The 135,891-nt window shown below is 40.6% G+C and overlaps 1 protein-coding gene across 1 annotated transcript; it reads right to left on the minus strand.

Annotated features, from left to right (window-relative positions):
• Positions 1-57,247: 57,247 nt before the first annotated feature.
• On the minus strand, positions 57,248-121,489 carry MRPS9 (mitochondrial ribosomal protein S9). The gene is made up of 11 exons (XM_049856733.1): positions 121,310-121,489; positions 113,374-113,553; positions 90,453-90,515; positions 90,337-90,367; positions 79,191-79,270; positions 69,811-69,896; positions 68,904-68,979; positions 65,750-65,918; positions 64,788-64,896; positions 60,525-60,694; positions 57,248-57,554 (listed from the first exon to the last, which is right to left on the minus strand). The coding sequence occupies exons 1-11, from the start codon at positions 121,442-121,444 to the stop codon at positions 57,463-57,465; spliced, it is 1,191 nt and encodes a 396-aa protein (XP_049712690.1). The 5' UTR covers positions 121,445-121,489; the 3' UTR covers positions 57,248-57,462.
• Between the last annotated feature and the right edge of the window lie 14,402 nt (positions 121,490-135,891).

Below are 135,891 nucleotides of genomic sequence, written 5' to 3' on the forward strand. Positions count from 1 at the left end.
TTATTCTTGGCGGACAATCTGACACTCTGTGCCAACTCTGAGAAAGAACTCTATGAACTATTAAAATGACAAAGAACTTTAGTCACGATCAAGAAATAGAGTTTGGTTTAGCTAAATGGAAGACCATACAAATGTGAAAGGACAGCTCGCAGTGATGAATGGATTCAACGGCTATAAAGATCAACTTACACAAGATTAATAGAAGGAGAAATGTATAATATCTGGGCTTCCAGCTGTTGAGGAATACTAAACTTATTGCCATTAAAGATAAGCTTAGATAAAAGACATTCAGTTCAAATGGAGAGAAAATACTTTAAAATAAGCCTAACGCTAGCAGCTAAATGAAGGCAGTAAATAGATCTGTGGTTCCAGCCCATTTACGATTATGGAGACCACAGATCATTGTAATGAACAGCAGATTATTAACCGCAAAGTGCCCCATGCATCACAAGGAATTTGAACGACTCACTCCCTCACATCAAAGGAAATCCGGTTATCCTGGCAACAAGGAAGCTTTTATAGATAAGCTGAAAACCTAAAAAATTGAGAATGTCATTTGGGGTGGTTTTAAAACATCAAGAAGTGGATCTATATCCCCCCCCCCCTTGAATCTGGATAGCTTGTGACTTGCTTGGACCAAGAGATAATGGCGGAAGAATTGCTATATGATCTCCATGGCTGGATCATCAAAGATCATAAAAACCATCTATATGAGATGAAATTGGCAACAGCAACTTGAAAAGTTAGAAAGGGAGCTTAGGGGGCAGTGAGTTTATGTTAAGGGGGAGGGGCAACTTGGAAAAGGAGGGTGAATATGCTTGTGCAACTTGAAGAATGTAATCCATGTCACCAATTGTACATGGAGAAACGGTTGATTTGTTGAAATGTTTTGCTGTATGTATTTTCAGTAAAAACAGCAAGAAAATAATTTTTTTTATTAAAGGCCGTGTAGCTTTTTCTGGCTTCCTGGGAGCACTCACTCTCCCATGCTTCCTGCTGGGACACTCCCACCCAGAACTCAGCAAACCACCATACTGGGAGATACCCAAGCCACATGGAGAGGTTCCTGGTAGGTGCTCAGGTCCACAGTCTTATCCTTCAAGGTATCCCAGCCCAGGTGCTGCATGGTTGAATAATGAAACCTCTGGATGGTTCCAGCATCTAGCCTTAGAGGTACCTACCTCCAGCTATCTGAGACTTTTCAGCTGAGACCCCAGACAGTGTGGAGAAGAGAGAGATTCTCCTCTCTGTGTCCTGTCCAAATTCCTGACCAAAGAATCCGTGAGCGTCGTACAATGGTTGTTTTATGCCACCAAGTTTGGGTAGCTGCTGTGTAGGCACAGATCATGGGAATCCCATACAGTAAGTAAAAATGTGCCAGATGCAACGAGACAGATTTTGCCTTCAAAAAGCTTAGTCTTAGGAGAGCTCAGTAGGATATGAGAATTTTAACTCTCCTGGAATCCAGATTTCTGGAGTTCATGGAGCTAAGGTGACCCACCCAGGTCATTGCCCTGAGATTTGAACCTCAAGCCTTGGGAAAACTGGTTTCTTAACGTCACCTTTAAGCCAAACAATAGCTTAGTGAGTAGCTTAGTGAGGACTGTTTTGCATTAGGCATCCAGCCCTTTTGAAGAAGAATTATCTATGTGCAATCAGTTTTAAGGAACAAAAGCTCCAAGGTCAGACTAGAAGCTGGGTTTTAGGGTAAATTGTTATTATAAAAACACTGCCTTTTCCCATGACAATGTCAATAAAATGGGGTATAAGAATCTTTGGAAGTTCTTTCATTTTTGGAACGTTTTTGACTCCCAAGCTGAAATGTTACCCTGATTTGCAAATCGTGTATTAAATAAACATCAATCAATTTCTATTGCCGGCTTGATATGATTTTTGTTTTAACAGACGTAAGCTGAACGAGAAGGCTGGGGTCACCCTAAATTCCAAGCTGTACTCTGCCCTTCCTGGCTGCATGGCCAAGGGACAGTGAATGCCCCTGTGTCCCAGAGTCTCCATCTATAAAATAAAGAAAACAATAGGACCTGCTTCACAGGAGAGTTGTGTACAGGACAGTGAATACAAGTGAAGCACTTAGAACAGTCTGAGCACTCAATAAATGCCAGCCATTGTGAATATGATCATCCCCTGGGGAGACATTTATTCTACAGTACAATGCAGGGAAAAGGACTCCAGAATCACCAGAACCCATATCACCAAGTGATTTCTGTTTCAAGAAAGGTAAATTCATGTAATGAATTTGATTTGCAGGCCCCATCGTTTTATAATGAGTTTACAATAACTTCCTCTGAATCAGAGTTTTACAAGCTTTTTTGGACAGTGACCCACAGAGAGAAATATATTTCACATTGTGACTCTGTGAGGTATACAATTAACTTTATCTGAAGAACTTGGTCTTTGTCCCTGGTTCCTGGGAAAACAAAAACAAAAACCCACTGCCATCGAGTCAATTTTAACTCACAGTAATCCTATACGACAGAGTAGAACTGACTGCCCCATAGAGTTTCTAAGCAGCAACTGGTGGATTTGAACTGCCAACCTTTTGGTTAGCAGCTGAACCCTTGGAATCTCTCCAATGACTGGAGTCTTTGTTATTCATGAAGGGGCTCCAGATAATACCTACCTCACAGGTTATGCTAATGAGGTGACTCTTGGGTGGGAGCTGGCCAAGCCAGAAAGATCCCACACAGGGTATCAGCCCAACCTCAGGGGAGGAGGCCTGGAAGTTGAGGTCAACCCTGCGGGCAATAATATTATCAATCATGGCAAAACTCTGGACACTGAAGCTTGGTGAGCTTCCTGGTTGGTAAATGACATCGGTGTTTGGGAAGGTGACGTATCCCTTTCGGGGACATAAAAGCTCTGTGTTGGGGATTCTCCCAGGTCTCGCCCTCTATGTCCCTTCATATATATCCTTTTTGCTATGTAACACTGTAATTGTAAGTATAGTGTTTTCTGTGAGCTATTCTAGCAAATTATGGAGCCCAGTGGGGTAATAGGGATCTCTGAATTTGCAGCCAGCAAGTCAGAAGTGAGAGAGACCTAGGGGCTGCTGAGCTTATGACTGGCATCCTGACGGGGTAGAGGGAACCCCTGAATTTGTAGCCAATAGGTCAGAAGTGTGAGTGTCATGGGGATTCCCAAACCTGTGGTTGGTATTTGAGGTCTTGGGCAGACTCGGCAGCCTGGAGGACTGTGCCCTTCCGTTGGTGAGATCTGCCCTGGCTCAGGCGGTTAGAGTCAGAGGAAGAAATATTGCATACGTTGCTGGTTTCAGAGAGGTTATTTAGAGTGAGATTGGCCTCAGAGAAGGCAGATAGAGAGAGACACCCTATACAGACCCATATACATACACACCTGTGTATATGAAACCATATTAAAGTTTTCATGAAATCATACTTGTCCTTACTATGTACAAACTACTCTGATCTTTTCTATTTTATTCCACATAATTTTTAAAAATCTACTAAATTATTTCATAATCCACTAAATAGCAAATTGCCGTCAAAAACAGAAATTTGAAAAGTGTACCTTAAGTAATCATTTTTATATGGCTTCCTTGATCTGAAGTTTTCACAGCTTTTTCTTTTGCTTGTTTAACTCCCCTCTATTTTCTAGGCTCAGCTGAAGTACCCCCTCCGCCCAGGACGCCTGGTCCACTACATCATCATCCTGGTCGCCTCTCCTGAGTTCGGGGGAAATCCTAGGTCTATATAGGGTGCTGATGCCGGATTTCAGGCTGTTTGATGTCACGGTCTGCTGTTTCAGTTGCACAGGCCCTACCACTGGGTCCAGGGACATAGCAGGTGTTCAGACAAGGTTTTTTTGACTTGACCTTGTGACGGGGATAATATCCTATATTTTTATGCTGTGTTATATGCGCTGAACCACTCACTAGATTCTCAGATAGGCTGTAATTTGATGTTATTACCGATGCTGACCCACGGTAAGTGTCAAGGGGAAGAGATTTGGCTAGCATCCCTTTCTCAGGTCTCTTAAGCAAATGTGCACAAAATTCTAACTACTCACCTCTGTCCTAACGCCTATCGCTCTAGAAATCTGTTCTCACTTTATAACAACAGGACATTCAAAATCAAATTCCAGAAAATGTCTCCCAATTAAAACTTTACACCTGCCTGTTGCTGCGTGCCAGCTTTGTTAGTGCTGTTTGTTGCTGCCCACCATCAGCAACGACCCTGGGATGCAGGTTAGGTCTACAGCCCATGACAGACACCCTGCTCCATTCACGTGAAACAAGCCAAGCATCCACTAAGGTGACTCAGTCGACTATTTCTCCCCTTCCTGGATTTCTGCTACAAAGCCTGATGATAGGCAATAAAACACACAAATGGAAATTTCAGGGAAATTCAAGTTAGACCTGCTGTCATTCAGGGACAACTACATTTGGCTCAGAGTTCAAAACTTCCCCCCCACCCCCACTCTCAGGGTTGGCTGTACCAACAAAAAGAGATTGTAATCGAATAGGAGTATCCTATTTTTATTGGAACCCTGGTGGCGTAGTGGTTAAGTGCTGTAGCTGCTAACCAAAAGGTCGGCAGTTCAAATCCATCAGGCGCTTCTTGGAAATTCTATGTGGCAGTTCTACTCTGTCTTATGGGGTCACTATGAGTCAGAATGGACTCAACGACACAGGTTTGGTTTATCCTATTTTTTAATTCTATGACTTTAAACAAAGAGGACTATGTCTCTCTTTAAGGGTGGCAGTGTGATGAAGTAGAAGAAGGGTGGGCTTCACAATCACGCAGTCTAGGGTGTTGAATCACAGCTCAGCTATTTATTACCTGAGCAACCTGAAGCAAGTTGCTTTGGCTCTTTGAGACTCAGTTCTGTCATCTTTAAAATGGGATAATAATATACAACTTGGAGTCCCTGGGTGGTGCAAATGGTTGACACCGCTCGACTGCTATTGGAAAGCCTGGAGGTTCGAATCCACCCAGAGGCACCTCAGAAGAAAGACCTGGTGATCTCCTGAAAAATCAGCCATTGAAAACCCTATGGAGCACAGTTCTACACGTATGGGGTCGCCATGAGTTGGAATCAAGTTGACATCAACTAGAGGTCACTGGTAATGTACCTCTCAGGATGATGGTACTAGAGAAAAGTCTATGAAACACAAAGTGGTCAGAAGAGATTCCTTATTCGTGCCAACAAGGCATACCTGGTACCACGGCATTCTGTCTTCTTGACCAAAATTGCCAAGGCCTGGGACTGATTGCTGAGCAAAAGGCAGCCACTCTGAGCTGGCCAGTGACCACGTCATGGCCTAGCTAGAAAGTGACGATGTAGTGACCAACGGGCCCAATCAATTCATGTTTTAAAGGAGTTTTTTTCAAATAAATGATTACCATAAAAGTCCGTATTGTAGGTACAGCAGACAGAAATGTCCAACTCCTAATCTCTAGAACTTGTGGATATGTTATCTTATAAGGCAAAAGGGACTTGTAGATGTAATTAAGTTAAGGATCTTGAGATGAAGAGACTGTGTAATCACAAGATCCTATAAGGGAAACAGGGAGGCTGGAGACTCAGGGAAGGAGAAGTGCTAAAGGAAGCTGAGGTCAGAATGATGTCATTGGTAGAAGGGGCCACAAGCTAAGGAATAAATGCAGGTAGCTTTTAGAAACTGCAAAAGGCAAGGAGCAGATTCTCCCCTACAGCATCCCTGCCCACACCTTCATTTTAGCCCATAAAACCCATTTTCAACTTCTGATCACCAGGACTGTAAGTCAGTAAATCTGTGTTGTTTGAAGCCACTAAATTCGTGGTTAATTTGTTACAGCAGGAATAGGAAACTGGTACAGTGGGTTATCTCTGAAGGGAGGAAGGGTGTAGTGAAGGGCAAGAAATACACAAGGTCTGCTGCTTCTTTGCAGGTACTGACTCCTGATAAACTTGCGTACCAAGCTCTATGTCAGCATCTACTTCCAGAGAACCCAACCTGTCCAGAAAAAGCCTGCAGTGAGGACCCCATCACTGATGGTAGGTGGAGTACAGACAGCCCCTGGCACAAAGTACTGATCCCATGTTTAAAGCTTCCACCACTGGTGAATAGGGAAGGTGTGCTGGTGGTAGGGAAGCCACTAGCAGGTTCAGCTGTTTGAGAGACATTACGAAAATAGAAGCTATAAGAATAGGATATTGGATCATTATTGCCAAAACCCAATGATGCTCTCTGAAAAGACAAGCAACAAATGAGGTTGAATAACAGAAAATTGAAAGCCACATGGAAAAGCCAGAGAGCCTCTGTGTTTGCATACAAAGGAACTCTCAGATATAGCAGAGGGAAATCCAAAAGCTGAGGAACCAAGCCCAGGACTTAATAGCAAGACAGGCTGAACTTCAAATGTGCCTAAATAATCAACCAAGGTAGGTCTGTTATGCTAAGGTCAAGGCCATGGTTAAGACCCAGACTTATGTCACAAGGTCATCTAGGTGGATGCCTGCAGGTGACTCAACAGATCTCTTGAACCTTCTGAGCCTGCAGACTTGGCCCAACTCTCCACATTAAGTATTAGCACTCCCCTCCCGTCACCCACCATGAGCTGGAAGACAATGCAGAGGAGTTTCCCCAACAGATGCCCCAACATATGGCCCCTTTAGGGCCAACCCCTACATCCCCCCTGGCTACATGGACTATAATCAGAATTAAGTAACAGCATAACTCAGCTGGGTGTGTGTTGGGCCTGATAAAGGATGAGAAGGTCTATATCCTAAAGTGGCTTTAAGACCTGGCTAACATACACCAGCAAAAGCTGGGAAAGTATATATGAGACTGGATTCTGGAGACGAGAAAATGAAATTGGATAGGGAATAATTTACTGACTTGAGAATGCTCCTGCAAAAGTACAGGATTTAACACCCTGGCAAGGACCCCAGAAAATGGTGTGAGATACTTGGATAATCCTAAAAAAAAAAAAAAAAAAAAAATTTTTTTTTTTTTAGCTCCTAGAAGTGTGGAAAAAGTAATGTCTCACACTAAGTGAACTTGAAATGCCATAATTTTGCTCTGGAATACAGTGGGATTAAGGAATTAAAAGGTTAAGGGAAATGGGCATGCTGAATGGATGTATTATGTATGGTTGGAAGACCCAGCAGATGGCCATGCTCCATAGGGATGCCCAGAGAATACCGTACTTACCAATGCCACAAACAATGCACTGGTGAGTGTGTACTAGTCTCACTAAGAGCTGAGTGATGGGTCTCCTCTGTAGGTAAGCTTTTTCCATAGGAAAAGCTGTTATAGAACTTGACTCAGTAAGAGCCCCAAAACACTAAAGGCTAGGTGGTGAGTTAACTGCAAGAAGCCAGATGGTATCAACAACCATAATGTTTGGCAAGGTTGGAATGACACCCAAGGGGGCCTGGCCGACAGAGAGTTCATGAAGATAGTTAATATGATATAGTGTTCTTAGAGGCAAAATGGATGGATTCAGCTTGTATCAGCAACAGAAATCAAGGATGGATGAGTGGGAGGCTGAAGGCAGTAACCCCAATAAAATGTCAGGCTCTTACCTAGTTTCTGGACCTGAACCAGTTTTCATACCTGAAACTCATGGGCTGAGAGATGGCCAGGTCCCTAAGAGGAAGGACACTACATTACCATAGCAAGTAAACACAGTAATGTCCTTCCTCAAAAGGATGTATGGCCACTGACTCAAGTAACTACACTGAGGGAGAAGAAATACCCAACATTTCAAGGACTTTTGGAGATAGTGTCTGAATTGATACCGATGCCTAGAGACCCAGAGTGTTACCATGGACCCCCTGTTTGAATAGGGCCATATGGAAGCCAGATAACAAATAAAGTCTGGCCAAAGTCTGGATTAAAGTGGATCCACTGGGTCTACAGACCCACCCCGTAGTCCCCAAATGTATAATTGAAATAGACGTGTTTGGCGGCTGATACAACCCTCACATTGGGTCTTTGGCCTGTGGAATAAGAAGTCTCAAAGTGAGGAAGGTCAAGTGGAAGGCTGTGAAATTGCCCACCTCTCCCTCTAGCCAAGATGGTAAATCAGTATTACACTGGGGCAGGGTTGATGCTACTTTTAACGATATAAAGGATGCAGGAATGGTAATCTCTATCATATCCTTTTTTTTTTTTTATTACCTTTTATTGAGCTTCAAGTGAACGTTTACAAATCAAGTCAGACTGTCACATATAAGTTTATATACACCTTTTTTTTTTTTTACTCCGTAATCCCACTTGCTCTCCCCCTAATGAGTCAGCCCTTCCAGTCTCTCCTTTCGTGACAATTTTGCCAGCTTCCAACTCCCTCTATCCTCCCATCCCCCCTCCAGACAGGAGATGCCAACACAGTCTCAAGTGTCCACCTGATATAATTAGCTCACTCTTCATCAGCATCTCTCTCCTACCCACTGTCCAGTCCCTTTCACGTCTAATGAGTTGTCTTCGGGAATGGTTCCTGTCCTGGGCCAACAGAAGATTTGGGGACCGTGACCACCGGGATTCCTCTAGTCTCAGTCAGACCATTAAGTCTGGTCTTTTTATGAGAATTTGGGGTCTGCATCCCACTGATCTCCTGCTCCCTCAGGGATTCTCTGTTGTGCTCCCTGTCAGGGCAGTCATAGATTGTGGCCGGGCACCAACTAGTTCTTCTGGTCTCAGGATGATGTAGGTGTCTGGTTCATGTGGCTCTTTCTGTCTCTTGGGCTCTTAGTTATCGTGTGACCTTGGTGTTCTTCATTCTCCTTTGATCCAGGTGGGTTGAGACCAATTGATGCATCTTAGATGGCCGCTTGTTAGCATTTAAGACCCCAGACGCCACATTTCAAAGTGGGATGCAGAATGTTTTCATAATAGAATTATTTTGCCAATTGACTTAGAAGTCCCCTTAAACCATGGTCCCCAAACCCCTGCCCTTGCTCCGCTGACCTTTGAAGCATTCAGTTTATCCCCGAAACTTCTTTGCTTTTGGTCCAGTCCAGTTGAGCTGACCTCCCATGTATTGAGTACTGTCCTTCCCTTCACCTAAAGTAGTTCTTATCTACTCATTAATCAGTGAAAAACCCTCTCCCATCCTCCCTCCATCTCCGCCTTGTAACCGCAAAAGTTTGTGTTCTTCTCAATTTATACTATTTCTCAAGATCTTATAATAGTGGTCTTACACAATATTTGTCCTTTTGCCTCTGACTAATTTCGCTCAGCATAATGCCTTCCAGGTTCCTCCATGTTATGAAATGTTTCAGAGATTCGTCACTGTTCTTTATCGATGCGTAGTATTCCATTGTGTGAATATACCACAATTTATTTAACGATTCATCCGTTGATGGACACCTTGGTTGCTTCCAGCTTTTTGCTATTGTAAACAGAGCTGCAACAAACATGGGTGTGCATATATCTGTTTGTGTGAAGGCTCTTATTTCTCTAGGGTATATTCCGAGGAGTGGAATTTCTGTGTTGTATGGTAGTTCTATTTCTAACTGTTTAAGATAATGCCAGATAGATTTCCAAAGTGGTTGTACCATTTTACATTTCCACCAGCAGTGTATAAGAGTTCCAATCTCTCCGCAGCCTCTCCAACATTGATTATTTTGTGTTTTTTGGATTAATGCCAGCCTTGTTGGAGTGAGATGGAATCTCATTGTAGTTTTAATTTGCATTTCTCTAATGGCTAATGATCGAGAGCATTTTCTCATGTATCTGTTAGCTGCCTGAATATCTTCTTTAGTGAAGTGTGTGTTCATATCCTTTGCCCACTTCTTGATTGGGTTGTTTGTCTTTTTGTGGTTGAGTTTTAACAGAATCATATAGATTTTAGAGATCAGGCGCTGGTCAGAGATGTCATAGCTGAAAATTCTTTCCCAATCTGTAGGTGGTCTTTTTACTCTTTTGGTGAAGTCTTTAGATGAGCATAGGTGTTTGATTTTTAGGAGCTCCCAGTTATCTGGTTTCTCTTCGTCATTTTTGGTAATGTTTTGTATTCTGTTTATGCCTTGTATTAGGGCTCCTAACGTTGTCCCTATTTTTTCTTCCATGATCTTTATCGTTTTAGTCTTTGATCCACTTGGAGTTAGTTTTTGTGCATGGTGTGAGGTATGGGTCCTGTTTCATTTTTTTGCCAATGGATATCCAGTTATGCCAGCACCATTTGTTAAAAAGGCTATCTTTTCCCCAATTAACTGACACTGGGCCTTTGTCAAATATCAGCTGCTCATATGTGGATGGATTTATATCTGGGTTCTCAATTCTGTTCCATTGGTCTATGTGCCTGTTGTTGTAGCAGTACCAGGCTGTTTTGACTACTGTGGCTGTATAATAGCTTCTGAAATCAGGTAGAGTGAGGCCTCCCACTTTCTTCTTCTTTTTCAGTAATGCTTTGCTTATCCGAGGCTTCTTTCCCTTCCCTATGAAATTGGTGATTTGTTTCTCTATCACCTTAAAAAATGACATTGGAATTTGGATCGGAAGTGCGTTAAATGTATAGATGGCTTTTGGTAGAATAGACATTTTTACTATGTTAAGTCTTCCTATCCATGAGCAAGGTATGTTTTTCCACTTAAGTATGTCCTTTTTAATTTCTTGTAGTAGAGCTTTGTAGTTTTCTTTGTATAGATCTTTTACATCCGTGGTAAGATTTATTCCTAAGTATTTTATCTTCTTGGGGGCTACTGTGAATGGTATTGATTTGGTTATTTCCTCTTCGATGTTCTTTTTGTTGATGTAGAGGAATTCAGGTGATTTTTGTATGTTTATCTTATAACCTGAGACTCTGCCAAACTCTTCTCTTAGTTTCAGTAGTTTTCTGGAGGATTCCTTAGGGTTTTCTGTGTATAAGATCATGTCATCTGCAAATAGAGATAATTTTACTTCCTCTTTGCCAATCCGGATGCCCTTTATTTCTTTGTCTAGCCTAATTGCTCTGGCTAGGACTTCTAGCACAATGTTGAATAAGAGCGGTGATAAAGGGCATCCTTGTCTGGTTCCCGTTCTCAAGGGAAATGCCTTCAGGCTCTGTCCATTTAGAGTGATGTTGGCTGTTGGCTTTACATAGATGCCCTTTATTATGTTGAGGAATTTTCCTTCAATTCCTATTTCGGTGAGAGTTTTTATCATAAATGGGTGTTGGACTTTGTCAAATGCCTTTTCTGCATCAATTGATAAGATCATGTGGTTTTTGTCTTTTGTTTTATTTATATGGTGGATTACATTCATGGTTTTTCTAATATTAAACCAGCCTTGCATACCTGGTATAAATCCCACTTGGTCGTGGTGAATTATTTTTTTGATATGTTGTTGAATTCTATTGGCTAGAATTTTGTTGAGGATTTTTGCATCTATGTTCATGAGGGATAAAAAGAAGTCTGTAATTTTCTTTTTTTGTGATGTCTTTACCTGGTTTTGGTATCAGGGAGATGGTGGCTTCATAGAATGAGTTAGGTAGTATTCCGTCATTTTCTATGCTTTGAAATACCTCTAGTAGTAGTGGTGCTGTCTCTTCTCTGAAAGTTTGGTAGAACTCTGCAGTATAGCCATCTGGGCCAGGGCTTTTTTTTGTTGGGAGTTTTTTGATTATCGTTTCAATCTCTTTTTTTGTTATGGGTCTATTTAGTTGTTCTACTTCTGATTGTGTTAGTTTAGGTAGGTAGTGTTTTTCCAGGAATTCATCCATTTCTTCTAGGTTTGCAAATTTGTTGAGTACAATTTTTCATAATAATCTGATATGATTCTTTTAATTTCAGTTGGGTCTGTTGTGATGTGGCCCTTCTCGTTTCTTATTCGGGTTATTGGTTTCCTTTCCTGCATTTCTTTAGTCAGTCTAGCCAATGGTTTATCAATTTTGTTACTTTTTTCAAAGAACCAGCTTTTGGCTTTGTTAATTCTTTCAATTGTTTTTCTGTTCTCTAATTCATTTAGTTCAGCTCTAATTTTTATTATTTGTTTTCTTCTGGTGCTTGATGGATTCTTTTGTTGCTCACTTTCTATTTGTTCAAGTTGTAGGGACAGTTCTCTGATTTTGGCTCTTTCTTCTTTTTGTATGCGTGCATTTATCAATATAAATCGGCCTCTGAGCACTGCTTTTGCTCTGTCCCAGAGGTTTTGATAGGAAGTATTTTCATTCTCGTTGCATTCTATGAATTTCCTTATTCCCTCCTTAATGTCTTCTATAACCCAGTCTTTTTTCAGGAGGGTATTGTTCAGTTTCCAAGTATTTGATTTCTTTTCCCTAGTTTTTCTGTTATTGATTTCTACTTTTATGGCCTTGTGGTCTGAGAAGATGCTTTGTAATATTTCGATGTTTTGGATTCTGCAAAGGTTTATTTTATGACCTAATATGTGGTCTATTCTAGAGAATGTTCCATGTGCGCTAGAAAAAAAAGTAGACTTTGTAGCAGTTGGGTGGAGAGTTCTGTATAAGTCAATGAGGTCAAGTTGGTTGATTGTTGTAATTAGGTCTTCCGTGTCTCTATTGAGCTTCTTACTGGATGTCCTGTCCTTCTCCGAAAGTGGTGTGTTGAAGTCTCCTACTATAATTGTGGAGGTGTCTATCTCACTTTTGAGTTCTGTTAAAATTTGATTTATGTATCTTGCAGCCCTGTCATTGGGTGCATAAATATTTAATATGGTTATATCTTCCTGATCAATTGTCCCTTTAATCATTATGTAGTGTCCTTCTTTATCCTTTGTGGTGGATTTAAGTTTAAAGTCTATTTTGTCAGAAATTAATATTGCTACTCCTCTTCTTTTTTGCTTATTGTTTGCTTGATATATTTTTTTCCATCCTTTGAGTTTTAGTTTGTGTCTCTAAGTCTAAGGTGTGTCTCTTGTAGGCAGCATATAGATGGATCTTGTTTCTTTATCCAGTCCGAGACTCTCTGTCTCTTTATTGGTGCATTTAGTCCATTTACATTTAGTGTAATTATACATTAATGTTTAGTGTTGTCATTTTGATGCCTTTTTATGTGTGTTGCTGACAATTTCATTTTCCACTTACTTTTTTGTGCTGAGACGTTTTTCTTTGTAAAATGTGAGATCCTCATTTTCATAGTATTTGACTTTATGTTTGTTGAGTTGTTACGTTTTTCTTGGCTTTTATTTTGAGTTATGGGGTTGTTATACCTCTTTGTGGTTACCTTAATATTTACCCCTATTTTTCTAAGTAAAAACCTAACTTGTATTGTCCTGTATTGCCTCGTATCCCTCTCCATATGGCAGTTCTATGCCACCTGTATTTAGTCCCGCTTTTTGATTATTGTGATCTTTTACGTATTGACTTCAATGATTCCCTGTTTTGAGCATTTTTTTTTTAATTAATCTTAATTTGTTTTTGTGATTTCCCTATTTGAGTTGATATCAGGATGTTCTGTTCTGTGCCCTTGTGTTGTGCTGGTATCTGATATTATTGGTTTTCTGACCAAACAATTTCCTTTAGTATTTCTTGTAGCTTTGGTTTGGTTTTTGCAAATTCTCTAAGCGTGTGTTTATCTGTAAATATCTTAATTTCACCTTCATATTTCAGAGAGAGTTTTGCTGGATATATGATCCTTGGCAGTTTTTCTCCTTCAGTGCTCTGTATACGTCATCCCATTGCCTTCTTGCCTACATGGTTTCTGCTGAGTAGTCTGAACTTATTGATTCTCCCTTGAAGGAGACCTTTCTTTTATCCCTGGCTGCTTTTAAAATTTTCTCTTTATCTTTGGTTTTGGCAAGTTTGATGGTAATATGTCTTGGTGTTTTTCTTTTTAGATCAATCTTAAATGGGGTTTGATGAGCATCTTGGATAGATATTCTTTCATCTTTCATGATGTCAGGGAAGTTTTCTGTCAGCAGATCTTCAACTATTTTCTCTGTGTTTTCTGTCCTCCCTCCCTGTTCTGGGACTCCAATCACACGCAAGTTATCCTTCTTGATAGAGTCCCACATGGTTCTTTGGGTTTCTTCATTTTTTTTTAATTCTTTTATCTGATTTTTTTTTCAGCTATGTTGGTGTTAATTCCCTGGTCCTCCAGATTTCCCACTCTGCATTCTAATTGCTCGAGTCTGCTCCTCTGACTTCCTATTGTGTTGTCTAATTCTGTAATTTTATTGTTAATCTTTTGGATTTCTGCATGCTGTCTCTCTATGGATTCTTGCAACTTATTAATTTTTCCACTATGTTCTTGAATAATCTTTTTGAGTTCTCCAACTGTTTCATCAGTGTGTTCCTTGGCTTTTTCTGCAGTTTGCCTTATTTCATTTCTGAGGTCATCCCTGATGTCTTGAAGCATTCTGTAAATTAGTTTTTAATATTCTGTATCTGATAATTCCAGGATTGTATCTTCATTTGGGAAAGATTTTGATTCTTTTGTTTGGGGGGTTGTAGAAGCTATCATGGTCTGCTTCTTTATGTGGTTTGATATCGACTGCTGTCTCCGAGCCATCACTAAGATATAGTAGTGATTTATTCTATATTTGCTCACTGAGTCTTATCTTGTTTTGTTTTCTTTCAATATACGTGGATGGGCTACTAGATTGTGCTGTCTTGTTTGTTGTAGCCCTTGACTTACTTATGACCTATTACCAGCTGGTTTGGGCTGTTGCCAGATATATATGCCTGAGTCTATTCACTATTCTTGAGTAGAATCTGATTTTGGGTCATTAAGTGTGTGCTGCACCCTAACACCTATCTACCTCGAGAAGTAGTGGTGATAGTTGTATGCACCAGATTCTATTAGCACTCCAGGGGTTCACACTCCAGGGGGGGCAGGATGCTGACAGGTTTCCCCCAAGTGTCAGTGAGGTAGGTGTGTCTCTATTCCTAAAACACCTTGGTGGGAGGGCTCTGCAGCTGTACCTTAGGCCCCCAATGCAAGTACCTCTACTGATTGGTAGGTATCACCCTCCTTAGACCCCTAAGGCAAGAGGCTAGGTGGTCTGGGGGGAGCTTCAGCCCTCAGTTCCCTGTTGTGGGTCAGTTAGGGCTCTGTTGAATAAGCAGAGATATCAGACCTGGGAAACTTGTTTTTCCAGTAAATCCACTAAAAAAAAATGCAGTCAGATCCCTATCAGAACTGCTTTTGCATTATAACAGCCACCTTGTTACCTGTAAGGATGAAAACCTGAGATTTGGATCATATATGCTTGGCTGGAGCTGGTTCTCTGTTTTTAGTCCAATTAGGGAAGGATTTTTGGTCCCTGGCTTTTTTGTGGTTGCTTCTCTCAGGCCGGAAGAATGGGTTAGGAAAAGACCAAAAAAAAAAAAAAAAAAAGGGAAAAGCAAAGCCACAGAGCCAGAGCCATTCTCCCTCTGGCTCAGGAAATTCCAATGTTAATGAAGCCACCTGGGAGGGGGAGGGGAGGGTTCAGAAAAACAGGAGAGAGTAGCACCCTGGAATATAGCCAAAGTTGCTTATCTTGCTTGGGATGACTATTTTATCTGAGATTCCTGAGAGGCGTGTCACCTATGTGTGCGGCTGTGTGGAGATTGCCCCCAAGGGTCTGGCCCACTGAAGCCGCAGTCAGATCCTCCGCTGTCAGTCCAAAGCCCAGCGTCAAGGTTCCCCTGCTGGGACGCTGCACTCCCGGCTCCAAAATCAGTTGCTGCCTCCGGGGACTTCTCGTCCTGCCAGCCGCGAAGCCACACCGCCTCCGCGGACCGGCTGGTTCCCCTCCTGGGGTTAGTTCAGGGGAGTAGGGCTGCACCCCGTGTTTGCGCCGTGACCGGATACCGTGCTCAGCTTCCCTGTGCCCAGTCCAAAGCCCGGAGCCAAGGTTCCCCGGCTGGGATGCTGCATTCCCGCTTCAAAACCAGTCACTGCCTCCCGGGACTTCTCCTCCCACCAGCCGCGTCGCCACGCTGCCCGTACGGACCGGCTGGGCCCCCTCCCGGGGTCAGTTCAGGGGGGTAGGGCTGTGCCCCATGTTTGCGCCATCACAAGATGTTGTGTTCAGCTCCCCTGCGCCCAGTCCTAAGCCCAGCGCCAAGGTTACCTGACTGGGACACTGGCTCCAGGCTCCGAAAACAGTCGCTGCTTCCCCGTAGTTGTTCGTTCTCCGTCTCTGTCACTCAGGTCAACTCTTTAAATCTGTGTTTGTTGTTCAGGGTCTGTAGATTGTCATGTATGTGATTGATTCACTTGTTTTTCCGAGTCTTTGTTGCAAGAGGGATCTGAGGTATCGTCTACCTAGTCAGCCATCTTGGCCCCCAGGTCTATCATATCCTTTTTTAATCACCAATCAAACTGGGTGGATCCTGGAGGAGGACTAGAGACTACCACAAGTTCAACCAAGTAGTCATCCTGATTGTAGCTGCTGTGCCAGTTGTGGTAACTTTGCTAGAGTAGAGTAAATACAGTCTTAGGTACACGGTATGAGGCTATTAATTTGGCTAACGGATTCTTTTCTAAAAAATTTTAAAAAGAGGATCAGAAATACTTTGCTTTCACATGGAACAGACAACAATATACGTTAACGGTTTTTCCTGAGTTATGTTAACTCACCAACACTATGTCATAATATTATCTGAACATACCTGGACCCTAAAGGAGCCCTGATGACTCAGTGGTCAGTAGTTCAAACCCAGCAGCAGTTCTGCAGGAGAAATGTTCTGCTCCTGTAAAGACTACAACCTAGGAAACCCTATGGGGCGGTTCTACCATGATCTGTAGGGTCTGTATGGTTCAGAATCGACTTAGTGGCACACAGCAACAACAACCTAGACTATATGCACATCCTATATTGATCCATTAAATAGATGACATTCTGCCAGTTGGGCTTGATAAGCAAAAGGTGGCTAGCATGCTGGAGGCCTTAGTAGCCGCATGTGCTCCAGAAAGTGGGAGATAAGCCCTATAAAGATCCAAAGACTGGCTACATCAGTGAAGTTTGTAGGAGCACTGTGGTTTAGAGTGTGCTTGGATATCCCCTCAAAAATGCAAGTCAAATTATTCCATCTTGCATGTCTTACCATGAAGAAGAAAGCACAATATGTAATGGGATTTTTCAGGTTTTGGAGGCAGCATATTTCAACAGCATATTTCATACTACTTCTGCCCATATAATGAGTGACATAGATGTCTCCCAGTTTTGATTGGGGCCCAGAACAACCCAAAAAAGGGCTCTGCAGCAAGTCTAGGCTTCAGTTCAGTAATGCCAGTTGGACCCTATGGAAACATGGATGGTAGGAAAGTATGATGTGTGGAGTTTGTGACAAGTTTCATTAGAGGAATCACATCTCAGGCCCCTGCGGCTTTGGAGCAAGGCCACACCATCTTCAGTGAAGGATTATACAGTTCTTGAAAACAACTTCTAGCGTATTACTAGGCGCTGGGAGAGTCATGTCTCCTGCTCATAGATAGCAAGTGACCATTCAGCTGGGTTGCCCATCATTAGCTGGGTCTTATGACCAAGTCATATGATTGGGCTGGCTCAGAACAATTTTTAGTAAGATGTTAGATGGAAATGATGCATCCAGGATGGAGCTCAACCAGGACCAGAGGGCCAAGGAAGCTGCATGAGCAGGTAGTTGAGACTTCAATGGCATCCATCTCTGTTGTACCACCACCTTAACCTCAACTCACACCTGTGGCCATGTGGAGGGTCCCTTACAGCCAGCAAAAGGATGGAAAAAAAAAAGGCTGAGCTGGGTTTGTGGATGCCAGCTGAAATGGATAGCAACTACAGTACAACTTGTACTAAAGCCTTGCAAGAATGACCTTGAAAGACAGTGGCAAGGGGAAATCCTCCTAAAGGTCAGAGCTTTCAGCAGTACACCTGTTCACTGATTTTGTGTGGAAAGAGACATAGCATACAAAGTTAGAACATGCATGGATTTCTGGGAAGTGGTGAATAGCCTGCCTGCTTGACTGGTCAGGAACCTAGAAGGAATAAGATTGCAAGATCAGGGACAAAGAGGTCTGAGGTGAAGTTACATGGATTGACATATGGGAGTATTCATGAATTGTGAAAGTATTTATAAAACATATACACAAGAGTGCATCTACTATGGAAGATGCATTAAACTGGGTTTTCTTAATCATAGATGGATGGGTGGGTGGGTGGGTGGATGGATGGATGGATGGATGGTGGTATGGATTAAATTGTGTTCCTCCAAAATATGTGTTATAAATCCTAACCCCCATACCTGTGTGTCTTAGTTATCCAGTGCTGCTATAACAGAAATACCACAACTGGATGGCTTTAACAAAGAGAAATTTATTCTCTCACAGTCTAGTGGGCTAGAAGTTCAAATTCAGGGCACCAGCTCCAGGGGAAGCCTTTCTCTCTCTGTCAGCTCTGTGGGAAGGTTCCTTGTTATCAATGTTCCTTTGGTCCAGAAGCTTCTCCTCACAAGATCTCCAGGTCCAAAGAACGTGCCGTACATACAGTGGTATGAGGTGCCCTACCTCTCTGCTTGCTTCTCTCTTTTATGTATCAAAAGAGATTGGCGTAAGACACAACCTAATCTTGTAGATTGAGTCCTGCCTCATCAACATAACAGCCACTAATCCCATCTGATTAACATCATAGAGATAGGATTTACAACACATAGGAAAATCACATCAGATGACAAAATGGTGGGTGTGCAATGACACAATATTAGGAATCAAGGCCTAGCTAAATTGACAGATATTTTTGGGGAAACAATTTAATCCATGACACTGTGGATGTAATCCCACTTGGGAATAGAATTTTCTTGGGTTGTGTTAATAAGGCCATATCAGTGTAGGGTCTGTCTTAAGCCAATCACTTTTGAGATATAAAAAGAGCAGATTAGGCACAGAAGCAAGCAAGCAAGTACAGATTGGGGAAGACAGACGCCACACCACATGAAGATCACCAAGGAACCAAGGGACAGGAGCTGAAAAGAGACAAGGATCTTCCCCTAGAGCTGACAAAGAGAGAAATCCTTCCCCTAGAGCCAGTGCCCTGAATTCGAACTTCTAGCCTCCTAAACTGTGAGAAAATAAATTTCTGTTTGTTAAAGTCACCCACTTGTGATATGACTGGTGAACCATTCTCACTTCAGAGGTCCCTGTGAAGTGGGCCAAGACTGTGGGACCGGTACTGCAGTTCAGCTTCTTTCTCTGCCCAATCCTTCTTTCTCCCCTTTCCCTTCACAGGTGATGATCTCTAATAAGCATCTTGAACCCAAAGTTCCGTTTCAGCATTTGCTTCTGGAGAACCCAGCCTGTAACAATGAGCCAACCCATTAAATCCTGATTCCCAATGTCAACGCGTTTAGCCTGATCTAGTCTTAATTTTGGAAACCATGGTGGTGTAGTGATTAAGAACTACACTTGCTAACCGAAAGGTCAGCAGTTCGAATCTACCAGGCGCTCCTTGGAAACCCTATGGGGAAGTTCTACTCTGTCAGTATAGGGTTGCCATGAGTTGGAATTGACTCGACTGCAATGAGTTTGGTTTGGTTTTTTTTGAGTCTTAATTTCTTCTCTTTTGGTCAAGGACCTTGGAACGCGCTGCTACCCACGCTGCTACCCTTGCTCATTCCACTTTTTTTTTTGGTGGCCAAATTTATATAACCAAGCATTTGCCATTTCAATCATATTTAGGTGTACAATTTAGTGACATTAATTACATTCATCATGTTGTGCAACCATTGCCACTATCCCTTTTCAAATGATTTTCATCTCTCTGAATAGAAACTCAGTATCCCTTAAGTCATAACTTTCCATTTGCCTCTCCTTCCCGCCAGCCCCTGGGAACCACTAAGAAGCTTTTGTCTCTATGCATTTGTTGGTTCTAAGTATTTCATATAATCCTTCTACTCTTTTAATATGAAAGGTATCTTGTCCTTGATCAAGCAACTGAAGATGAAGTTTCGACGATGATTTCATCTTAATATTTCTTTAATTCATCTTTTTCCACTCCAACTTAGTTAAATCAACTGCCATCCTTTGCCTGGATTTTTGCAACAGCATTCTAAATAGCTTCACTCTCCCCTGTCTTGACCATGTTTAATTCATTTTCTGCACTGCAGCCTGAGTGATCTTTCTGAAGGACTCTGCAGGTATCATGTCTTTGTGATATTACACTGAGGTATTTTTCCTTTCTTGCAGATGACATAGGCCCATGGCTTCCCTTCCATTGCATCAGTGGCACTCAGCTTCAGAGGGAGGGGGCAAACTGCCTAAATAAGAAATATCTGCTAAAGTTTGTGTGACAAATGAAATATATTAAGTCCACGGCAAGAATGCATTCTTTTAAACACCTTGCTGGAGCACGAAAGAAAAGGTTTGCTTGTTTTATATTTCCTTCTGTATTTCAAAAGCATCTCTTTACATATCAAGAGGTAAGTCCTGAGTAGAGTTTTGTTGGTTGTCCACCATTTTGTCATCTGACGTGATTATCCTATGTGTTGTAAATCCTAAACTCTATGATCTTAATGAGGCAGGATTAGAGGCAGTTCTGTTAATGCGGCAGGACTCAATCTACAGGATTAGGTTGTATCTGGAGTCAATCTCTTTTGAGATATAAAAAGAGAGAAGCAAGCAGAGGGAGAAGAACCTCTATCACCAAGAAAGAAGTGCCAGAAACAGAGTGTGTCCTTTGGATACTGAGTCCCTGCACTGAGAAGTTCCTAGACCAGGGGAAGCTTGATGACAAGGACCTTCCCCTACAATCAACAGAGAGAGAAAAACTTCTCCTGGAGCTGGCACCCAGAATTCGGACTTCTAGCCTCTTAGACTGTGAGAGAATAAATTTCTGTTTGTTAAAGTCATCCACTTATGGTATTTCTGTTATAGCAGCATTAGATAGCTAAGACACATGGGGTCCCCATGAGTCCCCGTTTCATTTGGTGACGTCCCTTGAGCTGACATTTTCTGGATGGGGTGGAGGGTGTAATGAGGATTGATTTCAGAAAATGATTTCCAAGGGCTGGGGTGGGGATGGTGGGGATGGTGGGGATGGAGGACTGAGGAATGAAAGAAAATAAGTTAGGTGTAGACATTTGGGAGGCCAGGTATTTTAAAAGAATATACTCAACTCAAAAAATAAGAGAACAGGAAAGGAGAAGGGAGAGAGAACAAGAAAAAGAGAGAGGAGAGGAGGCCAGCAAAGAACAGAGAAGCAGGGTGGAGGGTTGGAGAGCATGGCATGGGGATGAGGGAGGAAGTACATCCCAGAAAAGTGGCTCCCTGGACACTTGAGGCTTTTACTACACTGTCTGCAGCCTGGATGCATTCGGACGGTCTCAAGAGAAGCAGCAAATTAAGATGCCTGGTGCAGGTGAGTCTTGCTGACTTCATGGGTGTACAGAGGAAAGTTGGTGGTGTCAGTCGCTGTCAAGGTGACTCTACCTCATAGAGACCCCGTGTGTGCAGAGTAGAACTGTGCTCCGTAGGGTTTTCAGTGGCTGATTTTCCTGAAGTAGATCTCCAGGTCTTTCTTCCAAGGCACCTCTGGGTGGGTTTGGACCACCAACCTTTTGACTAGTAGTTGAGCACTTAACTCTTTGCACCACCCAGGGACTCACAAAGGAAAGAGGGTTCCAAATGCCTAAGTCCAAGTTTCAAAACTGCTACCCTTTAACGGCTATAAACTAAAGAATGCTTCTCCCGCTCTACAAGGCAGGATGCCCAAGCTCAGTAAAGCATCCTCTCAATTTCATTGCAGTGTTTGTCGAGACCCTAAAGTTTCTAAGCACAAGCCCCTATAAACCATTCGGTGATGCTTTTGTAAGTCCAATGCTGAGCAACTGAATTGTGGAAGGGGGACTGGTACTGTTCAGTCAGGATCATTTGACTGCTAGCTGGACAGAGGCACACAGGGACACCGAGAAAATATTCATCAGTTGACAAGAAATACTCTCATCTGATGAAGTCTGGAGGGTGGTGGAGATTCAGAAGTGGCTCTTCTAGTTTGTCAGCTCTTTCACTGTGTCTTCTCCACAGACATACAAGTCAAGGGTTCTCAGGGCACGGTGCCCTTTACACTAGGCTCTAAACCAGGGGCAATTTTGCCCCTCAGGGGACATTTGGCAATGTGTGGAGACAGTTTGGAGCCCTGGTGGTACAGCGATTAAGAGCTCGGCTACTAACCAAAAGGTAGATGGTTCGTATCCATCAGCCTATCCTCAGAAACCCTATGAGGCAGTTCTACTCTGTTCTGTAGGGTTGCTATGAGTCGGAATTAACTCGACAGCAACAAGTTTTTTGGTTTGGAGACAGTGTTGTTGCCGCAGCTTGGAGAGGGGGTTGCCATTGACATTGAGTGGCTAGAGGCCAGGATCCTGCATTGCACAGGGCAGCCCTGACAACAAAGAGTTGTCTGGACTCCCAAGTCAATGGTGCTGAGGTTGAGAAACCCTGGACTACACCAGGTAGTTCCTTAGAAAGATGCTTTGTCAATAGATTACCTTCAAATGAGGAATTTTGACTTGTGAGATTCTGAAATGATTCAATGAGCAAACTCATTAGTAGTAGTAATAAGATGTAGAGTTTTACAGTCTGCAAAGCACTTCTGCGTATTTAATCTCACTTCAGTCTCACCATAGCCTGTGTGGCAGATGTCGTTATCCAAAGTCCACAGAGAGGAACATGGTGGTCCAGAGAGTCATGTGGCTAGTGAAGGGGTAATAAAATAGAGTACAAGTTAAACTGAAATTTGTAATCTCAAAGGCTATGTTTTCTGCCACATTGTGTATATTTAATTACATTGCATATTTTCCAGAGTCAGTAGAAAAAAAATTTTTTTTTAATTTACTATGTGCCAAAAAAAAAAAAAAAAAAACCAAGCCCTTTGCCATCAGTCAAATCCAACTCATAGCAACACTATAGGCAGAGTAGAGTTTCCAAGGAGCGCCTGGTGGATTTGAACTGCTGACCTTTTCTTTAGCAGCCGTTGCACTTAGCCACTACGATACCAGGGTTTAATTTACTATACAGAGGGAGGCAATCCTTTCAAATAGAACATAATGTTCTCAGACTCCAGTGGAGAATGGTGCTACCTGACTCCAAATACCAAATTCTATTACCCAAATCGAGCCCATTTACTTAGTTGTTAATAAAAACTACAAAGAAGCCCAACATAGCAAAAGTCAAAACCAAAACCTAACAACTGAAACTCAGAATTGACCAGGAAGGAAAGACTAGAAAAGCTAATTCCTTGGGCCTTTGAGAAATGATCTTCTTGATGGTGAAGCTCCCTTCCCAAGTATGAGCTGCACATAGTAATCTTACATCTAATAGGTGAGCAGAATTTGGGGAGCACAGAGCACCCAGGGTGCCCTGGGAAGCTCTGGCTTCCCTTGCCTTAGGAAACAAATGAGAAGTCAGCAGGCAAGGCAGGGAGTTTTGCATCTGTCTCAGGAACCATGCTACCAGCTCCCTGGGCCTAGATGTCGGCCGGCCAGGGAGTGGGGCTCAGGACCCAGGATAGGGTCTCAGACTTTTTCCCACTAGACGCTTACCCTGCAGCTCTGTGATTTTGTCTGAATTGAATCCCCAGAATATTAAACATACCCATAATCAAATGTAAGTACAAGCCCACATTTGAAAGTCAAATCTAAAATGTTTCTGGATTTGTATTATTTTGCATTACTTGGGCTTCTGCTTTCATCCATGAGAATGAATAAATAAGAGTTTTCTGAGACCAAAATAATTTTCTGGGCAAAGTGGAATAAATGTGTTAAAATGAATTAAAAAAAAAAAGAACTTTGAAGATGAAAAGGTTTTACCAAGATTTTCAGCTAGGAGAGATGGAATCTGCCAGTTATTTTAAATTTTTATCATCCAGCCTTTTATTATCAAAGTAATGATAGAGGAGTACAGAGTATTATGGAGTGGAAGAAAGGAAGCCAAAATGAACGAACAATGCTCATCAATTAGCCCCAAGCAGGCACTGCTGGAGCCCCTGACATGACCTCTGAATGCATTAGACTCTAATCAATTCTCCTCAAGGTCCTAATCAAATTCCCTTTTTATGAAAATCAAATTTCTTTTGATAACTTATTTAATATTTTCAGAAGGAGACTGAGAAAGCAGCCCACTTAAGACCCTAAATTTGCTGGGTGTTAATTCAAATTAAGAAGGGTCTCCATTTAGTTCATTCTTTCCATTTTTAGAAGAGTCAACATTGTATATAAAAATTGTATAGCTTGAGGAATTTTTGAAGGCTTCTAAACTGAGAAGGGACCATTTGTTATAAAGTTATTTCTCTTCTATTTGCTATTTCTCCTCTTGGATTACCTAAGAAGTCCTATCAGTATTAAAAAAAAAATAGTTCTCTTTATAACATTTATATAAGAATCAGTTCTATTTTTAATTACTTATATATCACCCCTTGTCAAATTTAATAGCCGCTTTGAATAGAGAAATGGAATCAATGGATTGAAATAGTATTTTAAAATGGGTTTCTTGGATTTTTGCTTCTCTGCACACAGGGTGTGCACGTTTAACGTTAAATATAACATATGTAGCTTAATAAAGAATTCTAAAGTGAACACTAGATATAATCACTACCTAGATCAAGAAATCGAACCTTATCAGCATCCTAAAAACCCACCCTCTTTTACTCCCTCACGCAAAATTCCTGTCTTCTGTGATAATCATTTCTTTGTATTTTTACTTCCTAGATATGGATCCATAGACCCGTCTACCCATTTGTCCGTCCATCCGTCCATCCATCCATCCATCCATCTGTCCATCCGTCCATCCGTTCATCCATCTCTTTCTCCCTGTCACTATGGGGCTCTGGCTTTTTATTTATTCTTTACTTCACTGACATTTTTTTGATGTTCAAATTGTCCCAATTTGATGAGAAGCCCTTCAAGGTGGCTCCTGTGTCCTTTTGACTTCTTCTTTTAGTCTTTTTTTTTTTAACCAACTTCACTGAGATATTACTTGCATAAAATAAGGTGTACCTGTTCTAATTGTGGAGTTCAGTCAATAAACTTGAATGAAAGGTATACACCTGTGTAACCACCACCACAATCAAGACATCATCATCCCACAAAGTTCTTTTGGGCTCCTTTTCATTCAGTCCCCAGCCCTGGCACTACCATCTGCTTTCTGTCATCACTGAATAGTTTTGATGACCCGAGTTCATCTTGTACATTCTCTGCCCCAGAAAAATCAGCCAGTTCTCCAAAGAGCCCTGATTTCTTTTTAGTAAAGAGCAGTATTAGAAATCAGGGCCTGGGTGCTAGGTGTGCTCATTGCCACTGGCAACGTGCTGCGTTGGCAGCACTGTTACTGTTGAGGTAATTCTCTGAAATGGTGAATCATTCTCAATAGAATTCTTTACAAAACAAAATTTGATCTCCTCTCAATTTGCATTCCTGGAAAACCTAGTGTATATTAACAATACTCTGTGATTCTACATGAATCAAAGTAAAGGTCTAGTCTAGGATGATTATAAACAGGTTTCTCACCTACAGGAATTTCTGGAGACTTTCAAAGTTGTATTCAACATGGGACTTCCTTGTGCAGAACTATCCCACTATTACAGGACATCTGGCTTCGCTGGGCTTTGTTCAATGAATGCCAGTATCATCCCCCAATTATGATGAAAACCACACACATAACAAATTTCCGGTACAGGAGGTGTGTCCCAGTTAAGAGCCACTATTCTATACAACTTCCTATCAGCTAATGATCCTGCAATTGATCTGCGTCTACACCAACCCTTCCTCCTTCTCTCCTGTTACAACAGAAGCATTGAACCTTCTCCTGCCAAGGCTGTTTCCTCCTCCTGTACTCTCCTATCTTGTCTTCCCGGGGCTTCTATCCAGCATCTTCACCTCCCCTAGCATAGTCATCTCCTCCTCCTCCAACATCTTCATTTAAGCATACTCAAGTCCTCCCATTTCAAAACAAAACAAAACGTTCCTGCGGACACACATCTTCCTTCTCTCTTGCTTCTTCACTTCTCCTCCGCTCACTGCCTCAACTCACTACAGTGTGGCTTCTCTTCCCACAACACCACTGCAATTGTTCTCACCAAGGTCACCAATGGCTTCATTTTTGTTAAATCCAGTGGACACTACATGCGATGGTTAATGTTGTGTGTCAACTTGGCTGGGCCATAAATCTCAGTGATTTGGCAGTCATATGATGTTGTGATCACTTCCATGATGAGATTTGATGTAATGTGGTCACCTCCATGATGGGATCTGCTGTGAGTAGCCAAGCAGTTGAAAGGGAATTTCTTTGGGCATGTGGCCTGCATCTAATGTAAATGGGCATTCTGGCAAGGTTCACAGGCTTTTGCTCATTCTAGATCCTGCAGCTGGCTCCTGTTCATCTGACCTCCGGTTCTTGGGACTTGAGCTAGCAGCTTACCTGCCGTCTTGCCTGCAGATCTTGAAATTCATCTATCTTCATAGCCTGTGAGCAAGAAGCCCTTCTCTCTGATCTGCCAATCTTGGATTCTCTAGCCTCTGCGGCTACATCAATCAAGAGAAGCCTCTATACTGATCCACGGACTTGGGACATTCCAGCCTCTACAACCACCTGAGCCATTTCCTTGATACAAGTCTCTCTGTATAGGCGCAGTGGTTAAGAGTTCAGCTGCTAACCAAACGGTCAGTAGTTTGACTCCACCAGGTGCTCCTTGGAAACCTTATGGGGCAGTTCTACTCTGTCCTATAAGGTCGCTATGAATCGGAATAGACTCAACAGCAACAGGTTTCTTTTATATACATATACTTACACATTTTATTGGTTTTACTTCCCTAGAGAACCCAGCCTAAGACCTTACATCAGTGGCTCTGGGTGCTGTGGTAGAGTGAAATGAATCTGAGGTTCAGATTCAAAATCTTGCTTTAATTAACATACAATGTGACCTTGAGTTTTGATTTTCTCATCTCCAATGAGTATTAAAGCCTACCTTGTATGTGAAGTCACCCAGCACACTACTTGACATGTACTGCGTCCGCAGTATGTAGTGGGGTTTTTTGAGATGAGGAATGTATAGAAATTCCTCAAGAATGCCAAATATTTACTTGGCTTATTCCATCACTAAATCATATTTCCCCTAAATTAAGGATTTACTTCTTCCAAGAAACCATCCCTGATTAATATATTAACTACATTTTGAAACTCACCTTGTCCTCCAGTGTTTATTAACCCTTCTCATCATGTGTGTATAATATTTACTATTTATTTATTCATTTGGAATAGTAGGAGTTTGGTAGAAATTTGTTAAACTAAAATTGATCTTTGTGTTTTACAGTGAATATTAAAAAAAAAAATTTTTTTTTATTCTGCATACTTACATCAGGTATGGCTACAAGTCAGTGAGATTAGTTTTTAAGGAAATTTATCATGCAATATCTGATTTGTGCAAAATAATGCTTACAATTTATATTAATAAACAAGCATTTGTCAACTCACTGCCCACTTGACTGATCACTCCCATTTCCATCCAGCTTCATATCTTCTCCTGGCCCATCCCACCCCACTGCCCTCTCCTAGAGGAGGGAACTCTCTGGAATTTTATGTTTATCAATTAAGTACTTTGTCAATAGACATGACAGACATTACATAACAAATGAGTGTTCTCTGAAGTCATCTCGCCCTGCTCAAGACATTTGGGTTCTCCCTTATGCAATTACCTAGGAGCCTTAGGTGTAAATCTTTGGATAGCTTCACTTATGCCTCATTTAGGCATATTCTTTAAATATCTTCACTTACTTAAATCTCAAAACAATTTTTAGAAACAGTGTAAAGCCATCTACTGCACTGTGCACTCTTAGTCTTCGCAATCTCCCTGACTTCATTTTACGGTTAAGCAACTGAGGCTTAGCGTGGTAAATGACTCATACCAAATCACCTGGCTCTTAAGTAGCCAAGTTGGGTAAAGCCTTCACTCTGAAACCCGGTGCTCTTAACCACTACGTGACATGGGTGACATGCAAAAAGGAGGCTCGTGAATAAAGGCGAGAACGGAGAGGGGAGTGCAGTCAGGAGAGGACATACTATCTATGATGTAAAACAAAATCAAGACAATGTTATAAATAAATAGTGAGACAGATTTTCTTTAGTTGTCCTGGCTCTGACAGGAAGTTCAGAGGGGTTCAAGGTTTGAGAAATGGCAACTGCCTACAAGGGTCCAGCACACATTTGGGTATGTAGCTTCAGGTTTGTTAAAACTGTAATAGCATACATAGAGATTTGTCCTATTGCATTCCTTATTCAATAAACTCTCCAAACCACCTCAACGCCTCATGTTAAACTTTTGGGTTGATAAAGAGGAGAGAACCAAAGGAAAACATACAAGAATGAACTCATTTCATCTTACACCCTGTCTCAGAAACAAATACTGCTGTGGATGTCTATTGCCAAAGGCAATTCAATGGAAGAAGGATAGTTGAATGGGTAATTTCTTTTAGAAGGATCAGCACAAAGCTGTTTCCTACGAGGTTAAAGATACCCCAAATGTCCAAATTTTCCGAACTTCTGCACCATTCCGTCACCTCTAACATCAACCACTCCCTCTCTCAGAACTTGCTCTCCCTCCCGTCTTTGCGTTCCATAATTCATTGCAATGTCTCACGGAACGCACTAGCTGTATCGGTGATACGGTTCTGTCATTTCTGTGGGTCAGGCAGAGGCTTTCCTGACTCATGGAGCCACAGGAGCCAATGAACCCAAATTGGCAGGTGTCATGGATTGAATTGTGTCCCCCCAAAAATGTGTGTCAATTTGGCTAGTCCGTGATACCCAGTATTGTGTGATTATCCACCATTTTTTCATCTGATATGATTTTCCTATGTGTTATAAATCCTACCTTTAGGATGGTAATGAGGTGGGACTATCAATAATTATGTCAATGAGGAGGACTCAATCTACAAGATGTGGTTGTATCTTAAGTCAATCTCTTTAGAGATATAAAAGAGAGAAGTGAGGACAGAGACAGGGGACCTCCTACCGTGAAGAAAGCAACACCAGGAGCAGAGTATGTCCTTTGGACCCAAGGTTCCTGAGCTGAGAAGCTCCTAGTCCAGGGGAAGATTGATGACAAGGACCTTCCTCCAGAGCTGACAGAGAGAGAAATCCTTCCCCTGGAGCTGACGCCTTGAATTTGGACTTCTAGCCTCCTAGACCATGAGAATACATTTCTGTTTGTTAAAGCTGTCCACTTGTGGTATTTCTGTTATAGCAGCACTAAATAACTAAGCAGGCCAGAAGACAAGGCTGCTGGCTCACAGGGCTGCAGAAGCTGGTAAATCCCAGAATCAGTAAGTAAGATAGCAGACTGCTGGCTCAAGTCCCAAGAGCCAGAGGTGAGACAGTAATGACCCAGATGCAGGATCCAGATGCAGAGAGAGAGAGAGAGAGCCCTGCCAGAGCACCCACACGCATACATTGGATGTAGGCCACACCCCAGGGAAGGGCATGATTTAAGTGTGGGACACAAGTCATGCCTTCCTGCAAGGCTGTGACTCAAGATACACCTCACAATAATCCTGCCTCATTAACATATAAAGGTTAGGATTTGCAATACATAAAATGGAGGATAATTAGGATAATGACATCAGATCACGAAACGGAGGACAGACACACAATACTGGAATCAGGGCTCAGCCAAGCCAATACACAAGCCAACCATCACAGGTTCCACCCACCTTATGTGCATAGTTCTACTCAATTATTATGTGTGAGAAACAAAGACTGTGGCTAGAAGGGCTATATTAAGTAATTCATTTATTGTAATAGTCTTTTCAACAAATGATGCTGGAACAATTGAACATCCATAGGGGAAAAAATCAACTTTGACTTAAGTATCATACCTTATATAGCTCAAATTAACTTGAAACTGATCACAGACTTAAAAATTGTAAAATGTAAAGCTATAAAACTTTTAGCAAAAAAATAGGAGAAAATCTTCAGGACCTAGGCCTCATATGTGATACCAAAATTATAATCTATAGGAGGAAAAACTGACCACATCAAAATTAAAAATTTTGTTCTGCAAAAGAGGATGAAAGGACAAGCTTACAGATCTCGATAAATACGTGTAAACCACATACCTGATAAAGGGCATATAAAGGACTCTTCAAACTCAATTAGAAAATAGGCAAAAGACATGAACGAACATCTCACCAGATAAGATATGTTGGTTCCAACTCATAGCGACCCTACGTACAACAGAACGAAACACTGCTTAGTCCTGTGCCATCCTCACAATCGTTGTTATGCTTAAGCCCATTGTTGCAGCCACTGTGTCAATCAATCTCATTGAGGGTCTTCCTCTTTTTCCTGACCCTCTACTTTACCAAGCATGATGTCCCTCTCCAGGGACTGATCCCTCCTGATAACATGTCCAAAGTATGTGAGATGTAGTCTCGCCCTTGCCTCTAGGGAGCATTCTGGTTCTACTTCTTCCAAGATAGATTTGTTCATTCTTTTGGCAGTCCATGATATATTCAATATTCTTCTCCAACACCACAATTCAAAGGTGTCAATTCTTCTTTGGTCTTCCTTATTCATCATCCAGCTTTCACATGGTAAGATATGGAGATGGCAAATGGGGGCATGAGAAGATGCTCGACATCTTTAGCCACTAGGAAAATTCATAACAAAAGCACAAGAAGAAATCACTGCACACCTATGAGAATGACTAAAATAAAAAGTAATGATGACACCAAATGATGGCGAGTACGCAGAGAAACTGTATTTCTCATACATTGCTAGGGGCAAAGTAAAGTTGTATAGCCACTCTAGAAAACTGTGTGGCAGTTTCTTATAAAAACAAACATTTGCTTGCTGTACATTTCAGAAATTGCACTCTTGCACATTTTTCCCCAAGAAATGAAGACTTATGTTCACACAAAAACATATACATGGTTGTTCATAGCAGTTTTATTCATCACAGTCCCAGCCTGAAAAGAGCTCAAATGAAAAGAACCATTCAAAGAGTGAATAGTTCAACAAACTGTGGTACACCTATACCATAGAGTACTATTCAGCAGTAAAAAGGAACAAACTATTGATATGCACAGGTGCTTGGATGGCTTTCAAGGGAATCATGCTGTGAGAAAAAGTCAATCTCAAAAGGTTACATAATGTAGGATTCCCGTTGTCGTTGAGTCAATGCCAACTCATAGTGACCTTATAGGACAGAATAGAGCTGCCCTGTAGGGTTTCCAAGGAGCAGCTGGTGGATTTGAACTGCTGACCTTTTGGGTAGTAGTCAGGGGCTTAGCCACTGAGCCACCAGGGCTCCAAAGTGAAACCTTGCCTTGGCTGGGAATCAAAACCAGGCCTCCCGCATGGCAGTGAGAATTCTACCACTGAACCACCAACGCTCGACAGTAACAGCTCTGAAAAAGAGGCCATCCTTGAAACAAGAAAATTACAGATGTGGAGAATAGATGAGCGGTCATTAGGGTTAGGGATGGGGGTGAGGTGAGTTTGACATTAAATGGGTGTTGTCATCTGCCACTCTACAGAAGCATATTTACAAGTCTTTCTCCCTCGATTTTCTTGGTGGGTTTGAACTATTGACCTTTTGATTAGCAGCCGAGCACTTAACCATTGCATCACCAGGGCTCCTATAAAAGGGTACCAGGAGGGATCCTGTGGTTGTAGAAGTGATCTGTATCCTAACTGTGGTGGTGGTTACACAAATCTACACATGTGATAAAGTTATACTGAACTAAACACACACACACGCACACATACACACGAGTGCATATAGAACTGGTGAGATCTGAATAAAGTCAATGGATTGTATCAATGTCAATTTCCTGGTTGTGATGTTGTACTATAATTATGCAAGATAATTATGGGGTAAACTGAGCGAAGGGTGCATAGAATCTCCATATTATTTCTTACAAGTACTTCGGAGTCTACACTTATCGTAATAATTTAAAAATAATTAAAAAAAAAAAAGATGAAACTTAATCAAGGTCAGCATCATTGTTTTGGGGGAAACCCTCCATCATTCCTTTTTTCTGGCATCTCTTTTTGCCAAGAGCGGGGTGCTTTCTCACTGACAGCATCCAGACGCTTCTTCTCATTTAGATGAATTGTCAGAAATTACCGCTTGGCTTTCTTTCTTGCCTGTCTCATTAGAAAAGCCCATAAACCTTACATTTTATTTATGCTAATGTTTTTAAACAAACATTGCTATCTTATTTGCATAATATCAAAATATTATTTGCAATCTTACATTCATTCATCTTGGTTAATTCGAAGCTCAGAGATGCATGAGCACTGAGATGAGCTAAAGCTCTGTTACCCCAAAACTTTCTCCACTTCCGTCAACTTGGGCCTCTCCAACTGACACATCGACACCGTCATCAACATTACCCTCTGCCGTGCCCAAGATTGTGGGAGAAGGGCCTTCCAGAATTGAAGGTATGGTATTTCTCCCAATGTTTTACACTGAATCGAAGCCTTCTAAACAACGTGCTATATGCCAGGCACTATTCTAAGTGTCTTACATATATTAATTTATTTCTTATAACAAGCTTATGAAGTAGATACTATTGTCAACCCCATTTTACAGATGAAGAACGTGAGGTGCAGGGAGGCAAATAACTTTCCCAAATTCACACAAATAGTCAGTGGCATAGCCAGGATTCAAACCAAGCAGTTCGGAGCCAGAGTCAGAGACTGGCTCCCAGCTGAATGAGAGTAGATGGGTAGATGCATGAATAATTGAATGAATGAACGAGTGTGTCTTATGTGGCCCTAAGGTGAGTCAGGATCCCCCATTAACATGGGAGCTCCACACACGAGACCTGTGTGTGGCCTCTGCATGTCAGCATCTAGCCTGGTTCTTGGCCCAGGATTTGCTTTTCCATAAGCCACAGTTGCAGAAATGTAATATCAGGAGTACAGTTGGGAGGCAGGAAACCTGGGTTCTTATTTTGGCTGTACCACCAACCTGCTATGTGTCCTCAGGAAATCGGTGACATGCATATCTGTGTCTACTTCCTCATCTGTAAATTAGAGCACTCAACTAGGATAATTTCTGTTGTTGTTGTTAGGTGCTGTCAAGTTGATTGCAACTAATAGGGAGCCCATGTGACAGAGTAGAACTTCCTCCATAGGGTTTTCTAGGCTGTGATTGTTATGGAAGCAGATTGCCAGGTCTTTTTCCTACGGAGCCACTGGGTGGGTTAGAACCACCGGCTTTTCAGTTAGCAGCTGAGTGCTTAAACTTTGTGCCACCAGGTTTCCTCTAACCCTCAACTCCATGTTTTGACTTTTCCAAGTGAAAGACCACTGCCAAGACCAGAAGTATAGCTTTGGTTTGAGACTGATATTTAAGAGTGTCCTAACCCCCATCTAGGAAATGCACAATCTTCAGTCCTCTAAGTGGTCCCTACTAACTGGTTTGGTATTGGCAAGTTATAATATACGCACTGTAGACATATACAATGACCTTATAAGGCTCTGTATTGTTGATCATTTAGAGTTTAAGAAAAGAAGGATCTGGCTGGATGGCAATTAACAACTAACAGCAATAGCTAATGTTTAGCAAGACAGTTGCCCTCTTTAGAGCTGGAGCAAGGTGCTGTACAAAGGAATGGAGAAATATATCTCCAAAATTCCAAGAAAGCCCAACAGAAAGCGTGGTTCATCTTCTGAAGACAAAATTTACAGCCAGGATTTCATTGCTCTTCGTCTACAATAGCATCCATAGAGGACTTTCCATCATCTCTGCTGGCTTCAGAGATCTGGGCCAAGACTCTGGTGGTCCTGGTGCCAACAATGAAGTAGATCTCTCAGCTACAAATGGCTTTTCCCCAAAGCTCATCCAATTTGGCTTTACATTTTCCGGTACAAAAGTTTTGCTTGCCACTCTACAAATGACTAAAGTTGAAGAAGAGAGAAGTTAGCCCTTTTTATCAGCTAATAGGGGTAGAAAGAAATACAGATGTCCAGTGCCTCTTCTGCCTACTCTTACCTGCTCTACTGGGTTCAGGTTATGTGAACACTTGGGGTGCACCACAGAGTACGCTGCCCAAATAAGAAATAACTTTTGCAATTGTCTCGTGAGTAGCTCTTCATTTTCTCTGCTTACAAGCTGTTTCATGTAATGGCTGTGTTGTTGTGGTTAGGTGCTGTCGAGTGTATTCCGACTCATAGTGACCCTGTCTGTAGGGTTTCCAAGAACTGCCCCATAGATTTTCCAAGGCTGTAATCTTTAAGGGCACAGATTGCCACATCTTTCTCCGGCAGAACAGCTGGTGGGTTCCAACAGCCGACTTTTCGGTTAGCAACCGAGCGCTTTAACCACTGTGCAACCAGGGCCCTGTGATGGCTCTAATTGTTTCAAATATATACCAGTTCTGGAGAGATAATATACTGGGGAAAAAAATCACATTATCTTGCAATTCTGACTTTTGACCAGTTTTCTCTGGAGATAACTTTAACTAGACCAGCCTTTCTGATGAGGACGCAGCTGAGACGGTCTTGTAGGCCTGCCCTCGTTGTCAAAAACAATGTCACAGTAAAACATTATCGTCCCAAAAGTAAGCTCAAGTAGACGAACCAGAGGATGATTATAGCCATAACGTTTAGAGAAACAAAAAACTGCATGTATGCCACAGCTATAGAACATAGCAAGACCAGGGACCAAAACTGTCCTCTGCTTACAGCTCTGGCCCAGAGAAAAGATTCATTTATTTCTTTCCCTATTTGCCAACTACGTACTGATTTCCTATCTTATATCACAGATGGTGCTGGGGCGGAGAGGAACCACTCACAATCCCCTAAGGAGACAGGGACAGTACACAAATGCACATGGTGTGAAAATGCACAATAAATGTGGCTGGGTTGGGCTATTGCCAAACCAGGTTTTGCTAAAGCTAAAGCTTCCTGAAGGATGTTACCAATCAAGTCTCATAGACATGGGGGGAAAGGCTCTCGGGGAAGAAGGGGGAGGTTGTTTGGACCCTGAGCACTGTAAAAATCCATGGCCCTAGAGACTAAAGTAGTGCTCAGGGAGAGGCAGGATGAGGCCTGAAAAGATCAACTGAGAGGGTTTGGGTTACATGAGGTGGCATTTCTACTCTATAGGTGAGGGGGGCATACTGAAGGATTTTGAGCAGGATACTGGTTGAATCAGATTTTCCCTTTAGAAAGTGTTACGGATTGAACTGTGTCCTCCCCAAACATGTGTTGGAGCCGTGGTGACACAGTGGTTAAGAGCTTGGCTACTAACCAAAAGGTCAGCAGCTTGAATTCCCCAGCTTCTCCTTGGGAACCCTATAGGGCAGTTCTACTCTGTCCTATAGGGTCAGTATGAATCAGAATCAACTCAGTGGCATTTTTTTTTTTTTTTTAATATATGCTAGAATACTAACCACCGTACCTGTGGATGTAATCCCATTTGGGAATAGGGTTTTCTTTGTTATGTTAATAAGGCCACTTCTTAAGCCAATCACTTCTGATGTACAAAAGCAGATTAGGCGTAAAAGGGAGCAACCAGAGATGGGGGAAGATGGATCCCGGACCACAGGAAAATCACCAAAGAGCCAAACAAGGAACAGAAGCTGAAAAGAGACAAAGGACCTTCCCCTGAGCTGACAAAGACTTCCCTTAGAGCCGGGGCCCTGAGTTCAGACTTCCAGCCTCCTAACTGTGTGAAAGTAAATTTCTGTTCGTTAAAGCCACCCGTTGTGGTATTTCTGTTACAGCAGCACTAAGAAACTAAGACAGCAAGAACTCACTGGTGATGTGGCATATGACGATGATGATGACAGCAACCAACATTAACAGGTGTTTAATATGTGCCAAGGAGCCCTGGTGGCACAGTGGTTAAGCACTGCTGGGCTGTTAACTGAAAGTTGGCAGTTTGAACCCACCAGCTGCTCCTCATGATAAAGACGTGGTCACGCCATCCTCGTATTTATTCCTTCGAGGTGTATGCTATTATCTCCACCTCACATATGAGCAAATGGAAGCATAGAGAAGTTAAAGAACTTGCCCAAAATTACACAGATAGCAAAAAATAAATTCAAGAATTGAAACTCAAAATCCTGCCTCCAGAGCCTCCACATTTAACCCCTGCATACTGCCTCTCATGATGTTCTGGGGGAGAATGGCTTCAAGAATGGAGGCCTTGTGCTGGGCAGCTGGAATAATCCAGGCAGGAGCTGAGAAGAGCACTGTAAACTGCTCAGTGATCAGTAAACAATGGACATAACTGCTAACCAGTTGCTGTCAAGTCGTTTCTGAATCATGGCGACCCCATATGCGGCGGAGTAGAACTCTACCCTATAGGGTTCTCAGTGGCTGATTTTTCAGAAGTAGACTGCCAGATCTTTCTTCCAAGGCACCTCCAGGTGAACTCGAACATCCAACCTTTCAGTCAGCAATGGAGAACCTTAACTATTTGAACCACCCAGGGGCCCCAAAGAATGTACATAAAGGGACAAACTTGAGAGATCTTTATGCCATCGGACGTACAAGCTTCCAATGAGTGAGTAAACTCAGATATAAGGAAGGGGAGGTGTCTGGAATAACACTTGGTTTTTTAACTTGACCAAGTAGGTGGACAATGGTGTCATTCACTAAAAGAACACAGGTGAACTGGCAGGTAGGGTGGGATGGAGAAAATAAAGATTCTGTTTACACCTGCTGAACTGGAGATGCTGACAAGACACTCAGACAGAGGTGTCCGATAGGCAGTGAGAAAGATCTTGCTGGAGACAGAGATTTGGAAGTCATGAGTATAAATATGGGAGAGTCAGAATCTTGGAAGTGGATGAGATTGTCGAGGGAGCATGTGTGTAGAATGAAAAGCTGAAATCCAGGGCTGGAGGGCACACTAAAAACAAACAAAAAAACAAACCTGTTGCCTTCGAGTCAATTCCAACTCATTGGGATCCTACAGGACAGAATAGAACTGCCCCATAGGGTTTCCGAGTAGCAGCTGGTGAATTCAAACTACCGACCTTTTGGTTAGCAGCCAAGCTCTTAATGGCTGTGCCACCAGGGCTCCTGGTGTTTGTAAATTTTAGAGCTGACATGACAGTGTGGAGGGGGCTGAAGGCTTACTGCTCAGTCCCACATGTCAGTCACCCTCCTTGTGCTCCTGCTCCGGGGCACAGCAGTGATTACGGGCTGAGTGACAGTGGCATCACTAGGTTTGGTGTCACGCAGTGAGGTTACTCCCTGTGTCACCCCCCTCCCACATGGACCTCCTCCCGTACCAGGCCATACGGAATCGTTAGTAATGTTTTTTGTACTCATATTACTCGTAAATTGTAATTCCCACATATCACTCCTTCTTTTCCTTTAATTACTACTCCATCCTCCAGAAAGTTACTGATACAGGTTCACAAATACTAATTACCACCATACTGACGAAATCTGTGACTATAAAAACACCGGCAGCAATGAAAACAACAGCGCCTGCTTGTAGCACATGCAGACCTGAAACCACGGGTAATTGGGTAATAATGACAGCTCTGGCCGGAGCCTGTTAGAAGGTTCAAACAGGAAATTAGCATAGAGTTTTAGCCTTGTACGTAAGTTGCTATATGTAAGCTGGCCTTACGGAAAATGTTTTTGTTGTTATAACTACCTACAGGGATATTTTTATAAAAAATAATATGTTTCTCCTGAAACTGTGCGCAACAATTTTACAGTCATTTTGGTGTCACCCCCTCTGACCCCCTGCACCCCTCTAATGATGTCACTCCTGAGTGAGTAAAGATAAGACAGCAGACATTTCGAGGGAAAAGTTAGAGGGATAGGACATGGAAGGCAAGATAGGAAAAGGTTTCAGGACGTCTGGTGTCAAATACATCACAGCGATCAAATGAAACGGGGCTGACAGGTGCCCACTGTATTGTGCAGTTAACATCAGTGGAGACTTTGGAAAGAGCCATTCTGGTGGAGAAGCAGGAGCCAGATTGCAGTGGGCTGAGGCACGGGAGAGAGGCGGAGAGGGGTGTGGGGTGCCGATGGAGTGGAAGTCTGGAGAAGGCACCTGGGGAGAAGAGGAAAAGGGCAGTAGCTAGCAGGAGCTCTGGCCTGCTGGAGAATCTTGAGCGTGCACACAGACTGCGGGGTAAAACCTGGTGCAGAAGGATGACCAGTGGGACCAGGCCCAGGAGTTCAGAGAATGGGGTGGTGGCATACTGTGCACTAGGGAGATATCTTGGTCTTAAACAAGGAGGGCCACCCTGGGGACAGAGAAGAGGAGAGGCACCCACATTAAAGAAGCTGGAGCATTTTTTTTTTTTAATATATAAGTAATAGAGATGTGCTAATACGAAGCTTGGTTAAGCATTCAGCTGCTAACCGAAAGGTTTGAACCCACTCAGCAACTCCACGGGAGAAGGACCTGGCGATCTGTTCCTGTAGAGATTACAGCCCAAAAAACCCCATGGGGCAGTTCTACACTGTCACATGGGGTCACTATGAGTCGGAATAGACTTAACACAATAACAACGAACATGAAACTCACAAATATATTATTGAAACTCAAAGGTAACTACAGCTGTTGGAAGCTGGAGCATTATAAAGATAAAAATGCTCAGTGCTGATCTTGACACAGTGAAGCTGGTACACTCACATTGGAAATGGCAAACGACTTCTGGATAGAATATTATGAGGTCATTAAAATTATAATTGTGACACTTACAGCTACATAGAACGGTTATGATAGTAAATAGAAAGTTCATTTAAAAGGTGTATGTACACTCTGGAAACGCTGGTGGCAAAGTGGTTAAGAGCTACGGCTGCTAACCAAAAGGTTGGCAGTTCAAATCCACCAGGCGCTCCTTGGAAACCATATGGGGCAGTTCTACTCTGTCCTTTAGGGTTGCTATGAATTGGCATCAACTCGATGGCAACGGGTTTGGTTTTTGGTTTTATGTACACCCTAAAGAGTCCTGGTGGCGCAATGGTTAAGCATGCAGCTGTTAGCTGAAAGGTCAGTGGTTCTGAACCTACTAGCGGTTCTGTAGGACAAAAGACCTGGTGATCTGCTCCCATAAGGAATACAGTTTAGCAAACCCTGTGGGGCAGTTCTACTCTGTCACATGGGATCGCTATGAGCCGAAATCAACTGGATGGCACACAGCAACAACAACAAACTTTTAACGTCCTAGGTGGGAGGCAAGGAGAGAGAGGCATTCTTTCCAGTTCTGTATCCCGCACACCTGGTAACATAGCTTTCGTTCTACCAGGGTAAGCTCCTGGCAGGGAGTACCAAAATAAAAACAAACAGAACACCCAATTGCCATGAAGTCGATTCTGACTCATGGAGACCTCATGAGTGTTCGAATAGAACTGTGCTCCATGGGGTTTTCAATGCTGGTTTTCCTGAAGCAAATCACCAAGGTTTTCTTCTAAGGTGCCCCTGGTGGCCTTGAGCCTCCAACTTCTGGTTAGCAGCCAAGCACATTAACATCTGTACCACCCAGGGGCTCGGGCAGAGCACACCCACATCCAGCAATTGGATTCCCTCACCTACTCACCCAAGTCTCAGAATGGACCACAGTCTAAGGCTTGTGGTTTTGGAGTCTGTCTTTTCATATCGGTTTTCCTCTATTTCGAGTTAAACTCTCTCTACTTTTCTCTTATTTGTACACTAATGTTTAAGGAGCTCGTTAATGGTTCCAAACACTGATGTGAATACATACTTTGAAACGGCAGCTCCCAGTAACATGGCAGCCGTGCTCGGTTGGAGGAAGGGCAGCTGGAGGTGGGAGCAGGGTGTACAGGACTTCTGTGTGCAAGAATTTTCCTTCATTAAAAGAAACCGCTGATAAGTACTACAACTTTAGTTTCTAGGCTTTTATAACAATTTACCTCTTTCATTAAACGGAAATTTAATAGGTGAGATAATTATAAGTTCAAATGTAAGTTTAAGAAATATCATACATCAGAATTTAGAGATTATTCATCTGCAATAGATAGATTTAAAAATATAATTAGTATGCTTGATGTTTTCAAGAGGCATTAAAATGCACATGAATCGCCTAGATTAAATTCAGGAAGGGGGCAGGAATCCCACCCCCTTCTCTTTTAGACTTTGCTTTCAGTTGCTTATTCCGTTGTAAACGCCTCCATCTTGTGGTTAAACAGTGGTACTAATCGTTTAGAAATTTGGATGCTCTTCCTTTGCCAGTGAAAATTTCTGCCTTCTCTCCTTGGTTATAAAAGTTATGAATGAGCTTTATAAAAACTCAGACGACACGTAAAGGAGTAATGAAGAAAGTAATACTTATCCATAGCCACAATGGTTTGGAAAATATTCTTTCAGAATTTTTCTAGCTAGACACATGTATTTTAAAAGTCAAATATGGTCACAATACAGGCATTTTTTTTTTTTTTTTAAGACAAATAGTTATTCTTTTGCCTTTTTCACTTCAAACAATTTACCCCCTTAACACAATTCAGGAAGGAGAGCTAGTCAATATTTGATCACGATAGCATACTGAAATAAAATAGTATTTTCATGGCAATTGCAGTCACCAGAACCCAGAACAGGTAGGTGTCAGAGATTGCACACCGGTGGCTGCTCCCTGACTCCAGTCCTCACACTTTGACCTTCATGCTGCCATTGTCTTACCTGCTCCACACATTTATGTTGCCTGCCTGGGGAAATTTTGGTTTTCAGTAGTTGGATTAAATGATCCTTCTTGTGTAGTGGTTAAGAGCTCGGCTGCTAACCAAAAGGTCAGCGGTTTGAATCCACCAGCCGCACCTTGGAAACTGTATGGGGCAGTTCTACTCTGTCCTATAGGGTCACTATGAATCGGAATCAACTCGACGGCAACGGGTTTAGTTTTTTGTTTGTTTTTTAAGGTCTCTCTTTTTTTTTCCACTTGAGACATTTAATGATTTTGTTCTTATCCTGAGAGCTCAGTAAACTAGAGCAGGGTTCTCAAAGTGTGGTCCCTGGACCGACAGCAAAGGCTTTCACTGGGAACTTGTTAGAAATGCAAATGACAGGCCTTACCTTGCAGCCTGAATCAGAAACAGGGGTGGGGCCCTGCAACACCGCCTAACAAGCTTCCGGATGATTTTGAACCACACTAAGTTTGGGAACCACTGATCTAGAACATCAGTGAAAACAACCTATTTATTCACTTAGCTTTCACTCTCATCTCATTACTAATTTGCAGAATTTTCTCTCCAAGCGCAGTGTTAGGCTACACCAATTACACAATATGGGTTATAATATTAACCGAATTGACGTTTCTTGGCAATCTTGATAAAGTAACAGGATAGTGTACATCAACGTCAAGTAAATCAGGAATCACTTTCATTTGATTTTGGACTTGGCTTTCAAATCCAGAGACCAACCCGTTGTCTGTCCGTCTGCTACTGGTGCTCTGGTCGTCCGCGTCACCGTCATCTGTCACCTGCATTGTTAGTGCAGTAGCCTCCTACGTCCCTCCCTGCTTCCACCCGTACCCCCTGCAGCCTTTTCTTGACATGGCACCCAGCTTCCGCCCAGAACCTTCCAACCACTTCCCTCTCGCTCTGAGAAGAGCCAGCGGGTTTACACAACTTTAAAGCCGTCAGTTGGCCTGCTGTTTATGACTCCCACTGTTCTCCCCTTTCCTCTCTCTGCTCCAGTCTCATTTCTCACTTCCTGTTTCTTGATTGTGCCCAGTTTATCTCCACCTCAGGGCCTTCCCATTAGCTGGTTCCTTTGCCTGAGCTCTGTCCCCTCAGATACGTAACGTAACTGCTGGCTGCCTCACTGCTCGGGCGCCATCTTGGTAGTGAGGCTGCCCTGACTTCCCTGTTTAACTTGCAACCCCTCCGCCCTCACACTCTCCTCTCTGCCCTTCTGTACCTGTCTTCATAGCACTTTCCACCATCTGTAATACTAAGTACTTGTCTTGTTCCATTGTCTTCCCTGCTGGAATGTGAGCCCCATGAGGGCTGGAATTCTGCTTTTGCTCACTGGAATATTCTCGGCACCTGGCACAGTGATGGAGCCCTGGTGGCACAGTGGTTAAGAGCTCAGCAGCTAACCCAAACGTCAGCAGTTTGAATCCACCAGCCACTCCTTGGAAACCTACACTGTCCTATAGGGTCACTATGAGTCAGAATCGACTCTACTGCAATGTGTCTGGTTTAGCACAGGACAGAACATATTAGGTGCTCAATAAACATTCGTTGGATGAATGAAAGACAGGTGATATTTAGGGGAACATGCACACTGGGTAGTGGGGGGAGTTCTGGCCGGCCTGCTTCAGCTCCAGTTTTAGCCCCTGTAAATGGTAAGATTGCTCTAGATTGGGACAGCAAATGCTATCACAGCCCTGCCCACCTGGGGTGATAGCACTAACCCAGCATAGCTCTTTCCTGTCAGCCAGAACTGGGACTCTGAATCCTCCCGGTACAGAGCTCCAGGCAGCCACCACCGGTCAGCCCAGCCACGTGTGATGCCTACGGCTTCCGGCCACACAGAGGCTCGTGGAACTGTTGTTTGCCGTGGAGTCAGTTCCGACTCATGGCAGCCACGTGTGTGCAGAGTAGAACTGTTCCACAGGGTTTTCAAGTCTGTGACCTTCTAGAAGCAGGCCACCAGGCCTTTCTTTCGAGGCACCTCTGGGTGGGTTCAAACTACCAACCTTTTGGCTAGTAGTCAAGTGCTTAAGCATTTGCGCCACCCAAGGATTCTTCATAAAAGTAATAATGTGAAAAAACGAAACTAATTATTTTTTTTGTTTTAACGTCAAATTCCCACATCCTGGAATCTGTTTTTGAAAATAAGTTTTAATGGTAGAGCCATCTGAAGGGGTAAAATTAACCACATACTCTCTTTACTCAGGCCATCTGTTCACAGAAACACCCTGAGAGAAGGCTGCCTCACTGTGTTTCGTTTGGGAATTCAGTGTACAAATCATTTCTAGAAAGGCTTTGCCTTATTATGACCCTACAATATATGTGGCATATTCACCCAGGCACCACTGCTAGGCATCTTGAGTTTTTGTGCCAGCTTGATCTCATCCTTTTTGAGATCTTTGCTGAAGCAGGAAACCACCAGGCTCCATTTTCTCTGGTACGAAAGTAACAAGAATATGTAGTCACGCACCACATAACAGTCGTTTGGACAACATCCAACCACATGTATGCCCATGGCTCCACAGGTTACAATGAAACAAAAAAAAAACCAAACACATTGCCGTTGAGTCAATTCCAACTCATAGCGACCCTATAGGACAGAACAGAACTGCCCTGTAGAGTCTGCATGAAGCATCTGGTGGATTCAAACTGCCGACCCTTTGGTTAGCAGCTGTAGCACTTAACCACTACGCCACCAGGTTTCCCTAGGTTATGATAACAAAACAAAACAAAACAAGTTTATGATAGAGTTCAGAAAATCCCGATTCGGTAACCAGATGTATTGAAGGCAACAGCGCGCCACACACACTACACGTGTTACCTCATGTCTCTTGTATACAAAGAGGAATATAACGATACGTGTATAACCTACAACACATATGCCTTGTTATAATAAACGCCTATGTTACTGGCTTATGTCTGTACTGTACTTTCTGCCATTATTTTAATGTGAACTTTCCCTCCTGACAGATAAAAACTTCACTGTATAACAAACAGCGCGTGCTTGACTCATGGGCAGTAGCATCCAATCTCACATATCCTACATCTCTTGAGTGTTGTAGCGTTGTTTCTCTTTAATTTTCTTTTGAAAATATTACCTTGAAGTGCATCGTGGCTCCCAAACACAGCCAGACCAGTGCTAGTGATAGCAGCAGCAAGAGGCAAAGGAGAAGCAACGACTTGGAAGTGAAACTAAGGGGATCCTACATAGCTTTGCTAAGTTTATTATTTGTACAACGTCCAAATCCCGCAACGTCCCACTTCACAGAACGTATTGTGGATGTTAAGCCACGCACGACTACTCAATAAACACCTGGATTTTCTATGGCTGCTGTGACAAACTACCACAAACTCCACGGCTTGAAAAACACAAATTTATTATCTTACGATTCTGAAGGTTACAAGTCCAACACCATCTCACTGGGCTAAAATAACAGTGTCTCCAGGGCTGTGTTCTCTTCTGGAGGCTCACAACACCTTAACATTAAGGGTAGGGATTCTTTTTACTGGTTAGATTAAGAGTATATAGAATATGATATAAATTACTCATGTCTGAAAATGTTTTAATTTTTCCATTTTAAAAGATTAAAATAGATTTACTGGGCAAGAAGCCAGTTACCGTAGCTCTGCTTAGCGAGCTCAGAAGTTAACCAAATAGTTCAGGACTATTCTAAAAGACTTTACTACTATAATGAAGTGGGTAGTAGCCATATAGCAGGTGTGCTAGAAATGTAAAATTCTCTTCAATTTATTCCCAAGCAACTCCTGTGTTCCTGGGGGCGGGGCGGGGGGGCAGGAGAAACAAATTAACCAGTAAGCAAGGTCCTTAATTAGTATTTACTAATTTGTAGTGCACAATTTCACTGTGCACTACAGATTAGTAAGTAAGCACAAGTAAGCCTGTGCGTACCTGGCTTTCTGGGTAACCTGTCCCCGCTGTACCCCTCAAACCCGCAAGCATATTGTCATGCTCCCCAAATAAGACATCTCAGCTCCCATCCTCTTGTCATACAGGCGTGGTTTACATTCTGAGGGGGAGACTGAGCTTGTAATTTACAGACCTCTTTGGGGCTTTAGGTGGTTATTGTAGGTCTTCCAGTTCTCCCTCCATGTCTGCTTCCCACGATTTTTTCCAATTAGCAAGGCAGTCTCAGAGAGGAAGCATGGGAGACTAGGCAAGCCACCCTTTTCCCCATTGTACCAGATAAAAAAATTCAGGAGGTGGCTGGGTGGGGGTTTCTGCTGGGAGTGGGAGAAAAGTGGAGGTGATAATGTGATTACTTTGGAAGAGCGGAAGTCTGAGGTGGCTGTGGAGCCCTCAGATGGAGATGCCTCGCAGGCAGCTAGAAACCCTTCTCACATACCACACGATCATGTACATTCTGGGCTTACAATTAGGGAAATGATGTATGAAGATCAAAATTAATCCACTATGTTTTTTAAACTAGTGTTTTCAAGATGGGGCAACAACAACAAAATCAAAAATTAAATAAGTTGTGATAAAATGTGACTACAATAACTCTGAATTTATTCAACCACAGTAATGAATTGTATAGAAATTCTAAACTTTGTGGTGCCTCACCAGTTGCTTTCGAGTTGACTCTGCTTCACGGTGACCCCAAGTGTGTGATTAGAACAGTGTTCCACAGGTTGTCAATGGCTGATTTTTCAGAAGTAGGCACCTTGGAGTGGACTCAACCGCCAAACTTTTGGTTGGCTGCCAACCACCACCCAGGGACTTCTCTGTGGTGCCTAACCACTGCCCCCACGCCATCCATGGATGGATGTCAGGGTACTGTGAACCCCTCAACATCTTAGAACCCCCAGACCATGGATGGATGTCAGGGTACTGTAAATCCTTCAACATCTTAGAACCCCTAGACCATGGATGAACGTCAGGATACTGTGACCACTCAACATGTTAGAGCCCCAGACCATGAATGAACGTCAGCATATGGTGACCCCTCAACATGTTAGAGCCCCAGACCATGGATGGACGTCAGGATACTGTGACCCCCTCAACATCTTAGAGCCCCCAGACCATGGATGGACGTCAGGATACTGTGACCCCTCAACATCTTAGAGCCCCAGACCATGGATGGACATCAGGATACTGTGACCCCTCAACATCTTAGAGCCCCAGACCATGGATGGACGTCAGGATACTGTGACCCCTCAACATCTTAGAGCCCCAGACCATGGATGGACGTCAGGATACTGTGACCCCTCAACATCTTAGAGCCCCAGACCATGGATGAACGTCAGGATACTGTGACCCCTCAACATGTTAGGGCCCCAGACCATGGATGGACGTCAGGATACTATGACCTCTCAACATCTTAGAGCCCCAGACCATGGATGAACGTCAGGATACTGTGACCCCTCAACATCTTAGAGCCCCAGACCATGGATGAACGTCAGGATACTGTGACCCCTCAACATGTTAGAGCCCCCAGACCATGGATGGACGTCAGGATACTGTGAATTTTCAACATTACTGTACAATATTCCTTGTACAGGAAATTTTCCAGGGTGAAGATGTCTTTGCTTTCCATCTGATTCCATGACCCCAACATGGAGTAATAAAACCTTTACTTCCTTTATAAATTCTTACGATTCTGAAAGAAAACAAAAAAAAGTGCTGAGAGTGTGAATGACGGCCTCTAGTCTGGACTGTATTTGTCTGCGAAGGGGAAGTCTCCATAACTGCACGTGATGCCACAGCTGATTAAACCCCTTGTCATATCCTGTGACATAACTCAAAGTGAAGAGAGACGTGACCAAGAAGGACCCCTAGAAGGGAGAACACACCCATGAATTTTAAACAAGTCACTTAAAACTAACCCAACTTACAGATGAAGAAATAACCACGGCTTAGTACTCAGAGATGCAGTAAAATATCAAGTTAGTATTGGTTTCCTATTGATTATTTTCTCAGGCAGAAAAAGGCCCAGATAGAACTGAAGGTTGGGCAGCTGAAAAGAAAAAACCGGCTACAAATATGTTATTTGACCATCTAAGGCTACCCTAACCAAAGGGCCGGCAGTTCAAATCCGCCAGGCACTCCTTGGAAACTCTTTGGGGCAGTTCTACTCCGTCCTATAGGGTCGCTATGAGTCGGAATTGAGTCAACGGCACTGTTTTTATTTTTTTTTTTAAGGCTACCCACTTCTCAGGATTCAGCTTCTCCTTGAAGCAGTTTTGACTTTTTCAGTCAACATTGGTCGCACCTATTTCCCCAGAACCTGGCATAGTGTCTCAGACGCTCTGCTAGGTAGTCACATAAATTCTCCTACTCATGCAAAATAGGGATATTGTCTCCATGTTGCAGATAAGAAAGCTGAGTTTCAGCGAAGACACCAAGAGCAGCGGCTTCAGGAGCACCTATTATGTGTCAGACGTCACACACGCGCCTTTTCCAGTTCACAGAACCCTGAGATGAGAAAGCCGAGGCTCAGAGAAGTTAAGTCACCCGTTCAAAGTCAGTTAACCGTCGTGAGGATGTGCATCAGGCAATGCCCCTCCCGGCACAGCCGAGGCCGACTCCCTCATCTCTCAATCATGACTGCACTCACAGGCAACACTTCACAGCTGAGCACTTAATTGCCTTCTAATTGTTTTCTCTGTGTTTGTTGTGTTTCTCTAATTAGTCTCTAAGCTCAAAGGACAAAAACTCTGACTTTACTCTTTTTTGTAACCCCCTTACTACTGGGCCCAAAGAAGTTATCAGTAAATATGTGTCAACTGATAGAAGAATCCAGATAGCACATGACAGACAGGCAGGCAGGCAGATAGCCACCTACTGAATTCTCTGAAGATTGTGAGGAACCAACATGAGAGCCTTGAACTACTTGGGAACAATTTTTTTATTGTACTTTAGATGAAGGTTTACAGAACAAACTAGTTTCTCATTAAACAGTTAGTACACATTTTGTTTTATGACATTAGTTAACAACGCCACGATATGTCAACACTCTCCCTTCTCAAACTTGGGTCTCCTATTACCAGCTTTCCTGTCTCCTCCTGCTTTCTGGTCCTTGCCCCTGGGCTGGTCTGCCCCTTGAGTCTCATTTTGTTTTATGGGCCTGTCCAATCTTTGGCTGAAGGGTGAACCTCAGGAGTGGCTTCATTACTGAGCTGAAAGAGTGTCTGGGTTTCTCCAGTCTCTGTCAGGCCAGCAAGTCTGGTCTTTCTTTTTGAGTTAGAATTTTGTTCTACATTTTTCTCCAGCTCTGTCCGGGACCCTCTACTGTGATCCCTGTCAGAGCAGTCAGCGGTGGTAGCTGGGCACCATCTAGTTTTATTGGACTCTGTCGGGTGGAGGCCATGGTAGATGTGGTCCATTAGTCCTTTGGACTAATCTTTCCCTTGTATCTTTTGTGTTCTTCATTCTTCCTTGCTTCCGAGGGAGTGAGACCAGTGGAGTATCCTAGATGGCCGTTCAGAGGCTTTTAAGACCCCAGACGCTACTCACGAAAGTAGAAGGTAGAACATTTTCTTCATAAACTATGTTATTTGGCAACAACGTCTGTGCTGTGTGCCAGGCACTGGGGCATCAAGATGGGCAGAGCACTGCCCTTGCCTTTGTTGAGCTTACAGTCTGTGGGAGGAAGACACAGCAACGCTGTAACACGTGACGAGGGCTACAATAAATGCACATAGTGAGTGGTGCACGTGCACACAGGAGAGGCGGAGGGTGGCGGTGGTGGGGGAAAAGTGGGGCTGCACCTCCCAGTGGGGTTTGATTTAAAAGTAAAGTGAAGTTCATGGGGAGAAGGGCAGTTGAGGTGGCAGTGCAGCTGGAGCAAAGGCAACGAGGTGTTGGAACAGGTGGTATATTTGGGGACCAGTCACCTGGGACAGCTGGCGTGGAGGGTATTGTAGAGAGGAGCATCATGGGTTGAACTGTGTCCCCCAAAAATGTGTGTCAACTTGGCTAGGCCATAATTCCCAGTATTGTATAGTTGTCCTCCATTTTGTCAGATGTGATAATCTTACGTGTTTTAAGTCCTAATGATGTTAATGAGGCAGGACTAAAGACAGTTATGTTAACGAAGTAGGACTTAATCTAGAGGATTAGGTTGTATTTTGAGTCATTCTCTTCTTAGATATAAAAGAGGGAATTGAGAAGAGGGGAGAGGGACCTCATGCTACCAAGAAAGAACCACCAGGAGCGGACCGTGTCCTTTGGACCTGGGGTCCCTGTGCTGAGAAGCTCCTAGACCAGGGGAAGCTTAATGACAAGGACCTTCTCCCAGAACCAACAGAGAAGACCTTCCCCTGGAGCTGGCACCCTGAATTCAGACACCTAGCCTCCTAGACTGTGAGAGAATAAATTTCTGTTGTTAAAGACATCCACTTGCGGTATTTCCGTTATAGCAGAACTACAAAACTAAGACAAGGAGAAATAAGCATGGAAAGGTGGGTAGAAGCCCTATTTTTTAATGGCAAGGAAATAAAATATTTCATTAGGAGCCCCCAGTAATACTGTGGCAGACAGCATTCAGACCAGCCTTCTACAGGCCGACAGTATTACCTTTTATTTTAAAAGATGGCCTGGGAACAATCCTGGAGTACCCAGTTCTTTGGTCTGCACAATCTACCACCCTTCTGAGAGTAAGACTCCCTGGTGAGTCATATTAAGTGCTCGGCTAACTGAAAGTCTGGCGGTTCAAACCTCCCAGCAGCTCCACAGGAGAAGGTCCTGGCAATCTGTTACTACCTAGAAAACCCTATGGGGCAGTTCTACTCTGTCACATGGGGTCACACTGAGTTGAAAATCAACTCGAGGGCACCCGACAACAACAACAATCTTCTTGGAACTATCCTTTTCCCACTCCGACCATGTGCTTTGGTGGGTGCTGCCCTAATTCCAACATGATTCCAGCTCCCTAGAAGATCAGTGAGTCACTTCCTGGCATTTTTGGAGGACCTCTGAGAAGAGCAGTATAGAGTCGTGAGACGTCAGGCTCTGGAACTGACAGGGAGGGCTTCTTGTGCCGCAGAAGAAGCAGTTCTACATAAAGAGAACAAAACAGAGAAGGGCAGAGAAGACAGTATCCTTGAACCTTGAGACACTCCTGCCCTTCCTGCGAAGATGGCCGTTCTATTCTTCTCTCAAGTACATCAGATACCTGACTGCTTCCCTAAACCGCTTGTACTTTAAAGACAGTTCAAATTGGACTTCTGTAACCTGTAACCAAGAGAGTCCTGACTGAAACAGGATATTCAGCTTCCCTTCCTTTATCTATTAAGTCCCACTGTGAAAAAAATGCCTCCCCCCCTTGCCTTCCCTCGCTGCAAAGAAGATTCTGAAATTACAAAAGAAAAATTCAACTTAATAATGGGGGCACTTTGAGGGAATAGTTTACTTCACAAAAGCAATGATGGCCTCCTCAGTCGAGAGGGTTTACAGTGAGATTAGACACAATTATGGAGAATTCAGTATGAATCTTTCACTCTTGACATGGAGAGAAAGACCTCACACTGTGAGGCTGGCTTCGCTGGAGAGGTTTCAATCTTTTCTAAGAGAACTGCAATCAAGTCCTGGGAAAATGAAAAGGGAATAAATTTGGTGTTCTACTGGGCAGTTTTCATAGACAATCCCAAAGTGGTCTTAACTTTTGTAAAAGCTTTAAGAAGCAAGTTAATGAAATGTAATGTGAACTTACCACCGTAGTAAAGGAGTTTCTTCCCCTACTTTTAAAACATTCCTGGAAGGAACATCTCAGGCTGATATTTTTAAGCTCGGTAAATGCACGTTTGTTGACACAAAAAGACAGTAATACTGGACAGCTTACACTGTGACGTTTCTATTCTTCTGCTGTGGTTACAATGCCTGAGGCGGCCTTCATGCGTGAAAACCATCATCTTTCCTTCTCTTCTAACTCTAATAAAATGCTCAGTTCTATCCAGGCTTCCTTTTCACGTTTTTGCCTCTTAAACTTGGTGAATGTCCTACAGCCTTTCTATTAAAGGCACCTGACCTAAATGTTCGCAAAATACGCATACTGACCCTCACAAATATCTCAAAGTCCTTCGCTAGGAGCTACCCAATATAATTGTGATGGTTCTGTGAGCTGCGGAACACATTCAATATCTGTATGTGTCTTAGTTTCTTAGTGCTGCTGTAACAGAAATACAAGTGGCTGGTTTTAAAGATCAGAAATTTATTTTTTCAGTTTAGGAGGCTAGAAGTCCAAATTCAAGGCACCAGCTCTAGGGGAAGGCTTTCTGTCTTCCTGGTGGCTCTGGGGGAAGGCCTTTGTCTCTTCTTTGCAGCTTCTGTTCCTCAGCTCCTTGGTGGTCTCCACACAGCATCAATCTTGTCAGTTTGTCGTTGCTTGCCTCTGTGCCTAAGTTGCTCCTTTTATATCTCAAAAGTTAAAACATACCCTACACAAATACTGCCTCATTAACACAACAAAGAAAACCCTACTCCCAAATGGGATTACACCCACATATATAGGATGTTAGGATTTACAACACATAGTTTTGGGGGACACAATTCAATCCAAACCATAGGGTTTCCTGAATTGAGACTAGCCTATTTTAACAGCAACACCAGAACAAAGGAGATCCCTGGTCTACAACATCAAATTACTCCACGTGGTGTGATGGATTGCTTTCATATGGCCTTTCTTGCCATGGTTTTGAATTTCCCACTCAAATGGCTGGATGGGACTATGCAAGTAAGGTAATTGTGGCCCAACAAGGGGACTGTATAGCTTTCTAATAATGCAAATAAAGTGCATGGTATCCATGTGGGGGTGGGACCATGCAAATGAGGTGTATGGAACCCTAAAGAGAGGATTGATCAGTTTTACCATTCCACTAGGCTTAAAATGAGTCATCCCAGAGGCGGAAAGGGAGGATCTCACCACTACCAAAAAAGAGCCAGTAGTGAAGCATGTCTTTTGGACCCACGATCCCTGTGCTGACAAGCTCCTGGAACCAGGAGAATGAGAGACAGACACGACAGCGAAGACACTGAGAAGCAGTGGCAGGGAAATGGTAGCAGAGACGGGAGACCAGCAGAAGACCAGCAGGAGATGGTGCAGCAGCCTCCCCAGCTCACAGAGCTACAGCTGAGTGCCTTTGGTCAGGAGGCTTGCTGGCAGAGTAGGGAGCCTCTGGGTATTTACTGGCAAAGCTAAAAGAGCTTTGTAACGCTTGCCCAAGCAGGGCAGAGGCTGGGCTGAAGGGCTGAGAGGGCCAAGGGGCCAGAGAGGGATGTGCTTGCGGGCACGCTGAGAAGAGGCTGTCCTGATCAAAGAACTGTATCCTGAGCATTCCTGAACCTGAATTGTAACCTGTTATTTCCCTAATAAACCCCATAACTGGGAGTATAGTCTGTGAGTTCTGTGTGGCCATTACAATGAATTACTGAACCCAGCTGAGAAGCAGAGAGTGCCTTGGGAGGGACGGTTGGTGTCAGAATTAGCAAAAAGTTCAGGGAAGAGGTATGTCTGACCTCTGACTCACAGCAATGAGCCTTGGACTGTTGGTCTTGATTCTCCTTCCCCCTTGTGAAGTCAGAGGTCAGATGACTCCGCCACGTCATTTTTATGCTTCACCATTTGTATCGCCATTTTTTTTATCATGAATTTTTTTTAAGTGAAAGTTTACAGTTCAAGTCAGTTTCTAATATAAAAAACTTACACACACATTGTTATGTGACCCTAGTTGCTCTCCCTACAATGTGATAGCACACTCCTCCTCTCCACCCTGTATTTCCCATGTCCTCTCAAACAGCTCCTGTCCCCCACTGCCTTTTCATCTCACCTCCACACAGGAGCTGTCCATGTAGTCTCATGTGTCTACTTGGATCACTCTACACTTTCGTTTAACTGACTGACAGAGATTAACGAGGGATTTTTTTGATGAGAACCATAACCAACTTTTATAGAGCACTTCCTATGGGCTAGAAGCCCTGGTGGTTAAGAGCTACAGTGAGATACAGCTGCTAACCAAAAAGTCGGCAGTTTGTATCCACCAGCCACTCCTTAGAAACGCTATGGGAGCAGTTCTACTCTGTCCTAGAGGGTTGCTATGAGTCGGAATCGACTGGACAGCAACAGGTTCCCTTGGGCTGATTGGCTTATGTGGATTTTATTTAACCCTCGCAATCTTCAGGAAGGTACTACTATTCGCCCTGCTTCACAACAAGCAGTCTGGGGTTTACAGAGGTCACCTTGCCCAAGGTCACACATGAACTCCAAAGCCTGTGTTCTGAACCTCTCACAGGTGGTTCTCTCAGGGTGGTCTTTTGTTTTCATTATGTCTATTAATGAAAAGTATATCACATTTGGAAGGTATAATGGAGTGAACACTAATATATCTACCTCTCAGCTTAAGAAAAAGATTACTACCAATACCTGTGAAGCCCTGGTATTTGCCTCAAACTTATACTCCCACCCACTGCAGGCCCTTATCACCAGAGCCTCCTACCTTGTTTCCTATTTACCAACATCTTCTCCACCTCACCCACTGGATTCAGTGCTGCACTCAAAGGCCAGGATCATTTCTCCTTTAACAACAACAATAAAACAACAACGGTAACAACAAAAAAGACTACTTGCACCAGTGGTTCTTACTATGACGACGGACCAACCCCTCTGGCCATCTTATAATCCCCAGAAGAAATGCACACATCCATAAAACTTTGGAACTCATTTTAAGGTTTTATAGACCTCCTAAAACAAGACTGACCACATAATTTATCATGCAAACCAGGACATTCTGGAGTAAAAAGGGGCACTAATTTGAATTGTGGTGTTGGCTAAGAATATTGAATACACTGTGGACTGCCAACAGAATGAAGAAATCAGACTTAGAAGAAATACGACCAGAATTCTCCTTAGAAGTGAGGATAGCAAGACTGTCTTACTTGCTTTGGACACATCGCCAATTGCTAGAAAAGGACATCGTGCTTGGTAAAGTAGAGGGTGAGTGAAAACAAGGAAAACCTTCAATGAGACAGGTGGACATAATAGCCTCAACAATGGGCTCAAACAGATGAAAGTTCATAAAGATGGCACAGGACAGGCAACATTTCCTTCTGTTATAGGTAAGGTCGCCATGAGTCAGTCAACTAACAACAACACTGAATAGTAACACTGGGACTACAGGTGTAAGCTGGGGCTGTCCTGGACAAACTAGTAGTATAATCACCTTACTTTAAGTCCAATTCTGGACCCTTGTAGAGGTTCCCACCACCTTACCCTGAATTAATATGACAATGGGCCCCTTTGGCATCTTATCCCCAGAAAAAATGCATATGTACTTAAAACTTTGGAAACCACTGCAAGGTTTCACTCCTAAGGCTCATTGTCTTCATAAGCATCTTTCATTCCCATCTTGACGGAGTGGCTTATGACATCCCCTTTCTGAATGTAACAAGGGGCCCTAGGTTGGTTGTCAAGGATAATGAAAAGGTTAATTAATCAATCCTTACCTATTCATTAGGATGTAGCTGAAATCCCACCTCCTCCATAAAGTCTTCTGACTGTACCAGATGAAGTGATCTCAGAGAGAGATCCATTTTAGCATAAACTGTTTACTTGCTGCTATCATATCCTGCCTGAAGCTATTGGATAGTGGTTAAGAGCAGACTCTGGAGCCAGGATTCCATGTTTGAATCTAGTTCTGCCACCCACTAGCTATGTGATTTTGGGCAAGTTACTTAACCCGTTTGGCCACCAATTTTTTCAGTATTTACCTCATAGCGTTGTTCTAATGATTAAATGAGTTCTTATTTGTGTTTAGAATGGTATTTGGTACAAAGGAAAAACTGTAGAAGCATTAGCTCTTACTGTTATCTCGAGGCAATAATCTCGTCAAATGCCTTTTTAAAAAAATAGGTTTTTTTTTTTTTTTTTTATAGCCCCTCCCATCCTTTCCAGATGCCCTGGTGCAATAGTTAAACACTTGGCTGCTAACTGAAGGGTTGACAGTTCAAACCCACCCCTGGCTCCATGGGAGAAAAGACCTGGCGATCTGCCCCCATAAAAATTCCAAAATCAAAAACCAAACCCGTTGCCATCAAGTTGACTCCGACTCATAGCAACCCTATAGGACAGAGTAGAACTGCCCCACACGGTCTCCAAAGAGCACCTAGTGGGTTGGAACTGCTGACTTTTTGGTTTGCAGGCGTAGTTCTTAACCACTACGCCACCAGGGTTTCCCCCATAAAGATTACGGCCTAGGAAACCCTACAGGGCAGTTCTACTGTCACGTGGTGTCGCTAAGAGTTGGAATTGACGGCACACAAGAGAGCCCTTCCCAAGGCTATGTACATAGTGGGTATTCATAAAATATTTCCCAACAGGTATTTTCAACACAGGTAGGTGCGCTGTTTGATAAGGTCAAGAATCAGGGGCTAGAAGGTAACTGCTTCCTGCTCTTGCAGTTACCACTTGCTTACAAAAGAGCCTTTGGCCTCAAGTCTGAACAAAGAACTAGGAAGAGCTTCAGTCTGCTATTATGTCCTTTAGCTGCCTCACATGCATATTTTTTACAAGCTGGTACCTAAGTTACCATTGGAACAGAGCAGGCTGCCAAGTGCTTTTACACTTTATCTTATTTGATCTTCACAAAAAGGCAGGTAGAGTTGGAAGGGCAGGTATGATTACCCCAATATGACACAAAGAAGCTCAGCCTCAGAGGGGTAGAGCAGCCTGCAAGGTTCACAAAGCTAGTGTTCTCTCCAAACCTGTCTCCCAACGGCCTCATCTTGATCATCATCCCAACCCCCTTGACCACCTTTGCCTGGTCTTCCTTCTTCCTCTGCCATCATTCCTCTTTTTGCTGGCTTTTCTCTCATTCTCAGACTTGAAATTTTACGGTTGTTGCTCAAGATTTGAAGCTTAGTCTTCTTTCCACTGTATATTCCTCCTGGTTGATCCCGTCCATGTTTTAAACCCCCTTCCAGTAATGGTCTCCCAAACCTGTCACCAGCCTGACTCACCCTCCAAGGTACAGTCCCTCAGTTCCTGTGTGCCATGCACCTCTACCAGATGTTCCCAAACACCTAAAAGTCAGCAAACCTTCAGGTGTGACCGTCCCTCTCCCATCAACGTTTCTTCCAGGGTTCTCACTTATGTGCATCACCAGTGGTCTAGTTTAGCTCCTCCCGCCTCCACTCTCCCACAATCAGTTATCAAATTTTGCCAGTGCTAACTCTGAGACATTTTTCCTGCCCATCCCCTCCACTCTATTTTCCACACCTGTCCTAGTCGAGGCTCTCAGTGCCTATTTCTTTACTATTATAGACTCCTAAGAGTCCTCCCTGCTTCTAGTCACTCTTTGTTCCAAACAAAGCCTACTGCCCAGTTATCGTCCCTAAGTGGAGATTTCCAAACCGTTTCTCCTTGCGTTCTAAGTTCCTGAGAGGTCCCTCACAGGAAGAGAGGAAGACGTGGGTGGGACTTAACAAGGCTCAGATCTTACTGTGCTATGTTATGTCCCAAGATCCTACTAAAAATTTAAAATAAATAAAAATAAAGGGTCTAGTTGCTAAAATGAAGTTTGAAATATCAAAAAATCACTGCTTTTATTTCAGTCCTCACCGTTATTTCCTCGAGGGAGAAAACCAAGACTCAGTAAGTCCCTGTTGGCAGCACAGCAATACCTCCACGCCATCCCCAGCCCTCCCTCTACAAATCGGCCTTGGCCACCACCTTTCCCAGCCGGTCTCCACACCACACTCTCCCCTCACTGGTGACACCCCAGCCTGCCGGGGTGCTGTTTCCTGAACACGGCCTACACTTTTCTTCCTCCTCTCCTTCTCACTGCTGCTTCCAGCTGCACTCCCCTCCTCCTTCCATTCCTCTCTTCATCAGACTTCCCCGGGAGAACCCAGATATGGCAAGAGCTCAATAAATGCTAATAGCCCCACACGCCCTACACGTGCTCCCTCAGGATACCCACACAAGAAAAAAACGTTTTTCACTGCCCTCATCAGTGGTGAAAAGTATGCTCCTACAGAGAAGTTAACGTTCCGACCAAAAGCCCTCACAGGTGATTTTACTAGAGAATGCTACACAGAAGAAACCACAGAAATCACTGTCTAAGACGACGTCTCATGAGATAAAAATGCACTGGGTGCTATGGAGGATACGTACTGCCATTTCTCATTACCATATTTATTTACTGTGTAAGGATTTGATGTGAACGGGAATATTTAAGAATTTAACCAAGTTTTTTTAAAAAAACAAATTATGAAATCAGTAGTCTAGAACTCTCTAGGTAAAGGAAAATTAAGCACTAAGGGTCTAATTCCTGAAGCAATATTTTTACTTAATTAAAAACAACTGAATGGATTTATAGTACCCCAGTCTCTATCATTTTTCTCTTCAAAAATCTATTACAAAATTGCATGAAAGTTAAAATGTCAAAGATTCTTAGTTGAAGGGACCTTAGGAGTCCTCCAGCAAACTCCTTAATTTAACACTTGGCTATGACACTCGACTGAGTCCATTCTCCTGAACAAGCACCCTCCCTTCTCAATTTTGAAAATCTGATGTAACAATCGCCATACGGGAACCAGGAGAAGCGAGTTCCAGTCCAGTTCTACCACTGAGTTAGCAACATGGCTCTGGTAGTTTGCTTATCTTTGAGGGGCTGAGCCTTCTCACCTGCTGAATGAGGTAACTTGATTAGGTTTTGCTGCATGTTCCTTTTAGGCCCAATATGCCAAGACACTACGAATTATGTTTTTATCTTCTGCAAAAGTTTACAAAATAAAGAAGAATGAAGCTAAACCATTTCTAAATTTTATTATTATTATTATTTAAGGTAATCTTGACAAAGTAGCATTTAAAAATAAATCATCTCACAATTCAAAAAACCATCTGATGGTGTTGCCCTCACGTTGGCCAACAAATGCGTGCTGTGTGTCTGCCGCATGCAAGGCCACACAGACAGCTTATCGTTTCCTTTCCTGTGAAAAAACACTTAGCGCTTTTTCCACGTGAACTTCCTGCGGGCTCCCTCTTGCCCTGGCTTCTTCCGTTCTCTGACACGTGGATCTGTAGTAAGCAGCCCAGCTGTATCATAAAAAAGAGAAACATTTATGAACCATGAAAAATGCATTTTACCTAGCAGGAAAGTTGGTGAACTGCCTAAGATTATTCACACTGCTGTCAGAGAAAAAAACTCAAGAACACCCAGACCTAGCGTAGTAACTTATCAGCCTGGTATAAAACGCATGACAGCAGTCTACTTTCATTCTTATCAGGATATTTTTCCAATTTCTGAGATGAACAACGGCTACATTATTGTCTGCTCTCCTTATCTTACAAAAACTATGACTCCTTTTTTGGTTTTTAAATTTGGTCCACTTAAGATCAAGCTGCTCTCGTGTGGACAGTCACTGTTCATTGCAATGGAACTTGTCCCGCATGCTGAGTATTGTAGGCACAGACATTTTAATGGAGACAAGAAGTAGAAGAGAAAACCTTAACACTCTATGGTGAAGTCTGAGGAAGTATAGCTAATCCTCATTATTTGTGGATTCCATATTTGCTAACTTGTCTACTCACCAAAATTTATTTGTAACCCCAAAATAATACTCGTGGCACTTGGTGGTCATTCACAGACACACAGAAAATGGTGAAAAATTTGAGTCAGCCAACGAGCACATTCCCAGCTGAGGGTGAACAAGGCAATGCTCTGCCTTCTTGTTTGAGCTTTCATACGGTAAATAAGTATCCTTTTCACGGTCTATTTTATGCCATGTTTTTGCATTTTTGTGGTTTTTATTGGTGACTTCACTGTTTAAAATGGCCCCCAAGCATAGTGCTGAAGTGCTGCCTAGGGTACCTAAGTGCAAGAAGGTTGTGATGTACCTTACGGAGAAATTCATGTGTTAGATAAGCTTTGTTCAGGCATGAGTCATAGTGCTGCTGGCTGTGAGATCAACGTTCCTGAGTTAATGTATATACTAAATAAGGTGTCTTTAAACAGAAACACACATAAAACAGGGTTATGCATTGACTGGTTGACAAAAATGTTGTGACCAGAGGCTTACAAGAGCCTAACCCTGTATTTCCCCTAGCAACAATGATTCAGTATCCAGTACTCAGTGTTCATGGTGACTTTACAGAACTTAACTACCATGAATAACAAGAACTGACTGTACACAGATACATATTAAACATATAGACAAATATACACACACTCATAAAATGATCTGTCAAGCATACTTGAGAAAAGAAACTGTTTTACTATTTTAATTTGCATGATAATAAAATTCCTTGGTATTTTGTTTCAGAATCTAAGAAATAATTTTTTGAGTTGTGTTTTTAACACAAGTAGTTTATTCTAGAAGAATAAATTCAGTTTAAACTGGAAGCTTCCACTCTCTTAATCATCAGGAACAATTATGATTTGTAGCCAATTAACAAGTTATTCTTAGCACATGACCCAAACAGAAGAGTCCCAGTATATTAGAAAGACCACAGATTTCCAGGAATACCAGTAATCAGAAAACTCTTAAATTGCTTTTATAAAAATGTAAGTAAACTGCATCTTTTCATTATCTTTTTTTCTCTTCTAACAGCACTTAATTTCATTTTATGCAAGGCTTAGGTATTTTACTACGGATCTATTGATGGACATGTAGCAAATGAAAACTTCAGACACGTATAGCTTACGGAGCTACTTGTAGAGTACAGAATAAAGCAACAATATTTTGGACAAAATGCAGACATGACCTGTCTAAATTCTGGTTTAAATTATACATAATAATGCCTTATTACTTTCAGTTATGCACAGTAGCTCAAACTAGCAAACTGTTAAGTCCTATCAATTTATTTTAATGACTAGATATGAATCACACATAATGGTGAATTGTTGATATGCAAATGGATTTTAAGAGGTTTAAAAAATTAACTAGGCTAGGCAGCACTTACTTCTCCCACAGTACTGGAATCCCAGAGGTGAGCGCCAGGAGGCATCACAGAGATCATCTGCTCCATCTCTTACTTGCCCAGAGAGGAAACACAGACCCAGAGGTGCTAAGTGACGCATCCAGGCTCACAGGGCTGTTGAGCAGCACACACAGCTCTTCCTCCCCCCATAAAGACTGCAAGGGTAACTTTCTGCTAGAATCCTGATTTATTATAAATTTTAAAGCAGCGCCCTAATGAAGAGATTGCATATTCTTTGTCACACTGTGCGGGAAATCTTGTATTCATAACGAGGTGATAGAGTCAAACAGAATGGAGTAAAAAAAATACAATTTGAAAATTTCTGAGAATTGTGGAAATACTTTAATAGCTTTATCAGTAAATCAAATAATTATTAAAAATTATCTATGACAAAATAGAAACAACTAATTTATCTGTTAAACACAACAGAGTGAAGTGTTTACTAAACTACCCATTATTGAGTTGATTCTGACCCATAGCAACCCTTCAGGACGCCGCAGAACTGTCGCACAGTTTCCAAGGAGCGGCTGGTGGATTCAAACTGCTGACCTTCTGGTTAGCTGCTGAACTCTTAACCACTGCACCACAGGGCTCCTTGCTAATTGGATGGAAGGTTATACCTTAAAACCAAAATAAACTTTCCCAAACCTCTGGGCTGAGCATTTCAGCAGGGTGAAAACAACCATCGCTGGGAGCGCCCATTCCATCCCCTTTGCTTTTTCTAATTCAAGTTGACTCCGTGGAAAACAAAGCTGAAAGGTACTGCTGCAGTTCTTGGGCATGAACAGGTGCCAGAAAACCGAAATACTAAATTCTTAACTAAAGATTTTCTCACTAGTTTCAGATGACTCATACAAGAAGAAACCCTGGTGGTACACAGTTAAGCGCTCAGCTGCCAACTGAATGGTGGGCTGTTTGAACCCACCAGCAGCTCTGGCGATCTGCTCCTATAAAGATTATAGCCTCAGAAAGCCTATGGGGCAGTTCTATCCCGCCCTACAGGGTTGCTATGCGATGGCACAGTACAATCAGATACACTGACAGATAATATCAGGACAATCACACCTTCCCAACTTAGACTCCTACCTTGCCGCATCCATTCGACCTCGTCCTCCGTGACAAAACTGCACAGGGCTCTTGCAGTCGCCAAGCGTATGGCTCCAGCCTGCGCTGATCTCCCGCCCCCCGAGACTGTGCAGTTCACATCATGCTTTCCAAGGCGGTCAAGGAAGTGAAAAGGGAACATCAACTGTTCTCTAAGCACATCACAAGCAAACAGTCAGGTTTACTACAAAGATGCATGACTTTACAAGCTGTTGACATTGTGAATGTTTATAAAAACCATATTATGCACGTCACCGTTACACCTTTCATGCTTCCTGATCAATCCATTAAACCCGGATATAGGAACACTGGTATTACTGATACTCAGAATGCTTCACTCAGAGTCTTAAGGTTTGTTCCTTTTATTCAGGTAGAGTGGTACACTTTATCTTACTGTTTGCTGATTCCCTTTATCTCATGAGAACATAGCAAGGCTTGAAAATAACGTAAAGAAATCTTACATTTGTTAGACTACATTAATAAACTGAATCTAACCTCTCTGGATTCAATGACAGATACAGTATTAATAGGTGTCCCCCCCCCCAAAAGAAAAAAACCTAACACGTGGCTGTCAAGTCGATTTTGACTCTTAGCAACCCTACTGGACAGGGTAGAACTGCCCCATAGAGTTTCCAAGGAGCGCCTGGTGGATTTGAACTGCTGACTTTTTTGGTTAGCAGCTGTAGCACTTAACCACTACGCCACCAGGGTTTCCAGGTGTTCCCAAGCAGTTATCAAATGTCATTTGGATTCACTAAATAAAGTCTACTATGATGTACCTGCACGATGTATGATGCTCATTTTGATGTGGTTGGCGTTTAAAGTTTCTAAAACCACATTCAACTCCCCCACCCTCACTGGAACACACATTCCTATTATAAATCTCTAAATTGCAGAGTGTTGTTACCTCCCTGATGGCAAATGCCAAACTGCACAACCCAAGTGAGATTTGCTTCACTCAGCAGTCAGTGAGTACCCATGTGGTTCTGGGCAGGCATCAGAGAGTCAGACAAAACACGACCCTAGACCTTCTTCAGCTCAACTTAATATTTACTGAACACCATCTACGTGCCAGATACAATGCTCACAGCCACCTCTGTCATGTACTTTGATTCTGCTATTTTGTCCTAACATTGCCGCTGAATTTTTATTTAGAAAAGTCAATTTTTATTTTATTTGCTTGCTTTGACTGACACTGTAGCTTTCTAGATCCCAAATAAAGCTTATCATTTATAGTGAGGACGGATAAGGACAGCACATTCTGGTGTTACTCTTCACACCGCACTGGCAAATGATCACACCAGATCAGACAGAGGGCCTCCAAGGGCAGAGCTGGTTGGAACTTGTCACAAAACTATATAGAAGTGAAACAATTCCTACAGCCACACGAGCAGTAGTATGATAGTATATAAATCTATGTTGCATTTTTAGGCAAATGCTTCAAAGTAAGGAAATAAAAAATAGCAATAAGTTATAAAGTTAGTATAGTGGCAATAGCCATATTATAATGCATAAAGAAAAATTTAGAGACTCATAATCTAATCCCATCATTTCATTTTTCCAGTGAGAAATCAGAAAAGACAGAATCTACAGGCATTCCTAACACATAGTTAAGTGGGTTATGATAACGAGAGAAGTGACTGAGAGGCTTCTGAACAACCATTTGTTTGACAGCTTAAGTGCTTATCTGTCTTAATTTCTAATTTTTATGATTCCCTATGTTTAACATGGTTATATAAGTAAAGAAACTTAGGCTAAAACAAACGAAAATAGATTTTATAATTTAATTACTAAAAATATGTCACAGTAATGGAGACAGAGTGGCCAATGGAAGAAAGAACCATTAAAAACATTCTGGACAGCTGGAAAGGTGTTGGAAAACTCTTGCACAGTACTAAAATTGTAACTAGATTAAAAAATATATATGCAAAAGATATCAACTGAAATGGTCATTACACAGCTATCAACTTTAATTAATCTGGACTGCAAACTAGTTTGTGCAAGAATAATTACATGGCACAAAAATATTTCACAATTCATCTCTCCTCTCAGGAATCTAAGATGAATTTTGAATTAAAAGAACCAAATTTATTTTGTTCTTTGTTATATGAATCAAAACTATTTTGAAAAATATAAAATAAAAAAATGACTTCCTCATTCATATCCTCCCTGAACTCCACTTCTATAGCACCAATTCTATAGCATGTAATTTAATACATAATTACATCCTCTCATTTATTCTTCTCTAATTGCTTAAAATGTGCATGCAAAAGCTGGACAATGAATAAGGAAGACCAAAGAAGAACTGATGCCTTTGAATTATGGTGTTGGTAAAGAATATTGAATATACCATGGACTGCCAGAAGGAATAAATCTGACTTGAAAGAAGTACAGCCAGAATGCTCCTTAGAAGTGAGGATGGCAAGGCTTTTGGTCTCATATACTCAGGACATATTATCAGGAGGGACCAGTCCCTGGAGAAGGACATCATGGTTGGTAAAGCAGAGGGTCAGAGAAAGAGCGGAAGACCCTTGACAAGATGGACTGACACAGTGACTAAAACAATGGGCTCAAACATAGCAACGATTGTAAGGATGGTGCAGGAATGGGCAGTGTTTCGTTCTGTTGTACAGAGGGTTGCTATGAGTTGGAATTGACAGCACCTTATAACAATTGCTTAAAATGCTAATCTTGTCTTTTCTATCACAGGGTTATGGCTGTGCAAGGGATCGCATTACTTTTGTACAAATGATCAGTTAAGAGTTGGTTTACTGGTTGACTGGCCTTTCCCAATCAGAAGGGTATTAAGCTTTGTATCCCCATAGTACCAGGCACATGGCAATATATGCTTGTTGTATAAAAAATTTCTGATGACTCTGGGAAGGCAGCATAGTCAACATTCCCAATGACCTGTTTGTTATATTTGTCTAGAAACAGCCTACATTCTGAAAGGTAAGTAAGCAGTTCAATTGACTATGAGGTAAACATCGTAGAGATTTAGTTCAACTCCCCCACCAATTAGGAAAGTAACTTTTAAGCACCTTGCCTAAAGTCCCACAGCTAAGAAACAGAACCAAGGTCACTTGATTCTTCGTTCAGTAGTTTTCCTACTGGTCAATGGTAACTTCACTGCTAAATCTGAAAGCTCCTGAGCTGTTCCTGCAAGAGGAAAGGCCAGTCCAGGGCTGGAATAGCTGCCCTAAAGCCCTACAACTGGACTTTCCAACTGGACAGGAAGTTTCTTGAGAATGGGCATCATATCTTAAACAGCTCTGATATCCCCATAATGCCTGGAGTAAGATCAGGCACATATAATATTCTTAGTAAACATTTGCTGTATCCAAATAAAAGAATAAGACCTAAGGATATAATTTAATTGTGAGATCTAGCCATAGTTAAGACTTACTGTTAAGTCATCAGGAGTTGTATATTAAAACAAATTAACAGACAATAGGTCAAGTGCCATTGCTCCCAACAGTTCTAAATGTTGAAGTTACAGTCTCTGATATGGGTCTCTCTCTGGCTTTTAATAAAGAAAATAAGAGCTTCTTCCATCCGCTTTCCTCTTAGGATGATGACAGAATTAATTTAATTTATATTAAATGGAGTTAAAGTGGGCTACGACTTGACACAGTTATACAAACAAAATAAATATATATTTCATGAAGTAATTATTCTGTCCAGAAGCTTACATTACCTTAGAAAGGTTCTCTTTTCCTTATATAAGCATAAGGATGAGAGCTTTAGTTTTTTGACCTTCAAAACCATGCCACTTGTAGGCAACAGGAGAAGAATTAGGAAAGAAGGAGCTACTTAACAGAAAAATAGTAACTCCACAGCAACTCACATAGGGATCTAAGATGAACATACTGGAGGATTAGGAAAACTGTAATACATATTTATGTTTACTGTCTATTTCCTCGCTGGATACAAAGTTTTTTAAAAAAAAAAACTGCCATATTTGGCACTGGAAACTATGCAAATTTTAACCCATAAACAGGAGGCTTCTTTGCTCTCGCTGCCGGTATCTTTACCTAGAAATTTTTAAATGAAAAATCTGGAAAAGTAGGTAAAAAAAACAGATACTTTCTCTCTCTCTAGTTTGATAAATTACATTGGTAAAAAGAAATAATCATTCAGATAAATACAATGAAAAAAAATCACAAGACTTTTTAATTGAGCATTATGTATGATAAAGTATATTTTCTTTAAAAATGAAAAGCAAAAGCAAAAATCAGAACTAACCTGTCCTGTGTCACTGGAAAGTAAAGCAAATGATCAACTCCGTTGACTTTGATTTTTCCATTTCCATGTTCGTAAACAACGACTTCTGCTTTTGCACTCTTTCTTTTACCTTTAAAAAATTTAAAATATGAAATTCCTAAAAATTATCATTTTTTTCTAGAATAACAACATAGAACTTTGCATACGTCAAAGTTCTATAACTATCACGAGTTAAACAAAAACAGGCAAACTACCATAATAGATGTAATAAACCTTGTTAAGACGTGATTTTACTCTTCAGTTCCATTTTAGGGATATTCACGTGATTTTAAATTAGGTTCAATAACCAACAAAGTAATTCATATTTATTTACATTTACTTTAAAAACATTTACGTGGTCGTCTTCTTTTGTAGCCAAGATGATTATAATGATTAAGATATATATATGAACAGTATGATAAGTAAACAGAGACAGTTGAAAATGATAAAGAAATGCTATTAAACTTTTTAAGAGTCACAGGTACATCATTCAGGAGGGCAATTCTTACAAGTTACACCACATCAAATGTCTCTGTGTAAGGAAAATGTGAGCTGATGACCTGAAAAGTTTTTACACGTTCCACGGTTTTAACATCTGACAAGCACTGTCCACCTTCACTTTATAGAAGAACCTTTTATTATAAGCATTTATTGATTCTATCAGTTGAAAATGTGAAAATAATAAGATTTACTATAAACGTGAAAATAAAGTGTTAGAATGTTCATATAGGTATGTACCCACATTTTTTCCAGGGCCACTGTAAGGTTCAGTGTTTAAAAACTTCAAGAGAATAGTAAAAATGAGGAAATCCAAGGGAGCGGTGGCAAAAATAAGCAAACGAACAAACAAATTCGAACGAATCCCAGGGAACAACAGCAAATAAACATGCCTGTAGTTCCTCAAACTCGACTGCATTTATTCTCTCTGCACAGGACGCCGTTACCTTCGCTCGTGCTGAAGGCCCTTCCCTGCTCGTCATATTGCAGACGCTCAGTCAGCTGCTTTTTGGATTGAATGACTACACTTCTGCGAAACCTGCGCAGAAACTCTTCTTCGGCAGCACCGCACTGCAGTGTCGAAAACCTCTCTACCAGCTGGATGAAGCGCGTGTACTGGAGACAATAAAAATTCATTAGAAGATGCAAGTGTAATTGCATTTGCTAAGTTTTTTCTATTTTTATATACTTGATCTTTCCAGTGTTGCCTCTCTTGATGCATTTTGACAGGATGACACTTCCGCATCCTCACGCCGCTTTAGAACAGCGTGTGGACCCACCACTTGCCCTGCGTGTCTTTAGTATGAAATCTTTTCTTGCAAGGAACAAAGACATCTATCATTCAAGGGGAAAAAAAAAAAAAAATCAATTTCTCTGTATTTCTCTGTATTATGGTTATATGGAATTAAGATGTAAATTCATTTAAAAAAATATTTAGATGATCACAAAGTATAATTTCCACTCTCGTATTAGAACTGTATCAAGGAGCTCTAAAAATAATTTCCAGTAACTTATGTATAGTGAAATGGAAATAGTTTGATTTTGAGAAAATGTGCCTCTTAAATTATATTTCATAATACATTTGGCAAATATATCTTTGGCTGTTCAAGCTGTGTTACTTTAATGTTTATGATTTCCTTTAAAACCGAACAATCAAGCTATTTAAAAATTCAAGAGACACTTGACTTAAAGGGCAACCTCTTGAAATAAATTATCCTTGCTACTCTGTGCATTTTTTTTTAATAGTTCTTGAACATGTGATTAGAAAGTAAACAACTTGGTATTAACCCCTTAAAATTAGAAGCCAGAATAATCATCCTGAAGTGTTTATGCAGAAGGCAACAACTAAAACTTGAGATCCCTAGTTAACATGGATTGTGAAACCCTTATTTATGTTTCTGCCAACCCTAAAAACCATGCTCTTCTTTGTCACCACTGCCTTTGTAGTGAACATGTGCCATTAATAACGTGAAATATATAGTGCCTGGCTACCACCACTGACCATTCTGACCAGGGACACAATAGAAGGTCCGGAATAGAATAGGAGAAAAATACAGAACAAAGCTCAAATTCCTAAAAAAGGCCAGACCTACTGGACTGATAGAGACTAGAGGAAGCCCTGAGACTACTGCCCTAAGACGCCCCTTGAGCTTGGCACTGAAGCCACTTGTGGAGGTCATCTTTTAGCCAAATAATCCACTGGCTTGTAAAATAAACAATATCACTTGTGAGAAATGTGTCCCTTAAACAATCAGGTATATGAGACCAAACAGTCAACATTTACCCAAAAACAAAGATGAGAAGGCAGCAAAGGGAAGGCAAGCTAGATCAATGGAAACTGAATGAACAGAATGGAAATAATGAGAATGCTGGCACATTGTGAAAGTTGTAACCAATGACATGGAACAATCTGTATAAAAACTGCTAAAGAGGAACCTAATTTGCTGTGTCAACTTTCACCTAAAACACAATAAAATATTATTTAAAAAAAAAAACAACACATGAAACACAAGACTGGCTGCCACCAGCTCTCCCTCCGACCTGGGCCTGTGGCGTGGGGGGGGAGATTTTGAAATATAAAAAAATCCTACCAAAGATTAAAATGAAAAAGACTGCTTCAAATACAACTTCCTGTGATGCTACAATAAAATAAAAGGTAATTTTCTAAGTAAGGGTGAAATGCTTACTGCCTAATGCACTGGCCTGACATAGCTCCGTTCTCACCTTCCCTCCCAGCTACAGGCCCGTCTCCTTTGTTCTCAGCTGTTTTCTCAATCCTGTCTCCCACACTCTCTACAACTACCCCCTGTAGCCTACAAAGGGGTCAGTAACTCCTAGCCTTGCTTGTGAACTAGGCTTAAGAAGTCACTGATCACCCTTGCATTCCATCTTAATCCTCGCCATAATAAGCTTCAGCATTTCTTCTGATATCCAATACCCCAAAAAGTACAGAAGATTATCTTATATATGTTTTGTTTTCAAAGCTTCACACCTGTATTGAATTCCCTGAGATGCTTCCCAAGTGCAAATAGATACCTGTATTATGAGGATCAAAGCAGCCAGAAAACAGAGGAAACAATGAAATGATGCTTCCAGTGAAGAAGGGAAGAGACTTTTCAGTTAGATCCAAGTGCAGTGACACTGACTTGGCAGCAAGGCTATTTGAAATTAACTGTGGATCTACTGCTAATCAAATGCCTGATACCTTGGTTAAGCAAAGTGTAATTTTTCTAAATCATTCATTTCTCCAATATGTTAAATAAGAAAAAGCATGACTTAACACCTACATGGTGACAAGGTACTAACAACGTTAGCCACTGCTATGGAAGAAGCAAGCTTGGAACGATTTAGGAAACTGTATCTACACTCAAATCTTCCAGAAAGTAACCTAAATTTAGAACATCAAGATATTTAAAACCTCAAGTTTCCTCTGATAATACTGGGATATATTAGAACATTTAACAAAACAGGAATACAATTAAGACCTAAAGCAGGGGGTCACAGACTCGTGGGTAAGAGTCACCTGGAAAGCTTGGTAAAGTCTATCTAGAATTCCTAGAGATTCTCAGCTAGGTCTTCGGAGAAGCTTAGGAAATGGCATTTTGCCATCAACATTCCAAGTGATTCTGATACAGGTGGCTTTGCAGATCCCAAGATGAAAAACAATGACCTTACAGATACGCACACGAGGTAAGCCAGGAAGCAGCAAATCGCAGGATGGTAACCCAAGTGCCTCATCCCTTTTCTCCTTAACCTGTAACAGCTCCTTAGACTGATCATTAGCTTATAAAATTAGCTACACGCTTTACTGAAGGAGATGAAAGGAGACATTTTGCTGCACTCCCCTGAAACAACTGGCAGAGGACACGAGAGCACTTATAAAAGGCGTGTCTGGGGAATAGGCACGTCACTTTCCGGACCAGAGGTAAGGTCCTCCCATGGCGGAAATCAAGGCAAGGATAAATCTTTTTTTTTTTAAAAGGGAAAATTGTCTTAGGAACACCTGCCTCTGAGGAACATCACTATCAGGACCCTAAATACACCAACTGTCTGTATTCTTATGGCACAGGTCCCCTTAAATTAAAAAGATTAATTACTCACATCTCGATCTGACAGTTTTTCCGCTAACATTCCTTCTAGCTCCTCCTTAATCAGCCATCTGCTGACAATCGGGTCTCTGTTAAAATATCACATATATTCTCTTTTTAATTAACCATGCAATTAGAGTTATATCACAAAAGATCCCACAAAGAGTAGCAATTCATGATTTGAAAACACACTTATATAAAGTATAAAAGTACCATTTAATCCACAGAAACTCATCTTTGTGAGATGCTACTCCATCTCTTCAGTCTACTTTAGAAAACAAATCCAGCTTAGCAAATATCTTGTCTGAAGAGTTAAATATGCCATTGTGGAACTCATTCGATATTAAAACCCACCCAATTTCCTAAAAATGTTCCATAATTTAGCTCAAAGAGATGTTATGGACACAAGGTTAGCCTGTCAGTGAACTGAAGCAGTAGTACACTCCACATAAAGGGCTAAAGGCAGTATTTACACTTCAAACAAGGTGAGCTCAAAGGTTTGTGATTTTTGCACAAGAAGAAAAACGTGAACACCACCAAAATTTAAAGCTGGTTGCTTAGGGTGATGGATCTGATTGATCATTGCCAAACGGAAGCCAAACAGTGAAATTCCAAAAATATTAAAGCTTGCAAATGCTAAGCAAATGTGCAGTTATACATATAAAAATTCTGTGGAAACCATATTCAAATAGAGTAACTGAATATTCATTTAATACATAAATCTAGGATGAAGAAAAAAAAATAACTTCAACACTTGCTCCCTCCCAAATAAAAAATACCTATTATTTTGAACCCTAACTTTAATGATTAATGCTGAACAAATTTTAGACTTCTTGTACACCTACAAAATACTAATGAAAAGTATCATGTTTTTAGTTCAAATTTTACAAATATTTTACTGCAAAAAAAAAAGAGCTTACTTGGTTTTAGTTTTTTCCATCTGTAGATCTTTGGCTTGCAACTGATTTTGACGTTTTTCAGCGTCTAGGAACTTTCCATATGCTTCCTACAGCAAAGAAAATACACATCCTAAAATACAAGACTGTACGTCACTACCTGCAATACATCTCTCTTATTTCTAAAGGGGCCGCCTCAGATCATTTAGCTACAAAGTAAATAAAACTGAAAATGCTTTTTAATAATACTATTTCTCATTCAAACTAAAGGATAATAGAGTAATATCAATGAGAACTTACTATCATACACAGTAGCACACTTAAACGGATTTAAAAATAAACTCTATAAAAATTTTACAACTCCGCTTCAGTGAGGTTAATTAAAAAAAAAAAAAAAAACTATGTAACTACTTGTTTACCTTAGAGCTCAACAAACAGGTCCAAATATTTTCCTTAAAAAACCATACCTTATATAGCAATATGCATGTTAAACCTGGAAAATTAACCAATAAAGGTTATGGTATTTATAGCTGAACTATTTACGTAATATTTAAGTACTCATCACGTAACTTGTACCCTAAAAAGTTTCAAGTTTATTTTTCATTATTCAATTTCTTTCTATTAATTTACTTTCTAATAATTTGTCTGAATGTATGTCACTTGTTAAACTGCAATGCAAGCAGGGGAAAGTTTGTCATTGTGTTAGAACGTGTCAACAGCAGTAATCTAACAATAGGGGTAGTTAGGCTTATCAATAAGCGACATTTTCCAGGAAAGGAGTTTACAGCAAGCAGAATAATACGACGATCTCCCCATTTTTTTGCCTGAGCAAACTCACTTTTTTGGAGCTCATATACACAATACGTGCATGTTTATTCACTTATAATTTGCACATAACCACCATTTGAACTTGATTAACTTAATAAAACATTCCCTGGATAGAAATTTTAAAAGGATGAGCTAAAGATGATATAAATGGTATTTTTTTTCTGGCTAATCATGACAGCTTCCAATATCATTAGCTAATGTCTGAAGACACAATTTGCTACTGATGGAGATGCTAATCCATGTCTCAAATAGTTATTAATAATTGCAAGCTTGGGGGGCAACTTCTTGTTGGATCTGATTAGACTGCCATATTACATCATAAACATGCTGATAAAGACTTTGTTCTAAGAGCAGAAGTGTCCCATCGTCTTTGTATTTACCAGTACGTGAGCTTTAGTGTTTTCAGTCTATAAACCCTGTGTTTCAGGAATCCATTTCCCTCCTAGGGAAAAAAAGGTGCTTAGGATGAGAAGACTGAGCCTTTGAGTTTCAACAACGTAAACGTAGGTGAGAAAGCTGAGACTGTACTCAATGAGTCAGGACATCTCAGTGAGATACGCATGTAGAAGATTATTTCTTTGGGCTGGTGAGACTCATAAAAGAACCTTAAAAAATTTTTTTTTTTTTTTTACACTAAGGGAGGTAGAATTGATGGCTTCAGAAGAGAAGAAAGAAAAGAAGCAGAGAGAAAAAGAAGTGGCACTTACTGAATACGAGAAATTGTAAAACTGAGGGTGAACTATATAGACTCTAACGGTGGCCAAAAGGATCTGAAGCTCAAAGTGAATCAATCACTCTAGTTGAGTCGTTCTAAAGGTGCTGTCCCCAGACCAGCAGCAAGAGCATGAAAGACTAGAGCTGGTCAGGAATGTATACTCTGGGCCCCACACCAAATTTTCTGAAAAGGAACCTCTGGGGGTAGGGCTCAGGAATCTGTTCTAAGCATCCCTCCAAGTGACATACACTAAAGGTTGAGAATCCCTGAGAGTTCAGTCCAACACAACAGCAACAGGACACATTAATTCATTCACCTCAGTGTTCACATTAAGTGTAACAACTACATCCAAGGTACAAAGCCATCACCTGCCATCAGCGGAGGAAGACATCTTACCGTTAAAAAAAGAAAAACAAAACTGCCCTAAAGAAAGCAAGAAGAACTAATGTGAACCATCCCCCGTATCAGAACCTACTCCTGTTATTCAATTAAAAAATAAAATTTTACAACTTGTCTCCCAAGAAATGGCAAGTCTGGTTTATTTATGATTAGGGTACTTTTAAATCATTTTAAAAGACTAAGATACTGCATTATTACACCAACTGAATATTATATCAGCATCTCTGTTTCTAGAAGGCCGTACTCAAGATGAACCAGTAAGATGAAGAACGGAACCCTACAAAATAAATCTTCCCCTACTTGTACGAAGTGGACAGACACGGTGCAGACAGCATTTCACTGCCCAAGTGGAACCCCAGCTGGGCTGCTACCCAGATTGGGTGCTCTGGGAAAGGAACGGAATAAGGTGCGCAGTTGGCCTGGTGCTGAATCTTGAGATTCTCAGAGTACGAAAGTCAGAGATGCTGTCTTTCAAGGCTACTTAAGGTATTTTGAACCCAAGAGAACAGCCACAATGGTAATATTCTTCCCTGCTTATAAGGTTGTATTTCATTTTCTAGAATAACTGAGACAGTAACAATAATTCGCCTGTTATCACGAACAGGTTTCAAGACAACTTTTGGTTGCTAAATTCGCCATCCTTTTCCACCAACCTTTGAGCAATTTTTACTTTGTCTATATTAAAAAATAAAAAACTTTTCACTACGTCATTACCGTCTAGTGTTATATTTAGATCCATAATAATTTTTAAATCGTGCAAGTAAAATAACTAGAATATGAGAAAATAGCTCATAAGAAGTTAAACATGGTAAATCCTATTCATTTAAGACAAATGCTTTCAAGGTAATGGCTGGAATCCGTCAAATTAGGTAATACTTATTAAGCCAGCCCATACATGTCTTTAAATAGGAAAATATCTATAAAGTATTAGCACAATGCCTGCCTTCTAGTATGTTTAAGAAATGATAGCAGGGTGAGATATGACATTCAAGAGTCAAATAACCTAAACAATTCTATTTGTTCTTTCTTTTCTACATAGTAAAACCACTGTCGAGATTCTAACTTAGTTAGTTGGAGACAACAGTTCTCTGGAAAGTGGATTCCATAGCTTCATCTCCCGAAAGAGGTATGCACTCATTTACATCAAAAAATCCTTGAGGGGATAAAATATGCCAGGAACTGTCAACATCACGTTATCACTGGTAGTTTTCTGTACATTGTTAAGCTTCCACTTAATTTTTAAGGGACACTAGAGAATTAGTATGACCCCACCTACACTACATTCATATACTGTATTTAACAGTGTAATTTTCAAATATGACAGCGATAACCCAGATGTGAAATGCTGAATCATTAATCACAGCTATGATTAATATTTCATAAAATCAAAGCAAGCTTATCTACCCCTAGTGTCATCAGGTTTCCATAATGTATGAGTCAAATTTAGAAGGTGCCTAATTTGAACATACCAGATGCTCTGGCTGCAGAAGGGAAATGCTTAAACTAAACCCTTCCAATAGCATGAGCAATATGATCTTTAGTATCCTTCTGGAATCTGTTTTGGGTATATTAATCATACGGAAATCCCAATTTTAGGAAAGGGTAAACAAGTAACATTTCATGGCAGAGGAGAATAGGAAAAGCCAACTGCATTTTGATATACAAAATAAACAATAACACACTAATAGCACTCATCATCTTAGATACTATAGTTCAGTAACAGAAAAGTAAGTTAAAATTTGTATTTGTTAAAGGGATCAGAGAAAATCAATTTCATTTCAAAGAAATGCAATGATAAATAACAATCATCTTTATTTTTGGCCACTGACATACATACAACCTAATGAAATAAAAACAATCCATTCATCATTAACTTAAAGACAGGTTTCTGCTATCTATCCAAAGTTCCAAGTCACATACTTTTACTGTAGACTCCTGTTATCACTCTGTGAATACAATATGCTTACACAGTCTATACATCATGTAATGGTATTCAACACAAAAAGGAAATGGTCTCATCCATAGGACATATAAAAAAGTACTTTGGGGAAGCACACACCCAGAAAGAATTACACAGCAATTCTTATAACTCAGGTACCATATATTTTTACTACTCAAATTAAAGCCCCATCCTATATTAAAATACCAATTATACCATTACAAAAGAAGTAATCTGATTAAAATCAAAACATAGAGACAACAATAATAGATTGAATCAGTTTTTCAAAAAATTAATTTTCCTAATTGTTACACTTGGAGCATACAAGATATACAATAGTAATTATTCCTATGTGAGGGAAATGTATATTAAAACATACTTCTAGGACAGCAATTTCTATTGCTGAATTAATTACTGAATTAACTCCTGCTGTCAGGAAAAGTCTTAAAACAGCATGCAGATATATTTCAGCACCAGTCTGTAGCTTTTTAACAATAATCACTTTACATAGCTGTAAAGTAGTTATTTCACAATACCTCACTGTGAGAAGGGTCACTATTTTAATTCCATTTTCAGAGATAAGAGCACTACCTGCCAGAGCTTTAAATATTCACAAGGTCACAAAGAGGATTTAAAAACACCTAAACTAAGTAAGGATTCTTTAATACTCAGTCCCTAGGACCTTGCTTGTGGAGTCTGGAATCTTCATATAATGAAGCCACGCACTTCTCCTGGGGCTATTATTCTCATCCACTAAGAACTGGAAGGTTACTTAAGTCATTTAAAATAAACTGGAGAATTTCTAAGGAAGTCACGAGCTTCTTTCAAAGGGCAAATGAACCTTGGTTATACCTAAGTTATAAAGATTAGAATTACTTGGTTTTCTTTCATATTTTAAACTTGTTTTTTCAATTCAGCAAAAAAGTTTAAGTATATAACTTTAGTTATTTAGTTATTCCTTTATTTTATACATTTTTGTTTTTGTTATAAATTTGATCTAAAGGAATACGCCATTGAAATAGTCTGTTGTTTACTATTAAAAACTAAAAAACCAAACCGACTGTGGTCAAGTTGATTCCAACTCATAGCCTAGTCCTAAAATATAAATGAGTCTTCTATAAGACACCAAATCCCCCGTGTGGTTTTTAGAGACGCTTAGCCACCCTCATTTTAAAGACTGGGGGGGAGGCTTATGTAAAACGTTAATAAATGCTTAAAGTGTTTGGACTGATCCTAATCCTAAAATTCAGGAGGCTTTATTAACCCCTCCTTTGAGAAAATCTGGTTATTTGCGATGAGTAATGCCTGGAATTACAACCTGGAGAGTGTTTCCAGTATTCTTTCCAGCCTTTCCCAAGCGCTAGTTTCAGGGGATATTAAAGGTATTGAGTAGAAAGCGTCCCCTGGTCCAGTAAGTTTTAGCAGAAGTGAATTAAAGCAACAAGTGTCTTTACTGAAGGGTTTCACAGAGCTTTTATCCTTCCAAGTGCCTCCTTACTAGAGTCTATCAGTATTAGGACTATGCAGTAAACCTAAACTTCACAGCCCCTTTTTCGAAGACTATTTCATACCGTGTTCCTCAGGAAGCACTTTGGGAAAAGCTTTGACATAATGAATCATATTTTATAAAACGGCTCACACTTCAGAGTCGAATAATCATCTCCTTTAATGAGTTTAAAGTTATGTTCAACTCATTTTTAGTGAGTGAATTTAAGAGTTTTTCAGACACCTATCTATTGATAAAACAAGTAAACCCTGAAGCAATTATTCGTCTTAAAATTAAAGGGCCTGTGCAAACCGAGCTGTGACAACCTAGGCTACAAATGTCTTGCTCATGAATACAATCCACTCTTCCTCTCACCACCAGCTTGGCTGTCCTGGAGAGGATCAAGCTGGTGTGGGCAACGGGTAGCCAGGAGGCTGGTGTACCCGAAGGTCAGACCGCTCCTCTGGCTTCTCCCTTCTCTTCTCCCCACTGACTGCACACAGCTTTTCTCCCTGGTCTAACTCTAGGCTATTCACGGCTCAGTCATTGCACTGTGTGTGTAGCATCATCTTCCTTCTTGCACAGATACATACAGCCGCTTCCAAAATTCTTCTCTCTCCTGACTGCTTTTGCTCAGTTCTTTCTGAAAACTTTCACTCCTTCTCTATTTCGTCCTTCTGCTTCTGAAATTTGAACTGAAACCCTAAATCATGTCCAAAAAATATATAAGTCCTACTGATTACTTAGCTTTGAAGGAAAGGGGAAGCCATCCATTTTGAAGTAAAAAAAAAAAAAAAAAAAAGACATGAGCCAGTGCCATCAAGCACAGAGCCGCCTCTGTAGTACTCAAAGTCTATGAGAAACTCAAGTCTCTACTTTCTTCCTATTAAAACTACTTTTTATTGTTAAGAAATATTTGTTAGTGCTGTTTTATACTTTTTTCATTATGTTTGCATATCATATTAGCTATACTGTAAAATACATTGGGTTTTTACTGACTTTCCCAAGAATCTAAAGACATACGCATCATGGCATCCATAAGAAAACGGGAGTCCCAACTAACCTGCTAATGAGCCTTTAGAACGTAACACATCTAAAAAGTGTGAGAACTCCTTGAATTGGCAAATTTTCCTTCACCTTCTACTCTTCTATCACACTACACTTCTGGACAGAAAGGGTAAACTGTACCTTTCTTCTCATCCTCATCTTCCCCCCCAAACCTCCTCACCTTTACACAAAAACCGGATGGACCAGATACAGCTCACCTGGAAACTGTATTCACCACAGCATTAGACACGGGCTTTTTAGCTGTTAACTGTGAGTTGCATCAGAACTATCTTTTATTAGTTGCTATAATAAGCATATTATAAGCTTAATATGTAAATAGTCACTAAATACTAAAACAAAGATTTAACATTATTACAGAAGAAAGGTTAATAAATAACAAACATCAGGAAAGTCTCCTCGCCAACCTGCACACATGCTCTAGATCTGTTTTCTTGTCAAAGAGCTTGGCCGACGACTGCCAAGCCTCATACAATTACAAATGGTCACCGACACGGATGAACAGAGTTTGGTCTAAGTGTCTTTTTACCATGTCATATAGGAAGAAAATTATATCTGCAAACAATAAGGGTAAAATCAACAATTCACTTCCAAGTATTTAAAACTGGGACAGTCTTCAGGGGGCCAGTTCCCTTGCTGCGCTGGGAACTGGCAACACAGTCATGATCCTCTCATATAGGGGGTAGGATGCTGTCCCGAGCCCCCATCACCACCACCAAGACAAGGCAGAACAGAGGAGAACACACACACAGAGTGCACTTTCAAGTTTTATAGTTTTACTTTATATGCAATGCCGGACTTAACTACTAAACGAGTTTTGTAAGTTGAATAGTGGATATTTGGTCACTATTTCAGAGTCACAGTATCTAGGATAATACTGATTTGCATTATCTAGGAAATGAGGCTGGTGTGACTAAAGTTATAATTAATAAAATTTACCATACAGATACTGAAGTGATTGGCACATATTCAGGAAAACACTTATCCTATGTTTTTCACTACATATAATTACTTCAAAATTCAATAAGAAGCATTTTTTTTAAATATAAGGTTATTAATTATCTGAATATAATGCTGAAGTTAAACCAAAGTATCTGTAATTCATACATGTAAATTACTCGGAGGAACAATGAAACAAACGCTAAACCCCACACTGTCTGTGGAGTCAAGATACTTAACACAATAAAGCAACCGGAATTACTGGGTTTCTTTTCTATGTAACAAAAACTATACTACTTAAAAAAGGATGTTTATTAATTAGATATAATTTGATACTTCAGTCAAGAGGAAGGGTCGTATTTTATCTACAGAGAAACTGATCAGTTTCTTGAACAGTACCTCTTAAAATATATAAACAAACTAAAAATAAAGTTAGGCCTCTTATCCAGTGTGTAATTTCTTCATTATGATGGAATGCAACAACATATCTTGCCCTTGGGTTGCTCAGTTTCAGCCAAAACAAATGCAAATGGCTTGTCAGATGACAGCTGTTTGATAAGGCTCCTCGACAAGACCTGCACGCTTTACTTTTCTCTGTGAAACTTGGGATGAAAGGCAGAAGGCAGGAAGAGAATTAATGTAGCGTACAGTCTAAAGGCAATGCTACAACCGTGATTAAGTAGAAAAGTTAAAAGGCACAGATTTTCCACAGCTTCGCTGCGTGCAACCCATCCGTGTAACAAGTTGACAGGCCTAGCGCGTCAGCTCCATCATCCTCTCCGACAGCTAAAACGCAGCACTGCATCCCTTTTCAGAGAAAATTTGCGTCTGCACCATGAAGCGTTGTACATTATTTCTTAGCACTGCAGGGGGCTCAAGTCCATATGGAACCTTCACAAATATTACCACAGATCAAACCAGCGGCGTTTGGAGGCAGATTTGACATACCTATTTAAATGAACAGCAGGGGTCCTCGGGCAGCCTCAGGCCACGCAGGAGAAACCTCTGTGGAAAGCCTGAGCCGCAGCTCCATTACTCAGCAAAGACACACTCCACATTTATCATTCGTTTCATTTCTGCCAGGGCAAGAAGCTCATTTGCCCAAGGTCAAGAAAAAGTGGAAAAAAGAAAAAAAAGGTTTTCCTTTTTTTTCTTCCCCAAGAAATAAATGTACCTGACAAGTGGGGATTTTGTCCTTTGGGTTTGTGGAGCACAAATAAACACCAGATAATTCTAAAAAAGCAGAGTAAATGTTTGCACAGAATTTAAACACCCAATACCTGACCGCAGATGGGGGAAGCCCAATAAATATTTCTGTAACTTTAAAACATTACATAAAGAATGAAATAAAACTTGACATTGTGGTCTAAAAATAAAATGGCTTCTGTCATTTTTAACTGGATATTAGCACCCAGCTTTTCCCCTCCCCCCATAATAATTCTGGGGGACCCTCCCAAATCTGCACACTATCAAACACAGCTTTGAAAAGAAAAACTGCTTGCGGTATATTCAAATGCAGTTGGGGGTCAAAGTGTAATAAAATCATTTCTTAGGTTGTTTTTTGGGGGCCTAAATTCTAGACTCACACACTGCGTTAACTGATGAAAAACACAAATTGTGTATAAATAACAAAAACAAAGTACAGATAACTATACAACCCTCTCCCAAGGTAAATGCCTTGGGTAAATGCTGCGCCTGGCAGCACTCTATAGTCTGTCCTCTACCCTGCCCCATTTCTTACCCTGAAAGCACATATACGCAAGCCTATTGAGTTGACATCTATCTCCCATGATTTCAATTTTTAAGTAAAAGCATTTTAAGGACAAACCATTGTGACATAAACTCCAGTTTGTCTTTAGCAAAATGTTAATAATATATGAAGCCTTTCAACACACTGTCTTACCTCTAGAAGCCTTATTTGTGTCCGTTACGAAAATACTGAATAATCGTTGATGTTTTTGAGAAAAATCTCTAGTCTAATTAGTTACTTAGCTTACAGTGCATGCTATTTATCATAAATGAAACATACTTACATGCATTAATGAATAATACGACTGTTTGCCAGTATAAAAGAGGAAATGAAATGGACGGCCATCTTCTCCCCACTGGATTGCTAATAAAAAGCCAAACGAAAACAAGCCAATAAAAATAAAATACGCGTATGGAAAGACTAAACAGCTATGTTTCATTAGAGTTATAAGCCGTATTTACAATTCTGATGAACTTTTAAAGTAACAAAAAAACAAGTATCATTAATATTCATAATTTTAATACTTAGTTTAGCATATTTATACCCATGAACATAAAATAATCTTTATATTTAATAAAATATTCCCAAATATTTTACCATGAAAATTCCTGCAATTTGTTTTAAATAAAATTAAACCAAACCAAACCCATTGCCATCTAGTAGATTCCAACTCATAGCAACCCTATAGAACACAGTAGAACCACCCCATAGGGTTTCCAAGGAGCGCCTGGTGGATTTGAACTGCCGACCTTTCGGTTAGGAGCCTTAGCTCTTAACCACTATGCCACCGGGGTTTCCATTTTAAATAAAGGCATACGAAATAGCCAAAAGCATCTTTAACAACAACAACAACAAAAATTAGATTCAGCTGTAAAGACAATACACACACATAGTAAAAACAGGCATGACAAAGAAAAAAAATTAAAAACCGTATTTTTTTTATGCCACATTATCTGTCTCAACCCTGTGGCCACACACTTCCCAGAGGCTTCAGGTCACCCTCCTAAAACAGAAAAAAAATGGAGCCCCCCCAAAAGTGTAATTACTTCTGAAGTGCAGATGTCACTGACATCTCACGACCACCAAATGGTTGGAGAAATGGAGTTACCATAGTAAATAAAGCAAACACCAGCTTCAGGTCCTTTAACTTATTTGGTTATTTGGCTGTTAACTATTTTTAGGAACTCCTGTATAATAAACGGAATGTTCCCTTGTCCATTAAATAAGTTGTAAATTATTTTCTCCCAGGTTGTCACTAGTCTTAATTTTGTTTATGGTGTCTTTCATCATCAGGAAGTTCAAAATATTTATAAAGTCAAATCTGTCACTGTTCTTCTATGGCAGTGTTCTGAAACTTTTTTTTTTTATTGTCCCCACTAAGGGGCGTTTTTAGGCATTTTTTTCCCAAAATGCCCCCGCCCCTGTGCCCCTGGCCAATAGAGTTTTAATACCACAGATATACAGGATATCTGTCGCTGTACTGTGGTCCTGTGAGGGCAACAAACCATTGTGACACCGAAGATTCTGTCACCTTCCACGAACCAATCTTCACTCCCTTGGACGCAATATCACCCATTGATAATGCACGCTCTAAGCCTTTTGGGCTTTCAAAACTATTTCCCTATATTTTCTTCTGGAATTTTTATGTTTTCATGTGCAGGTACTTTATCTATCTGGAATTTATTTTTGTGAGGAAGAGATGTAAATATTATTTTGTCCGGCAAAGAGTCATCACCCCATTACAGTTTTTTGAATAGTACGCCCTTTCCCCTATTGAAATGCCACCTGTAACGCATGCAGAATGTCTTTCCTCCCTGAGGGTCATCTATAACAGATACAGGTCACTTAAAGTGAACACACTTAAAACAGATTCTAAAACTTCGTAACAAACAGCGAAAAAAAGATCTGATTGGGAGTTTAGCTTGAAAAATAAAACCAGATCCTTAATTTGCCAGTGACTTTGTCCATGACTTAAGTAGTTCTACAACATTTTCACAGATTTCATGAAGTCCTGCATATTTTCCAATATTAACATCAGTATGCAATCAATTTTAATGTACTGTTAAGGTGGTCAGCAAGACAGTAACAAAGAAAGACCAAGGTCAAGGATGGAGATAAGGCTCTTATATAAAGCTTGAAGGGACATTTGAGTTGGGTCTCATTTCACAAATGATCAGTTCATTAGTTAACACTTTTATGTTGTGTCTACTTTTATTCACCTTTGAAAATTCATTAACTGTGACTACTGGGATAGGAATCTCCCGAGCTAAATTTATATAAACACACACACATATTTGATTTTACTGAATCTAAAATGTCACAGACTGACGATGTCCACAGGGTGTGGCCTTTCTAGCCATGGGCTTGTAATTCCCACCCAGGGGACTGTGTGATAGGGTAACTGTGGCCTACCAAGAGGACTGGTCAGTTTTGCCTTAAAGAGGTCAACACCAGAACAGACGGGAGGAACCCACCCATCACGAAGGAAGGAGAGACCAGCAGGAGAGATCCAGCAGCAGAGACCTGGCAGCAGGAGAGGGAGTGGTGGGCTTCCTGGCCCATGGAGAGAGAAAGCTGAGTACCTTTGGGCAGAGACTGAGGGAAAGGGAGAGGCACGCCTGGCACAGCTGTGGAGTGGCTATCCTGATGGAAGAACGGTATCCCAGGTGTTCTTGAGCCTGAATTGTAACCGTTAATTTCCTAATAAACCCCATCATTTTGAGTGTAGTCTGTGAGCTCTGTGTGGCCACTGCAATGAATTACTGAACCTAACAGAGAGTACTGGGGGTGGGATGGTTGATGTCAGAATTACCAAAAATGGCAGAGACAGGGTGCATGTCTGACCTCCGCCTCACAGGAATCAGCCTTGGGCTGTTGATCTTTATTCTCCTTTCCCCTTGTGAAGCAGGAGGTCAGACACTGCCCTCAAGCTGTCTTTACAATGTACCATCATGTACTATAACTTACATACCACACAGAAAGAAAAAAAGCTGTCAAACTATGGTACTCATCAGAGTTTACATTAGTTGTAAGATGCAGCATGTTGTCTAAGATGCTAAAATTTGAAAAACTGTCTTAGAATTAAAAAAAAAATGGCATAAATAAACATATGTTGATGCAGAATGCTCTATTCTGTTCCACGGGTCTAGGTGTCTGCCTATCTCGTACCGTTTCCAACATTTTAAATACCAGGGCTTTTAGAAGTATTATGGTAAGTGGTAGGGTAAATGCCATCATTATCATGTATTTTTTAAACTTTCTTGCTGCTTCATACACATTCACTCTTTCAAATAAACTGGACACATTTCTTCCCAAAACCCTGTCAGAACTTTGAAATTATATGAAATTTACCAAGAACTTTGTGAGTAGTAACTCTTCAGTACTGAGTCTTCCATTACAGAAACACTGAATCTTTTGCCCAACTACTGAAATTTTTATTTATAACCTTTAACTATGTTTTAGATTTTTCTGTGCAAATCTGTTACTTTTTTTTTTTCAAGTTTTAGTTGTAGATATTTTAGTTTTTGTTGCAGATATTTTAGTTTTTGTTGCTGGTGACAGTGGGCTTTCCATCCTCCCCCCATTCAGTTATCTTCTTTTTTTCTTTAATGAAATTTAATTATACAAGTAATCCATTCTTCTTATAAAGATTAAATATTACAATCCTCTCACCAGAAGCAACCATTGTTATCAGTTCACAGTTTACTGTTCTGGACTCTGTGTATTTACATATAAATACCTAAGTAAAATATAGATTTTTTTAAAACACCAATGGCATGAAACTGCATTTACATAACACACTACATTGCTTTTCCACCCAACAACATGTCTTATCTGTGCTAATACACCTAGCTCTCTCTCAGCCTTTTTACCATCTGTGTATTATTCCATAGTATGACTGATAGTTTATTTAGCTACCCTATGATGGACACTGAAATTGTTTCTAATTTTTTGCTGACAATATTTATAATTGCAAATCTGATATGTGATAATAGTCTCTCATTATTGTTTATTGTTGATGTTGTAACTAGGTGCCGTTAAGTCTGTTCCGACTCATAGTGACCCTATTTACAACAAAATGAAACACTGCCCAGTCCTGTGCCAACCTCAAAATTGTTGCCATGTTTGAGCCCATTGTTGCAACCACTGTTGTCAATCCATCTTATTGAGGGTCTTCCTCTTTTTCCGCTAACCCTCTACCTTAAAAGATTGATGTCCTTCTCCAGGGACTGGTCCCTCCTGATAACGTTTTCAAAGTACATGAGAAGAAGTCTCGCCATCCTTGCTTCCAAGCAGCACTCTGGCTGTATCTCTTCCAAAACAGACTTGTTCATTCTCCTGGCAGTCCATGGTATACTCAATATTCTTCACCAACACCATAATTCAAATGCATCAGTTCTTCTTGGGTCTTCCTTATTCACTGTTCGGCTTTCGCGTGCATATGAGATGGTTGAAAATATCATGGTTGGGTCAAGCGCACCTTAGTCCTCAAAGTAACGTCTTTGCTTTTGAACACTTTAAAAAGGTCTTTTGCAGCAGATGTGCCCAATGCAAAACGTCATTTGATTTCTCAACTGCTGCTTCCAGGGGTGTTGACTGTGGATCCCAATAAAACGAAATCCTTGACAAGTTCAATCTTTTCTCCATTTATCATGATGTTGCTCATTGGTCCGGTTGTGAGGATTTTTGTTTTTTCTTCATGTTGAGGTGTAATCCATAACTGAAGCCTGCAGTCTTTGACCTTCATCAGTAAGTGTCTCAAGTCCTCTTCGCTTTCAGCAAGCAAGGTTGTGTCATCTGTGTATCGCAGGTTGTTAATGTGTCTCCCACCAATCCTGATGCCATGTTCCTCTTCATATAGTCCAGCATACTTTCATATGTTTATTGGCTACTTTTATTTTCTTCTTTATGAACTGCCTGTTTTCCTTTGCCCATTTTTCTATTATACCAGCTACCACTGAGTTGATTCAGACTCCTGGCGACTCTTCATGTGTCAGAATAGAACTGTGCTCTGTCACGTTTCAATGGCCTCTAGGTGGACACAAAACCTCCAGCCTTTCGGTTAGCAGCTAAGCGCATTAATGGTTTGCACCACCCAGGGACTCCCTCTCTGTCCAAAAGAAGTGTTAAATTTTGAAATAGGCAATTTATCAATCTTAGTCCTTTGCTTTTGGTGTGACCTAAGGGTGTAATACTTGTTACACAGTAAAACCTGCGAAAGCTGGAAACTGTGGAAAGTAGAAACCCATCAGAGAAGGAAATCTCAAATATTTTCCACTAAAACGAGCTACAGAACAGCGGTAAGACTGCACCCTGTGAAAGGCGGAAAACTAGCAAGACCCAGAAAAACTAGGCAGTCCTGTAGAGTTCTGGCTCTCACAGGTTTCACTGTATAAGAAGTAATGACAGTGCTATATTTGTCCTTTACCATACCATTCGTTTACATAGTTACCTTATTTAATTTTGTTCTAGTGTTTGAATTTCTTAATTCCAAAAACACATGACTTTTAAAAAGGCTTGAACCAATTCTGTCATCTTCTAGGTACAAATTGGTTACAAATTTTATTAAATGGATTGAGAGAAAGGGAATACACATATACATGTGTATATGTGTGTGTGCATGTATGCGTGTGGGTGTATATGTATGTACAAGCATGTACGTGTGTACGTACATGTATGCATATGTACGTACACACGTACATGTATGTATATGTGTGCATACGTATACATGTGTGTATATTTGTATTTATATGTGTGTACATGTATATATTTGTACAGCTGGAAGTCAATGCTTCATTTTTTTTGCCCTGACTTAGAAATCAATGTTTTTAAAACAATTCTTGCTTATCAAAACACATGAAGACAGAGAAAGATCACAATTCATTTATAATCAATAAGGCCATTATGGTACTCAGATCGTCCACCCTACACTGGTTTTATCGTGTGGGCTTGGCCGCCATGATGTCGTCAACTGGCACGCTGCTCACGGCACCTCTACAAGATCAGCATTCCACCCGTCAGCTATACTGTGGTATGTTTTTATAAAAGGTACCATTAAAAAAATTCTCCCAGAATAATTCATAGTTTGAATGTTCCAGTATGCAGATACCCAAATAATGAAATCTACTGAAATTCTAACACAGTTTTTAGTTTATGGTTTTGTATTTTCTAAACAGACGATCATAACATCTATGAATAGTCATTTCTTTATTCTGAATTTCTTTGCCTTTTTTTATCACACTGATTAAGACTTCTGAAAACAATATTCAATAAAAAAAACAAGCACAGGCATACCTATCTTGTTCCTCAACTTAATGGGAAGACATCCAATGACACATTTTTTAAATTTTATGTGTTTCTGTTTCTCATAATAGTCTTTTTATCAATCTAAAACAATCTCTACTTCCAGTTTATTCAGGCTTTTTTTAAATAAAAAAATGAATACTAAATTTTATTACATAATTTTTCTGCACCTATGGAAACTATTATTTTTTCCTTGACTCAATTAACATAGAGAATTACATTAATAAATCCCTGATGTTAAATCATCCTTATATTCCCAGGTATACAAAGGTCCTTTGGAATATGACAGTATAATGCTTTAATTGGTTTGTTAGCATTTTATTTAGTAAGGACAGACTATAGGTAGTCCTGACTTACTGCGTATTGGAATTATGACGATCCACTTATAAAAATAAAAACAAAAAACACTTAAGGACAGTTTTTTTTTTTTTAAACATCAGCAAATTATGCACTACAACACTACGTAGTACATATTACTAATGATAAGATTTTCAACACTGATGAAACAAGTTTGCTTTGGAAAAGAATGCCAGAATGGACCTATATTCACAAAGAGGCAGAGTTGATGCCTGGTTTCAAGGCATCTAAAGACAGAATCACACTGTATTTGACCGACGTGAGAACCAACCATGTCTGACTTACTTCAGAACTGACTTATGACAGTCATCGGAACAGAACCCTGTCTTAAGTCAGGGACTACATATATAGATGTCTTTCCTACACAATTTGTGTTCAGATTTGATAAATGTGTGAGCCCTTAAAGTGAATACAGAAGCTGTCTTTTTTTTTTTCCTGCTCTGCAACAGTTTACATAATACGAAAGTTAAGGGCTTTTCAACATAGGATAGAACACACCAATAAAAGCATCTAGGCCTTGTGCCACCTTGATTATATTTGATTACCTTGTGGAGCAATCATTAAGCACTCGGCTGCTAACCAAAAGGTCGGGGGCAGTTCGAACTCATCAGCCGATCCAATGGGAGAAAAGACCTGGCGGTCTGCTCCCATAAAGATTACAGCCTAGAAAACCCTATGGGCAGTTCTACTCCATCACGCGAGGTCACTATGAGTCTGAATTACCTCAACGGCACACAACAACAACAATATTCTTCTAATCAAGATTATTTTGATAATTATATTTTTCTTTAAACTACTGTCTAAGAGTTAATAGAGTATAATCCGCCAGCTGCTCCCTGGAAACCCTATGGGACAATTCTACTCTATCCTATAGGGTTGCTCTAAGTCAGCACTGACTTGACGGCAACAAGGATTAGTTACACATGCTCTGGAGTCACGACTACCTGGGTCTGGATTCTGGCTCTGTTGCTTCCTACCTGTGTCTTTTAATTCCTACAGACGTAAAATGGGGGGACTAATAGGGCCTATTTACTAAAACTGTTGTGCAGATTATAAGTTAAAATATGCAAAGCACTCAGAGCTGTGCTTGGGCCCCTCTAAGTTTGAATAAATGACAGCTACTGTTATTATCCAGGAGATTTTTTAATTTAATTAGAATAAAGTTACCTATAACAATCTTACACTTATAAAATATTCTTTGAATAATATTAAAATTCTTAATATTGTCCCCTTATATTTTCTTTTTTCCTTGAGCAGACATATAACATGTTGATTGATTTCATTGTTTTTTTTCAAAGAATTAAATGTTATTTATCGTATCCCACTTTTAAATTTCTTTGCTTCATTCATTAACTTAGTTTTTCTTTTTCTGGCTTCTTGAATTCTTAGTTCATTTATTTCAGTTTTTCTTAATTTCTTATAAATATATGGCGCTCTGGCAGTGCAGCGGTTAAGTGCTACAGCTGCTTATTACGAAGTTGGCAGTTCAAATCCACCAGCCGCTCCTTGGAAATCAGCCTGCAGTTTAAATTTTGGTTTCCTTTTAACCCAAGAGTTGCATGGTTCTATTAATTTTAAGTTAGAAAATCTAATCTATACGATTTCTACTTTTTAGAATTTATTAGGATTTCTTTATGACCTATAATTCTATTAAAGTTCTATTGACATCTGAAAAGAAAATGTTTTCTTTGAATCTATAAAGTCATGCATGCTGTGTTATTCAAATTCTCTATAGCCTTAGTTAACAGCTTTTTTTTTTAAACAAACGTGTGGTACAAAAGGTTATTCCACTTAATGGGGATTAGGTTTTATCTATATAAATTAACAATCTTTGCCTCACTTAACCTCTTCCCTAATATTCTGTTGCCACTGAGTTGATTCTAACTTATAGCGACCCTACAGGACAGAGCGGGACTGCCCCATAGGGTTTCCGAGGTTGTAAATCTTTATGGAAGCGGGCCGCCACGTCTTTCTCCCACAGAATGGCTGGGGGGTTTCCATCACCAACCTTTTGTCAGCAGCTGAGTGCTTTAACGACCGCACCACCAGGGCTTCTTCCTTAATATTAAAACCATACCTGTTGCCATCAACTCCAACTCATAGCATTCTGGCTTTTGTCACCTACCCAGTGTAAGTTTGTTTTTTTCCCAATATTTTCACCTCTTTATGAAGTATAGGCAGGATTTTTTGTTTACCTAATACGATCTGGAAGGATTTATCTTTTAATAAGGGAAATGGTAGAATGCTGTAATTGCCATAATGTATGCAAATCAAAATTTCAGGTATTTTTTAAGATAAAAAAAAAATCAGTTTGTCCTATATTTACAAAGTACAGCAAAATTGGGAGGTAGGTGGGGGGGGAAATATTTTGCTAATTCTAAAGGAATACAGTTTAAACGTACTTAAATGCAATTTACGATAATCCTACCAATACAACATACTTCCAAAACAACACACGGACATTTTGCAGGGAGGTATTACGAGTTTCGGTTGTGACATTCCAGCTGGTAGTAATAATAAGCTTCTTATAGTAGAAGTATGATTTGAAGGAAAGAACCAGTACCAGAGTGGCAGATAATAAGAAATGCAAGTAGTAGACACAAAGAACACATAGGTGGGCGAGCTGAGAGGTTCAAAAATATAGGAGCCAGTCAAAAAGAAAAAAAAATCACCATCATTACAGACATTTACAGAAAAACAGGGCTTCAAACTGGTTCTTCCCGGTTCAGTCACCACCAAGGCAAGAAAACTGAAACAGACCTGAATTTTCAAAATTTGGGTGAACTGGAATGAGTAAAATTACGGATGGAAGCTTTGCTGGAAACTTATCTCCCTCTCAGAAAACGAGGGCAGCGTAGGCATTGCGTAGCAACCGTCTTGCCCGTCAGATTTTGAGCAGAGTCGGAAATAGTGGTGCCCTGCTCAAAGATGGCAGACTACTGCACAGCTTTCAATGTGTGTTACTCTCTACAGTTCTGCCAATAATCCAATCTCACACATCAGGCTCCTGAAAGGGCTTACTTTGCCTCTTTTGAGTCTTTCATTCCAGTGCTTCGACCATAATTTCTCCCTTGTGATTACTGTTCCCATCACCCAAATTTTAAAAACTCTGTGTCTGTTCCAGTTTTGCTTTGTCAGCCAAGACTGAACCGGTTTGAAGTCCCGTGGAAAAGCCACCAGGTACAAGTTACTGTGCCTTGTGTATACAGATTTACTTCTATTAAAGTGAGCTGCATCTTTAAAATAAATATGTATTTTTAATAAATCTTTATTTATTTTCCCCCAAAGCTATTATTAAATCAATGGTATACTTTATAATTAGCCATGTATAAGAACTGATGAAATATGAAAAACAAAATATGAAAGAACAGACTTATTAAAAGATTCAAAATATTTACAGAAAGAATCAAAATAAAACACTATTTGCAAGAGTGAGATGAGGAAGTAGAATGATAGAATGCCTAGCTTTGAATACAGCAAGACTTAGTAGAAACATAAATCAAACCAAATAAATTTGACTGTGTAAATATCTGCTCTCTGTCCAATCGCTATTTAATCAACTCTCTAAAACATACTAACGGTACCAGCATACTGAGCATTTGTGGCCATCAGGCTATTCTACAGCATACCTACACATCTTTGCTGCTGAGTTATATGCTTACTAATAGTTAGTTTACTCCAAATCTATTTATTACATTTGTACTTCCTTCCATGATTACATGAATTAAGCATTACATAAACAGATAAAACTTAAATGCAAACAGAAAAGACAGCTGCTGTTCCTATGAAAACTAAGTTGAATGCTTTAGAAACACTCAAATGCAAGTTGCTAAAAAAAGTTACATTCACCTTTACTGTGGATAAGGGGAAAAATTCATAAAAACCTAAAGTTATTTAGCACTCAAATTTCTTAGAAAGTTTCTTTAAGATCTTTGCTCCTCTGTAAGGAAATCAAAACTCAAAATCAAAACAGTGGCATGTGCAAATGAGTCAAGGAGGGACACACACATACTCAAAGGAAAAAATCTACAAGGTTATATTAGAAGACTGAAGAATAAGTGTAAGTTTACATTTTGGGCATTAAAAAAAAAGATTTTGGCTTTAAAAGACTTTTTCAATTAACTGACAAATACCATCAGTTCACACTGGATAAGAGGTTTCTAATGTATAGCAAATATATTGTTCAGTGTCCTAGCAAACTTAAAGCTTGTTATTTGCTTTCTTCAGGATGTTTTTTTCAAACACATTTTAAAAGCTAAAGAGGAAATCTTAAAAGAAGCCAGAGAAAGCAGGAAACACAATAAGAATGACAGCTAACTACCCATCAGATACAATGGAAGTCAGAAGACAATGGAACGACATCATTAAAGTGCTGAAAGAACAAAATGAAAAAAGTCTATTCAGTGCTGATACCCTTCAAAAATGAAGTTAAAAATTTTTTGCATAAACGAATGCTGAAAAGAATTTATTGCCAGCAGACCTGCACCAAACTCTTCCTCAAAAAGGCATATTAATATGCAAATAAATTAGTGGGACATTAGTATAAGCATAAACTCCAATCTAATCTAATTTTACTTTTATGTAATTCAAAAGAAATAGCTTGCAAACTCTAATCATTGATACCTTGTAACAAAATACTTTTTACCTGCTTCACAACTAACATAACATGCAAGTGTGTCTCTACCATACATATATGAAGAGGCTGCTGATTCACAACTCAACACTGTAGTAAAGAAGAAAATGTTTATTTCATTCTTGAGCAAGCTTACCACTTTGTTTTGGAAAAATGTAGTCAGGATGCTGTAAAATAAATTAAAAGTGCATTAGATAATTACTGTAATCTAAAATTAAGCAAAAATTTCAAAAACATTAAGTACAATACTACCTTCATTGATGGCCGGGCTTGCTTCTCAAACAAACCACTTGGAAAAAGGTAAACAATAGCTCTCTGAAAATACACACAGAAGTTAATTAGCAACTCATTAAAACAAGATAACATTATAACTAACAGTTATTATGCGCTTACTATGTGCCACACACTGAACTAAGATTTTAATACGCTTATCTCATTTCATAATTTTTTAAATAGGATAATAAAATTACCATCCCCAATTACCAACTGACGAGCCCTGATGGAGTAGTGGTTAAGTGCTCAGTTGTTAACTCCAAGGTCTGAGGTTTGAACCCACTAGCTGCTCTGCAGGAGAAGGATGCGGCAGTTTGCTTCCATAAAAATTACAGCCTTGAAAACCCTATGGAGCAGTTCTATTCTGTCCTATAGGGTTGTTATGAATCAGAATTGACCTGATAGCAACAGGTTTGGTGTTTTTCGGTATTATGGATTAAACCGTATCCCCCCAAAAAAATATACTGAAGCCATAACTCCCATACCTATGAATGTGGCCTTGCTTGGCAATAGGGTCTTTGAAGATGTTATCAGTTAAGTTAAAATGAGGTCATACTGAAGTAGTGTGGGCCCTAATCCAATACGAACGGTGGTCTTATAAAAGAGGTGGAGAAACACAGAGACGAACAGGGAAGACAGCCATGTGAAGATGTAGGCAGAGATTATGAGTGATTCATCTCTAAGCCAAAGAATGCCAAGAATCATCAGCTGGTACCAGAAACTAGGAGACAGGCATGGATCCTATACTCCCTCAGAAGAAAGAAACATGGCCAACACCCTGATTTCCAACTCCTAGCCTCCAGAACTGTGAGACAATGAACGTCTGTTCTTACAAGCCACCCAATTTGTGGTATTTTGTTACGGCAGCCCTCGGAAACTAATACACATCCCCATAAAAAAAGAAAGACATTGTAACCACGAAAGTGGCTATTGACCATTTTCAAGTGTCAGTTTAAAACATACCACTCCTTGAATGTGATACCACAAATGATAGCTCTTTTTTTTTTTGGTTGTTGTAAGAGAAAACTAGAGGTATTTCTATACTACTTCTGTGGTTTTATGTTCAAGAGCAATCATTTAACTCAAAGGATGGGATACTGAAAACAACAGGCTCTAATTCTCATCTACTATGACACCCCTGGTGTTTTTAAATGCTCTTTGGACTCTTCCCAGAAGTTGTGAGAGATTTTTAAACTCCACTCTTTTCAAATAAGTTCTCTTAAGCGTTTGTGTCTCAATAGGGATGCTGTTGGCATTTTTAGTGTGATACCTCCTGTTGCAGACGTTTCCCCATATTGTAGGTCAAATAACATAGATGGCCTTTTTTCAAAACACGCCAGAAATACCCCTAAATTCTTTTCCTTGTGATAAATTCCACCCCACACATATTTCTAAATGCTTGTTACCTCCTAGAGAGCAGTACTGGCCCTCCATGCCCTTGAGAACAACTGCATAAGTCATTACAGTGTCTTCTCCAATTCCCCTCCTCACCATTTAAAAAGTGCATTTTCATCCTTTTTAAGCAGTGTCAGCTTAGCAGTCTGTGGCCTTGAATCTTGGCACCCTCCTGGACGCTAAATGAACTGGTAGCTCATTAAAACGCAGTGCTGCTATTTTAGGGACCCTTTTCTCAGGACACAGCCTTCTCTAACCACCCTTACAGTAAATGTGCTGCACCAGATTCTGCCCTGGAAGAAGAGGCTTATAATTTTGGGAGCAATTCAATTATATTAGGGAACCCAGTTGTGACTCTGGGTCAAGATGCTCTCTCTCATTCAGCCTTCTGGCAAACAAATTAAAACTAAAAAAAAAAAAAAAGAGACCAAACAGAGTGCTAATTTAATAAACTTTTTCTTTTTTTTTAAACCAGGAACTCCTCTCCCTTCTCTCTAGGAAAAAAGGTAGACGTTTTAATAAGTGATGCTGAGAAAACTGGATTACCATTTGGAAAAGGATAAAACTGGATCCAAGCACTAAAATAAATGCCAAGTGAATCAGAGATCTAAACGTAGAAAATGAAACCAAACAAGGACCAGAAGACAACATGGGTGGATTACTTTATAACCTAGCTGTGAGAAAGTCTTTAACTATGACTCAAAACTCAGTAATAATACAAGATTGACCAGTTAAGCTACATAAAAAAAACAAAAACTTCTCAATGGCAAAAAATGCCATAAACAAGGTCAAAATATAAATGACCGACTGGGAGAATAATGCAAGTTTATATTACAGACAAAGGGTTAATCTTCATAATATCTAAGAAAGGTCTTAAAAATCGAGGGAGAGAAAAACAGATCAAAAGCTCAATAGACAAAATGGGCAAGATACTAACAGTTCACAGAAAATGATTTACACACGACTCTTAAACATTTGAAAATATGGCTCACATCTAATAAATAAGAAAAAAGTACAATTAAAACTACTGAGATACCATTTTTCATCTAACAGGAATGGCAAATATTTGAAAGCTTGACAGCTTATTGTTGGTAAGGCTATACAGGACGTTGTGGCACAATGCTGGTGCGAGTGCAAAATGGTACAGCCTCTAGGCTGAAATTTGGCACTATCTAACAAAACTACACAAATGTTTACCAGCGATCCCACTTGTACAAATTTACTCTGAAGATACACCCCTACAAATAGAAAACAACATAAGCAAAGGTAATTCAGGTTCAAAACAACCAAAACACTCACATATGGGCATTAGCTGAATAAATGATGGTACACCTATACAATCAAGTACTATATTTAAAAAAAAAACAAAAAACTATTGCCCTCAATTCTGACTCACAGCGACCCTACAGGACAGAGCAGGATTGCCCCACAAGGTTTCCAAAGAGCAGCTGATGGATTTGAACTGCTGACCTTTTGGTTAGCAGTCGTAGCTCTTAAACACTGCTGAGAAAAGCAATATGCAAAACAGTGTACGTAGAATGCTAGCTTAGATATAAGAAATAGAAATATGAAAAAATATATATGCACCCACTTCTCACTTATCAACATGGTTAGGTTCCAAAGACCAGGTTGTTTACACAAAAATTGGTGTTATGCAAAAATGGATGATGACCACGTCAGATCACAAAATGGAAGATGGCTACATCATTACATAACTGCCAAATTACATCATTACATAACTGCAGAATGACTGAGAATCATGGCCCAGCCAAGGTGACACATAACCTTAACCATCACAGCCAGCGTTACTCTCACCTCGTGCCTTGGTGTTCATTACTGCACATTGTTAACGTGCAACATAGTCAGAGAGATCTTTTACTACTGTCGTAAACGTGAAATGTCAGATAACGAGACAGTCAGTCAGTGAGGAGCAGGTATATAAGAATATAGGTAAATAGACTTCTTTTTCCAAATGTAAACATGGCAAGGACAAAGCAGAAATAAGAAAAAGTTACCTATTAAGGGATGGGTGGGAGTAGGGAGAGAGGCACAGGGAGGAGAGCAAGGATTCTCTGGGTATAACTTTTTATGCGGTTCAATTTTGAACCACATAAATGTTTTATATATTAAAGAATAAAAATTAAAAAAAAAATTCTAAAACGTAACAGTTTGAATTGGACATACTGATATAAACTCATGATCTTTAAAAAATAATCATTTCTTAGATCTGTCCCCTGAAAAAGCATACAAGCAACAGAACCCCAGGAGTGACAGGGGGCCCCTAACACCCAGACCCTGGTTTCTAAATACTGTTTCCCAGTAAAAGGAAGAGAGTTCCTTAGATAAATGGCTGATCCCAGGTGTAAGGCAAGCACGAGATGAGCCTAGGACATCATCCTGTGCCAGAAAAGAAGGAAGTGCTCCAAAGGACACAGGAGCCAGATACAAGGAAACCCTGGTAGCACAGTGGTTAAGAGCTATGGCTACTAACCAAAAGGTCAGTGGTTCGAATCCACCAGGCACTTCCTGGAAACCATATGGGGCAGTTCTACTCTGTCCTATAGGGTCACTATGAGTCAGAATCGACTCCAAGGCAACGAGTAACAGGTTACTGGCCAAACTTGGGACAATTTGAACATCAAAAAGAGTAATGACAAGGCCTTATAACACATTCAATGTCTGTGTGTGTTTGTGTGTAAATATTTAAGAGTGTATACACACACACATACTCAAAGTGAGAAGGCAAGGAGAAAAAGAAAGTGCTTCTTTTATAGAACAATACCAGTTAACAAAAGTATAAGGAATGACAGAGGTAGAAAATCATTGTTTTCGAATTCCCAATGTAATCATCAATTCAGGCAAGGGTCACTGGTGAATTGCAAAGCCACTGACTGAAAGGATGCTGGAAAAAAAAAAATTCACACAGACCCAAAATATCACCCTACAGATTACTTACTAACTTAAATGAGGAAAAGGTACTTTTACAATGAAGAGGTCTAGCAGTCACCGTCTTAGCCAAGGGATCAGACATACCATCATCAATAGTGGGACAAACTGACATTATACACCTCCTGACGTGATGCAACAAAACCAAACAAAAAAAACAAACCGACTGCCGTCGAGTCGATTCTGACTCATAGCGACCCTCTATGAGAAGGACATAATATCACCTATGTAGGTAAGTAGTATTCTGTTCATATTTTGAATCCACTCATGAGCATGCAATCGAAATGCCAGAATGTGGGGCAATTATACAAGACAAGTAGTCTGGATTCTACAAAACTGGCCAGCTATAAAGACATTTGGGGGACAACTAGGGAAATTTAAATATAGGCTGTATATTACATGCTATTATAAATTAGAAATCCATTAGATGCGATAATGGTATTGTGGGAGATAATAGTATGAAAGAGATGTATGCTGATGTATTCAGAAGAGAAGTGTCATGATGTCTGCAAATTTTCGCAACTCAGTCAAAAAATTTATATATACAGAGAAAGATGGACAAAATGTGGCAAAATGTTTGGCAAACTTAAGTGAATTTAGGTGAAGAGTATATTGCGTATACATACATGTGTGTTTATTGACTATGAACTTTTCTGGAAATTTGAAAAATTTTAAAATAAAAAAGGGAGGATAAAATATTAGAATTTGAAAAATAAAAATATAAGATCTTCCCAATCCCAGCCCATCCTCAGCAGAGCTACCACTACCCTCTGGTACCTGAGGCCTGTTAGGTTTCAGCCCTCATTCTCACAGCAGAACATGGCAGCCCTGTGTAAAACTAGGGCTCCAAGACTGGCTGGCCATTTTAGCAAAGGGCTGATGAATCCAAGGCCTGGGTTAGAACATTAGACAACGTGGAAGAACGACATATTTTTCACACAAATAACATGCGCCTCTATGTTTGCTTGCCAACCATGTCCGCCTCCCGTGAGGTATTTCCGTAAGCGCTGCTATGCCAATTTTTTTACATGTTGCTGTAAAAACAAAATTAGCATAGCATGTTTACAAAGATACCTCGCAAGGGGGAGGGCACGGCTGGCAAATAAACATATATGGTGCACGTTTTCTGTGTAAAAATATGAAAGTACAACTCTTCTACTTAGGATGAATTCATCATAATCACAACGGAGGAAAAAAAACGAATCAAAGGTTGTTGGCATCATTTTTAAGTACGAAAATTACTGTTCCCTTATTAGGCAGCCACTGAAGGAGTCCTAGAGGGAGAGGAAAACGTGAAGAATTCCATTGCACTGTTGGATTAATCACAAAAACTAAAGCTTAGAAAATTCATGAAAAAGGTAATTGGTAGAACCTGAAAATAAACCATCTACTGCAAAGGATATCTAAATCTTACAGGCAATCTCTCCTTTAAAAAAAAAAAAAAAACAAGCTAACAAGAAAGAATTTCCTGGAAGTATTCTGAAATTAAACCAAAAAGGTTAGGAAAAGTGACTTTTAAAAAAAATCAGAGCTAAAAGTAAATTAACACATTTATCAATTTACCATCTCTCACTATTTACTAGATATATATAAATAAATATGTATGTGTGTGTGTGTGTATATATATATATAGTGACTTTACAGACTGTGGAGAAGGACCACAGAGCAAAAATCATCATGTCAGATAAAAAGCAAAATCATAAATCAGTAAAAACAATGAAGAACAAAGGATGGAAAGAAAAGGGACAAAAGTGGAACAGCAGGGACAACAAACCAATTGTTTTTAAACCAAAACACACACACATAACAGACCAGAAACATTCCCAGCACGCTGCCATCTGTTTAGCATGCACGGAATGCTACTAACATGACCCTAACCTATTCCGTTTGTCTCCTAGGGGCATTCTAACCAGATTCCTTTAGAAATTCTGAAGCAAACAAAGGGCTAACCTTGATTTTATGAAAATGTATCTTTGCTGCTTTCTGTGTCTGCTTAACTCTCAGTCAACACACACAGTTGTTAAAACTCAAGTAGGTGAATACCCTTTTTGAAATAAACAGTGACTACTTAGAAAGAACAAGGGAATTTTGGGTTTTAGTATTAAGTTGAGCATTCTCTAGATATGTTTTGAGCAGAGCATTATAGTAATGTGTTACAGTAAAGGCTTTATTTTCACTGCATTTCAGAATTTAGAAGAAGGCAGTGAACATGAAAACAGGAAGAAAGTATAAATAATATATAGTCCATATTTTGTCTTATTATAGCCGTAAGAATATTTTTCAAGTACCAATTCTAGTGATTCTGATTCGTAAGTATATCAACTTCACCTGATTGTTGTGAGGACTAAATAAGATATTTGTAAAAGAAGCACACACAGCAGGCAGTCAATAAATGTTAACTTCATAGACATTATCAGTTGGTATAAAACACCACCCCCCGTTATCTGAAGACTTGTAAAACAGCCCTGCATTCACTAGCTCTATTCCAGAAAGCAGCACCAGCTAAGCAGCTAGCCCAAGATCCCACTGAAATAAATGGCAGAAGTAGCACTTACACCTTCGGAAATTTAGTTTAAAATGTGCTCTTCTTTGCCTATCCCAGGTAACCAACGTGGCTCTCTCAGCAAACAGATTTTCCTCTTCTTGGATACTAGGAATACTCACCTATGGAGTAGTAAAATTAGGAAAATAACCCAAATGTCCTTAAAGAAAAAGAAATCAACCATTTATCTTCATAAATTTTATTCAACAAATATTTACCCCACCTACTATGTTCCAGGTACTCTACTAGTTAGAAAGATGAGTAAGATATGGCTTCTTCTAGCAGTAGAGACAGATGCATGAGTAACCTCAAACACAGGGGCTGTGGCAGTATTATACCTGCAATAAGATGGTACAATAAAACAACACACACAGGTCCTAGACAGAAACACAGGTAGGCCACGCTGAGGGCACAAAGGCGAGTGGACAGGTACTTTTATTCAGTGATGCTTTTCATCTGGCTCTTAATAGATGACTGTGAAGAGCCAGCCACTTTCTTAACAAGTGTCTTTGCATATTGTTTTCCCTGCCTGGAATACCCATTGCTCTCTTTCTCCACTTAACACTTTCCTATTTGTCTTTCAAGGCCTTGATCAAATGTAACCTCACACACGAAGCCTCCTCTGACTCCCCTGGGCCCCTCTTTGTTTATACCTCTCTTACAGCACTTTCCCTGCCTTACTGCGGCTCTCCTACCTCATTCAAACAAAACGGGACGACTTCTTTCAAGACCCATACCATCTGGCTGGTTTATTCTCTCCTCATCCTTGTCCCTCCTGTCTTCCTTCCAAACTACTACCCAGTAATCACAAAGCACTGATGCTCACGTTCTTTTTTCCTTTTCATACCAATTGCTGCTATATTTGTGGGTACCATCCAGGCCAGAAAATAACTCTTAATTCCCCCTCACATTCCCATTCTCAGAAGCACCCACCTACTTTCAGAAATACCCCTATCCTTTCCCCCACTGATTTCAATCTGGCTTCTACCATAATTCCTAGTCTGCAATTGCTTTCTCAGGAGTTACTGAAACAAACATTCTCTACACTTCTAAATTTCAATTTACTCTTTTACAGTATTTGTGAACTGTTTTCAAGACCAATTCTGCAGGTATCTGGGATTGTTTCAATGAGAGACACCATAAAAACAAAACTGCAGACAGATGTTACCAGTTCCAAAGCATTCTCTTTCTTCAAAATAAAACAAGGCAAAAAATACAAATTCTTATTTAGGGGGAGAATGAAGAAACAATCCTCTAGCCCACACTGTTCAATAGAAACTTCCTGTCATGATGGAAATATTCTATAGTCTGTGCTGTCCAGTAAGATTGCTGGGGGCCCGTGTGGCTGCAGTATACTTGACATATGGCTAGTGCAACTGAGGACCTAAACTTTTAATTTTATTTAATTTTAATCTAAAAAACCACACATAGCTCTAGCCTGTTGTAACCAAAGTCTTTGCTCAATATAAAAAAACCAAACCTGTTGCTGATGAGTTAGTCCCAACTCATGGTGACCTACAGGACAGAGCAGAAATGCCCCATGGGGTTTCCAAGCAGCAACTGGTAGATTCAAACTGCCGACCTTTTGGTTAGCAGCCATAGCAATACAGCACCACACTAAAGCAAATCTGTCTTGGAAGAAGTACAACCAGAATGCTCCTTGGAACCAAGGATAGTGAGACTACGTCTCACATACTTTGGACATGTTAACAGAAGGGATCAGTCCCTTGAAGACATCATGCTTGGTGGAGGGTCAGTGAAAAAGAAAATGACCCTTGATGAGATGGGCTGTCACAGTGGCTGCAACAATGGGCTCAAGCATAGCAACAATTGTGAGGATGGTGCAGGACCAGGTGGTGTTTTGTTCTGCTGTGCATAGGGTCGCTAGGAGTCAGAACCAAGACGACAGCACCTAACAACAGCAGCTAAAGCTACTGAGTTGTATTTCAGCAAGGTTTTAAAACTTCATTAACCTGTTATAAAATGAAAGTTCCTAAAACGGGTGGGGAGTAGGGGAGGGAGCAGTGGCTTCTTTCTCTCCCAAATCTGTTCCTGGTCGTGATGCCACTACTGGAAACTGTACACAGTTGTACAGCATCAAAAAATACCCGCTGCGGTTCACTGTCTCACCACTAGTCATCAATCTCACCAGCACTATCTTGCTGAAATTACTGCTGTGTCTTGTCATTGGCAGCTCTGCCTCAGTTATGACAGCAAGCTGATCCCACATAATATCTATAGTGGGAGAAGATCCACACGGGGAGCACAGCGGTATTCTAGCTTGCTTCCCCTCAGATGGCCTTCCCACCCTACAAGCCCCAATGGTAAGATACAGCCTTCCTTGACCAGGATTATTGCTACTGTTATGTGGTGCTGAATTGATTCCAACTCACAACAACCCTACAGGACAGAGCTGAACTGCCCTATAGGGTTCCCTAGGCTATAATCTTTACCGGAGCAGACTACCAGGTCATTTCTCCCACAGAGTAGCTGGTTGGTTTAAACCACTGACCTTTCAGTTAGCAGCCAAGCTCTTAACCATTGTGCCACCTGGGCTCCTCTGACCAGGATTAAAAAAAAAAAAAACGACCAGGATTACATAGCCCCAAATCAAAGCCTGGCTAGGAAAAACTAGCACTGCCAGTGGCAGGCACACCCTACTATTTAGTCTGTCCCGCTCCTAATCTGGTCTATTAGGGACACTGTGACTTGACTTTTATTTTAGTAGAAAGGCATTTGCTCAATCCCTTCCAGACATGATACATAACTCTCCATCTCTACCCTTATCCCCTTGGCTTCCTCAGTGATTTTCTCTCAAGCCTTCTCTAAGCTCCCGTCACAGATGGTAGACAACTTCATTCATCCTCTTTAAACTTGAAAGCTTCTGCCTCATACTGGGAAAACGCTAAACATCAGAAGCTAAAGTCTTCCAGGGGCTGATCTCCTGAATTCTTGGGAATTTCCAAAATATACAACACCTAGACCAATTTTCCAATTCAACACAAGGCATTAAGCTTAGTGTATAAAAACCACTGAGAGGAGACAGTCTTTTGGACAAGCCAGGTTTTCTCTGTTTCCCCTGCTGGCAGCTCTAGATCTCAGAACAAAACCACCACGCCTAGTAAAGCCTGATATTTGATAAGAGGGTTAAAAAGGTACAATTCTGGGCTAACCACCCCCTTCCCTCAGGAAGTCACGAAGACATAATGCAGTAGGCTGTTAGCAGGGTTAAAAAATACAGTAAAACCTGTAGAAGTCGGAAGCTGTGTAAGGCAGAAACCTGTTGGAGAAGGAAAACTCACTGGGTGTTTATCAACCAGGATTCTTAATAGACAGTGATGGAAAAGTGGAAACCACCCTGTCAAAGGTGGAAAACTTGCAAGACCGGGAGAAACAAGGCAGTCCCGTCAAGTTCTGCCTTTCACAGGTTTCACTGTACAATTAGCCACATATGCTAGGGATATAAAAATAGCTGGGAGAGGGATTTTTCTGTCTTTTCAGGTATGGTGTTAATGGGTAGCACAAGTAGTATTAAGCTTACAGCCTACCTAAGTAGACCTACCTGGCCAGGAGACCGGCAGTAGGCAGGTTCCTGTTGTATCCCTCACCCATGAAACCAGGAAGGGGGCTTGTGTCCAAGAGCTCTTTATATCTACTGGGGCAGTTTCCAAAAGCCAGGGGGGATTGGGAGGTCCTGTAATTGTTCCATTTAAGTCCCTCACCCACGACACAAAGTGGGGTATGCGTGGAAGAATCGTCTTCGTAATGTGGACAGCCTTTGAGCCAGGGGAATGCTCGCCTGTTGTATGCTGTCCACTTATTGAACTGCTTTCCATTTTGTGCCAATGTGTGTTCAGGCTCTGATCAGGAGGGGGTGATGTCTACGGAGCAATCCAGATTAGTTTTTAGTTCCCCTTTTTTAATGGCCTCCTGGCTGTCTAGAAATCAAGAATCACTGGTGAGAACCACGCAGATTTGGCGCAGCCATTCAGAGTCTGACAGAGCTGATGCATCCCAATTTCGGCATGTTCTCTTACACTCACACAAGGATAGTATCGCAAATTTAAAAAAAAACTCCACTGCCGTCCCCTACATTCCGACTCATTGCGACCCCCTGGGGATTTCCAAGGCTGTAAATCCCTATGGAAGCAGACTGCCAAGTCTTTTTCCTGTGAAGCTGCTGGCGAATTCAAACAGCTGAACTTTCAGTTAGTCAATCGCTTTAATCACTGCACTACCAGGGCCCCTAGTATTTCAAATACAATAATTATAATAAAGAATAAGTAACAAAAATGGTTGGGGAAAAGACGAGCCATTTCACATAAAACTTTAAATTACACCAAAGATTTGGTTGGGAAAGGTTCAGAGTTACAACTAGAAATGAGAAATAGAAGGCAGAGAAAATGTTAAAATACCTTTTTTTTTTTTAAAGTAGCTTTTCTGGTATATTATTTAGAAATATCTATATTAGCATGATAAAGAATGCAAAATTTAAATATTACTATAGGTGAGATTAAGTCAACCAGAAAACCACTGAAGGTGGTGAGTGAAATACCTGGTTATCTGTTAATTTTAATGTATCTATTAATTGTTAAGGTTTTTTGATTCCCTGTTTTGTGTATGGCACCTACCAGGCAGTACAGAAAAAGTTCCAGCAGCAAGTGACCTAGGCCCTCAAGTATCTTAAAATTAGAGGACAACTGGCATTTCACATTTGAATTGTGGTTTGGCCCACTTGGACAAAGTTCATCAACCTTGACAAAATTAACAAAAATTTCATCATTATCTGAAATAAGTTCTTTTTTCACTTTTAAACAGCCTACATGGAAACTTATTATTTAAATTAAGAAAAAAGCCAACCCTTCAAAAAAAAAAAAAAAAAAACCATGTATGCATATCAGTTGGGACTCAATTACTGATTCTTCAAGAAGCTTGAAAACAATATAGCTAGCCCATGTCTTTTGTTTGCTTTAGGCTTAGTATCTGTGTTTCAAGATGTCTTTCCTCAGGTTAAGAACCAGACTGTGAACATGGCCTGTAGTGAACACACTGGTATTCAAACATCATCAACATCCATGCATCTATATCTGAGACAGATACAAACTCATTGCTCAGTGCCTTACTCTCTTAAGGTTGTTGATACTGCCATGTCAAAAATGATCATTATAATACCTGTTTTCAGATAACGCCCAAAATTCAGAAGTAGGAGAGAATATGTAACAGGGCTCATGTCTTTCTAAATTCTAAATATTCCCACTTGGATGTGATCCTTTTTCTCCCCTCTACTTCTCCACCTCTTCCCCCTTCCATTACCAGCTTCGCCACTTGCTGTGTTGGCCTTTGGTCAATATCAAACCCTCAAGATGTCACTTTCGTCACGTATGTATGCAATAAAGGAGTTGGCCTAGATGATTTTTATAAGCTTACTTTACCATAGTTCTAAGGCTTAGTCCCCAAGAAACAAATCTGGCTTTTCTGTTTATGTATTTGTTAAAGAAGGCCTTTTGGCGTGTCTCAGCCATTAGTATATGAGTGTTTCTTTGAATATGCTAAATTAAAGGAAGGTAGGGAGAATTTCTAACATTAGGAAAGATGTGTGTACATACACACGCACATATACATACTGCTAGTATTCTCCTACATAGTGAAAATAAAATGTGCAATACCAAAACCAAACCAAACAAATAATAACAGACTTATGGTGTTTAAGCTTCATGAAAGCTTTAAACCAAATATCTATTGGTGACTGCAGAAGTTATTTATCTCTCCTCCTTGTCCTTGAGAAATAAACATGCATCACCTGACTCTTCTAATACCCCACCCCCACTGAAATTATTAGTTAGGGGTTCACAATTTATAGGGGACACAGAGAACACTCACATCTCTAGTGTGGAAATATAAAATCGTAAATGCTTTGATCTTTCAGGTTTAAACCCACTCAGAAGAAAACCTGAGTCACAGGAATATAAAACAAAGCACATTTTCCTATATTAAGTTCTAGCTTAAAATTTCCTATATCAAGTTTCAGAACTCATATGGAATTCAACTAGGCAAAGTTCTTGGGTGTTTTAAACTAATATCACATTTAAAAAAAATCAAATATGGTTCCAAGGCTTGTTGATCATACACACACACACACACAACTGCTTCTAAAAAAGGTAAAGCATACATTTAATGAAAAGCACAGAAGCCTTTAGAAATTTAGGAAACTACAGCAGGCCTCCAAAGCTTACCCTAAATCCAAAACAAAAATTGCTGGCCAAAAAAGAAAGTGAACAACAAAAAAAATTAACTAAATGAAGTTATGGGGTAAAATGATCCTCTTAATAAATATGCTTCTGATATTTTAAGGCTTTAACTGGAGTATTGGTAATTCCACGGTTCTCCGAAGTGACGGCAAGGCATTTAACTATATTCTTAGGCTTAAATCAAGTCGTGTATAAAAGGATTGCAGACTCAACCCAGGAGAAGCACTGGGTCAGGAATGCAATCTCTATTAATTAGGTATCCCAGCTGGGCAGTGGGTTCGCAGCTGTTAACTTGATCAATGACTTACCTAAATGTCATCTCTACTGATTCGCTTATAAATTACCAGCAAGTGAGACTAATGTACAGGTGCTAATTTATTTAAACTGTTCTCTACAGTTCTACATTGCTTTATAAACTGCATCTGGCACCTAATGTTAGCTGTCAGTTGTACTTAGACATGCCTGTCCTAACGACTCTGTTCATTAGAAGTGAGCACAAATTATGAAATATTGTGAAAAATGATACATCAAATGGAATGGGCACAGCAAATCAATTAGAGAAACTTCATACAGCATATTCACACTTAGGAGAATAAAACATTCTGGTTTCAGAATGAGGTCTACAAGACCAATTAAAAAGTAATTGGTAGACTTCAGCAGTATTATATATCAATTTGCTGGCTTTCTTCCTGAAATCCTGCAGTAAGGTAAAACTTTACTTTTAATTCCCAAAGACATTAGTGAATGTGAGTGTAATTGTGAATTCATAATATTTAATGTAACTGAAATGTTTCTAACGTCATAATTGACACCTGCCTAAAACAAAAAGGAAAATATAAACATAGAAAATACCCAGCAGTGGTCTCTGCCTTTTTTGTGTGTTTACGGCATGATTTCAAAGGAATTTTTGATGGCACATGTGAAAGGATTAAAAGACTTAAAAATACTAAACAGATTGGCAATATCTGTAACCCAGTTATCTACTCCGGCACAAAAAGGTGTCACAACGTCTACAAAATTTCCGCAGGCATTGATCACAGGGTTCACCTGGCCATCTTTTAGCCTTGGTATCACTAACTGGGAAACCCTGGTGGCACAGCGGTTAAGTGCTACAGCTGCTAACCAAAGGGTCGGCAGTTCAAATCCACCAGGTGCTCCTTGGAAACTCTATGGGGCAATTCTACTCTATCCTATAGGGTCGCTATGAGTCGGAATCAACTCAATGGCACTGGGTTTGGTTTTTTGGTTTATCACTAACTGAGGAAAACTTTTTCTGCCCTGCCTAGGTTAGACACTCAGAGGGTTAGTTCTTAATAGTTTCCAGTCACATAGAATCTTCTTTTGATCACAATGTAACTGCTTCACACTGACTAACACAACCCATTCAAGCTCAGTGTTTCAGCTGAGGGAGCTTTCATAATCATAATGTATATTGTTACAAAAATATACCAAAAATACTTTTCACACATTAATCAGTGCTTTGCAGTCACCTGTGAGGGGTTTGCAGCACAGAAGTTGTGAACCATAGCATTAAGGTTTATTTTAAAAATATTTATAAACTTATTAAACAGAAAAGACAGAAAAATACATAAAGTCTGACAATTCTGCTAGATCTAAAAAGTTTATCTTTACAATATAAATTAAAGAAGGCACAGTTTGCAATTAGCATGTATTTAAAATATTTTCAGTGCAACACTTTATACACTACTGATTGTTAGAAGCAACCTGTTTTTTTCTCCTGTTAAATCTTTCAAGGATCACCAGTAGCACCACGGTAGTTTGGTAAACATGAGCAATAGGTAGTTTATTTATTGTCAACATAATTAGGCAAAAAAAAAATTGAAATGGAGAAAATCTATACTTGCCCCTGACTAATTTCTTTTTAATTAATTTGCTATTTCTTCACCTACTAATTCTTTCATATAAATTTAATGAACAGATTGGGAATTATATATAGCAAAGTAATTTTGAAAAAAAAAATCCAATTTCTATGAGATATGTAATACTATAGCCTTAATAATAGTAACAGACCTGCTAAATAATGTAATATAAAGATAAATATCAACAGCGGCAAGACTTCATTACTCACAAAACTTCACCCGTCGTATTTTTTTTTCCTTAAACCAACCCACATCTATACTCTTTTAAAAAGCCTTATTAATGAAGCAAACATTAGCAATATGACATCAGCTAAATACAATTTTTACATATAAATTTCTACTCCAGCTCAATCCTCTGATTAAACTGTAAACCTAGAAATCAAGGAAAAAGACCCATGAAGAGATGACATAGATGACATGAATTCATGGGTTTTACTTAGCAGGAAGGGCATATAGGTCCTCATTCAGCATCCAGTGGCTTTCAGTTTTAATTCACATGCCTAACAAGTTTAGTTATGTTAGCAGATCAGAAGGCAGGTGAGAGCTGCTGGAGGTGGACACACAGATATTAAGACATCTTGACAGGAAAGGAGATGACAAGAATCAGTGCAGCCAGACCATTTAGTACAGGGACAAACATGTATTATAAGCCACATAGTCAGAGGGATATCACAGTTAAATAACCACACCAGAAATCAAAATCTGAAAGCACTGTAAGGTTAAATTTTACTCACTATTTATAGGTGTGGAAACCCTGATGGCATACTGGTTCAGTGCTACGGCTGCTAACCAAGAGGTCAGCAGTTCAAATCTGCCAGGCACTCCTAGGAAACTCTACGGGGCAGTTCTACTCTGTCCTACACAGTCGCCATGAGTTGGAATCAACGCCGATGGCAGTGGTTTATTTATAAGGTTGGTGTCATGGATTGAATTCTGTTCCCCCAAAAATATGTGTCAACTTGGTCAGGCCCTGATTCCCAGTATTGTATGGTTGTCCTCCACTTTGTGATTGTAATTTCATGTTGAGAGGATTAGGGTGGGATTGTAACACCACCCTTACTCAGGTCACCTCCCTGATCCAACGTAAAGAGTTTTCCTGGGGTATGGCCTGCTCCACCTTTTAGCTCTCAAGAGATAAAAGAAAAGAGAAGTAGGCAGAACTGGGGACCTCATACCACCAAGAAAGCAGTGCCAGGTGCAGAGCGCGTCCTTTCAACCCGGGGTTCCTGTGCAAAGAAGCTCCTAGTCCGGAGAAAGACTGATGAGAAGGCCGACAGAGAGACGAAGTCTTCCCCTGGAGCTGACACCCTAACTTTGGACTTTCAGCCTGCTTTACTGTGAGAAAATAAACTTCTCTTTGTTAAAACCATCCACTTGTGGTACTTCTGTTATAGCAGCACTAGATGACTAAGACAGTTGGGAAAACTGTAACTTATTTTTCAAAGTGTTACAAAAAATTAATCTTTGAAAGTGTGGAAAGAAAAGACTTTGGATTCAAAAAGATCTTGTACAGCCTTGGTTTTCTCAAGAGTAAAATAAAGATAATTCCTACCCTATAGGTTTTTATAAAGATTAAACACACTAATACATATCAGGCTCCTAGGTACTTCCCTACACATACACAGAAGGTTTCCAGTAAGCAGTAATTAAAAGTTTCCTTTATCTAGAAAAATCAGTTTTATGGGATATCTAATTTCCTGATATTAAATGACAGAAAAATAACTATACCAAGTTTTTAATCATTGTATTTAAATCTATATATGTAAGAAAAAGCATTATAATTTCTAAGTATATAACAGCAATCACAATATTCTTCCAAAAGTTATTTGGAAGCTAAAAATATTTTCTTGATTTTGATTGTCAAATTATGTATTTTTATCTTCAGAAATAACTAAGAAATTTTGTCAGTATGGAAATGCTAAATATGACTTATCAGCTGTATTATCTTTCTTCCAGTTTCCATAAACAGCCAACCCCCTTTCAAAACTAATAGTTCCAAAACATAAACAAAAGCAGGAACAGTAATGGGTACACCATCTTCATGTGGTGGTAACAGCCGTCACTGCCCCCTTTTCTTCTCCATCTCCTCATATGCCAAAGGGGGGTCCGCTAAATTTAATAAAATCCCAAAGAGTTCATTGATAGGAAACGGGAGACTCAGTAAAGCAGCTCAATCACTTGCAGGAAGTCCAACACAGCAGAACTACATCTTCGGTGTCGAGGAGAATGTTAACTGGCTTCCCTACAAGCTGTTAGATAGCAAGCTAGGTGAGACAAACTTTCCACCTAGGAGACCTAATGCAATCTCCAGTGTAAATTAACCAACAATAAATCAATGTACTCAACAGTATTTCAGGTTATTTATCCCAACATTCAGGTGGCATGGAAGATTTATATGACAAAGGCAATGAGAGAACTAGTGAATGATTCAAGTTATGGTAGATTTTATTTATTACTAAGAGGAATGAAAACACATCACATGACCTCATCTTACACTCCTTAGTTACATTCTGGGGTAGGCAGCAGGTATCATTTTTATTTTAGAGATGAGAAAATTGAATGACAGAGTGTGACTTAACTCAAAATTATGCTGGTTTGTGACACTGCAAGGAATCTCCTAAACCCAGGTCTTTCCACAACGTAACTTAAACTATAATGAATTTATCAAAAAAAAAAAATCAATTTAATAACAAATTCTACATGTTCAGCATCTGTATTCCTCCTAACACAGGTAATTCAGCTTCCTCTTAGATTTTATCTGTTTTAAGTAAGCAACTGGATTTTTTCCACATTATTTTATGATTTTGATACATTACTGCCTAAATGTAACAGAGATTATTATTAAGCTCTATTTGTTCAATGTCACAAAATGATATTAAATCACTTTCCCCACATGTATATACAAATACGTAGTTCTGAAAGTACAAGACTGTCACTTACATTCACAGTGCTGTGAAACACCTCCTCTCTGGAAAAATTCTGTATTTTGAGAACTAAAGTTAAATATACTGTTTAAATTTTTAAAGATATTTTAATGCAGAGAAAATTTTAAATTGTAAAATTTTTGCTTAAATACATTTCATAGATGGTTTCAGCTAAACTTATTTCAGCAATTGGATAAGCAGTATGGAAAAGCTGGTTTCTAAAATATATAAAATAACTAATGGTTTAATCTGAATACAATGGCACCAACTTATCTATGTGAAAATTCTCTTGTGAGCCTAGACTTTTAACTAGGTAGCTGAATTAAATTATAGAGCATGCCTACTCTGTATAAATTCTATCCTCATGAAATTAACTTTAATCATCCCAAACTAATATCCTGATTAAAGACCCAAGCAATGAACTAACCACTCCAAATAACATAATTCGTTTCTAATACATCTGTCTTGTGAACATACTTCAGAGAGAATTACAAAACTGTTGAATGATTCTATTTCTCTCAGTAAGCTAAATATACCCTAGTTACATCCAAAAACGTAGTTAAGAACTGCTCAGAAATGCCTTAGTGAACTCAGCTGGTCAACAGGATCCTCCTGCTGCTGAGACCAGTTACGCAGAGACACACAGGCCCCAAGAAGACAGGAAGGACCATGTCTAAAAGCAAAGATGAATAAAAAAAACTACCCACAAAGAAAAGCCCAGGTCCGGATGGTTTTGTTGGTGAATTCTACCAAATATTTGAAGAAGAGTAATACGAACCCTTCACAAACTCTCCCCCCAAAACTCGACGCGGAGGTAACATTTCCCAACTCATTGTATGAGACCTGTATTACCCTGATACCAGAATCAGAAAATATATATATATATTTATGTATATATAAGTACTGGATACAGACCAGTATCAATTATAAATACAAATGCAAAAATCCTCTTCAAAATGTTAGCAAGTTGACTCCAGAAACACATAAAAAGGATTCTATGTCCCAGGATTGCAAGGCTGACTCAACATGAGCATCAGTGAATGTACTACACCATATCAATAAGATAAAGGACAAAAACTACACAATCATCTCAGTAGAAGCAGAAAAAGCAATTAAAAAAACCTAGTACTCCCTCCCTCATGATAAAAACACTCAACAAACTAGGAATAGAAAGCAACTTCCTGACAGAGGGCACGTATGAGTGGCTAGCATCACACTCAACGGTGAAAGACTGAATTCTCTGTTACAAAGCTAAACATTGTCTTACCATACAACCCAGTGATCATGCTTCTAGGCATTTACCCAAATGAGATGGAATTGCATGTTCACGCAAAAGCCTGCACACAGACGTTTCTGTCAACTTTATTTATAACTGCCAAAAACTAGAATCAACCAAGGTGTCCCTCAACAAACTGTGGTGCATCAATATAACGGAATATTATTCAGCAGGGAAAAAAAAAGAGCTATTAAGTCATGAAAAGACACAGAGGAACCTTAAATGCGTATTTCTAGGTGAAAGAAGTCGGTAGGAAAAGGCTACATAATGTATGACTCCAGGACTACACAACAATCTGAAGAAGGGAAAAACTATAGCATATAGATCAGTGGGTGTCGGGGTTCCAGGGGGAGACAGAGAGGCAGGATAAATAGGTGGAGCATGGGGAATTTTTAGGGCAGTGAAACTATTCTGTATGATACTGTAATGGAGGACACATGACATTATACATTTGTCAGAACTCACACTACTGTTCGATGCAGAGAATGAACCCTAATGTAAACTACAGACTCTAGTTACTAATAGTGCATCAACCTTAGATTATCAATTTTAACAATACACCACGGACTGTCAAAAGAACAAACAAATCTGTCTTGGAAGAAGTACAGCCAGGATGCTCCTTAGAAGTGAGGACGGTGAGACTTTGTCTCACACACTCTGGACGTGTTGTCAGGAGGGACCAGTCACTGGAGGACATGATGCTTGGTAAAGCAGAGTGTCGGCAAGAGAGGAAGGCCCTCAATGAGATGGATGACACAGTGGCTGCAACAATGGGCTCAAGTCTAGCAATGATCACGACGACGGGGCAGGACTGGGCAGTGTTCCGTTCTGTTGTACACGTGGTCATTAGGATTCAGAAGCAACTCGATGGCACGTAACAACGACGACAGGTGCAAACAACTAAATGTCCATCAACTGATGAATGAACAAAGAAAATGTGGTCCACAGATAAAAGATCACTCAGCAGTAAAGTGGGATAAAGTACCGATCCACGCTACAACACGGAAGGACCTTGAAAACATTACGCTAGATTAAAGAAGCCAGTCACAATAGACCATATATTATATGATTCCATTATAGAAAATGCTTAGAATAGGCAATCTATAGAGGCTGAAAGTGCATTAGTGGTTGCCTAGGCCTGGGGAGCAGCACGCAGGAGGGAAAGGGGGGCTTCAGAAGTGACTGCTAAAGGGTATGTTAGGGACTGAACTGTGTCCCCCCAAAACATGTGTTGAATTCCTGGCCCTTGTACCTGTGGATGGGATCTTGTTGGAAACAGGATTTTTTTTTTATGTTAACAAGGTCATAGCATTGTAGGGTGGGTCCTAAACCTAATCACTTCTGAGTTATAAAAAAATCAGAATAGACACAGATACAATACACACAGAAGACAGACGCCATGTGAGGATGGTCTATAAGTTCAGGAACACCAAGGAACCAAGGAACTCTCAGAACTATTGACAAGGAAGGAACAGACATGGCCAAGGTCCTGATTTGGACTCTTAGGTACAGAATTGTGAGAAAATAAATTTCTGTTTCTTAAAGCCACCACTTTTGACATTTGTGCTGTAGAAGCACTAGGTAACTAAGACACGGTACTAGGTTTCTTTCTGGGATGATGAAAATATTCTAAAGTTGATCGCCATGATGGTTGTACAATTCTGTGAAAAGATTAAAAACCAGCGAAGTGTACACTTTAAATGGGTGCACTGTAGAGTATACAAATTATATCTCAATAAAGCTATTACAAAAAGAAAAAGAAGCTGTCTCAGGAGAGAAGACTAGGGGAGCAGACATTATACTTGTATTTGGAAAAGAAAAAAACTGTAGTATGACTGTGCCAAGATGCTTCCTATGCTCTCTATCTTTCTAAAGCACACATTATAAAATGGGGAGGGAGAAAGTCTTCTTCTGCAAGTCTTCTTAAAAAAAAAAATCCAGCGTTTTGAGTATGCAGAATCTAGTTCTGTGCATCTAGCTAAATATGATGTATTCTGGATATTGCCAGGTATCTATTACCTATGAAATGAGGCAAATATGAAGAAAGAAAGAACAATAGGTTCAAAGTTTAAAGTCTTAGAACTTTTTCTTTTTTCCATACTTACATAATTAAACATGATGCTTAGAAAGCACAGTACAGAACATACATTTAAGCCAGTAACATATGTTTTAGATTTTGACTATCAAGATGCACATATCATAGGTTATATGTGTACTGCACCACTATATGCCTGGCAGCACAATCACTTTCTATACAAGAGACATGAGATACACGTGTTGTATGTGGGAAGCTGTCGTGTTTGCTACATCCAGTTACGTCCACTATGTCCCATTCTCCAATTGGGATTTCTGAACTCTACTTTATAACCTTGTGGGACCACAGACATACATGCGGTTGTATGCTGCCTGAACCGATATTATGTGGTAAAAAAAAAACTATAAAACCAAAAAAAAAAAAAAAAACAAACCTGTTGCCATCGAGTAGATTCCAACTCATGGCAACCATATACGACAGAGTAGAAATGCTCCAAAGAGTTTCCAAGGAGCACCTGGTAGATTAGAACTGCAGACCTTTTGGTTAGCAGCTGTAACTCTTAACCACTACGCCATATTTTTACACAAATAACACACATTATACGTTTCTGCCAACCACGCAACTCTATCGCGTGTTATTTTCCTAGGCACATTATGCGTGTTATATGTGTGGGTGAGTTATTTGCGTGGGTACATTACTTGTGGAAAATACAGTAGTTTTCTTAACATCCCCATATTATCGTAAGATTCAAAAACAGGTCAGCAGCCATGAAGGCCATACCCCCATATTACCAACACCTAAAAGGTTATTCTGGTAGAGTCCAAAATGTTGATCTGGGGTCTTGAAGAATACTTCAGTAATATTTACAAATATTTAGGAAAGGTATACAAAAAGATATCTTGAAAAAGGACTTAAACTAAAATGCATAAAATCATGATATTATTAAAATCATACAAAAATGTTAAATCTATATGGAGACATTATTCTTCAGTTAAACATAAAATAACACAGGATGTTATATCTTATCTTTTTTAAAAATTAGAAGACACTTCAAAGCTTATTGTTAAATTAAAACTCCTTCACCAGCTACCTTGGGAGATCTAGTAAAAAAGTACCGCTGAGTGTTACTACACTTACCAAGTGTAATTCAAGAGTAGAACAGGTACAGACATTCCCAAATCACTCAGAACGTGCTCTCGCTCTGAAAATTCAAATATACACTAAAGTGGACTGAAACACTAGGCCAAGGTTTACTTATGGGATATCCTATAAAAGTGACTAAATGTCCGTTACCATCTGTTTTATCATTTCGCACGGAAGCTGAGTCTAAGACTACAGAACAGGATAAACGTCTCTGAGTAGTACATAAGCATGTATAGTGGCTCCTAGGACCATAACTCAAGGAAAGTATCTATTTCTAGCTAAATTCTACAATTTACTACATTGTATCATTTTTTCTTTATCATGGTTCAAGTAAGACTAGCATCTCTCTTACAAACCACGGTTCCAAGTGACAATGTATAGTGGCACTTTTCCTCATTCTGACAGTTTGATTAAAATCTACATGGGAATAAGAGGCTCATGTTGAAGAAAAGTGCTTTCAATATCTAAAACTCTGCAGTAATTACTTTTCTAACAGAGCGACCATACTCACATCAATGTCCTCTTGGGTGAAAGTTTCTGGATCTTCTCCCATCATGTTGGCTAAATGTCTCTTTCCTATGTTGAACTCTTCAATCTGCTTTTTAATGAAATCCACTGTGTACTTTTCCGGTCTTGAGGCTGCAACATTTTTCTTTGTTTTTACAACTGTGAGGTGTTTTAGCCTTAATATCTAAAAGAAAATATAAATGGAAAAAAAAGATTTTAATTGAACAGCTACCTTGTAGGCCATCTTCTCTAACTGAACCAGAATATTCAAACAGTTGTCTTTTTTAATGGTGGCACTCAGTGTACAGAAGTCCGGAAACAAGGTAAAAAAAAGTCCTGCTAAGTTGTTACAACTTGTCTTCTGCTCAAACGCTTTCTTAAACGCCTGTGCTCATCAAGTATTTTAAACTATTAGCATTCCAACACATTAAAAACAAAAACACCTGTAAGCGACAGGCCACCTCCTCATCTGCTATAAAAGGTGTCTAGGTGGCACAAAGGGCTGTACACAACCACTAAAGGTTGGCAGTTCAAACCCACCCAGCTGCTCTGCAGAAAAAAGGCCTGGTAATTTGCTTCCATAAAGATTACACCAAGAAAGCTGTATGGAGCAGTTCCACGCTGTAACAAATGGGGTCGCTATGCGTCGGAATCGACTCCACAGCAAGTGGTCTGGCTGTTTCGGCTGCACCCGCTACGGAAGTTCGCATCTGATACTGACCGGTGAGTGCAAGTAAGCTGTGACGTTGGACACACACGGAATTCAGAGTAAAATGATACTCCTTTAAAGAAGAGGCAAACGCACATGCAAACATACAGTACAAGAAGCAGCAGACATTACTGAGTAAACGGGCAGGTACATGGGAACAGTACCCTTAGCCTGTGGGTATTAACCTTGTTTTAGGATACAGACACGGCCTATCTTGAAATGCCTTACAATAACAGGTTTAGCTTAGCTTTAGACTTTAGACCATGGTCCTTATATTAAACAGATATGAGCAAGAAATTTCTTCACTAAACATTAAGAACATTTCTTATTATTGATTTGGTTCAACAGGCTAACTCTAGAAACGAGAATATTCACATACTTTTAAAATATCAGTAATTATATCACACTTGCTGCTGCTGGTCCTTTTATGTTGTGGCACCGGAAGTCCACCCCTCCCCCTGCCCGAGGCAGTAATATTTCACCTGGTGTTCCTGCCTTTGTGCAACTCCCTCCGCTTGAGTGCAGGCTGGACCTAAAGACTTGCTTCTGATGCACAGAATACAAAGAGATGAGATGCCACTTCCAAGATTAGGTTACCAAAAGACTGTCCTCCATCTTGCTCAGGCTCTCTTGCTCATTATGGAAGCCAGCTGCCATGTTGTCAGCGGCCCTATAGAGAGGTCGTCCATGTCAAGAACTGAGCGAGGGCTCCAGCTAACAGCCATCAAGGAACTGCGGCCCTCAGTCCAATAACTGGCAAAGAACTGAATCCTGCTAACCACAACAGTGACCTAGGAAGAGAATCCTCCAATTCAGTCTTGGAATGAATTGTTTGTGGCCTACTGAGAGGGAATTGGTCAGTTTGTTGCCCCCCGCTGGGAGGGGCCTGCCTTGAAACTTTCCAGGAGCTGTGTACAGATATGCACCCAACCCCACAGAGGTTAGGCGGACAGAAAGAAGCAAGAAGAGAAGCCGCAGGAAGAAACAGAAGACAGACAGACAGCAGCAGAAACAGAGAGAGAGAAGGCAAGGAACCTCATAAAAGAGCTGTAACACTGGTCAAGGTCAAGGATTGTAAGACTGAAGATGCCAAGAGGCCCTGAAGAGGCCCAGCTGCAGAGCTAGCAGCTACAGGCCCAAAAGGGGCCCGGGCAAGAGCCTGTGGCAACAGATGGCAGGGCCAAGAGGAGCCTGTCCTGAGAGGACCAGGAGGAGTCTGTCCTGATGGGGCTGGGAGAAGCCTATCCTCCAGGGGCCAAGAAGAGCTGAGAGAGCTGTCCTGCAATGAAGAAGGCAGACTTTGCCTCCATGCTTCCTGATCCTGATTCCTGAGTTGTAGCCTATTGATCCTGATCCCGAGATGTACCTGTTCCTTAATAAGCAACTTAGTGGTCTGTGAGTTCTATGTGGTCACTGCAACAGATTACCAAACCCAGAAGGGAAGTAGAAAGTGCCGTGGGAGGGGAGACTGGCGTCAGAACTGGGAAAAAGGTTAAAGAGTGGAGGTATGTCTGGCCGCCGACTCACAGAGATCACCCTTGGCCTGATCTTGATTCTCATTATTCCCATGAAGTTTGCCAGGTTTTGATGATACTACTACTACTACTTGCATTTTATAGGATCCAATAAAGCAAAATAGGAATTCCAGGGCACTTAAGTGTGTCCATGAGGAACATGTACATAGATCAAGATGCAGTTGTTCAGACAGAACAAGGGGATACTGATTGGTTTAAAGTCAGGAAAGGTGTGCGTCAGGGTTGTATTCTTTCACCATACCTATTCAGTCTGCATGCTGAGCAAGTAATCTGAGAAGCTGGACTATATGAAGAACGGAGCATCAGGACTGGTGGAAGACTCATTAACAACCTGTGTTATGCAGATGACACAACCTTGCTTGCAGAAAGTGAAGAGGACTTGAAGCACTTACTAATGAAGATCAAAGACCATAGCCTTCAGTATGGATTACACCTCAACGTTAAGAAAACGAAAATTCTCACAACTGGACCAATAAGCCACATTATGGTAAATGGAGAAAAGACTGAAGTTGTGAAGGATTTCATTTTACTTGGATCCACAATCAACAGCCATGGAAGGAGCAGTCAAGAATCAAAGGACACATTGCATTGGGCAAATCTGCTGCAAAGGACCTCTTCAAAGTGTTGAAGAGCAAAGATGTCACCTTAAAGACTAAGGTAAGCCTGACCCAAGCCATGGTATTTTCAATCGCATCATATGCATGTGAAAGCTGGACAATGAATAAGGAAGACCGAAGAAGAATTGACAGCTTTGAACTGTGGTGTTGGCGAAGAACATCGAATATACCGTGGACTGCCAAAAGAACAAACAAATCTGTCTTAGAAGAAGTACAGCCAGAGTGCTCCTTAGAGGCATGGACGGCAAGACTGCATCTTACCTACTTTGGACATGTTGTCAGGAGGGATCAGTCCCTGGAGAAGGACATCACGCTTGGCAGAGTACAGGGTCAGCGGGAAAGAGGAAGGCCCTCAACGAGATGGACTGACACAGTGGCTACAACAATGAGCTCAAGCATAACGACTGTAAGGATGGTTCAGGACCGGGCAGTGTTTCGTTCTGTGGTACGAAGGGTCGCTATGAGTCAGAACCGACTCGATGGCACCTAACAACACTAAAGCTGCACGTTGATTCCTGACCCACGGAAGCTGTGAGTTACTGAACGTCTGCTGTCTTAAGCTGTTATGTTTTGGGATAATTTGTTTTACAGCAATAGACAACTAATACATTCATCATCCTAATCACAACAATGGAGTATGGAAGTTTGTTTATCTTGTTTTATAAAGAAAAGAGAGGTGGACACGATGGTAGTATCTATCAAGCTGTCTATGCATAAGAAATCTGTAAATTGTTACATAAAGAAAACACAAATTTTAATGTAGAGGTATTTCCCATAATTAAAACAAGGAGAAGAATACTACATTCTATTCTTAAAAAGAAGCCCTGGTGGTACGGTGGTTAAGAGCTCAGACTGCTAACCGAAAAGGTCAGCAGTTCGAATCTTTAAAAAAAGAAGATACAACTTCAAAGACAGCGCCTTATTCTACCTAGTATAGGATATTATACCTTCCAGGAGCTCATAAGATCAGAGATAAAAGGAGCAGATACTTAAAACAGATAGGTGTTTCCAATGAAATTACCCCAAAAGGCAAGGGCTAAGCCACCAAATGTCATTAATCTTTCTTTTGTGGCAGGGCAGCCCAAACGAAAATTCATATCAACCCCATAAAAACTTAAGAGTTTAAGCACTAACAAAGTGCTTAGCAAAAATCATTTTGGAGAAAATAAAAATGAAGCAGGTATCCTACTTATATTTCATAGCAATATTTTTCAAATAGAAATTGCTCTACTGCTTTTTGTTGATTATAAAGATCATAAACATTACAGAAAGCTAAATTAGCATTCCTACAGTAAGTTACATTTATAGAGAATTTTAGAATTCATAGGTAACCGTTGTAGTATACCATGAAAGGGTACTGCCAACTGCCTGCTTATAATGCCAATACTATTTTATGTGTGACAAAAAAAAAAAAATTTAAGTATCTTAGCATAGCAAAATAGACCATAATCTGGCCTCTGCCAACTTCCCAACTCCATCTTTCACCATTCTCTCACTAAAACCCTAGGCTACAACCAATTATTTATTGTTGCCCAAAGCCACTATTGCTCTGTACATCTCTGCACCTTTGTGTACCTATCACATTTCCCTAGAACAGAGTACTTCTCTTTTTTCATATAACTAATTGCTCTTAGAAGCTTGACTTCACTTCACTGTCACCTCTTCTAGGAAGCTGGCCGTGACCACTACGCTACCCCCTACAACTCCAGTCTAAACTAGCTATTGCAATTCTGTACTCTTCAGTGTGCTGTTGTCGTTAGCTGCTGCTGAGTTGGGCCCTGACTCGGCTCCTGACTCACGGCGACCTCATGCACGACGGAATGAAATGCTGCCTGGTCATGCGCCATCCCCATGATCAGATACAGATCCGTCAGTTGTGATCCACAGGGTTTTCACTGGCTTACTTTCAGAAATCTCTACTATATACTATATCTGTGATATTCATGGGCTTATATGCTGAAAAGTTTGGCCATTCACAAGTAATATTCCCTCCTCTGCCCTAAAATTGGGACACAGATATTTGTAATTGTATTGAGCATTAATTTAAACATGCATACCACGAGATTGGTATGTAGGAAGAATAATCTTTTAGAGAGGAAGCCCAACTGAGCGCCGAGGAGTCACAGCTCAACAAACTTCTTTTTCCTTGCATCAGTATTTTTTAAACTTTTTTGACCGTGGCTCACAACAATATCTACTGTTTATATCATCACTTTGTACAGACTTACACATATAAAATACAAAAACACTCTGTATGAGACGCACTTTTATTCTGTTCTCCCCTTTCCCTTCTTTGATGTTGTCTGTAACCTCTAAACAGACTATGACCCAGATTTGAATAAAATAGGCGTGGTGTTTTAATCACTCTAATGAAGTGATTAAAAATGTCATGGTTTTATGACACATAAGTCCTCAAGAGAAATATAACTACTAATGTTGGAGAGAGAGGTGATAAGAAAAATTAATATTTAAGAATGACAAACTCTGTGCCAGGAAAAAAAAAAAAACCCTTTATAAATGTCTTTAGCCACCTATATGGCATCATTAAGGGTCTGAAGGAATCAGTGAAGTCTTAGTTACATCTTAACTATACTCCTTGTGGCAAAACATATGCTGTTGGTGGTACTCTTGAATTCGGGGATCCCCTAGTCTCAGATTATCCTGTGAGAGTGCCAAGGATGGATAATGTCTAGTGATTGTTCACTTGACAATCGTCTACTTCACTGCCTAAGGTAAAGTGCTCAGTAACAGTGTGCCATATCAGGAAAAAAGAGAGGAAAAAAAAAAAAAGGTTTTTTCAAGATCAGTCAAGAACAAAATCATTTTCCACCTATTTACTGTCAAAAAAAAAAAAAAAAAGGCGATACTACCTAATGCTGGTAATAAAAGGGGCTAATAAAAGGGGCACTCTCCTACATCAGTGATGGAATGGGAATCGCTACAGACTTTTTGGAAAGCTTTATGGCAACATCTATTAACACTTAAGATGCATGCATCCTTTGCACCAATAACCTCACAACTGGAGCTCTCTCCCACAGAAATAAAAGCATCAGTACCTAAGACCTATAAAAGGATGTTTACGTCAGCACTTTACTGTAGGCAAGATAGGGAAACAAAGCAAACGTCTATCAATTCTTACATCAACTTTAATACACCCATACAGCAGAACAGTGCACAGCAGTTAAAAAAAAAGTTTTAGACACATACTTATGAGTCCAACGGCAACTAACAACAACAGGTGACTACTGCTCTTGCTATCTGATCCCTTGCTCTTCGTGTAACCGTATCTTTAAATTGATAGAATTTATATCTAGTCAGATTAGATAGACTGGGGGTTTCTACTATATACTGTAAATAAGAAAATAAAAAAGTAGAAAAGAATCCAATATGGCCCCATATTTTTAAAAAAGTATGAATAGGCACATACATTTATATATGATTACAAGAACACGGAGAATGACATAGAAGGATATGTATTAAGTCAGGGGTGGGGAGAAGAGAAACAAAGTTAGCCAAAAAAATCCCCCCCCCACACACACGCACATTAAGCATCAACAAAAACATTCTGTATACTATAGTAGCTTTAATAGATAAATATGTGTATACAATGGAGAGATACTCAAAGAGATGCATGGAAAAATAATCAGACTTCCAGGATATTTACCCATTAAGAATTGTATTCATGAAAAATGCTGCACTGACACTGTTACCTATACTTAAAAAAAAAAAAAAGCATTAAGCACACACACACAAAAATGATAAATGACTGGATGGTCGACTTAGGTTAAATTATTTTAAAAAAAGAGAAAAATACAGTATTCTTTTCCAATATAATTTTTAGAGCATAGAGTTACCTGACTTCTCTGCAATATGTGGTACTGTATCAGTCTCCTCCCTTGAAGCACTCTTCTCGTTTTCTATGACACCACACTGTCTGGTTTCCCCCCTATTTCTCTAGCAACTCATTGTCCATCTCTTGGAGGCTCTTTTTCCTTGTCTTGTTTCTCCTTCAGGGTTCTGTCCCACCGCCTATTCTTCATTCCATACACCCGCCCCAAAACAAAAACCAAACCAAACAAGTTGTCATCGAGTAGACTCCGACTCACAGCGACCCTACACGACAGAGTGGAGCTGTCCCACTGGGTTTCCAAGGAGCGGCTAGTGCATTCGAACTGCTGACCTCTTGGTTAGCAGCCGAGGTCTTAACCACTGTGCCACCAGTGCTCCAACACCCTCCCTAGGTGATCCAATTCATTTCCAAGGCCTCAATTGCCATTTACGATGTAAGAGCTTCTAAATCTCCAATCCGTTTTCTTCCTGAGCTGCCTATCTATGGGCCTACTGGGAATGTGAATATCCCACAGATGTCTAAACATAATATATCCCAAACTGAACTCATGTTCTTCCCTCTCAAGTCCTGTTCCTCCTTCTGAGTTCCCACATCAGAGAATGGCACTATCATCCCACCAGACGTGAAGCTGGAAACTTGCCTTCCCAGCACCAACGGGAGTAAGCGAAGTGCACAAGTTGTGGCCTCCAGCTCGCCACAAAGTTTAGGGAAACTCAAGAAAACAAAAACCGCACAGATGCAAGGCACTTTAAAAGTCGGTACCCTCACCACTGTTTGACTTTCTCCATACAGTCCTCTCCATCGCAGGAGGCTAGTTCCCACCCACAGCCTCTGCCGCGGTCTCCCGCAGGTACCCAGCAGCACCTCTCCTTCCCTCTGGTCCACGATGCACCCGCGAGGCTCAGGACTCAACACCACACGGAGGCACGGAATCCCCTTAGCCGGGCGGCCAAGTCGGGAAAGGGGTCGCTGCAATTCCGTCTGCACGCGAAAACCAGCCACGACCTCCCGAGTGGCCGCAGCAAGCCAATACCCACCGGCCCCCCAACCTCAGACCCTACAATCTACTAAATAGCTAAGACCCTAGGGTCCGCGTCTAAGGACACAGGAGATGCCGGGAGAAGGTGGTCGGCTCGCGGGGGGCTTAGTCCGTCCATTTCTCCCAATCCTCTCCGGCTCCGAATCCTAGCGCTACGGGGACCACTGCTTCCAGTTTCCCGAGGCCTTACCTGGGATCTGGTACCGGCCTGCAACTCAGCTGCCGCTGGTTTCCAGATGCCTTGCCCCTGGGCAAGAGTAACCCTACCTCCCAGAAAGAACCGGGAGGCGATTGCAGGACCACAGAACACACAGGGAGCCGCCATCTTGGCTGAGGGAGACCCGGGTCAGGGAGGGGCAAGGGGCGGAGCCTGAGGACTGCGCAGGCGCCGACTCTCCGGGCGCAGGAGGCGGCCCGAGGAAAAGCTGCCCGGATGTTTCGAGTAGGAGGCGTGTTTGCGTGCCGGCGGCTCGCCGCTGATTGGGTGCGCGGAGGGGCCAGCCCTTGGGGCGTGGCCGACTCCACCCCTGCCTGGGATCCGGTTCTGAAGGGATTGTGTTGCTGAGCACGTTGGGCACCTTAAAAAAAAAACCAGTGGGTGGGTGGGTTAGGGTGGCTATGAGTCGGAATCCGCTCAATGGCATCTGACAACAACAAGGAATTTAGTCACTTTCTAAGTCTTTTTTGGTACTGATATCTGAGAAACGGTTTTAATTCTCCGGAATCCAGATTTCTGGGGTCCACGGAGTTGAGGTGACCCACCCAGGCCATTTGCCCTTAGATGACCTTTTGAACCTTGAAGAAACTGATCTCTTAAAATTACCTTTTAGTTGAACAAAAATCAAACAGACCTGGAGCCATTGAGTTGTCCCTTTCGGACAGAGGGTTTCCAAGACTGTGATCTTTATGAAGCAGGCTACCACATCTTTCTCCAGTGGAGCAGCTGGTGGGTGTAAACCACCAGTCTTTCACTTAGCAGCAGAGCACTTAACCACTGTGCCAAGGTCTTGGTGATTAGTAAGGTCGTTTTTGCCTTAGACGCAGTGCTCTTCTGAAGAATTCAGTCAGTTTCGGGAAACAGAAACTCCAGGGCCAGACTGGAAGCTGTGTTTTGGGGTAAATTGTTATTGTAAAAACACTTTTCTGGCCCTGTTTCCGCGGCAGTATTGATAGGGTGGGGTATAAGAGTCTTCGGAGATTTTTCCAGACCAGATGTTCCCTGGTTCATGAACTGAAAAATAGTTAATAAGTTCATATACAAATTTAATATTGTGAACTTTTTATTTTTAATCCTTCCATGTGGCTGTTTAGCCAGTCCTTCCTTCTTATACCCACTGCTGCTCCCTGAGCCTTGGCGGGGTGGTTGCACCCCTGACAGCCTACCCTCACCTTCCTCTCCAGTCTTCACGATACTCCAACTTTCCCCACCCGTCTGGTCCTCGTTCATGCTCTAATAAGTGCCTGTCTGCCTTGCTAGCACGAATTTTCCTGTCCCCTAGCTTTCTACATGGAGGCCTTGTGGCACAGTGGTTAAAATCTTGGCTGTTAACCAAAAGATCTGCGGTTTGAATCCACCAGCCACTCCTTGGAGACGCTATGGGCCAGTTCTACTTTCTCTGATAGGGTTGCTATAAGATGGAATTGACTTGATGGCAACAGGTTCAATGGACCGTCCTACATTCTTCAGGGTCTGGTCCAAGATTTACTCTAGCAACTGCTAACCCACACCAGCTTCTATTTAGCTACCACAATGGCACTTATTTTTGTCCAGGCACTGGCTTTTACGTTGTTTCTTAACTACGGGATGCACAAGCTAAAGGGTAAACCACTAAGGATGCAATGCCTTTCCACTCCCCACAGTGTTAGTACTAAGCCTGACTTGAAATCTGATCAGAACTAAATATATTGCAGTTGAGTGGGGATGAGTGTGTCTTGCCTCCAGAGACTTGTGTGCTCCTGATAGTAACTCCTGGGGTGTATTCTATGAAACACACATTAAATGATATATTAAACCATTCTAAAAAGGTTTCTAAACATTTAGATTAGGCAGATCAGAAAAATTAAAACACATACAAAAAATCTGAGGTCACATAAAGTAGTCAAGCACATGTATGTCATCTACAGTCACCATCATTTCATAAAGCACAATATTTCAGCATCAAGAAGGTAGGAAGGACATAACCTCAGAATAAAGCACAATCCTTTCATTTAGTTTTATGAGGCTCTCTCTCTGTTTCTTTTTTTGTCATTTCCATGTAAACTAGTGAATCTGTCACCAGGAATGGCAGAGGTCCATGAACTAGCATCTGGGAATCAAGACTTAATAGTTCATTAAAACAGATGCCTCCAGCAGTTCTCAAACATTGTAAAATTTTAAAAAACAAAACAAACTTAACTGCGGCAATTTAAGCTAGTAGAAAACAGCCAGATAAGTATAGAAGCAGAATTTACATCACTTTTAAAAATCATTAATCCTGAGCAATAAGATTTAGCTAAATACTAAAGTTAGGGCTAGGAATTGTGGAGGTTCTTCTCTATTTTTTTTCTTCTGAAGTTCATTTTACAACCTTTTACCAGATTGCAATAAAGCAAAAATATTTCCCAACTCTAATGGCAACACTTGTACTCCTGCATTAAATTTCCTGTGTAACCCCTAGTTTTGGAAATAAATATACCGCTACAGGTTGATGTTAGGTATGTAATTCGGAGATGGAAGGAGAGACCGAAATCAGAAATGTCCTGATACGCATTTAAAACATGAAAGAAAACTCTATCAAACAGTCAAAGCTTAGATTCATTTCATATTTCTCTCTATTGAGCACCGATTATGCTGTGGGCATCAGGCATCCTGGGTGCCAGGAACATAAAGTCCCCAAAGTCCAATATGATGGAGTCACAATTAATCCAAGCGTTTAGTTCAAAAGTCACCTTGTAAAAGTCAGGAGAGTCAAGATTTGGCACTCACAACACCAAGGTTGTTGAGATAGGGGATAGAAACTGTTAGATGCTGCTGCTAGGAGGGTAGATTGGTAAGGACTCATGAAATCAACCATCTAGTTGACTACCAATCTATGATCCAATAAGATAAGTGCACCCTACAATTAATCAGTTCCGTCCCCAGGTATACACCAGTATCTGTTGCCAATGAGGCAATTCCATTCATGGCCATTCAATGTGTGTCAGAACTGTGCTCCAAAAGGCTTTCAATGGCTGATTTTTCGGAAGTAAATGGCCGGGTTTTTCTTCCAAGGCACCTCTAGGTGGACTCAGACCTCCAACCTTTGGGTTAGCAACAGAGCGCGTTAGCCATTTGTACCACCCAGGGACTCCTCCTGGGTATGTACCCTGCTGAAGTTCTTGTACCGTGCACCAGGAGACATGTATAAGAATGTTCACTGCAGCATTATTTTTTGTAACAAAAATAAAAAAAAAAAAATTGATAGGAGTACGGCTGCATAAAAAAGAACATACAGCAATGACAATGAGTGAAGCACGACTACACGTATGAATATGGATGAGTCTCTTCAGGTGGAGCAAAATATTGGAAGTCACATGATCATACCTTATGATCCAATTTGCATAAAGTTTCAAGACAGACAAAACTAAGCAAGATATTGTTGAAGGTTTTATTTCTATATAAAACCAAAAACCAAACCTGTTGCTGTCGAGTCAATTCCAACTCATAGCGACCCTATAGGACAGAGTGGAACTGCCCCATAGGGTTTCCTAGGAATGCCTGGTGGATTCAAACTGCCGACCTTTTTGTTAGCAGCCATAGCTCTTAACCACTAAGCCACCAAAACCACCAGCGTCTCCTTTATTTCTCTATAGTAAAACCTTAAAGAAGAGGAAGATAATGATAAACACAAAATTCATAGTAATACCCCCAAGAGAAGGGAGAGGGATACCATAAGCAGGCACCACTGCGGGGCTTCAATGCTATTGCAATGTTCTTTATCTTTGGATGCCTGGTGGATAATCTATGTATATATTATTTATGCATATAACAGGAAGAGTTTCATCTCCCATCTCACCCTGACTCACACTGAAAGATGGCAGGCTTATAGTATGCATTACTTAAATTATTTCTTTTTTCTTTCTCATGCCTCATTTCATTATTCCTCTCTCCTTTATATCATCTCCTCTTTGTTTCTCACTCTCTCTCTCCCTGCCCAGTGTGTATAGTTTAAAATACTGAATGATGTAATCCCCAGAAAATTGACCTCCTCTGTTTTAATTATCCAGTGCTGCTGTAACAGAAATACCACAAGGAGATGACTTTAGCAAACAGAAATATATTCTCTCACAGCATAGCAGGCTAGAAGTCTGAATTCAGGTGCTAGCTCCCGGCGAAGGTTTTCTCTCTCTCTGTTGTTTCTGGGGGAAAGTCCTTGTCACTAATCTTCACCTCCCTGATCTAAGAACTTCTCAGCACAGGGACCCCAGGTCCAAAGAATGTGCTCTGCTCCCACATTTCATTCTTATGGTACAAGGTCCCACGTCTCTCTGCTTGATTCTGTCTTTTATATCTCAAAAGAAATTGACTCAAGATACAACATAATCCAGTAAATTGAGTCCTGCCTCATTAACATCACAGAATTTAGGATTTACAACACATTTTTTTTTTTTTTTTTTAGGATAATCACATCAGATCACAAAATGGTGGATAACCACACCGTACTGGGAAACATGGCCTAGTCAAGTTGACACACATTTTTGGGGGGACACAATTCAATCCATAACACCCTCTCACTTTTAAAGCGTTCATAGAAAGCGTCCATGAAACTACAGAGTTCTGTAGACCAACATGAAAATGCCCTTTTAAGGACTATCTACATGGGATCAAATTGACAACAGCAACTCGAAAGATTAGATAGGAACCTTAGGGGGGCAGTGACTTTATGTTAATGAGGGAGGAACAACTCAGAAGAGGAGGGTGAGAATGGTTGCACAACTCAAAGACTGTAATCAATGTCACTAAATCATACATGTAGAAACTGTAGTGGTGTTGTTTTGCTGCGTATATTTTAAACAACAAAAACAAAATAAAATTTAGGAGGAAAAAAACAAAAACCCTAACCTTGAAAAAAAGCAAAGTTTTAACAAATTCTACAGATAACTGAACTCTTCAGAGAACTTTTGATCAAAGACGACCAAATGCTATGTGGTTCATGAAAAGCGCATTTAACGTGGATCAAGAAATCAGAGTTCTCATCCTTGTCCTCCCACAGACTCACTTGGTGACTCTTGATGAGTTGTTTAGCTTATGGAAAACCCTGTGTTTCCCATCAGTATAACCAGAGGGTAGGATTAGACCAATGGTTCTCAAAAGTGTAGTTCAGACCAGGAGCATCAGCATTGCCTTGTGTATTGATTTTAACGTGTCCACAGTTATTCTCGATACTTCTCTCTTTAAGAGGTGGAGCCTAATTCCCTTTGGTGGAATGTAAGCTGGACTTACTGACTTGCCTCTGAGGAATAGAATAAAGTGGAAGTCATGGTGCGTGCGGTTTTGGAGACGGGGTCACAAATGATACTGTGGCTTCCTGCTTGCTCTCCCTTTCTTGGAGCACCCAGTCTGAGGGAAGTCAGATGCCCTACCGAGAGACAGCCCTGTGGAGAGATCCACAGAGTGAAATATTGAAGCTTCTTGCTAACAGCTACATGAGTAAGCCACCTTGAAAGTGGATCCTCTAACCAAGTCTTCAGATGACTTTGACTACAACCTCTGAGAGATCCTGAGCCATAACTACTGCTCCTGGACTCCTGACCCACAGAAACTGTGAGATAATAAATATTTGTTGTTTCAAACCACTAAAATGTGTGGTAATTTGTTACACAGCAGTAGATAACTAATACACCTGGGAATTTGTTAGAAATGCAATTCCTGGGTCACAGTCCGGACCTGCTGTACCCGGGGGTAAGGCCCAGCAAAACACCCTCCTGGTAACTTAGGGCTCTTGCTTCTCTGTAGGGAGCCCTGGTGGTACAGTGGTTAAGAGCCTGGCTGCTAACCAAAAAGGTCAGCATTTCGAATCCATCAGCCACTCCTTGGAAACCCTATGGGGCAGTTCCACTCTGTTGTATAGGGTCGCTATGAGTTGAAATCAACTCAGCAGAAAGTGTTTTTTTGTTTTGTTTTGCTTCTATGTAGCCAGATTTTTAACTTAACCCACACAGGCAGTTGCGCACAAACGATAACTTGAATGGAACTTAAATCTACAGCTTGGAAAGCCTAATTATCTAGACCACTGTTAACTAAATAAACTATATATTGGGTAAGAAAATGAGTAATATAACTTTCACTAAAAATTTTAAAACATTTTATAATAGAGGTAATTTTAGCTGTAATTACTTTACATCAAGCTTCTATAGCAATTTACAAACTGAATTTGTCTCAGCCTACAAAGGAAATCTGTTCTCCCAAGATACTTATATTTTACCATATTAATAGAATTTTAATAAAGAGCATATAGAACAAATATTTGAGTTGTTTTTTTTTTTTTCTCGCAGTGTTCAATATAGACCAAATCCATCTACACATGCTCTTTGCCTACCAGCTGTCAATCATGTTTGCTGTAAAAAAGACAGCACTTAGGGAGCTGTCAGTCAAAGCTGTTGTGATGCATCAAGCATCATTTCTGCAGGCTTAGTTGTCAAAAATAAAACAAATTTACATGGAACATAAAGGGGGATTAACTGCACTGTTTGCTGTGAGTTGAAAATGACTTCAAATATGCACAAGTTCAGGGCAATGTGCAGAGGGCCCGTGTCTCCTTGGTCATGTCTGTAATTACTTTGTGTGTGTGTGTGCACACATGGAAACGCTGGTGGCGTAGTGGTTAAGAGCTACGGCTGCTAACCAAAAGGTTGGCAATTCGAATCCACCAAGCGCTCCTTGGAAACTCTATGGGGCAGTTCTATTCTGTCCTGTAAGATCCCTATGAGTTGGAATCGACTCAGTGGCAGTGGGTATACATATACATATGCATGTATGTGTGTATGAAGCCCTGGTGGTGTAGTGGTTAAGAGCTCAGATGCTAACCTAAAGGTCGGCAGTTCAAATCCACCAACCGCTCCTTGGAAACCCTATGGGGCAGTTCTACTCTGTCCTATAGAGTCGCTATGATTCGTAACCAACTCAATGGCACCTAACAACAACAAATATGTATGTGTGTGTGTGTTTATGTATAAGAGAGAGCGAGCCCTGGGGGCGCAGTGGTTAGGGCTTGGCTGCTAACCAAAAGGTTGGCGGTTTGAATCCATCAGCCACTCTTTGGAAACTCCGTGGGGCAGTGCCACTCTGTCCAATACGGTCACTATGAGTCAGAATCAACTTTCCGGCAATGGGTTTTATACACACACACACACACACATTTAATGTGCATGAGGATGATAGAAGTAGTTATTCTGCTAGGGTGATGAGAGGTGAGTAGTGCCCCTATTTAGAGTACTAATGTGTAGAAAATGTGCCATGGGACTATGGGTATTTCTTTCACCCATGTCCTGGGAATGGATCTGGCTTCAATACATGACTCTGCTGAGATGGGAGTTGGGTGGAGGTGAAGACGATCTAGATAAAGGTAACTAAATGACTATATTCAAAAGATGAGGATTTTAAGTTTTTTTTTCAAAGAATGCTAAGAAGCAATATAGCTGAATACTTAAATCAACAAAATATTCTTTAAAATCAATTAAAAAAATTTAAATCAATAAAATCACAAAGGGCAAGGTGAAAAGAAACACAGCAATCAAATTCCAAAGGGAAACTACTTGAGGCATAAAAGAGGCTATTTTAGGACAAATAGAGGAAGCACTACTTTACACAGCAGGGAAGCAGCTTATAAAATGCATTCCTCCTAAGATGTTGGTGCAGCCTGTAAATATAAATGAGTTGAAGATAGTGATCAAACTCAAAAAAAATGAGAAATGTTTGAAGTATCGTTTTCATTCTTAACCTTTTGAAGAAGCAAAGGTAGGGGCAGCATATCTCTAGTGTATCAGAGAAAGTGTGTGGATTCAGATGGACCATGGGAGCCAACTCTAAGAAATATAAAAGAGAATTATGTGAATTGTTGTTGTTGTTAGTTGCCGTCAAGTCAATTCTGACTCATGTCGACCCCATGCGTGCGGAGCATAACTGCTCCGCAACGTTTCCATGGATGTGACCTTTGGAAGCAGGGCGCCAGGGCTTTTTTTCGACGCACCTCTAAAAAAGGCGGGTTCAAACCACCAACCTTTTGCCTCGTAGTCAAGCACTTAACCGTTTGCTCCACCCAAGGACTTCCATATCAGTTACATAAATATATATAAATACACACACATATATAAAATAAAATAAAAAATTAAAAGCATAATACAGCCCAGTATGGCATTAATCGAGCATTGTTTTAAGTACCTTAAAAGCTTTATCTCATTTAATCCTAACAACACCCCATGAGAGACGTAATATTATCCTCATATTAGTCATAAGGAAGCTGAGGCACAGAGATACAAAGTCTCGAGACTACTGTTATGGTTGATGCTATGTATCAACTTGGTTAGGCTATAATTATCAGTGGTTTGGCAGATACTCTGTATCACTGCCCATTTTGTGATCTGATGTGAGCAGCCCATCAGTTGGCAGAGCAGTTTCCTTGGGGATGTGGCCTGCATCATGATATAAAAGAATGTTCTGGCAAAGCTCACTCTTTCCAATCCTCCAGTCTTCTCGGTATCTGACTCCAGTTCTTGGGATGTAAACAAGCAGGGACCTCCAGCCTTTCACTTGACCTGCAGATTTTGCATTTGTCAACCCCTGCAACCCTGTGAGCCAGCAGAGAACTCCTACCAGTCACCTGGCCTGCAGATTTTGGGTTCATCATCCACTGCAACCATGTGAGTCAGGAGAAGCCTCCAGCCTGCTGCCTGACTCACAGATTTGGGCCTTGCCAGCGTCCAAAGCTGAGTGAGCCTTTTCCTTGAAATAAACCTCTATATATTTACGTATATGTTTCACTGGTTTTGCTCCCCTAGAGAACCGAGACTAACTAGGAAGGGATAGAGCGGGGCAATGTAGCACCAGAGTGTCCACACTCAACCACTGTTCTATACAATGCCCAGTCCTGGGCAGAATTGCAGATTAAGCAAGGTGTGTCTTCAGAGCTGTCACTCTTGCCTTTTTGTGACATTTTCCATGCCATCTGCTCACTGTTATCTTTCTCTTCAGGACCCAGTTCATTGTCCTCTTGCTTCAGCACCCAAAACCAGTTGATACTGTTCACTGGTCTCATGGTTATCAACTATCCCATCTCCTAGTAAGCACATGTCTATTTGTCTAGATTGCTTTTCAGGGGTCAAAAACTGACTGCCCTTCAGATGTGTTTTCTTTGGCCTCCACAGTGTTGTGGGCATATGCTAAACTTAAAAGTGGATACATTTAGATTGGTCACACACCAGTCTATTTACCATAGTTCCCACTATTCTTGATGTCTTATTTATACCAGGCTCAATGTCCACATGTATGTTACATCCCTGCTTTCTTTGGTACCTACCATGAGAGTTACACGGAGGCACTTGATCAACGCTTCCTGAGATGACTATGAACCCCAGACTATTTCAGGTTTTGGCTACTCGAAGAAGGCTAGGAATGCAGAGGCTCCAGGACCCAAAGGATCCTTCCAGATAGGCAAACCAGGGAATTTGTCTTAGGCTGGGATCTCTAGAGAAGCAAAACCAGTGCAGCATATAAATATATATAGAGAGAGATTTATGTAAAGGAAATGGCTCATGAGGTTGTAGAGGCTGGAAAGTCCCAAGTGTGGGGGTCAGGCTGGAGGCTTCTCCTCGCTCACATAGCTGCAGTTGCTGGCAAATCTGAGATCAGAAGGTCAGATAGGAGGCCTCTGGCTCACAGGCTGTGAAGGCCAACAAATCCCAAGATAGGCAGGTAAGACAGCAGATATGTTGCTAGCTCAAGTCCCGAGAACTGACAAGGAGCCAGCTGCAGGATCCACGGTGAGCAAAAGCCTAAAAGCCTTGCCAGAAAGTCCACCTATATTGAATCAGGCAACACCCCCAAGGAAACTCTCTTTCAGCTAATCAGTTGTTCACAACAGATCTCATCATGGAGGCGATTGCATTATTAAAAACTGTGAAACTACTGAGGAGTTTGAATACAACTTTAACCATCACACACCTGGAGATTTCATGGTCTAGAGACATGGGCAGTCTTGCTCAACGTCTGTGCTGACTTTGCTAACCAGCTGGAAAATGGAAATTTTGGTACTACAGGAGTTAGGAATTGAATCTGCACAAAAATGAATATTTTTATTTTGTTAACCAATTTTTATTGATACATGATTTGCAATGCTCTGTGATAAGAACCATCTGGATATTAAGATGGTACCTGCCTTTCAGGAGCTTATAAGCTTGTATGGGAGAAAAGATATTTATACAAATATCATAATTCTAGAAAGAATTACAAAGTGATTTGGAAGTTCAAGAAAGAAAACATTGCTTCCTGCCAAATGATCAAGATGGTTTTATTTCCTAAACATTTTATAGAGCTGCAAATCAAAATAAACAAACCATCGAATTCATTTCCTTACTCTTATGTGGAACCACTTACTTCTGAACCATCTCTGAAAGCGATGAACCTACCCTATCTTATAATAGCTACAAAGTAGACTCTTCTACCTCAATATATCAAATCATGCTATTAAAAAGAATTCCTCAATATCCTCAGATGATTCTTAAGTATTTGCATGCCATTTTTCTTATTGCCACTAAAGAAACATTCCTGGTCCATTTTCCAAGTGTTTTCCAAAATTGAGAACCATATCCAATATCTAAAGTTGCGTCCAATTTTAGCTCTGCTTGGTGTCATTAGCCAGTATATCACAACCAGTGTGCGATTAAACTATCTCATCTGCTTATGAATACAGTTTGCTGTGATTAAATTGTAAACACCTAGGTTTACACACTGGGGGAAAAAGAAAACTTTCTTTGGTGACTATGGGAAGTGGAGGAGGGAATAAGCAAATAGAAGTAAACCCCAAACCAAACCCACTGCTGTTGAGTCAATCCCGACTCATAGTAACCCTATAGGACAGAGTAGAACTGCCATAATGGGGTTTCCAAGGCTGTAATCTTTCCAGAAGCAGACTGCCGCATCTTTATCCCGCAATAGGTAGAAGACATGTGTTAATTTTGGTGAAGGGAAAGGCAATACACAACATGGGTGAAGTCAGTACAACATGACCAAGGCACAGGAGGACACTGAGAGGAATGCAATAGCATAGATAATCCCGCAGCAAAGTATTAACAAATATTAATTTACAAATGGATGCATAGCTAGGTAGATATGATGAGAGGTAAGGGAGGGTATATCTGCACTCCTACCTGCAGATATAGGTCTGGTGGTGGATATTTCTACATATATAACTGTGGGAGATACTTATATATCAATATAGACAATAGAGCACACATGGGTCACAGGGCCTTAGATATAACCAAACACCTCACAGGACAAAGTTCCTAGATTTGAAGGTGAAGGAGTTAGTAGAGGACACAGTGTTCATGGTGCTCCAGAATGGGCAGAAATGGCAGTTCCCATCAGAGCAGGGAGCTAGGTACCAATTCTCCTTCTCCCATAAGCCTGCCAAGAAGATCGATGTGGCCCGTGTGACCTTTGACTTGTATAAGAAGAACCCGCAGGACTTTATTGGCTGCCTGAAAGTAAAGGCAACTCTCTCTGGCACATACTCCCATTCCTATGATCTGCACTGCTATGGAACCAAGTGTATCATGAAGGAAGCTCTTCGCTGGGCCCTCTTCAGGCCTGTTACATGCAGCAGCTCCTGGATGCCACAAAGGAAGGGCAAAACCCCAAGGGCAAAGCCTTGTCCCTCATCCCACCCTGTCTGAAGATACTAGAATGAAGGCTTAAGAATAAGGCTTAAGACTTTGGAGGTCTTTCCCCGCCCAGAAGTAGACTGGAGACCCTATGCTCAGCTTCAGAGCCCATAAGCCTAGCAGCTAGCTACCAAGCTTCTTAACTCCCTACACTTTCCTCAGCCCACAGGACCATGAATGAGAAAGCAGAAGGAAGGACTGGAAAGCTGAAGTGGGCTGGACAAAGGAGAACTGCGGGTTCTTGGCCTGCCTCAGGTCTTCCCTGCCCAAGGTGGCTTATCTGATCAAGAACTGATCACCAGTAGGCAATGGCATGAAAAATGTCCCTCAACAACCTGCGTTCATCTCACTCCCTACCTCCTGGATTCCCTATACCAAATACTCCTTTGTGGACTGTCAAGCCCACTAGTGTATGATATTAGAGTATGCAATAAATTATGCTGATTAAAAAAAATAGATGGAGGACATCTATGTCAATTGGCACAACATAAATCACAAAGACAAGGTTATGCATCCTACTTTGGTGAGTGGCATCTGGGGTCTTAAAGCTTGCAAGTGGTCATCTAAGATACAGCTATCAGTCTCTTACCATTCCAGAGCAAAAGAGAATTAAGAAAACCGAAGACCCAGAGGAGCGATTAGTTCAAAGAACTAAGAGACAATACGAACCACAGCTTACATGACCTGAAACCAGAAGAACTAGATGGTGCCCAGCTACCACTACTGACCGCTCTGATTGGGATCACAAGCGAGAAGGTCCTGGACAAAGTGGGAGAATAGCTGCAGAAAAAAAAAAATCAAAATCACGAAAATGACCAGACTTAGTGATCTGATAGAGACTGGAGGAACCCCCGAGACTATGGCCCTAAGACACACTTCTGAACTGGAATTGAAGCCATCACCAGAGACCACCCCTTAGCCAAACCATAGACAGACCCATAAAATAAACAACAACCCCTGAGAGGAACATGCTCCTGAGAACAATCTATTATATGAGATCAAAAGGACAACATTTGTCCAAAAGTAGGAAGGGGTAGCAATTCAAGATGAAAGGAAATGGGGAACCCAGGACAGAAATGGAGGGAGTGCTGACACATTGTGGGGAATGAAACCAATGTCGTGGCACACTTTGCGTACAAGCTATCAAATGGGAAACTAATTTGCTGTGTAAACTTTCACCTAAATGCACGATAATTTTTTTTTTTTATTGTAAACACTTGCAAGATGTTACTTTGTGACTTTAAATTCAAAGGAAACTTTTATCTTGGGAATTACAGATTCCTGAAATAAGTACAGCATTTTTCAAACCAAGCTATTAGAGTTACGTTCCTAAAGACCTTTGACTTTTAGAATAATATGGTAAATTCATAATTTCTTGTGATCTGAATTGTATTTCCATCAGTCTTTGGATACAGGTTGCTCACCTCAGTGCATGCACTTGTCAAATAACTTCGTAACTGATCAAGGCAATGTGCCTTTTTATGTCATCAGAATCAAGATTTCAACTTAGTAATGCAACAAACTTGTACAGTTTGTAGCAGGGAAGATAAAACCCATAGTAAGAATTAGCCTGACTTTCCTGTCTTCTTCCTTCCTTCCTTTTTTTTTTTTTTTTTTTTAACACATCTGGCCTATTGTTTGAAAGAGAGAATATGAGAAAAGCAATGGGATTTTAGTTTTTATCCTCCTTTGTCTCTTGTATGCAATTAATCAATATTGTAGATTCACACCTGTTGGGATTCCTGTTCAACAATTAAGTACAAGCATTGGGTTAATGACATTGTTTCAGTTTGTGTTCAGTTACCAGCACAAGAAACCACTCCAACTGGTTTCAATAGAAAGAGATTTATTACCAGATATTAAGTAGCTTACAAATCATTGAAAGTGCAGGTGGGTCAGGCTGTGGATGAACTTGTAGTAACAACTTCCAGCTCTTGAAATTAGACTTCCTCTGGCATGAACAGGAAAGCTGCTAAGACTGCTATAGGAAGGTGCCAAGCACAGGACCACACCATCTCTGCCATGATTTGCACCAGCCAAGTGTATGCTTCATGCTCTGCCAATCTATTCCTGCTAATTCAGTTACAAACTCAAGTCTTACATGAGTGCCTCTGACTGGCAAAAAACAAAATCGTATCTGGAACTCTAGCTGCAAGAGAGTCTGGGAAAGACTTTTAACTTTCTAGTCTTAGGAGTGCAGGTAGAAAGTAATTTTTTTTTTTTATTAACTTTTATTGAGCTTCAAGTGAACGTTTACAAATCAAGTCAGACTGTCACATATAAGTTTATATACACCTTACTCCATACTCCCACTTGCTCTCCCCCTGATGAGTCAGCCCTTCCAGTCTCTCCTTTCGAGACAATTTTCCAGCTTCCAACTCTCTCTATCCTCCCATACCCCCTCCAGACAGGAGATGCCAACACAGTCTCAAGTGTCCACCTGATATAATTAGCTCACTCTTCATCAGCATCTCTCTCCTACGCACTGTCCAGTCCCTTTCATGTCTGATGAGTTGTCTTTGGGAATGGTTCCTGTCCTGGGCCAACAGAAGATTTGGGGACCATGACCGCTGGGATTCCTCTAGTCTCAGTCAGACCATTAAGTATGGTCTTTTTATGAGAATTTGGGGTCTGCATCCCACTGATCTCCTGCTCCCTCAGGGGTTCTCTGTTGTGCTCCCTGTCAGGGCAGTCATCGATTGTGGCCGGGCACCAACTGGTTCTTCTGGTCTCAGGATGATGTAGGTCTCTGGTTCAGGTGGCCCTTTCTGTCTCTTGGGCTCTTAGTTATCCTGTGACCTTGGTGTTCTTCATTCTCCTTTGATCCAGGTGGGTTGAGACCAATTGATGCATCTTAGATGGCCGCTTGTTAGCATT

Source organism: Elephas maximus, chromosome 17 (assembly GCF_024166365.1).
Source record: "Elephas maximus indicus isolate mEleMax1 chromosome 17, mEleMax1 primary haplotype, whole genome shotgun sequence".
Lineage (NCBI taxonomy): Eukaryota > Metazoa > Chordata > Mammalia > Proboscidea > Elephantidae > Elephas > Elephas maximus.

Coding starts and splice junctions, on each gene's coding strand:
- MRPS9 (XM_049856733.1), bottom strand. CDS start 121,444: ATGGCGGCTCCCTGTGTGTTCTGTGGTCCTGCAATCGCCTCCCGGTTC. Junction 90,368..90,452: donor AAGCCCGGCCATCAATGAAG/GTAGTATTGTAC, acceptor TTTATTTTACAG/CATCCTGACTACATTTTTCC. Junction 64,897..65,749: donor GGCCTTCAGCACGAGCGAAG/GTAACGGCGTCC, acceptor AATTTTTTAAAG/GTAAAAGAAAGAGTGCAAAA.